Below are 144179 nucleotides of genomic sequence, written 5' to 3'. Positions count from 1 at the left end.
ACAGGATAAATGGTTTAGAGTTATTTGAAAAATGAAAAGGCACAGAGAGATACCAGCAGTTATTAGGAAGTTAAAGTTTTTTGGGGATTTAGAAACATTCTAAACATAATAAATAAATAAATATATAATCTACATTTATATAGTTTTAAAAAGTTAACATGGGATTAGTCCATGCAAGGAACTGCAACAGGTTAGCTTTATGCAAACTTCCCCTGCAGCATATAATGTACTTCCATTTTTTTCATTCTCCTGCCACTCTGTTTAGCTGCCAGGAGTAACAGCAAAGCCTAGTTTGAATAGCCAACGTTGTGTCTTAAAAAGGGTTACAAACTTCCCTGGGACACTGCTGATTGACTCAGTGCTGTCACATGGGCAAGTAACATGGCATTTCCATTGGCTCCTGGCACCAAAAAGAAAGGAGAGGTATACTGCTGGGGATGGAGGGGGTTAAAGTAAATGTGTTGCTTTTCTCTGAATAATCAATTTAGAAAATAACCTTTGGTTTTTAACTTCTTTTTGTAGACTTTTTTTTTTTTTTTTTAAACTGAACATGACAAAGGATTCCCAAAGCACCATGTGTTAGCTAAAGACACATCAGCAGATTTTGATTGCATTTGCCTTATTGAAACCTAGAACTAAACTTGCTGATCGGGGATGAATCGCTGTGGTGATTGCTCATTGAGTTTTGTGAACATCAGGCTGATTTCAGCATAGCCAAGAGATATACTCCAGACTTAACCTGGTGCCTGAATAGAATATTACATAATATCAATATGAAATATTTCAAATTTGCCTGACTAAAAAAAAAAATAAAAAATGCAAAACACCGCTATACATTTCCTTTAGGAACAATAAACCTCTTATACCCTAAGTAAGCTGGAAGATTGTTAGTAAGCTCTGGAATGTACACATTACTCATGTTTGCCATTACCATCCTCCTAACTGTATCCAGTGATGTTCTCAGCAATCTGACAAATAAAGAGTTCATCCAATGGTTTACTGTCAGGTGGATGGTTGCCATGTGTATTTCCACTTCAAGTGCTTTTTCTACAATGTGGTGGTAAGATTGATGCAGTGTTGTGGTGCCAAAGGACATAGTGTGTGTATTTCATATATCAAAAGCTTACAGTACTGGAACACAGCTTAATGAGATTTGGCAGGTCACTGGTTGGTTTTATCAGTTGTGGAGTAATGAAGTGAACAGAATTCAAAGCACACCATTTGGCAGATCCGTTTAAAGCGACAGTTACCACACTGTTTGAGTTTTATAGTGTTGACAAAAAGTAAATTTAGTGGACTAGATGCTGGATGTTTTCTTGGTTAAAGGGGTAGTAAAGGCTTTTCGTTATGCTTTACCTACAGGTAGGCCTATAATAAGGCACAGTTTAGGAGATATTTACGTGTGAAGCCACTGGTGATGTCACCGGCGCATGAGCTCTGAAGGAACAACATACCCGTGTCATTTCTTCAGAGCCCTGTGCCGTGACATCATCGTGGCTTGGCCATTCAAAGGATCAGAGCACGCGAACCCAGAAGAAAAACTGGGTGAAGCGGTGACAGTGCGCCACTGGAGGGCTTCGTTGGAAGGTAAGTTTTACATAATGTGTTAGTATATGATGCATACTAACACATTATAACATTGCCTTACAGGGGAAAAGTTTCTTTTTTTCTTTCAAATTTACCACCACTTTAACACAACTTTTGGCATTCAATAACACTACGGAGATATTTTCCTATTTAGTATATCTGTTACATTGGGTTGACTGTAGTTTTTGTTTTCAGCTTTAAAGGATAATTTTTTTTTCGTAGAAATGAAGAGGAATGAACACATTTACAATATCAAGGATGTCATCATAAACTAGACTTCTGTCAGTATTCAGTAAAATAAGGGATTCCAGACGATCCTGTCCAATTGAAGACCTTAGTCTGGGTTTTACTATTTTTAACTATGAAAAAGTCTTTCACGAGACACTTGAGCGCACGCAAGAGTAAGACGTACTTTATATGCTGCAGTGACATTTGTATATGCAGAAGACAGCAAATTATGGTCGTACAAAATCCTATAGGAACACGCAAGACAGATCTTACATGCTACTGTATATGTTTAACATCAGTGAGATCTTCATTCTCAACTAAATCACTGTAGCACCCTCTTAGATAGGTGCTAGGTTAGGTACATTAAGGCTGGGTTCACGCAACCACTGGGTTCCGCAGTGCAGTTTATCGCATGTGATTCACACAGGAACCGCACCGCTAGCCTGTGCAAATCACATGCGATTTGGAGCCATATATTTTGAATGGCTCTATTCGCATTGCACCCACACCAAAAACGTGCAGGACCCTTTTTTGGGTCTGCACTAGAATCGGATCACATAGGTTTTTACACCTATGTGATCTGATTCTGCACATCACACCGCGGTTAGCATGAACGGGGTGCGATTCTGATGCGGTGCGGAACTCACACCACATCAGTGTGAACCAGGGCTTAGTTCTCTGGATCTCCTGTAATCAGTGGAGCTGCTTGTGATTGCTCTGGTCTGTGAGTTTGACTGTTTCACCCTGCCTTCTGGATAGTTCTGAAAAGTAGTGGGCTGGATGAAGCAAATCAGCCACTGAATATTTATGTTGTCCCAGGCACTCCTTAGGGGAGGGTACCTGTGAGTAAGCATAAATAGTCTGAAGCCTGGGCCTGCCTTATTCTTGTCCAGGGGGAAGGGATGCCAGCTTAAAGTGTTACTAAACCCAAAACAGTAAAATCAGTCTGTATATGCAGTAAAGCATGCATGTTATACTCACTTTGGAACCTAAGGGGCTAATCCTCTGCATTGTGTAAAAATGCTGTTTGATCCTGACTTCTCTGCTCCTCCTCTTGTTCAAATATCCACATCTTATCTTCTGATAAGACAGAGTGAACCGTAACCATACTGCACATGCTTAGTTCAGTGTGTATTACTAGAGTTTTTTTTTCTTGGGAGAGTGCATGTGATCAGCACAGGGCCAAGAAGCACTGTCCAGACAGAGGTCAGGGGTCCTGCATCCCCTAGAGAAAAAAAGAAAGTCCTTCTACAAGCTTTAACATGTGCTCTGCTGGACACTGATAGATTTCACAAGACTGTTCTTACTGCTGATGAGAAAAGGTATTTAGCAGTTTATATTTACTAAAATAATTGCATTTCCATGTTCTGTGTACTGTGGGAGACTAGATATAGTGAATGCAGGGTCCTGGGTTTAGTAACACTGAGCAGTTCAGCTGTGCTTCATTATTTGCTCATTGAGGTCTCAGCTGTGCTAGCTGGGGGGGCTATTGCACTGAACACGGCTGAAACCAACTGAGGGACATCTTTATTGGGGATCTGGTATTAATTAAACTTAAAATCAATTTAAGTTCCACGTACATGAATGAATAAACCAACCAGCAACCGCCCCTTATGACCTCTTTTTGATGACAAAATGTGTAGGGTGGAGCCACGCCGTGTGACATCATCACACGCTGGAGGGACAGTGGCCATCTTGTCAATTAGAAACATCTTGTTTTTACCATGCTGGTTGGTTTATTTATTCATGTACGTAAAACTTACATAAATAAATTGATTGATTTTAAGTTTAATTACTACACTATGAGTTGCCTTTCTTCTCTATGCACTCCTTTTCCATTTGATGAGAGATTTTGCCATTTGGAGGTTTACTGAAGTTGGCGAAGCTACTCATTGGTTTAGAGGGAATTTCTATTGACGATCCATTGCTGCCTTTGAGGATATATCACACTGCTCATGTTAACCGACCTTTTGTGGTGTCAATCTTTCCAGTAATTGGTATTGTATAATTAGCGCCGCATGTATTTATATATATTATAGTAATTATTAGCAGGGGTTTCCTGAGACCAAAAAGTTATTTCAAGGGTTCCTCTGTGTTAACAAAAAAAATATATATCAAAGATTTGCATAAACAAGAATAAGATAAGAAAAGTTTAAAACAGGGAGTGAGGCCACAAAACACGATTGGACACAATATTACTGTCAGATTAGGGCAGGGGTCTCCAAACTTTTTAAGCAAAGGGCCAGTTTACAGGCCTTCTGACTTTAGGAAGGCCAGACTGTGGCCATTGGGAGTAGAAAATGTGCCGGCATCAGGGGAAGTAAACAATGCCCCATCTTTGGTGCTCTTAGAAGGAATTGTGCCCTATTGTTGGTGTCATTAGGAGGAATTGTCCCCCATCAAGGACATTGAGAGGAAATTGTGCCCCTTTGCTGATGTCAATGGGGGGGAAATTATGCCCCATTATTGGTGTCAGTGGATAAACTATCGTCCCAAGGGCCAGATAAAAGCAAAGAAATGGCCGCATCTGGCCCCCAGGCTGCAGTTTGGAGACCACTAGATTAAGGGAATGTAATCCAAACAGTGCAGTAGAAAGGTATACCATTCCATTGATAGGTCTACAGTGGAACCAGAGATGTTAGGCAATGCTCTTGGTTTGCTTCACCATCTAGTATTGACAATTTTCAGAAGAGCTTTTCATGCCATTGACCCTGAGAGCAGACTTGTCTATCCAAACAGATGATCATGGGTATGACTGTATAGTCTACATGGCAACCAAAGAAGGTATACAATGAACTTGGTTCACTCTACCAGCTAGGATCACTAATTTAATCAAGTCTTCAGCACTTTTCATGTCCTTGACCCTGAAAGACCTGTCCATCCAAACAGAAGTGTTTTTAAGACGAAGAAAATGTTTTTTTTTTGTTTTGTTTTTTTAAGAGTCCAAAAAATACTTTCACTGGAGTGAAACACTGTGTAACATCAATAATCCCCAAGTGAAAGCCATGAGCATAGCATCACGTGCATACAGAATTGCACAAAACTGCTTTGTTGTGATGCTCTACTCCAGGGGTAGGCAACCTTAAAGAGGTGGAGACCTAACCCAACAACACTGAAGTCAAAGATCTCCGGGCATAGTGTTGCTTCCTCACACCTGATTTAAACCTCTAAATGCCGTACTACCGTAGCGCAATCGCCTTCATTGCACGGCAATCATGGGTTTAAATCAGGTGGTGAGGTTACTATGTCAAACACACTGACTGCTTTGCGAATGAGCCCTTGGTCGCATTCAGCAGCAGCACTCTTAGGGCTCGTTCATATGTAATGTTGGGGGGTAAAACCCTGCAATTGAGTCATAGTTTTACCAACGACAATCCCTACCCCTTTAGCTGCTGAGACACCAGCCAAAGGTGTACACGTTGCAGCAGGAATTACACCCCCTCAAAGGTGTACACGTTGCAGCAGGAATTACACCCCCTGTTGCTTTTTGTGGGTGCTACCACCTGTCAACTGAGACCCATTCAAGTAAATGGAGCCACTCTGCAAGTACCCCATAACTGCATGCTTCTGCGGGGTCCAAGAGGCTAAAACAGGTGGGGGTAAAGCAAGACACTGCTGACTGCTTTAACCCCTTGTTTTCTGTACTGCAGGGCAGCCTCATTCACTTGGTGGGTCATGCTTGGCAGGTGCTTCACCCACCAACCATGACGGGGTGTAGGAGCCACTCATTCAGCTCTTGCTCCCTACTACAGCTCCAACTTTATAAGTACTCCCTCTGCATTGCACTCTGATGTTCTGCGATGGCGGATGAGCAAGCCCTGACCATGATCTACCAGTCACCTGGTCGCAATCTACTGGTAGATCACTATCTACTGGTTGCTGACCCCCCACTCTAACATAGATTGCAATATTATCAAATTAGCAGCCAATAATGTTAACACCACTCAAGGGGAATTGTTCCAACTGCCCTTTCAGAATACCAAACAGGTTTTCTCCAGTTGTGCTACTAACATTAATTAAAAAGAAAAGCCTCTCTTGTACCATTCTCTCTTTGATATATTGGAGAATTATGCTGCTCTGTTCTTTCACTGCAACATCCTGTGAGGAAACATTTCCACAATGAATTTAACAGCTTCTTTAACCTCCTGACTTATTTGTTGTTTTACTGTGTTGTATATGATAGAGTTCAAGTGATTGACTGAACTTTGATTTAATCGAACCGGCTGTTGCTGAGCAGCATGGTCAGTTTTCCTCTCGCTGTCCGACAGTGCGGCTAGAAAGGAGATTGATTTATAAGTGACAGATCTGGTCTCTGGCAACTGGGGCTGTGCTGACAACCATTGCTGCCATTAACAGAAGATCACACAGCCTGCATCACTGTGTGATCTATCCATGGCTGCTTCCAAACACAGCTTTGGCCGATAGATCACACAGTCCCACCACATTTTTAAGAATGGTCAGCACTGTGAAGCTGTGGCAAAATTGGTACTGGCCCCCTGTCACAGATCAAACACACACCCACAGTGACTAGCTAACCGGGGCGTGGTCCGTGACTAGGGTAAAGAGGGAATGAGGGGGACTTACTTTGAGCATATAAGGACTTGTCGTGATCCACTTTCACAGCCCACGCTACCTTCGGCTAGAGCAGTGGTGGGCAACCTTTTTATTCAACTGAGCCAAATCTCGCCAAACCACGATTGAAATTTATTTTGAGAGCCACATTTTTAAAACTGAAAATACATCTCCCATATAGTAATTCATCCCCCATAGTAATTCATCCCCCATATAGTAATTCATCCCCCATATAGTAATTCATCCCCCATAGTAATTAATCCCCCATATAGCAATTCATCCCCCATATAGTAATTCATCCCCCATAGTAATTCATCCCCCATATAGTAATTCATCCCGCATAGTAATTCATCCCCCATAGTAATTCATCCCCCCTATAGTAATTCATCCCCCATAGTAATTCATCCCCCATATAGTAATTCATCCCCCATAGTAATTCATCCCCCATAGTAATTCATCCCCCATATAGTAATTCATCCCCCATAGTAATTCATCCCCCCTATAGTAATTCATCCCCCCTATAGTAATTAATTCCCCATATTAATTCATCCCCCATAGTAATTCATCCCCCATATAGTAATTCATCCCCCATAGTAATTCATCCCCCATAGTAATTCATCCCCCATAGTAATTCATCCCCCCTATAGTAATTCATCCCCCCTATAGTAATTCATCCCCCATATAGTAAGTCCCCCCTGTGTCAATTCACTGACCTTTGCTCCGCGCGTTCCTCTCGCCGTGTTCCCGCGCCGTTCTGGTCTTCAGGGCGGACTGTGAGAGGAGAGGAGTTCGTCACGCTGCCCCGCCTACATCCTGGCTGCCCCGCCTACATCCTGACAGCTGCAGAGTCCTGACTTTTGGGGCGGCCGCCCGAGACGAGGGAGGGGAGCGGCCGCCCGAGAGGAGGGAGGGGAGCGGGCGGCCGCTCGAAAGGAGGGAGCGGAGCGGGCGCCCGGCACACAGAAGAGCCGCATTTAAGTTTGTAAAGAGCCGCATGTGGCTCGCGAGCCGCGGCTTGCTGACCACTGGGCTAGAGGGAGACTCCACTCCAATCCAACTGGCTGACCACACACAGGCAGATGCAAATCTTACATACAATCTGGTGCACACTAAGGGTTGGGGAGCCGTCTAGCATTTGACACACCCTTCTAGGATTCCTTCAGCTATCCTACAAGCTGGAATCCCAGTGTTAATCACTATTCCACTGTCCACACTCCCCCACACCAGATACACAACAAGCAGTAGCTTACCAGCACCCAACAGTTTGTCCGCAGACTGGTCTGCTGGACCACCACACACGTACAGATCTCCGCCTGCCAGATCTGCTACTTTACAATTTGCATGCAATCTGCCAACATGCAGTGCAATTGCATACAGATTGGCAATAAACTTAGACCGAGCACACAAACACTATGATACAACAATCTCGCCCGAGCTTAATTACACAGAAGTCACTTATTAATTTTATGATTTAACATCCCGGAAGTGGGCAGTGCATAAAATATGTACAAAGAAAAAAGAATTACAGAAAAATACAAGAAGACACACAATTGGCTATTCACTATGAAATAAAAACAGAAATAAAACCTTTACCAAGATTTATCCTGTGACTGGAGCAAGTCAAAGAAAGTTTGCAATTCGCTAATGAAATGGAACCGGCTCCATACGAATCACACAATCCATATCTCTGGATCCTCAATGTACTGAAATATGGATGTGGGCTGGACTTTAGCCCTTGGCTAATCAGCCCTGGGGGGGGGGGTTCCTGTACCAGCCCACAGGACGTTCTGTGTTCTGAAGTGCTCATTCTCGAATGGGCCAGAAATGGTTTGGATCACTGGGTCAGGGATAGGATTTCCGACACGAGTGAGTCCGATCACAAACATAACAATCATTGTTCAGCTGTCGCAATCAGACGCCATATAACAATTTTGTGTGTTTCTCTGCGATTCTACATAGGCTACAAATACAGTTTTACATGTAGATATAGCCTAAAGTGTGTCCAATCAGAAGCAAGTATTTTCATCTCTCTGCAACTAATATTTTAGCTTTTATGAGAGATAAAAAAAAAAATAAAAAAAAAAGGATTCCTCTGATCTATTGGTATAATTTAAAGCTGGCAGACCTTTCGGAGCCTTCTCCCTGGTTTCCTGCTGACTTTTGTAGCCGAAATGACTAGGATTCTTCTTTTAGTTTCAAGGTGACAAACTGACTACATAGGTGAGAACGTTTTATTGGCATCTAGGTGACAATATAGCCTAGAAACTTGTGCTTTCCTTTCAGATGCTAATTGGTGAACATAGGTCTCTGACTGAACACTTACAGTGGGGCAAAAAAGTATTTAGTCAGTCACCAATTGTGCAAGTTCTCCCACTTAAAAAGATGAGAGAGGCCTGTAATTGGCATCATAGGTAGACCTCAACTATGAGAGACAAAATGAGAAAAAAAATCCAGACAATCACATTGGCTGATTTGGAAAGAATTTATTTGCAAATTATGATGGAAAATAAGTATTTGGTCAAGTATTTGGTCAATATCAAAAGTTCATCTCAATACTTTGTTATATATCCTTTGTTGGCAATGACAGAGGTCAAACGTTTCCTGTACGTTTTCCTGGGCAACACGGACTTTCAACTCCCTCCAAAGGTTTTCTATGGGGTTGAGATCTGGAGACTGGCTAGGCCACTCCAGGACCTTGAAATGCTTCTTACGGGGAGTGCGGGACGGACATGGAGAGCTAGAGCTCCGTCTCCCCGTCGGATGTAGAGGCAATCCGCCCACGGATCCCGGCCGACACGGCACCTTCTGAGGTACCCACCTCCACTGTGACACCCCCCAATCCGATCCAGCACGGTAAAAACGGCCGACGATCGGCGGCATTTATATAAGGAGCCGCCGCTCCGTCCCCCCTATAGGCCGCACGGAGACCCGCCCACAACGAGGCAAATCACATAACCGCGCACAGAACGGGGGGGCCACAATCTGAGGGGGCACACTCACCTGACAGTATCATGGTTAAAGGGGCACCCCGCCACCAGGCTCCACCACAGCAGAAGCCCATTAAGGAGGCATTAGCAAGGGCCTCATCCAAACAGGCCACAGCTGCATCACAAAGCAGCAAGCAGGCTGACAACCCCAACGCATCCGAGGGCGAGTCAGATGTTGATCCAGACACCCCTACATACGTCCCGACACCTGAGCTTGCACCCCCTGATCTCCTAGCACGATTTGAAAAGATGCTACATAAAGCCCTGAAACAAACCTCCGACCGCATCACCGCTACGCTGACCAGAGAGATCCGTGAACTAGGACAACGCACGGCGGCCCTGGAACAGAAAGTAGATGATATCGACGCCTCACTCCAGACACATGCTGACGATCTCGACCTCTTGCGTGATGAAAACACAACGTTACTAGCACGCCTTGAGGACTTTGAAAATCGGGCAAGGCGTTCAAATCTGCGTATCCGTGGTCTCCCTGAGTTGATCGTCGATGTCCAGTCTACTGTAACTGCGCTGTTTCAGGAGCTTGCCCCATCCATTCCAATGGACCGTTTGGAAATGGACAGGGTCCACAGGGCATTAACCCCGCGGCGACCTGATGGCCCACCGCGCGATATCATAGCCAAGCTCCATTTCTTTCGTACTAAAGAGCAACTCCTGCAGGCAGCCCGCAACATTGAATCCCTACAATTCCAAGGCCACACCTACCAGTTGTTCCAGGATCTCTGCCCAACAACTATTGCTAAACGTAGAGCCATGAAACCGAATTTGCAAGCGCTTCAACATCATGCAATACCATATAAATGGAGCTTCCCCTTCGCAGTACGTTTCCGTTATCAAACCCGGGACTACTCTTGCAAAACCCCTGATGACCTGCTGGATACCCTACAGAACCTCCAATTACATTCCCCCTCGAGCCAGTCAGAAGGCAACAAACGCAGATCTACATCCTGCTCACCGCGGAAATCCTATCCTCCATGCTCGGCCGATGGTCAACTCAGTGTCCACAAACGTGGGCGCTTCTCATCACCGGGCCCATCCCCACAGGATACCATGGATTGAACTGCATCCTTCACCTCTTTTCTTGACACCCGTTTTGGACCAATCACCGCTAAATCAGCGGCAAGGTTACCACCTATGGTTCCTATTTTTCCTGTTTCGCGCTTCAATGCAGACGTTGTGTAACCTCATACTAGCCATCGGGGCCTGTTTGGCCCTCTAGTTTCTTTCATATTTGAAGGCTGCCTTTTGTTTTGGAGAAAAATTCTTATCGGGGGATTTTTTTTGCATGTTGATGGTTAAGTTATCTCTTTGCCTCCCCTGTATCCCTTGGAGCCTGTTACTCATTGAAAGTTACTGTTGACATCACTACCCCTTAATTGTGCCTTAGATTGTTTATGGGGGCCTCAGCTCCGGCAGCCTAGAAGGATACTTCTCATTCTTGTTGTTCAGTTTTCGCGCTAGAAGCCGCCTGAGCTCGGGACCTCTTTAGCTGCTTGAGAACTGATTTGTCTATTCTTTTCCGGGATCTCCTTATCATGCATTTTTTTTTTCCATCTTTTTTACAAACCTCTATCATCCCCACGGTCTGCACACCTGCACACTCCCCTTTAGCCCCTGCGCTATTGCTTATTTAATAGCGCTTGGGCTACTACAGCTCCCCGAACCACCCTGTTTTTAGGTGGTTTTGGGGACCGCCACTTGGGCCTAGCATGGCCCTGCACCACCTCTCCCTGGTCTCTATCCCTTATCTTATCCCCTTACTTTTCACCTCATGTGACTCCATGACCCCATTTAGTTTCTTATACACTCAGACTATCTTACATAGTGGTTCCCAGCCTTGTACTTGTCTGACAATACTCTCTCAACTGACGCACCATACACGCTCTTTATGGGCCCATTAAACATTCTCACCCTGAACGTTCAGGGCCTCAACACGCCACAGAAACGCAACAAAGCCTTCCGCTCCTTTGCATCACTTAAAGCCCATGTAGTTTGCCTGCAAGAAACGCACTACACCCCTAACTCTACCCCCAAGTTTTTTGGCCCCCGTTACCCGCAGGTCTACACAGCCTCTGCCACAGCAAAATGCAGGGGAGTACTCATCGCCTTCCATCGTACAACCCCCTTTACGCTAAGCAATGAAGTTAAGGATCCTGAAAGCCGTTACCTCCTACTAATAGGGCAACTCCTAGATGTAGACATAACCATAGCCACATATTATGCACCGAATCAAAGGCCCTTACCATTTCTTTCCCACCTACTATCGGTTATAGACCATCATACGCAAGGTACTCTGCTTGTCTGCGGAGACTCTAACTGCACTTTATATCCTTTTCTTGACAAATCTCCCCAACCTGACCACCTCTCTACTTCTAAGCACTCTTTCCAAGCCGCATTGCAACTTCATTCCATGACAGACACCTGGAGGGAACTTAATCCAACTAAGCGTCAATACACTTTTTATTCACACCCTCATAAGTCCTTCTCTAGGATAGATCACATTTTCGTAACCGCTGGCTCTTCATCCCGGCTCCTGGCCTCTGACATACTTCCTATCCCCTGGTCAGACCATAGCGCTGTATTCACCTCCATGACCTCCCTAGCCCCATACCCGTCTGACCCCTCCTGGATCATTAATGACAATCTATTAGCGAATCCTTCTCACTGCCAAGAAATTGAGACAGCTCTCAAAGATTATTTAACTTTCAACCAAACACCCGATATATCCCCTCTCCTTCTCTGGGAAGCACATAAACCAGTCCTACGGGGATTTTGCATTAGTAAAGCATCCTACTTAAATAAAGCGAAACGACAGAGGCGCCTCTCCCTTGACGAACGTACAACCAATCCCATCAAGCCTTCCAAGCCACCCCTACACCAGCCAACAGTGAAGCTCTTGAGCAAGCCAGATTAGCTCTGGACCTATTCCTCACGGACCAGGCGGAGCTCTCACTCCGAAGAGCCAGACACAAATATTATACAAAAGCTAATAAACCAAACACCTTTCTAGCCCTTTCGCTTCGTAGGCTTGACCAGATAACTAGACCTATTCGAATACGTACCTCTTCTGGCAACCTCACCAATAACCCAGAACGCATCCTGCAAACCTTTCACAAGCATCTCTCATGACTCTACTCTTCCTCCACACCCTTTGACCTCACCCAGGCCGATGCTCTCCTGGCGCCCATCTCCTTCCCGACACTCTCTGAGCACCACCTAGCAGCCTTAGAACAACCCATCACCCCAACTGAAACCTTAAGCGCAATTAATAATTTAAAGCTTCGTAAACGTCCAGGGCCAGATGGGTTTTCTGCCACATATTACAAAAAATTTGCCCACCTTCTAACGCCCATCCTTACCAGTGCTCTTAACGCCATACTTCTGGGCCATACCTTTAATTCAGAATCAGTACAAGCTACCATCTCAATGATTCCAAAACCTAATTCAGACGATACGCAATGGTCCAATTACAGGCCGATCTCCCTCCTCAATATAGACATTAAACTACTTGCCAAAATTCTTGCCACACGCCTTAATATGTGTATAGGTTCCTTAATCCATAATGACCAGGTGGGATTCATTCCATCTCGGCGGGCCGGAGACAACGTCAGACGCGCAACTCTTCTGGCGCATATTGCTAAATCCCGTGATATTCCTACCTGTTTCCTGTCCCTGGATATAAGGAAGGCATTTGACACGGTTTCATGGCCCTATTTACGCTACATTCTGAACCGCTGGGGTTTTGGCCCACATTTTTTGACCTGGGTTTTCTCTTTGTACCGAGAGCCATCGGCTAGCATTAGATACCTGGGGCATAGATCTGCTCACTTTCCAATCTCCCAGGGCACAAGGCAAGGTTGCCCTCTCTCCCCTTTACTCTTTGCTTTGGCCATAGAACCGCTTGCCCTCCTAATCAGAGCTAACCCGGATGTCCGAGGACTTGAAATAGGTGGCTCCCACCATAAATTATGCCTCTTTGCAGATGACGTTCTGCTTTTTCTCACTTCTCCTTTGACCTCCTCACCTCCCCTCCTCCGGCTTCTCGAGAGGTTCGGAGCACTCTCTGGCCTTATAATAAACCCCCACAAATCCACGGCACTTAATATTTCCCTCCCCGCTAAGGAGCTGGCACATTTGAAGCATATACTTCCATTTCCCTGGTCTCGGAATCATATTCCTTTCTTGGGAATCAAACTAACCCCTATTTTATCAGATCTTTATACAGCTAATTATACTCCTATGTTAACACATCTTACCGCTCTTATGACTAAGTGGTCCTCCTTACCTCTCGCATGGCTTGGCAGAATAACGGTCATAAAGATGTCAATACTTCCAAAAATTTTGTATCTTTTCAGAGTTCTCCCAATCCCAGTACCTCCCCACTATCTCAGCGTTCTACAGCGTCGTATTTCATCCTATGTGTGGGGCACTATCCGCCCCCGCGTATCCTGCTCCACCCTTTATCGCCCCAAACTTAACGGAGGTCTTGGTCTACCAAACATCGGTAAATATTATCAGGCAGCACACCTGGCTCAGTTGCCAAAATACCATGCGACCTATGAAATACCTCAGTGGGTTGCTCTTGAATCTATAGATTGTGATCCCCTTTCTATGGCTAACTTACTTTGGCTCAGACCAAGTGACCGCCGCTCAATAGCAAACCCCATTACCTCTCACTTTCTATCATTATGGGACAAATTCAGGACTCGCTACCTTCTCCAATCTTTGCATAACCCGTTACTCTCACATCTAAAGAATCCAGCTTTTCCCCCGGCCTGGTCTTCGCCACTCTCATTTAAATTATGGACCTCAGCTAACCTACTCTGCACTCATCACTTCTTACAGAGAAATAAATTCAAATCCTTCGCCTCACTACAGGAGGCGTATAGCCTCCCGGCCTCTGAAATATTCCGGTATCTACAGCTGCAACACTTTTATGCCCCCTATACTAAAATACCCAACCAAACTAATACCATGTCTCCCTTTGAACGTGTTTGTTATAAAGACCCCCATAGGCGCGGCCTCATTTCCTATCTATACTCCCTCATTACAACTTTGGCTACCGCATCCTTCCCTTCATATACCTGTAGGTGGGAAACAGACTTGGATAGGCATTTAACTCAATCTGACTGGGATCACATATGGGCCAATACGAAATCATCTTCACAGAACGTTGCGGCCTTGGAAACCAACTATAAAGTTTTGACCCGCTGGTACATGGTTCCAGCAAGAATTGCAAAATATACTCCTAGCTACTCCCCCAACTGTTTTAGAGGCTGTGTAGACCCGGGAACATACTACCACATCTGGTGGGATTGCCCGGTAGCCAAGTCTTTTTGGACGGATGTCTTCACTATGATATCCAGACTTAGTACAAACATACTCCAACCCACCCCGACAACAGCTCTTCTCAACCTACGCCCTCCCAATGTGACGTCGTCACAATTCAAACTTATCATGCAAGTTACCACAGCAGCCAAGCAGGTCATAGCGAAATCTTGGAAAGCCCCCGCCTTAAGCACTGCTGCTGTTAAAACCAGAGTAACACAAGCTATGATACACGCAAAAGTTGAAGCCACAATTCTTGATACAATTCCTAAGTTCTTGAATGTCTGGACTCCCTGGGTCGAAAATTTCCTTCCGCAAAACTTTGACGAATCCCTCCTTCTTCCTTGATCCAAATTAGATTAAATATTTTTATTTTTTTTTCCTACACAATGCTGGTACCACTTTTAACTGGTCTCACATATTATGTATATTCTTTCTCACTGGTCCTGGAGTCATTCCCGCCACCCCCCTCCACTCTTCCTTGGTCCCCCCCGGCCTCTCCCCAACCCCTTAAGTATCTCTGGAGAGTCTCTAATCCCAATGAACAAACTCTCTTTAGCACATCGTTACCTTTTTCCTAAAATAATCTCTGTATGCCTAGTCACATGCTTTTGTTTGACGTTTTCTCTCCCTATTTGTTTAAAGACATGCCTGCTGTGTACCTTCTTCTCTGTATTTCACAGCCTGTACAATGTCTAATGCCAATTGTCTATGCCTTCCCCCCTATGTTTCAAAATTAATAAAAATGTTTGAACAAGAAATGCTTCTTACGAAGCCACTCCTTTGTTGCCCGGGCGGTATGTTTGGGATCATTGTCATGTTGGAAGACCCAGCCACGTTTCATCTTCAATGCCCTTGCTGATGGAAGGAGGTTTGCACTCAAAATCTCACGATACATGGCCCCATTCATTCTGTCCTGTACATGGATCAGTCGTCCTGGTCCCTTTGCGGAGAAACAGCCCCAAAGCATAATGTTGCCACCCCCATGCTTCACAGTAGGTATGGTGTTCTTTGGATGCAACTCAGCATTCTCTCTCCTCCAAACACGACAAGTTGTGTTTCTACCAAACAGTTCTATTTTGGTTTCATCTGACCATATGACATTCTCCCAGTCCTCTTCTGGATCATCCAAATGCTCTCTCGAAAACTTCAGACGGGTCCGGACATGTACTGGCTTAAGCAGGGGGACACGTCTGGCACTGCAGGATCTGAGTCCCTGGCGGCGTAGTGTGTTACTGATGGTAGCCTTTGTTACGTTGGTCCCAGCTCTCTGCAGGTCATTCACTAGGTCCCCCCGTGTGGTCTTGGGATTTTTGCTCACTGTTCTTGTGATCATTTTGACCCCACAAGGTGAGATCTTGCATGGAGCCCCAGATCGAGGGAGATTATCAGTGGTCTTGTATATCTTCCATTTTCTAATTATTGCTCCCAGAGTTGATTTGTTCACACCAAGCTGCTTGTCTATTGCAGATTCAGTCTTCCCAGCCTGGTGCAGGTCTACAATTTTGTTTCTGGTGTCCTTCGACAGCTTTCTGGTCTTCACCATAGTGGAGTTTGGAGTGTGACTGTTTGAGGTTGTGGACAGGTGTCTTTTATACTGATAACAAGTTCAAACAGGTGCCATTAATACAGGTAATGCGTGCAGGACAGAGGAGCCTCTTAAAGAAGAAGGTACAGGTCTGTGAGAGCCAGAAATCTTGCTTGTTTGTAGGTGACCAAATACTTATTTTCCACCATAATTTGCAAATAAATTCTTTCCAAATCAGCCAATGTGATTGTCTGGATTTTTTTTCTCATTTTGTCTCTCATAGTTGAGGTCTACCTATGATGCCAATTACAGGCCTCTCTCATCTTTTTAAGTGGGAGAACTTGCACAATTGGTGGCTGACTAAATACTTTTTTGCCCCACTGTATCTCTAATAACACGGAATTAAACTAGATCTACAATTACATATTTCTACTGATCACATCCCAACTACCCTACTCTTACTATTATGAATAAAAAAAATAGTGCTTCAGGGGTGTCACATAAATGTAAAAGTACAGTCAGTTTAGAGAGGGGGTTGAACTCCGTACCTTTCACCACAGGAATGCCCATAAGTTTGGCCTTTGGACCGGGGTGGAGTTACAGACAGAATTAACATCAATAAAGAAGGGCTTTTACTCAACTGGCTGCTGATCCGAAAGGGTTTAAGTGCTATGTGTGCTTGGACCTCTGATAGATTTTCTGGTTCACTTACTGAAGATGATGACAGCCTGAAGCCACAACAAACTGTGAGATCTGTAGGAGACACTAAGAATTTTTTCACACCATGGCATTATGGTGGGTTACATTACCACACGTTTTTGAGAACGTCAATGAATGATCAAGCAGCCAAGTGCACAAGAATGTCCACAAAAAAACCCCAAAACAACAAACATAGGACATGCACCATTTTTTGGGCAACAGAGTTCACCTCAACACACAGTAGTGCAATACCATGCATTTTGGTGTGCTGACAACGCATGTGTTTTGGGGCAAAGCTAATCTCTTTTAGCTACTCAGGTTAACCACTTGCCGCCCCAATACAGTACATTTACAGCAGCGGGGCGGCACTTGCAGGCTCAGTGGTTTAGGAGCATGCAGGGTGCCTTTCCTGTGACCGTTCTGTCTGCCGGACACAGCGGATCACTGTTACCGGTAACCAGGTATCATGTGATCGCTAGGATTGGTCAGCTTGCTTACAGTTGTGATTGGCCAACAGTAATCACATGGTACCTGGCTACCTGTGCCATGTGATTAGCTGTAACCAATCACAACCAAAAGCAAGCTTTTAATTATTAGGAAACCCATTCTTGACAGCTAAAGTAATCATCACTGTAAAACCAACAGCAGTGTAAGAAAAAAATCCATGATCAACCCCACCAGAGTTGTACAGTATCACTATGGTCACATGATGTAAAAACAAAAATTGTAAAAATAAGGAAAATAAAAAAAAAAGAAGCTGCTCTGGTCAGATGAGACCAAAATTGAACTTTTTGGCCTAAAAGCAAAACGCTGTGTGGCAGAAAACTAACACTGCACATCACCCTGAACACACCATCTCCACTGTGAAACATGGTGGTGGCAGTATCATGTTGTGGGGATGCTTTTCTTCAGCAGAGACAGGGAAGCTGGTCAAAGTTGATGAGAAGTTGGATGGAGCCAAATACAGGGCAATCTTAATAGTAAACCTGTTAAGAGTCTGCAAAAGACTTGTGTTGGTCTATCACAAAAAATCCCAATAAAATACATTTATGTTTTTGCTTGTAACATGACAAAATGTGAAAAATTTCAAGGGGTATGAATACTTTTTCATATATATATATATATATATATAAATAAAATATATATATATATAAAATTTTCCTCTATGAATGGAATATGGGCAAAGGAATGAAAGCCCCCTACTTCTCTATTGAGTGCTTTTCATTGATGGAACCTATAGCAAAGGTTCTCTGAATGGCGAGGAAAGGGCGGATATAGTCGGCACCCTTGATAAGGTCTTACAGGTATGACAGATCTAGCAGCTCATAATAACCCCTGTAGAACCTGAAGATTACCACTGCAGGAGTACTGTTGGAGAGGCAGGGAACTGAAGATTCCTTGTGCAGATTATCACACTATTGTATAAAAGGTTAAAGCCCACGTTTTTCATTACTTACAGAAGCAAGGATTTTAGACAGGCCCGAAACTGGAACTTTCCAACACAAATACAGATTGTAGCCAAAGAACACCACAATAAGCAAAACTGACAGCTGTGCTCAGTATCTACATTAAAGTGTATTTCTATCCATGAAGTCAAACTTGAGAACCCCCCCCCCACTATATGTTTGTTTTGTGTTCCCATTCATAGATCAGAACATATTCCTAGGCAATGTGAATATAAGGGACAGACCTAAGGTGCAGTTTGTTTTAAAAATTCTGTTAATATACAATGTAGAACCCAAACTGTGAGATCTTCTAGCCTTTCTTAGGACCAACATTGTTCAAATCCAGTTTACAACTGATAATGAGATCAGATCTCCCAGCAAAGTAGAGACAGAGTTATATGATGTTAAACATTACTCTACAGCCCCCTCCTTAAAAGTGCAAAGCAGGAAAGAGCTAGGAAGAAGTAAAAAGCACTTGAAAAGCTAAGCAGAATCTTTGAAAATATTCTTCAAACTTATGCTATTTTACTGGAAACATATCACAAATATAAAAAGTAGGCATTATCTCAATTTCACAGCAAAACATGGAAATGCACATTAACCCCTTGAAGCCTAAAAGGTAAAACAAATCGCCCAAGCACAGTTTTGCAACTTTGACTCGTGTTAGTAAAACCGTACATATCATCAAAACTACTTTGTACATCCAGGTGAATTATACCTTGTTTTTTTTCAGGACAAATCGGGCTTTCATTTGGTGGTAAATGGTAATGGATATCTCCTGGATTTGTTTTTTTATTTTCAAAGGAAAACTGGCCCAAAATAGTAAAGAAAAATAATTTTTTTAAATTTAGCTGTGTGTTTGTTACTACCATAACCTTCCACCAAAGAACAAACTAAAATAAATTTTCCAGCTCTTGACGATAGCAGCGATACCATATATGTGTATGGTATTTGTTGTTTGTACCCACAGTACAGCTCAGAAACAATAGAGAGCATTTTGGGGTTTTTTTTACCTAAAACACACCGACACCAATGTAAAAAAAAAAAAATCCTGATCTTTCACCCTGACCTTGACAAAAACACTAACCTTGGCACTGAACTAGATCAAATCTCGATCTAGGGATTTTTTTTTTTTTTACAAACAGTTTTGTTCCCCTCTATGCAAGGAGAGAGAGAGATACAATGCATCTCTCTCCTCCACTCAGAGGGAAAAAAAAACAAAAACAAGGGTTGCTGGCTGCACAGTGACTGATCACTGTGATAGCCAATCACAGCAATCATGTGACCTGGAATCAGGAGTCCTGGGTCCCAATCGTTAAAAGCATCAATAACACTGTTCAACAAATTTTTATTTTTTGCCAGTTTTGGAAACAAAAGGATCCATTTCTTAATGAATTTCACATTCTGAGTTCAAATATAACAATGAAATTTGTCAATTGGCTCTAGTTTTTCTGTAAACGGAAAGTTTTCTACTATAGGCGTAATGACTACATAATGCACAATAATTATATAGATAGAAGTCTTTCCACAAATATAAAGCAAGTGATATTGACTACATAACAAAGCCTAAATGGCATAATATATTGCATAGGATTACCAAGAAAAATTATAGCCATAAGCTAAGTTGAATCATTTTAATACTTAGGATTCTCACTAGTTTTGTCTTCAGTTTGTGTCGGTTTTGCTTCTCTTGGCTTTTCTCTTGTATTCGAGGAAAGGGCTATCTCTTACAACTGCACGTGACTACACGCTTCAGGTTCTTCCTCACTTGACTCAACCACGAAGGATTCTGGTGCTTTAGGAATTGGTAGCCCCTCTCCATGAGGAACTGGACGTATTGCCGATGGAATATTTGGATAGTGCACAGATAACTTTTTCTTCTTATTTAGCCCTTTTACAATTGGAGGCACCATACAAAAGTAACAATTACTAACATGATCTGTTGGCTCTCTCCAAATCATTGGCACAGCGAAAGGCATAGATGCCTTTTTTCCATTCAACCATTGCTCCAGTGCCGTCCCACAAGAATTGCAGCATATATGTGGTGCCCAGCTCTTGTCCTGGTCTCCTATCTTGCAGCCAAAATACAAGTTGTAGGCTTTCTTAATCATTCCTGTTATCCTCCTTTTTTGTGAGATAAAAGTTATTTCACCGCAGATATAGCAGAAATTATCTGCTTTATTCACACAAGTTCGAGGCATTACTGAGTAGCCTATATAAGCATAAAACGAAATGTAAAGACGCTGTCGAACTACAATCAGCTACAGATACTGCAGCTTTTATGCAGTGAAGTGATGCAATTAAAGGCTAATATTGCATCATCTCAGTATACATGCAATTTTCTATTGGTCACCAGTATCAATTGCGCAATATGCAGCTGAAGTTGCATCATAATTTTGAATGGCTTACGTCATTAGATGGGTGAATATATCATGGAAACTAGAGCCAATCAACATTTTTTAGGGTCATTTTCGTTTTCAGCACCCCAAAATTATGTAAGATTAGCTAATTTTATGCCCAAAACTTTTTACCTGTTGAACAGTGTAATTTGTCCCCTTTGAATCATAATCGTCACTTTTGTTTATTTTTTTTGAGTGTAGCTTATACAAATAAAATTAAGCCTTCTAGTACTGGCGTTCACATGGTTTTTCCACCCCCTGTACATTAGCAATGGTTTCTTTCCTCAGTGCATGGGGTTCAACTTTAAAGGGTTACTAAACCCAGGGCCCTGCATTCACTATATCTGCTCTCCCACAGTACACACAACATGGAAATGCAATTATTTTAGTAAATAGAAACTGCTAAATAACTCTTCTCATCAGCAGTTAGAGCAGTCTTGTGACTTTAGCAGAGCACTGGTTAAAGCTTTTAAAGGGAGTTTTCTTTCTGCTCTAGGAGGATGTGAAACCCTTGACCCTCTGTCTGGACAGTGCTAATTGGCAATGTGCTGATCACATGCACTCTCCCAAGAAGAAAAAAAAAAAACCTCTCTAGCAATACACACCAAACTGAGCATGTGCATGTGACTACAGATTCAGTCTGTATCAGGTGGTCATTTCAACAGCAGGAGGGGCAAAGAAAAAAGGATCAAACAGCCTTTTTACACAATGCAGAGGATTAACCCCTTAGGCTCCACAGTGAGTATAACAAGCATGCTTTACTGCATATACAGACTGATTTTACTGTTGTGGGTCTAGTAACACTTTAAGGCAAGAAAAAACCTCATATATTATCATCTTTGTTACGTGAAACAATTTTCAGCATACTACCAATAAAAATATAATAGGATAATTTTTGAACTGTTGCCATTTTTCTTTAAGGATTTAGAGAAACTGCATTAATTAAGGAAATTGTGTTTTTTTTTCTTAAAGGGTAACTCCAGTTTCGTGAAGAAGAAGAAGAAAGAAGACATATACATCTGCTACACAAGCCACACTGTAATTTAATATAAAAAAATTACAGTTACTTATCAATCTGCAGCTGCTGTCTTTTTCTGTAAAATGTCATGCAATATAGAAACCTGGAGGTGTTCTGTACATGGTTGTTGTACAGAACACCCACAGAAATGTCATTTCCTGCTTGTGTGATTGGCTTACTGATTTTCTCAGAAGTCTGCAAGTCCTGTATTAGGAATTTCAGTTTTGGCAATATATTCCCAAAGGGTTAAACACTTTTAAAGGGGCGCAGACCGTCATCAGAACACAGACAACACCAGGTGATTGTAATGAACCAAACCCTCACATTCAGAGTCGGTCTGCAATCAATCTAGTGAAACAAGCAGCTGATTCTTCAGAGAAACAAAAAGGCAGGAATCTGCAACAAAGTATGTTATAATCCTTGCAATATACATAGATCATCCAGAGAGGGTTGGTTTTTTTTTCTCTCAACAAAAGAGGAGTTACAATTAAGTTAGATATTTATTATAAAAAAAAACACCCAATCCCTGCTCTTGAGACACCCATCCACAATATGTTACAACCCTCCCAGGCTACTGATCTTTTATTAGGTAGGACTTGGGAAGTAGCAAAGAAACCGTTCGGGGTATCCTCCTTTACAAAATACACCCCCATTTGGAGTGTAAGTTTAAGAAATTTCGGAGATGGGAGAAGGCTGGAGTGCACACCCGGTCACAAATTTACAATAATGAATCTGTAAAGTACTATACTCAACTGTCCGCTAAATATGCATCTAACCTCAAATGATTTTACTAGTTCTTTCAACTGTTGCGTGCTATGCAGGCACAACCTAACTCAGCTTCTGTCTCTTCCTCCCCAGCCCATAATTGATGACACTGTACAGATATTCTCAACTACAGGAGTGATTTCTGTCACATACTTGAAGCGACTAGGCAGCTTTTTGCCAAGGGTCCCATTAGTATGTAGATCAGGTGGGAGAAAAACATAGGCAGAACCGAAATCTGGGATTATATTTTAAAATCCCAGCAGCAGGCTTCTCTCTTTCCTTTTCACAGGTTGACCCAGGTGCTCATCTTGCACAGGGTATTTAGAACCCCCAAATTTCTATATACCATCAGTGTGAAAGACAACCCCTGCTGTGATAATTGCAGTCACTCACCTGGATCCCCTATCCATCTGACAAAGAATGGCACAAACATATACTCCTGCGCTGGAGGATGGACTCCACAGAGGTATGAGACCACAAGTGGGATGCCAGGAAACTGTAGGCCTTGCTGCCCTCAATGGACCAGAGGGATCCAAAATACTGCATATAAAGAAACAAAGAGGACACACGGGCTGAGTGCATTGACTTTTTAAAAGATCATTTATTCAATAAATAAGTGGTAATATACTCACAAAGGAACAAAATGTCAAAGGCACATCATTGATAGATTGACTCTGATGAAGACGCAAGCGCTCAAAACACGTCAGCCATTTGGAGGTCTAGGAGTCCCATTACGGATATCATCCAGTGTGACTTGACCTTGTTGTACTTTATATGATGTGCCCTTGACATTTGTTCTTTTGTGAGTATATTATCACTTATTAAATAAATTATCTTTTAAAAAGTTAAAGCACTAGGCCCGTGCGCCCTCTGTTTGTTTCTTTGTATCCCCCACCCATCACCTGTGGCAATGTCTCAAGTTGAAGCAATATTGGGCTGAGGTTGTAGATACCTTAAATGGGTTACTGGTGACTAACCTTTCAGTTGAGCCCCTCATATGTTTGGGCTATGCTGATTCTTCTTCTAAGGATCAGAATATTTCTAGAGCTTTATTTAGAGCTTGTAGGTTGAACACACTTAAAATGGACCTCACCTGGCCAACCAACTTTCTCTGACTGGATAACGGCTCTCAATAAATACATCTCCTACAAAAAGCATAATTATTTGAGAAACTTAAGCAAATTTAATGCCTTATGATCTCTTAGATTGTAAGCTCCAAGGAGCAGGGCCCTCCTAACCCTCTTGTATTGAATTGTATGGTCTCCCGTTATATTGTAAAGCGCTGAGCAAACTGTTGGCGCTATCTAAATCCTGTATAATAATAATAATAATTATGATCTCAATGGATAGAATATAAGTATCCTCCCTTCTCTTAGATTCCATGAATCTGCTGACCGGAGTGCTTGTTTTTTGCATCTGTACAGCTGACCATATTATAGCTATTGCTTTGTTCCAATGCCTAATACAGATGATGAGAAAACTGGATGAAAGATCATCCGCTTTCTTTTTTTTTTTGCTTGCTAGTCTCATATCAAAAACGAATAGGTTACTAAAGATACGAAAATTCTTGTATGACAGAATACAACTTCTCATTCTAGCATGTAATCAGAAGTGATGTAATGTATGTGTGACCCCTCTTCTAGCCACTTGTCACTCAGGCAGTCCAGGATCAGGAAAGATTCTGACTGTAAAGTCGGGATCCACCTAGATGCCTGAACTGGCAGCTGGCTCGGCCTCTCTGTGAGACGCAGAGAGCCTGAGTCAGCTGCTCCCACCCCTTCCAAGCCCAGCACTCCAGTGAGCACTAGAGGGGCAGAGCAGAGAACAGTGGCTGACAGTCTCAAGCTCTCTACTCACTGAAGAATGAAAACTGAGCGATCAGCAGTCTTTGATCGCTCATTTATCGGTCTTAGAAGTGACGAGGAACAGATACAGCAACGGATCAATGCTGTGTCCACCTAGGTGACTATAACTGTTTAATTTTTTTTTTAAACCTATACTTCTCTTTAAAAATCATCTTTAATAATCCTAGCCTATGTTTCAGGTTAAGCTGGTGCCATGACCACTGCCCCAGGTTTCTTGTTTCAGGGCGATTCCTTTCTCTTGCAGTGTACTACCCCGGTATGCAGGTACTTGATCTGTGTCTCCCTACACTGTCCGCTGACTGTGGTGCCCTTGAAGTCTGTCATCTTGGACATGCATGAAAGTGAAGACTGATCTGGGCATTGGCTGAGTACTCAGCCTATGTCTGTAGCGAAGTAGTGAAGCCATAGGATATAGCAACTCATAAAAAGTCACTAATGGAAAATACCAAATTTGTATCATGGTAGGGTTACTACAGAGCATAACCTGCAGTTTTAGTTCAAGTTCTTTAGTTGTCAAATGTGTTTAGTTGTCATTGTCCTTGAAGCCTGCACAAAAGAAAAAGTTAGCCCAACGTTAAATTGCTCTCCTGACTTCCAAGAGCTCCCTCCAGCGGTGGTCAGGAATAACGTTCTCAGCAGCATACGATGTGAGCAACAGTGTGGTGGAATAACAACACAGATTACTTTAAGTAAAGCACAAAGTCCCATTCATTTTTATCCCCATACAACATGCAGGGACAGCTTAAGGATCTGCAATGAAAGAGCAGTTATCCTTCAAATGTCAATGCCTTTAACATGCATTCACTCTCAAGGCACCTTAAGCCCATAGCATAGACTAGAGCATGTATGAAGATACACAAGCATTATGTACAACACAAGCAAAGCTATGTCACGTACAGATTTCATCAAGAGCCAGAGAATAATGTACTCATAAATCACCTCTCCTGCTGGAGGGAGATTGGGGGGGGGGGGGGGGGAGGCGGGGAGAAATCTAATCAGAAGCAGCAGCATTTGTAATCAGTTTCCGCTGGGAACATGCTGTGAAAGGGTGGTGTTTTGCTTGGGTAACAAAAGCTCTCCCTCAACTAAACAAACCAACTGAATGCCCAACATCTTCATTTTATTTAGCTTGATAACATTGCACACAGAGCAGCACCTTCTCTGTACCGACCTTTATACAGACAGCAGCGAGGATCTTTAGAAATCATTTCTGACACACATCATGAATTCCAACAGATACTTCTTCATATTAAGCAACAAGTATACCCGTATTGCACGGTATGAAAGTCACTTAATATGCCAGGGTTCCCTTTTTGTAAACTGAGGCAATTTTAGAAGTCTGACATAAGCCAGTGATATAAGAACAGGCAACGGACTGGCAGTGCTTCCACAAGCAAGATTAACATAGTGAAGTAGAAGGCACAGAAAGATTGATTATGAAAGAGTTAACCATCTGTGATTTCTGGCAGCAGATTATATTACAGACTTGTACGGTCATCACAACAGAAGGATTATCAAATCAACGTCCAGCAAGAATGGGGCCGGCCCCATAGCTCTAATTGCCCTTAAAAGCACATGAGGGACAGGCTTCAGTGTTGACAGTCATCAACCAAAGGCCAACTACTGTGCCCTGCACAAAGTAGCATTGTCTGGTCCACGATAAGCACAGTATCTGAAATTTAGTGGCTAACATCAGTCAGAATTATGTTGGCTGTTACATAAATAAAACAGGTTAGTGCCCAAAGGAGAACAAACCACACCCATCCCACTTGTTTAAAAGGTGATCTATGCTTATTAGCGAGTCCAGGTCCATATACTAGGGCAGAGTCTTTACGGCTGTAGGCCACAAGAAAAGCTGGGATAACATACTGGATGCCATTTCCAGCATAAGCACCTGTAATGCTCACTAGTAGTTCAAGGTGGTTGGTACAGAATGCCACAATGATAGGAGGGACTAGTGTTATTAATGGGAAGACAATACGATCTACAAGCCATGGGTAGGTCCCTCCTTCACGGTGAAAGAGAGTCTTCCAGTTATTACGCAATGTGACTGCAATGATGGGAAAATTGGTGCTGATGGTGAACACTGGGAACAGTCCTAGAAAGTAGCCAATCACTGGAGGCACAAAAGGCCTGCACCCACTGAAGTTAAGAGTGTACATATCCATGAGCGCTCCAGAGGAGAAGCAATATATAGCTGTAAAGCCAAGCAGGCTATAGAATGAAAGAACCAATACGTAGTCCAACAAGACGAGTCCAGTTATGTGCTTCTTACTAGACACTGGTGTGATCAACGAAGGGAGAGAATGTTGGCACATGAATGAATAGACGCAGACTCCAAACAGGTTCTGGATCCCAGACAGCTTTGCAACAGGAGGATGACCTTCACCTTCACCTTTGCCAATACGGATCAAAGCTATTACAATCATGATGATGAAAGCTGCAGTAAAAAGGAAAACAAATTATGCATTTAGGCTGTGTTTCCATAAAAACAGATAATGTTACTCTCTGTCTCCCTTCTAGGTCATCCGGTGCCCTTGCAGTTACTCTCCATACCAGTTCTATCTTCCCTGCACATCTGGCTAGTCAAGAGTTAAACTGTTGTCTCTACGATTTATGACAGGGACTCAGATGAGAACAAAGTGGCAGTAAAGCTGTGAAAACTCATTACTCGCTCTATAAATCATTTGGAGAAGGAGGCCCCTGACACTTCCACCTCTCTTTCCCACAGTGCTGCAAGGACAGAGCCCCACCACTGCCAGCATGAGCAATATAGGGTTACAACTGTACATGATCTGCATTCGGCATGGTCTCCCTGTGAGGGCACATGCATTGTGGAAAAGGGGTGAAAGGATTTCTAATGACATACTGACGTGATTTGCTTTCTGAATTTGCTTGAGGATTTTAATCTCTTTTTGCCTGTGGGTAGCAAAAGTTAATAAATTGCAAGAAAATTAGTTTCTATAGCATATAAGATGGAAAGTGAGACCATCTACAACTTTTTTCCACTTCATATGATAGGGGACAGACAAAGTAAATTATCGCAATTGAATTTTCAATAATTTTCTCCATTTTAATATAACATTTTATGATCTAACATAGATTTAGAATAAAATAGGAAAGTCAATGTAAGTTAAAAGCTGAACTTCAGCCACAAAAACTTCTTTTTAAATATATATTCCTCAACAGCAACAAATGTGCCACTTTGGGTCTTGGCAAACTCAGATGTAAACTTTTAAAATAGTGGTGACATCACTGTACTTTGCCTGTGCAGCCAGCAGGGCTGTGCTTGGGACCTAGCAGGTCCATACATTACAGGATGCCTGCAGAAAAAATTGGGTGGATACCTGTACAAAAAGAGAACAGTAGTGACCGGTCTGCACTACAGGGAGTCCCTGCACAGAGGCAAAGGGCAGGACTTGTTTCATGCTGGGATTACTGCACACATATAGATGAAATCCACACATATAGATGAAATCCACAAAGGACATCATAGCTTACAATTTTACCAACTTGCCCTCCGCCCTATAGCAGAAATACTGCTACAGGGCGGCAGGGCTGTGCAAAATCATGTATAAATGACACATTATTTGCACTTCCGGGTAGGGGGGACGTGCGCACCGCCCTACCCGCTATTGAAAGCTAGAGATGTCAAACACGGGTCCTGGCCAGCAATCCCTGGCCAGCACTTGGCGATCATCGGGAAAAGCTGACATGGGCGAGACCTGTGTGTAAACAACACAGGTCTCTCCCGTCAGCATGGACATGCTGTTTTGTATCTCTCTGCACAGCAGAGATACAAAACAGCAGGTTTCCCTAGTAAAACACAAGACAGTGCACAAAGTAAAAAACACACAGCACAGTTAGCCCTTTTATTGCCCCAGATGTTAACCTCTTCCTGCCCAGTGTCATTAGTACAGTGTCAGTGCTTTTTTATTAGCACTGATCTCTGTATTGGTGTCACTGGGGATGTCAGCGGCAGTTAGCCAGTTCCCCCCAGTGTCAGAATGTCCGCCGCAGTCCCGCTATAAGTCGCTGATCGCCGCCATTACTAGTATAAAAAAAAATATATAGAATATATATAAAAATATATACCGCCATTTGTAGACGCTATAACTTTCACATAAACCAATTAATTTACACGTATTGGGATTTTTTTTTTTTTTAGCAAAAGGCATGTAGCAGAATACATTTTGGCCTAAATTTATGAAGAAATTAGATTTTTTTTTATTGGGGATGTTTTATAGCATATTGAGGTGAAACTCGAAAAATTAGAATATCGTGCAAAAGTTCATTTATTTCAGTAATGCAACTTAAAAGGTGAAACTAATATATGAGATAGACTCATTACATGCAAAGCAAGATAGTTCAAGCCGTGATTTGTCATAATTGTGATGATTATGGCTTACAGCTCATGAAAACCCCAAATCCACAATCTCAGAAAATTAGAATTTTGCATGCAATCAATAAAACAAGGATTGGACATAGAACAATATCGGACATCTAAAAAGTATAAGCATGCATATGTACTTAGTACTTGGTTTGGGCCCCTTTTGCAGCAATTACTGCCTCAATGCGGCGTGGCATGGAAGCTATCAGCCTGTGGCACTGCTGAGGTGTTATGGAAGACCAGGATGCTTCAATAGCGGCCTTCAGCTCTTCTGCATTGTTCGGTCTCATGTCTCTCATCTTTCTCTTGGCAATGCCCCATAGATTATCTATGGGGTTCAGGTCAGGCGAGTTTGCTGGCCAATCAAGCACAGTAATCCCACGGTCATTGAACCAGGTTTTGGTGCTTTTGGCAGTGTGGGCAGGTGCCAAGTCCTGCTGGAAAATGAAGTCTGCATCCCCATAAAGCTCGTCTGCGGAAGGAAGCATGAAGTGCTCCAAAATCTCCAGGTAGATGGCTCCATTGACCCTGGAATTAATGAAGCACAGTGGACCAACACCAGCAGATGACATGGCTACCCAAATCAACACAGACTGTGGAAATTTCACACTGGACTTCAAGCATCTTGTAGTGTGTGCCTCTCCATTCTTCCTCCATACTCTGGGTCCTTGGTTTCCAAATGAGATGCAAACGTTGCTCTCATCAGAAAAGAGGACTTTGGACCACTGAGCAACAGACCAGGTCGGTTTTTGTTTGTTGTTCAGGAGCGGCATGACAAGAGGAATACAACATTTGAAGCCCATGTCCAGGATTCATCTGTGTGTGGTGGCTCTTGATGCACTGACTCCAGCCTCAGTGAAAGGAGTGAAAGTCCCCAACACTTTTGAATGGCCTTTTCCTGACAATCCTCTCCAGGCTGCGGTCATCCCTGCTGCTTGTGCACTTTTTCTTCCACACTTTTCCCTTCCACATGACTTTCTATTAATGTGCTTTGATACAGCACTTTGGGAACATCCAACTTCTTTGGCAATTACCTTGTGAGGCTTTCCCTCCTTATGGAGGGTGTCAATGATGGTTTTCTGCACAACTGTCAGGTCAGCAGTCTTTCCCATGATTGTGATTCCTACTGAACCAGACTGAGAGACCATTTAAAGGCTCAGGAACCCTTTGCAGTTGTTGTGGCTTAATTAGCTGATTAGAGTGGGACACTGAGCCTAGAATATTGAACCTTTTCACAATATTCTAATTTTATGAGATTGTGGATTTGGGGTTTTCATGAGCTGTAAGCCATAATCATCACAATTATGACAAATCACGGCTTGAACTATCTTGCTTTGCATGTAATGAGTCTATCTCATATATTAGTTTCACCTTTTAAGTTGCATTACTGAAATAAATGAACTTTTGCACAATATTCTAATTTTTCGAGTTTCACCTGTAGTCAAAATTAATTATTTGTTTTCCAAACTTGTCAGTTTTTTTGTTTGCAGCGCAAAAAATAAAAAAGAGCACAGGTGATGAAATATCACCAAAAGAAAGCTCTATTTGTGGGGGAAAAAATGGACATAAATTTCATTTATGCACAGCGTACAATGCATGACTGTGCAATTGTCATGTAAAGTAACGCAGCGCCGTATCACAAAAAATGGCACGGTTATGAAGGGGGTAAATCTTCCGGAGGGCAAGTGGTTAAGCTTGGCTACTGGAGCTCCAGCATTACAGCTTACACTGTTCCCTGGCCCAACTTTTTCTTCTCAGTGCCCAGGACCTCTGCTGATGATCACATGGTCAATAGAAGTAGCACCTAATCACATCCAGGCTCTAAGTTGTCCAGGCTGAGCCAGGGAGCAATCCTTGATACTGTGTTATATACAATGGGTGTGGGGCAGGGGCAAACTGCTTCAGGTATAAAGTACAAACACCTAGAGCCGCACAGTACAGTACCTGAAACAGCCTTCAAAAACTTTTGATGAAAATGCCAGGCAAAGATCCAGTATTTCTTGATCATGCTAGAGCATTCAGCTAAGCCCTGTCCCCATAAATCCCAATGCACTAATCACTATATCGGGCAGCCACATTGGTAGTAGCTTCCAAAACTGCCATCAAGCCTGAATCCCAGGCCAATCTGACTGATAAAGCTTCGACTTTTCCCTATAGTGTTAAAGTTTGCCCACCTCACTTCCCATCTCATGCACATTCCTATTTTCTAGGTGACTGCCCATCATAGTGATGGGTCAACAGGGTTAGTGAAAAGTTCCAACATTTCCGGGACGTGTTGGAACTATGCACGTTACTCATGACAGAAAGGTTTGGGAAGATTGTACAGGTGACAGAATCCATCAGTCAGATCAATCTCAGTATCACACATCTACTTTTATAAGAATTAATACAGCACAGTGACATAAAAAGGGAATAATGGGTTTTTTGGTTTACTTGTAAAATCTTTTTCCTGGAGTACAGTGGGGATCGAAAGTTTGGGCACCCCAGCTAAAAATTTGTATTAATGTGCATAAAGAAGCCAAGGAAAGATGGAAAAATCTCCAAAAGGCATCAAATTACAGATTAGACATTCTTATAATATGTCAACAAAAGTTAGATTTTATTTCCATCATTTACACTTTCAAAATAACAGAAAACAAAAAAATGGCATCTGCAAAAGTTTGGGCACCCTGCAGAGTTAATATCTTGTACTGCCCCTTTTGGCAAGTATCACAGCTTGTAAACGCTTTTTGTAGCCAGCCAAGAGTCTTTCAATTCTTGTTTGAGGTATCTTTGCCCATTCTTCCTTACAAAAGTCTTCCAGTTCTTTGAGATTTCTGGGCTGTCTGTCACGCACTGCTCTTTTAAGGTCTATCCATAGATTTTCAATTATGTTGAGATCAGGAGATTGTGAAGGCCATGGCAAAACCTTCAGTTTACGCCTCTTGATGTAATCCCCCGTGGATTTCGAGGTGTGTTTAGGATCATTATCCATTTGTAGAAGCCATCCTCTCTTGAACTTCAGCTTTTTCACAGATGGCATCAAGTTACCATCCAAAATTTGCTGAAATTTTATTGAATCCATTTTTCCTTCTACTCATGAGATGTTCCCTGTGCCACTGGCTGCAACACAACCCCAAAGCATGATTGATCCAACCCCATGCTTAACAGTTGGACAGAGGTTCTTTTCGTTAAATTCTGTGCCCCTTCTTCTCCAAACGTACCTTTGCTCATTCCGGCCAAAAAGTTAAATTTTAACCTCATCGGACCACAGAACTTGTTTCCAAAATGCATCAGGCTTGTCTATATGTTCATTTGCAAAGTTCAAATGATGATTTTTGTGGTGAGGACGTAGAAGAGGTTTTCTTCTGATGACTCTTCCATGAAGACCATATTTGTACAAGTATCTCTTTATAGTGGAATAGTGTACCACAACTCCAGTGTCTGCCAGATCTTTCTGGAGGGATCGTGCAAGTCAAAACGTGGGTTTTGAATTGTTTTTCTCACAATCCTGCGAGCTGTTCTGTTTGATATTTTTCTTGGTCTTCCAGATCTTGCTTTAACTTCCACTGTTCCTGATGACTGCCATTTCTTAATTACATTCCGAACAGAGGATATTGACATCTGAAAACGCTTTGCTATCTTCTTATAGCCTTCTCCAGCTTTGTAAGCGTCAACTATTTTCAGTTTCAGTTTTCTAGACAACTGCTTAGAAGAACCCATGGTGCTGATTGTTGGGGCAAGGTCAGATGAGTCTGGGCATTTAAAACCTTTGAGATTGACATCACCTGGTCTTCCCAGACGATGATTGAGAACAATCCATGACACTGGCAGGTCTCAGCTTGGCAAAGGGGGCAGTGCATGCTATAAATTCTGCAGGGTGCCCAAACTTTTGCAGACGCCATTTTTTGTTTTCTCTTATTTTGAAAGTGTAAATGATAGAAATAAAATCTAACTTTTGTTGACATATTATAAGAATGTCTAATCTGTAATTTGATGCCTTTTGGAGATTTTTCCATCTTTCCTTGGCTTCTTTATGCACATTAATACAAATTTTCAGCTGGGGCGCCCAAACTTTTGATCCCCACTGTACATCCTAGGACACAAAGCACCTTTATATTCATTACGATAGGGTAATGCTGCCACCTTCAGGTGACTGGACACCGGCAAAAAAAAAGACAGACGACCTTCCAACCCAGGCAAAACCCCTCCCTGCTAAGCATAGCTTCAATTTGTGGCAAGCCAAGCAATAATTACAGAAGAGGGGTAGGATTCCTGTGTCCTGTGATGTACTTAAGAAAAGAATTTTACAGGTAAACTAAAAATCCAAAATTTTCTTTATTGTACATCCCAGGACGCCAGACATCTTTCATATTCATTTGGATAGGAATGTTCCAAAGCACTGAAAATAGAGGGGAAAGCAACACGGCAACAAGCTAACAGGTCCCAATCAACTAAACCAGAACAGGTTAGAAACTCATCCAGCAGCCTGCACGTCAAACAAACTTTGCATTCTTAGAGGCTTGAACATTGATTGTTCGCTTTGTAAAACTTTGTAAAATTTGAACTGAAGACCAGGTAGCAGTCCTAAAAAACTTGAGCTACTGAAGCCCAATGTCAAATAGCTCAGGAAGCACCAACACTGGTAGAATGAGCCATGACAGAATGGTGCTACTTCACCGTTTAGACCATAAGCCTAACAAATAAGTTGATCCATCGAGAAATGGTAGATATGGAAGCCGCATGCCTTCCTTTCTTGGGCATTCAGGAAGCACCCACCTCCTGCAAAGGTCTTCAAATAGCTGTGGGAGAAGAGCCCACCCCCCCCCCCCCAGAGTTAGTCATCGACAGCTGAGAAAATACGGCTGTCAATTTCCTGCTTCGGGAATATGGATGGCGGACAGAACAGGGAATGTGAAGTTCTGCCCAAGACTGGATAAGATCTGCTTTCTTCTAAGCCTAACTTCTGGTACCTCCCTAATGATTTATGTACGCCACTGCCGTAGTGTTGTCCTACTGAACCCTTACAAGAAGGCCCTCCAGCTACACTAACTAATGCAGCAGGGCAAAATGAAATCGCCCTCTATTTTTAGGTTTCTGATGGACAAGACATCTCCTGAGATGACCAAGTCCTCTGAACTAATAGATTGTCTAGAACTCTGCCCAAGCCCATCAGGCTGGCATCCTTTGTTAGAACCCTGATAAGAAGTAGGAGTGATATTCCCAAATCCAGCATTCATGAAGAAATCCATCAGAATCTCGTTCTGGTATGTAACTACATCAAGGAGTCCAACGACTCAGATGGAGGGGCCTTACATGAAACTGGGCAAATGGAACTGCCTTAAAAAGGAGGCCATCATCTTTTCCAGAAAGCCGAATCACGGGATACATCAGTCTGAAGCAGCATCACCTGAGTTTCCAGAGCAAGACATTGTCCTGAGGTAGGATCACTTTCAACTGGACCATGTCCAGCACCAGGCCTGAATGTTCTAACCTTTAATCTAGGACTAAGACAGTCTTCTGAAAGTTCAGGATATCTCCAAACCTACTTACAGTCTGGACCGTACGAGTCATATTGACTTCCAGAAGTGGAGCCGAGCTGTCCAGGTCACCTATGACAGGAATACCCTAAGTAATTAGAAGCCCCAAGTCCAGGGCTAGCACCTTGAAAAAATATTCTTGGAGCAGTGGACAGGCTGAACAGGCCAAAGTGAACAGAAAGAATCATTTGAAAAACTGGAGGGGGAAGGCTTCAGAATTCCAGATTGTAACCTCAAGCCACTAAATTGTGAACCTATAGCTGCTAGCAGTAATCATTGTATTCTGCCAACTGGGAAGGCTCCCTGTGGCACACCCCCCAAAGTACAATAGAACTGTGGGGTCGAGGGATTCCCCCATCAATACTGACTGTGTTGATGGGGAAATCTAGCGATTTTGCCCCGTGGCGGAAGGAAAGAAAATCGATTCATCTTTGGCTTGCCTTAGTAAACTCACTTTCCATGGGGTATTGTTATGCATATCATTTTGACTGCACAAACACCTTCTCAGGGCGAGTCCTGTCCATATAGAATACATCCTTTAAAGGGAGATGTACAGCAAATAATTGGGGATGTTGTGGCAGGTCCCCTAGAGATAGTGGAAAAGCAGAACAAACAAAAGGGAGTCAGAACCAACAAGAACTAACAGACCCCCAGTTGAGATACTCCAAGGAAAGCTACGGCCAAGTTCCTCTCTGCCAGGTAAAGGTACCTGGAAACACTCCCCGTGATTCTTACACCCTCTCTACAGACTGAGACATGGCCTTCCAGCAATACTATATAGGAATGGACTTTTACTTTAAGAAGCAGTCCAGAGCCAGCTGAGAGAACCTCATGTAAAAACACGGATTATACCCCTCAATTTTGTGGGTAGGCTGTACCACGGGCAAGCACCCCGCTTTATAGCACTAGTGGATAAGCAGCAATGCAGAGTTTTTAGCCAACCAGCTTGTATACGTGCTGTGCTCTGCGGTATGCAGGGATTACTGCGAGCTCTGGACAGAGTACACAAGAGCCTCCCCAAGATGGCAGTTAACACTTGGCTCTGCCTTGCCAATGGCAGTGCGCCTCGCACACACCTCACAAAAGGTGGAAGAGATGCACTAGAACATCCCATAACTGTATTTTGGTGCCAGAAACATCCTGGTACTCCCCCAAACATCACTACAGCCTTAAAGCACTCCAAGCGGCCAGGGCTGAGTACACGAATATAAACACAGCAAGAACCGGAAGATAAGCATAAAAAACAGCTAATGGGCCAGCTAGGAGATTAAAAGCGATTAATGTCTACCTCCTCCCTTCACTGGGGTAAAGCCATCTGAGGGAGCCACTATCAGCACTCACCAGTCCAGGCCGCCAGACCCCCCCAGGGGGGTCCAAACGTCACCTCTCTCAGTGGAGATGTCCTTAGGGCCTTAACTCCCTGGTGCTAGGATCACTACTCTGGATCTGTAAAGCCCCCTACTGGTGCACCAGACAATAGAGAATTGTACAGGGTCCTGTAACGCAGGGTCCTGTGTTACAGGCTGTCCCCCTACGTGTCCAAAGTGGGGTCCGAATACTATTCATCTGGGCAAGTATTGCTAACGGATCTGGATTAGCTGGTCTCCAGTTACCAGATGCGACACTTGAGAAATTTAGCTAGAAAACACATGTATCTAGTGCAAAGACTGACCATCACCTAAAACACTAGCAAAAACTGAAGTTATGTCTAACAGGGAGGGGATACCATCCAGTGGCGAGTTACTGCCTGTGAAGGATCCTGGGGTGATCCTGAAAGCGCGCTGGCCCAGTGGGTCGTAGTAAGGAGGTGAGGGGGCAATTTAGCCATTTGAGGATTTCACCGTTGATGTGAACGTACAATCACCTCATCACCTGCATGAATCTTTTTCATTGGATCACGTTTTATATAGAAAAAATATTGTGGACTTTATGAACATTTGATATATATTTCACTTTATTTATATATTGGAACACATGTATTTTATTTACTTATGGCCTTTGATTGTTTTATATATTTATTTTTGAATATTTAAGCACCTGTCACTTTGATTAAGTTGATTATCCCCCAATTTTAGGGATTCACGGTTGTTTGCACTAGTCTGTGTTTTCTATTTATTGATCCCAATTAGGGATTTTGGGGGGGGGGGGGTTGTTGTTGATGATATTTGATTTTTCACCACACGGGGTCCAATTTTAGGACCATTTTGAGATTTCACGTTGTTCATATCACGTGTTTATGTGGCACAAATTAGATCCCGATTGGATCAGATCACTTTAGATTTGTTTATATATAAATTTTTTTTATATTTATGGTATGTATTTTTTCATTTATTTATTAGCACTACACGATTATAATATTAAGAGGCACAAGTACATTTCTTCCACACAGAATAATGTGATTGCATATTTCACACTTACCAAGCCATCTCATTAGCGAAGTTAAGATCTGCAGGTACTTTGTTTTCTGCACATTAAAAAATGTAAATGGCCCAAGAAGCACAGTGAATACAGCCTGCAAAACAAAGAACAATGAACTGTAACACACAAGTTTTGTCTAAAACCTAACTATGGCACAAGAAACTTTTGGAGTTTTGGATGGAGTGGAGAAAATCTTCTGCAGTACAAATAGGCAAGCAAAAGGCTTTGTGTATTTCCCAGCTTAGCTTTAAATTCTAACTAGAGTGTATCCCTTAAAAGTGATATTAATGGTTCATTTTTTAAAATTCAAATAACAAACATGTCATACATACCTGCTCTGTGCAATGGAATTGCAAAGAGCAGCCTTGATCCTTCACTATTCAGGTCCCCAGCCAGCGCTCCTGGCTCCTCCCACCACCGAGTACCCCTATAGCAGTGTTTCTCAACTCCAGTCCTCATGGACCCCCAACAGGTCATGTTTTCAGGATTTCCCTCAGATGAAACAGCTGTGGTAATTACTAAGGCAGTGAAACTGATCAAATCACCTGTGCAAAATAATGGAAATCCTGAAAACATGACCTGTTGGGGATCCATGAGGACTGGAGTTGAGAAACACTGCCCTATAGGAAGCCACTTCCTAAAGCAGGCACAAGTGCGGGCTCGCTCCCAAGCCGGACTGTTTAAGTCTAATCAGAAACACAGATCGGGTCATCCCCGCTCTCTGCTAACAGGTTTTGACTAACAGCACCAGGAACAGATGGTCCCCACTGCTCTCAGCCAAGCCTATGAGAGCTGGGAGAGGGGAGAAGAGCTGCTGCAGTGTGCACACTAATGGACTGACATCAGGCTCCGGCAAGTATTTAGGGTGGCTGGGGGTACTGCACTTTAAAGGTTTTCTTACCTTAAAAGTGGAGTTCCAGACGTTTTTGTGTTTATTAAATATCAGCAGCTACAAAAACTGTAGCTCCAGACTTTTAATAAACACACACTTACCTATCCCAGAATCCAGCGATGTTTTCACCCGCGCAGTTCCTTCTCCCCTTCACGGTGCCTGTATCTCAACTGTGGACACCAAGTTGTTACAGCTTGTGGCTTCACAGCCTGGTGCCCACTGTGCATGTGTGAGTCGCGCTGCGCCTCCTAAATTGGACTGGCAGTCTCCTGGGACCTGTGAAGGTTTCCAGGAGACTCCGGGAGGGAGGAGGGGGCCAAACGTCCATCTCACTTTGCCACGGCGAACTGAGCCGGGAGTGGGAGCGGATACCTGTCAAAAACAGGTATCCGCTCCCCCCCAAAAGGTGCCAAATAGGAGTAGAGGGGGGAGGGGAGGCAAATAAGCGGAACTTCCGCTTTTGAGTGGAACTCTGCTTTAATGCACAGAATGCATTAAGGTGAAAAATCTTTTACCTTTACAACCACTTTAAAGTGGATTATGCCTGAACAAGAAAAAGTCCCACACATATGGTATTCCCACACTCAGGAGGAGTAGCAGAATGTGTTTTTGTTTACTAAATACCTTGGAAAGTCTACTTTGCAAAAAAGGGGTCATTTGGGGGATATTTGTACTGTCCTGGCATGTTAGTGTCTCAAAAAATGAGATAGGCCTTAGTATATCAGTTGTGATCAGGTGTGAAGAATTTTCAATGATTGGTACCATAGCTTGTAGACTCTATAACTTTCACACAGACTAAATAATTTACACTGATTTGGGTTATTTTTACCAAAACAATGTAGCAGTATAAATTCTGGTCAAAATGTATGAAGAAAAGTTACTTATTTGCAAAATTTTATAACAAACCAAGAAAAATTTTTTTTTTTTAATTTTTCTGGTATTGTTTTATTTATAGCGCAAAAAATAAAAAAAACCAAGTGGTGATTAAATGCTGCCAAAAGAAAGCTCTATTTGTGTGAACAAAAATGAAAAAATTTTTTAAAAAGGGTACAATGTTGCATGACTGAGTAATAGTCAAAGTGTGAGAGCGCTGAAAGCTGAAAATTGGCCTGGGGAGGAAGGGGGTGAAAGTTAAAAAGCATAAAAAAAAGGTGGGAAAGGACTAGTCTCTAGTATTGTTCACTAAGTGTTTGTGTGGAGGCAACCAACTTGGTAGAGATGGGACTTCTCTCTCCTGGAGGCATTGACATGAGGAGGCAAAATGGTGAACAGAAGAAAGTCTACTTTGCAAAAAGGGTTGAACAGAGGAGCATTTCAGAATTTCAGAAAAAAGGCACTTTTTAGTGTACCGTTTAGGCACAATTAACATTTCTACACATTTCCGACAACATAGCAAATCTTAAATTTTTAAGTTCAATCCCATTTTAAAAGAAGAAGGTTATAAGAAAAACATGGAGGCTACCATTGGATAGTCATGATGACATTCAGAGTTTCTCATTCACGGATAGATCAGCAATGCCAATTTTCTATAGCCAAAAACGGTTACAGTGTGCTCTTCCAGTTCTGGGAGGGCATCCATGGAAATCCTTCCAAAACCCTGCACCCCAGGGAGTGCTTTGGGCGTGCACTGAGTGCTGTGCTTTGGACACAGCTGATCACAGATCAGGGTAAAGGGCCAATCACAGCGGCTTTTTACCATGTGATCAGCTGCATCCATGCTGTGTTTGTATGAGGAAAGGAGAGCCGATAACTGACAAAACTGTCAGTACATTGTTTACATTGATAATCAGGACACTCATTATCAGAGGCTTGATTAGTGCAGCCCCATCAGTGCCAATCCGTGCCCATTAGTGCAGCCTCCTCAGTGCCCATCAGAATTAGAAGAAGAAAAATTTTAGAAAAGGAACGAAGAAAAACTATTTTTTTTTTCAAAATGTTTGGTCTTTCTTTCATTTGTTTAGCAAAAAATAAAAACCAAGTGGTGAAAAGTACCACAAAAAGAAAGCTCTGTCGGTCTAAAAAATTATACAAATTTCATATGGGCATAGTGTTGCATGACCATGCAATTGTCATTCAAAGTGTAACAACAGTGAAAGATGGTTGGCCTGGGCAGGAAGGGGGTGAACATGCCCAGTATTGAAGTGGTTAATGTAAACACAAGGTACAGGTAAGAAAAGAAAAAGGTTAAAACCCGAAAACTGGTTTCACACGCCTGGATATAAGAAAAAAGCCAATGTGTTATCCTTTGTGAGACAATAGATAGCAGTTAGACAGAAACAAGATCCAACCCTGAACACTTTCGTATTTAAGGTCTAAAACAATGTTTGCAGAACACCTATGCATACGTTATATGGCCAAAAGTTTGTGGACACCTTATCACAGCTAAAATAAGTTTGTTGGAAATCCTATACCAAAATCATAGGCATTCATATGTCGTTGGCCTTCATTTGCAATTATTAACAGCCTCCACTGGGACAACTTTCCAAAAGACTTTACGGTTTGTGTTTTGGCTGAATTCAAATTCCCACAGAGCATTTACAAGGTCAAGTAATGGTTTTCTGGATAAGAAAACCTGGCCTGCAATCAGAATTCCAATTTATCCCAAAGGTGTTCAATAGTGTTGAGTTGAGAGTTCTGTACAGGCCACTGAAGGTCCCTCACACTGGACTCATAAAACCATATCTTTACAGAGCAGGCTTTGTGCACAAAAGGCACAGTCATGATGAAACAGAAGACAACCTTACTCAATTGTGAGCTTCCAACTATGGGGATGATTTACTAAAACTGGAGAGTGCAAATCTGTTGCAGCTCTGCATAGACACCAATCAGCTTCCAATTTTTTTATCAAAAGTTTAACTAAACAAGCTGAAGTTAGAAACGGATTGGCTACCTTGCAGATCTGCAGCAGATTTAGCACAGTCCAGTTTTAGTAAATCAACCCCTATGTGTCAACAGTCTAAAATGACTTTGCACACTGTTGCAATGAAAGTGAAATGCTAAGTATTATTAAAATGGCATGATTAACTGTATTAAACCTCTACTAGTATTGTTGAAATCTTTTTCTTACTTTGAAAAAGAGTGCATATCCTGAGCTCATCTAAGTAGCTGCACCTGCAGGTTCCATTATTTACAGATCTTCCAAATGGTCAGCATAGGGATGACATCCCAGCTTCCTGTAAATTGCTAAACTACACCCCCATGGCTCCTTGTTTTACATGTAATATATGTTATGATATAATTACCTTCCCTTTTATTTACCCTACAGATGTAATGTCAGTGCAACAGCCCAATGAGCATTACCATCCCCTGATCTGTAGCCCACTTCAGTAAAGACCTCCTTTCAGCTGCTATTGCCCTACTGTACATAACAAGAGTATCAAGCTTAGCTCCCAGAGCTAGACGTCATAGCTCACACTCTTCCAATCCATTTTTCACAGCCTGGGACCTCTGCTAACAATTACACTGTCAGAGCAAGCAATACTGAATTCTATGTAATGTGCAGCAGATAAGGTCCAGGCTCTGAGTAATTTAAGTAGAGCAGTGCAGGAAGTAACATATTCTGGAGCTCCAGTAGCTGACCTTGATATGGTTATGCATAGGAGGGCAATACAAATTAGAAGTGCAGTGCAGATATTGGGATGGTGATGCTTATTGGTCTGTTGTACTGATCTGGGGTGCAGGGTGCAGAACGTGTCAGGGGCGCTATGACAGCTGCAAGGTAAATAAATTAAACTGTACTGCACTAATTTTATGAGAGCTGCCTGAATGAAGGTGTGTCGTCAGCTCTACCTCCGTTTAGGCAGTTTGCATCAAATAGCACAATGTCACTGCCCCAGCAAGTAAACAGCAAGCAGAACTCCAATCCTGCACTTTAGCGGCACAATGCAGGGATGGGTTTATAGTGGCAGCTTCATGTGAGAGATGGGCAGGCTCTGAACAGTGCCAGATTTATGTCATCATGTACACTTGCAGTCCCTGCTACCAGTGCCTCTGAATGGGTGGCTACAAAGGGAGATACTGAAAAGGCAGAATGATTTGCAGCCACAGGCATAAAGAAAATGAATGCGGAGGAGGTTTTTCTGAAATTATTTTTGGCTATACACGGTAGTGTACGCATTTATACAAGAGACATGAGTTTACATCATCATTTACTTGCTCTAGCACTCTATAGTGATGAGAAGTGGGTGTCATCAGAAATTCTCGATATGTCCCATCTCCTCAATTTCACCTCGGATCTGGTGCCCACCATTAATGTCTCTATGCAAGGTAAACACTGTACCAACCTTGTACAGTAATAAAAAAAAACCCAAGCCCTCAAGCAGCTGAGGAACTCTCTTTATTACTAGTATAAAATGGCTTTTTAATTTAGTTTGTATAAGTACTGTCACGGTCACCCGATCACCACCCTCAACATGCGACAATCGCACGACCGTGACCAACAATACGTCACGCCCGCGGCATCAGACCCCAGACCTTCTCACCAAACTCGTGACCGAAGGACTGGCCGATCTAAAACCGCGGTGTGACGCGCGTAACAATGCCACACTCAGCTGCGCCCTGCACAACGATTGTCCAGCTAATGGAATCCAATCGGTGCCTGCAGTCTGAATGCGCTTGTTACTGGGTCGGGTTAATTACACAACTAACCCTTTCACACTGCCACCACCTTCTTTTGTACAGAGAAAAAGGAAACTCTTTATCCAATATACACTGTAATGGTTGAAAAGTCGCCTGTCCAATACAGTCACTGCAGGCCGATTGGGCAGAGGATTAAACAAACAGTAGCGTCTCTTCAAAAAGGCAGGAATTCGTAAATTGCAATTAAGCGCTTTAGAAACAGTTTCACACTTTCAGAAAGGAAGCTTACTAAAAGAGTCAAACAGGTGCAATAAAATATTTACAAAGAAAATGTAACTAAGATATATATTTATATATAAAAATAGAAAACAGCCCAGCACAGCAAAGAGATAACAGGGAGAAGTTAAAAGGTTAAGTTACTTGCCATGTTAAGCCTTAAAGTAAGCAGATCCAAGTTGCAGAGCGGAAAGGGTCTTTGATCTCCTGCTGTTACGATGTTAAAATTAGGAGATGTGTTTAGCTTCACCCAGGCATACAGCCTGTGTTTTTTAAAGTCCCCCAACAAGGGGGGTGGCTCTGAGTAACTGGCCAATACCTGTTTAGGGAGGGATGTCGGGCGGATTCTGAATTAAAACCAACATCTGTCATAATCCATGATATGAAACATAGGGGAAAACCAGATCTGTTAAAAATGTTATCTTGTTTGTGCTTCTGGGGAATGCCTTGAACTCTTGAGAAGGTTCTGCCATCCTTCCCCGAGGTGTGATATCACACAGGTCCCTTGGACAGAGAGTCTGCTGTCTGTGGGGGGGCTTTGTAGCGCTGGGCCCCCTGCTGCTCCAGCCTGCCAGTGACTTTTAACACTTACACATCTGTCCCTGTGCCTCTCAGGAAGGGAGGGGGTAGGAAATAAAGGATTGAGGAATACTTCTAATAAAAAAGGGGAACTACGCGTCCAACTCTGATGAGCAAGTTTGCTACAAGTACTATCTAAGAAATACACAAAACACCAACAATTCTTGAAAAATAAAGGTGGCAAGATGCATTACAGAAAAAATCCTTTTTACCTTACTGTACAACTAACCATTTCTATTTATTTAGTCAAAGGAAAGGTCCAGCTCACCAAATATATCCTATAAGCATTAATTCGATTAATCTTTCCCCAACATGCTTGCGTATCATTCATCTCTGTTGTCCCAGACCCACAAGTCTCATTCCCAGAGAAGCTGCAGGACAAAAAAAGAAAAACAAAAAAACACTTTTTCATTTCTGGATTAAATTGAAACATTGCTTAAAACAAAAGTGATCAAAGCTGTGTTCATGTTAAATTTGAGTAAAATAAAGACAAACTGTTCCTCTATGAGAAGCGTATAAAATAATTCTAATGAAGGATCAGTGTCGCGTGTAAATGTGATTCACACAACAAAAACCATTATAGATGCTTCAAACTGTTCTTGATCAGAGGTCATCAATCTACATTTTTAAATATTTTTACAATGTGTGCAATGTGAACAGACAGAATGTTTTGCCACACTAGCAGCTTTGTAACATGCACTACTCTTATCTTCTTATGATTTTTGAGCTGGATACAGAGGTGCTGCTATAGCTGGCTGCCAGAAGTTCACTTTTCAGTCACTGGTACTACATGGTCAGCAGCAGCCACAATAAATAATAATTGTTGCTGAAATCAGTGATTGTGTAGCTAAGCCCCAAAGGCTGGAAAAAACACTTATTTTTCCCCCACCATAAAATGGTTATACTGCTGATTTCAGGAGATTGGGACACAGGCAAACAAGCATTAAGTCATTCCCTGTATAACCCAACAGTTATGTCTTGGTTTTATAAGAAAGCAATACAAAGGGTTAAAAAACACAGAAATTGCAGTACCACTGCCCCTCGATGGACTTCAAAGGGGAAAAAAAAAAAAAAAACGTTTATGGGAAGTACAAAAATCTTTTTTCCATCCATCGAGGGACACAGGACTGTAGTATATTCTTAGCCATTTATGATATCCAAATTCAGTCCAACTGAGTTGGTTACTGTGATATCTTGCTAACCAAAATATAGAAACTTTGATACGACCTCAAAGAGAAAATGGCACCAAAGATAAACCTAGTGCTTCAACGTGTCAGTAAGAGGAAACTGCTGAGCAGTGATGAGTCTCAGTAGTAATGTGGAGAATGACCAATCACCCACCATAAGGCCAACAGGTCAATCAAAACTTCCTGAACAGAAGGAGACAACTTGGACCAACAGCTAAGGTGGTCAACAGCAATGAATGCTTATAAGGGTAAAGGTCGAAACCTAAAAAAACTCAACCTTTGACTTCAGGGACGTTGGAACAAAGAAAGGCACGTCTTTATAGGAAAAAAAAAAAAGGGACGACGACCAGACTACAGTCAAGAACCGAAAACAGAAACCCCTAACTTACTTCAATGGAGAGAGTTTCGCAATAGGCAGGATGTAACTGATAAAAAAAGAAAATCTCAAAAGGAGATATATAAAATATGAGAAGAATTCTCTCAACAGGAAAAGAGAGGGAAAAGAATCTCCTAAGCAAGGGAAAAGAAAAAAGGTAGGAACCCTAAAATTTGAAAGGAGATAGTGAGGTGACAGACCCAATCTATATTAAAAAAAAACAAAAACGGGAATAAAAGGGTTGAAAATAACAAAAACGCATCTGGTGTACAAGAACAACAGAACTAAACACATGAGTTGGAGACCTTTCAAATGAAACTTATAGTCAATTTGGTGGTGCAACGTCCACCAAGTAAACTTACCTAACCAATTATGAATATATGATTGTAAGATTCATAAAACCTCAGGAATTAAGGGGTAGATATTGCAGAAGAAATATTAAGACACACAAGGTTGAAATCCCCCCAGTGATTTTCAGCTTGAGTGGGAAGTAGATCGTACTCATCTATGGAGGTACTACTATTAAAGCAGATCAAAATGGGGTTCTTGCAATCTATTCCAAGATCTCCTTTGCTGAAGCAGGCACACAGACTGAGCATCAGAGACAACAAGAACAGTACCAAGGGCAAAACCAAAGAGATGCCTACACTGCAATGGCCAGTAAATTAAACTTCCCTTAAATGTATCCTCTGATTGCACGAAACTCAATCGTCCTACACATCTGAACAGACATTATTCCCATGCAAGAGAAACCTTTAAACCTGGACTGCAGGGCTCCAGACATTTGATGCAAAAGTTTTAGGACATGAGGGTTTGTCCTAATGATGGAGGGGTCTCCCTTCAGAGATTTGATCCAAGACATGAAGTAATGGCCAATAGGTAAAGGATCATTACTCCACATAATGTAATCTGACACACAAGTAGGGAATTCAACTGATAGTCAATACATTTCCTAAAAGGGAAAAACAGCAATTAACCTGATTGGTTTGTTAACATGGATAACTGTAGCATTAACAGTGGGAGAGACCACTGATCAATAAAATATCTTCATAATATGGAGGAGGAAGTCATGATTCCACAGATATTTTCATTCTTCATAGAGGAATGTTTTGGATACTGAGTGTATTTAAGGTCCCTGTAGCCGTAGCTTCAAGACCCTATGCCAGAAACAGCAGGCTGATCTTTCATCTGCAGGGCAGAATGCGCTGCACCAGTTTATCAAGGTTCCCTTGTAAATCTGACTCATTCAGAATTAGCTGATAAAGAGCTCTTCTGGAGAAGGCTATTGGGAATCTGAATAAAAGATTGTAACAGGGCCTCAGGCACTCCAATAAAATGGAGGTCCATTATGTGCAGAAATAGATACTGCCACATATAGCACCTTAATGTGCTTAGAGCCATTGCAAACAGATTGCTGCATTCATTGAGCACAAAGCAATCAAAAATCCAAAGTGGATATTAAAAAGGTCTTGTGGACATATATGAAGTCTCAGCATCACGCTGCAGAGCAAAATAAGATTATGAAGAGAACAACCCTATAGTGATATCTAGGCTTTCTAGGGATACCTGTTCTAGGGATACCAAGCAATTGCCACTAACATCAATGGAGGAGTATGAGCTGCGGTCATCCATTGCACTGGGACTTTCCTCTTCCTGGAAGTAGGCATTAGAACGACACCAGAGAATAGTTGATCACACAAAGCACTAAAAGCAGGAGAAGCAGTGAGAAGTTGCTTTGTTTGGGCTGATTGGCAGGAAGAACACAGACACACACACCTAGAAAACAATGTCAGCACTCAGTTCCCCCAACCTTATCCATTACTACTATAAAATGCATTGATGGCAAATTTAAAATGGTACCCATTGGTATCAACTGTGAGGTAGCTTCTGATGTTTTAGCCTGGCCAGCTCTGCTCACCTTTTGAAACCTTAGAGACTGGGTCACATGGGTGCTATGGCTCTGGACCTGAAGAGCACTCTGCAGCAGACACAGTACACAGAGGTCTGATAAGGGTTACAGTGCAGACCCCAGTGCTCAAAGGTCACTATCTAGGCTGACCCTGCAATTGGCCCATCCAACGAGGTCCAGGATACAGCCTTCAAAGCTGTTTCTGAGGATACATCAATCCAAAAAAAACCTGAACGAGGCTCAAAATTGTACCGGACTCTTTTTTTAAATTGCGCTGCAGCCGGCCGCACAAAAAAGCTGCAGGTTCACATGTCATGCAATTCGGATGCAGTTCTAAATGTATCCAGTTTGCATATATGTCAACCAGGGCTGAAGAAAAAAAATTATAAAAAGACCAGTAAAAATATTGTTATAGCGTTTTCTCTGCAGAGCTGAGGAAAAGGTGCCCAACATTCTAGTTTACTAATTTATTACTTTACTACATTCCTGTTTTAGCCCTGGTTCACACTAATGCAAACGCAAGGCGTCCATGCGATCTGGTACAGGTGTCAATGTTAAATTAATGACACCCCAAAACAAATTGCAAAACGCAGAGCAATTACCAGAATTCGCATTGCATGCAATGCGAATCAGGTGTGGCAAAAGAAAAAAAATGTCCTGCACATATTTTTGGTGTGGATGCGATGCAATTTCAGCCATACAAAATGTATGGCTCAAATCGCACAGCATAGACATCACATGTGATTTGCACAGGAACGCGATGCGGTTCTTGTGTGAATCACATGCGATGTGCCGCACCACCTTAGTGTGAACCAGGGCTTAATCTCTTGCTTTTGAGGAGTTTTGCCAGTTGCTGGCAGTTACCCCTCATTAAGCTAGCGCTACACAGGAGATGTTAGCCAACTAAATAGAACAAATGGCTCCCTATGGTGAGATCTACACAAGTGTTATGCAGTAGTGCAGTCTGCAAGTGTTAGCATCTTGTAGTGATCACCTGCACCAGTTACTAAAAATCTCCTGTGTGGTTCTAGCATAATAAGGGAACTGACATTATGTGGTTAAAACAGAATTGCAATAGAATAAATCTCTTATGTAGCAGACACTTTATAAAACGTAAATACATCTATTTAGGTTTCATTCACATGTTACTTGTGAGTCAAAGCATTTTTTTTTGTTTTGCTCAACAGGTAGAAATATAATCTCACCCATTCAATTTCTTCACCATGATAACTGTTTTCCAAAAAAAAAAATGTGAAAAAGAAAAGAAAAGTAACAGGTCATGGAAATAAAACTTAAAGGCCTCACACACGTGCTCGCACAGTATGCAGAGCCTGTGTAATCGCATTCCTGGGTACTGCTGTCGAGTATGGCCAGCCATTAATATGAATTAGAAGATTGCAGCTCTGCGCAGTTATGCGCCAGGGGTTGCAGTTGCATGCGGTCAGAGAATACGCTCTTGAGCACGTGGGTGCTTTATACAATCCCCCCCTAACATAACAGCGTTTAACCGCATCTTCTAATTAGCCTCAGTGGGAGGCTGTATGCAACAGCTGTGGGTCCCAGAAAAGTGAATCCACAGGCTCTGCACACTGTATGGCCCCTGTACGGCTGTATGCATGAGACCTAAAAGCTTAGGTCATGTTTAGAGTGTAACATGCAACATGGTCATATTCTCCAACCCTCCACCTTCAAATTGCGCTTCTCTTCCTATTTACCTGAATCGAAGGGTGCTTCTCCATACAGCCTTCTGTCTCTTTAAATTTGACGTGGCTCCTTGGCTCCATCTATTCACATTTGCAGCAAAAGGATTTGTAGTCCTCAATGAAGCACAAATGTTGTGATATATCACTGCACTTTAGTCCATTGTTTATTTCTTGCACAAGGCAGGAGCCTGTACATTGCACCCATGACTCACCGAGCATAGTTGCAATTTTCTGCAGGTCTTAGTGCAAAAAAATTAATAAATGCACATTTGTTTATTATATGATTTATGTAGGCGCATTTTGTTTTTTATCAAAAGGCAGACTATGCTCTTAAGCTAACAGATGAGTCAAATACATTTCTATACCCCTTTCTGACTGCCTCTACTGCAATTATTCCCAACCCAGTATTACTCACCATGTGACCTGCACGAGTGACAGAGGTACAGCTGTTGCATATATCGCCAGGTCTCCATAAAGATATACAATAATGCACAAATAAAAGAGGTTTACGCCAACTGTAGAAAAAGTAGGAAAATGCCAAAAAATAATCTGTCTGATGAACAAGGGCATATTTCAGTTATAAAGCTTTATAAAAAAAAAAAAAAAAAAAAAAAAAAAAAAACACAACACACGACAATATTGAGTAGTTGTACTGCAACTCATTTTTTTTAGTTTTAGATTAATAAGGAATAATTTTTATGGCTGTCTCTCCAATAAACAGCAAAGAAAAAAAAGTCAGGTGTTTTAATCAGAAATATAACTATTTAAACAATAAAAACAAATAATGACGCTTCAACCCCACTGGCACCAATGTTACACTACTTTTCCCACTGATACCAATGATAGGGTAATATTCCTCTCACTGACACCAACAATAGGGTACTGTTTCCCTCACTGACACCCAGCAATTCCTCCCACTGACACCCAGTGATGGCTCACTATATCTCCCCCAATATCAAAGATGGGGCATTGTTTACTCAAATTGGCATAGTTTGGTCCCTCTAAAGTCTGAAGGACAGTAAACTGGGCAATGATGATAAAATTTGGAGACCCCAGCAACAGACCAATGAATAAAAACTAATCCAAGATCATGCGCATACATGCCGTGGGTATCTGCCCATGGAACTGGCAGAAACCCGTGGCATGTCTGTGTAAGTGCCAGATCCCATTTAAAAGATATTGGCATGGGAGCAAAGGGGAGCTAGAGGAACTGGGTGTGCAAGAAAACAACCCTAGACTACATGGACTACTATGTTTTATTTTTTTGTTTGTTTTTAATACAGGGACAAGTGTTACAGATTTGAAATTTCATTTCAGTACTGAACACTATATATTATAGTGCAGATGATATTATATTTTCCCATTGCAGTGCATATGAATATGTATTTCCACTGTCCCATGCTAGGAAACAAACCATATAAATAAAACATCATTTTTTTTTTTTTATAGTAATCTAGCTCCACCTGCTGGAATAAAGAAAGGCCACCAAAAGAAAATTGATAATTAATTGAAAATCGAAATGACTGTATTGAAGTGGCAATGCATTATAAAACCTATGCAATGAAATACACAGAAGCTATTCGCATCATAATTCATACCTTTATTAAAAAACATTGACGCCATCTGCCCCATTTCCACTCGCTCCACAATTGCAAAAGGGTCGGATAAACCACGGCGCTCTGAAAGATATTAACAAAGTGTCAGTCATATTTTTTAAAATATAAATAAAAATCCTGGAAAAAAAAAAAAAAAAAAAAGAAGAAGAGAGAGAACTTATGGAAATTCTCCGAAGCTTTTTATACAAGACACAAATACTCACGCACAGAAAGGATGGGTCGGACTTCTGAGCTGTCATACCCATCTGGAGGCAGAGATTCATTATCAGAATTTTCAGATGAATCCATTTCCTACAGAAGAGGACAAAAGTCTAATGTCAAACTAGCAGCATCAGGACAATACATAAATTAGGATCAGTCTACATAAATGACGTTAATCAGCAGAATATGTTTTTATCCCACGGGAAAGCTTTACCAGGAGCTCAGCTACCTAAATACATTTTCGGAGCTGTTCTACTAAAGCAGGATTTAAAGGGGATGTGTAGTAATCTTGTTCTATTTATCTATTATGGTCAAGACTAAAAAGAACATGCAAAAGTAAAAAATAATAAATTGTCTGGGAGATATAAAATATTACATAAAAACATATAAAAAGCCAAACCATTTTGTTTAGTGTTGGGCAGAGTAGGCATGGATTAGAACCCTTGTTTTCACTGTTGTCTGTGTCCCTGTTGGGTTTCTTAACCACTATCCTGCTGCCCTATAGCAGAAGTACTGCTACAGGGAGGCAGGGCTGCGCAAAATCAAGTATATATACATGATTTGCATTTCCGGGTAGGGGGCACGCGCACGTGCAGCTATTGTGGCTAAGGATGTCAATCATCGGGTCCCGGACGGCACTCAGTGATCATTAGGGAAAGCTGATGAGACACCTGTGTGTAAACACAGGTCTCTCTCCTGTCAGCAAGGACATGCTGCTTTGTATGCCTCTGCACAGCACCCACCCAGTGTCAGAATGCCCGCCACAGTCCCACTATAAATCGCTGATTGCCGCCATTACTAGTATAAAAAAAAAAAAAAAAGTAGAAATTCCAGTATATATAGCAACATTTGTAGATGCTATAACTTTCACATAAACCAATTAATTTAGACGTATTGGGATTTTTTTTTTAGCAAAGACATATAGCAGAATTAATTGTGGCCTAAATTTATGAAGCAATTTGTTTTATAGCAAATGCAAATATTGCTTTTTTTGCTTTTTTTTTTCAAAATTGTCCGTGTTTTTTAAATTTTTTTAAACAAAAAAAGACCGGAGGTGATCAAATGCCACCAAAAGAAATCTCTATTTGTGGGAAAATGACAAATTTAATTTATGTACAGCATTGCATGACTGCGCAATTGTCAGTTAAAGTAACACGGCGCTGTATTGCAAAAAATGGCCTGATCAGGAAGGGTGGAGTGTTAATTCCTCTGGAGGGCAAGTGGTTAAACTGGTCATACAGTTCTAGATGTTTGAACTAACATTTGTACAAATATAAGCTCAAAAATTCTCTTCAGTACATTTGATGAAATGATAAATACCATTCAAAAGCACGTCCAAATTTTGTTTGTGCTTAAAAGTGATTGCAAAGTCTACAATTTTTTTTTTTAAATAACAAGCAGGTTTATATTTTCCTGTGGAATGGAATTGCACAGAGCAGCCCCAATCTCTTCTTCCCGGGTCCCCTGCTGGTGATCCTAGCTCCTCCTCAATTCTGTGTGCCACCATAGGAAGCCACTTCCTATGGTGGCACATCTGTGTGCTCCATTGACACACACAGCAATGCTCTGAATGCTCTGCCCAGCCCCTTGCTCCCTCGTCACAGGACTTGACTGACAGCAGGGGGAACCAATGGCTACCGCTACTTTCAGCCAAGGGAAGAAGAGGAGAGAGCCGCTCCAGACGAGCATTGCGCTGGATTAAGTAAGGGCTCAGGTGAGTATGGGGGGGGGGGGGGGTGAGGGAGTGATACTTTAACCTAAACATATTTTAGCTTAATGCAACAATTTTAGTCTTTACAACCGCTTTAACATTCGATATGGGAGAGAGTGCTCTTTCCTGAATGAATATCACATCTACTTTTAGCAAACTGTTCACTCGAGAACAACTTTCCATCCTGTTCCTTCGAATTTTCTCATCACTGTAAACATCAATTGGACCCAACTACTCATTAGAATATCAAGTGGTCTTAAAAATGAAAAATGTCAAATTAAAAATTCTACTTAATACTACTTTATGGCCAGCTTTAAATGTCTCCTTAAAGAAGGAAAGACTATCTACTAAATAAGCTTTAAATATTGCAAGCTTACGATAAAATTTGTCCTCCAGATCCAAGGTCTATACTTCACTAACAAAACTAAACATAACAGGGGAAAAAAAAACAAAAAAAACAAAAAAAAATAAAACCACACCTCTAAATCTTGTCTACCCTCTGCCTTTACTAATGTTGAACACTGTAATAATAAGCAGTATAGATAACTTTTATTTTATTATCGCTTTGGTTCTAAGCAGCTGCTGCTGGTAGAAGGAGACTCCAATAGCTTCCAGAGCACTGGCATCAGTGGGGTGATATCTCTAGCTCTGAAAATTCTTTAACATTGTTGGCTCTTACTGCAGCCACCCAGGAGGAAAAAAAAAAAAAAAGAAAAAAAAAAAGAAAAGAAGGAAAAGGATTTGAAGAAGAAATGCTATCTACTAAGTATGCAGTAAACATTGCTTGCTCACTCCCTATACTAATGCTGCACACTATTTAAAATAAGCAAATACCCTTATTACAAAGCTCAATAGCTCAAGCTAAAATGTACACACACAGCAGTGACTCCCTCTCATACATATTGGCATGAATTGGAGTTCTTTACCATCTGCTGTTGGTTAGATATAAACAAATGAAAAATTTACGCTCACACTAATTCGAGGAGTAGACTGAAGCCTCTGAACACCAAGAGGCTACTCACTGGTCTTAACCCAGTAAACACTACACCTAGTCTGCATGTGGGGCCACTTGCGAGAGTTCCATACCAAGCACAGATAACTCACCTCCTCCTTCTCCCATCTCTTCCAACGCAGTCGAGCATTAGCTGCAGCCATGGCTTCTATAACAAATGTTGTGGTCATATAACTAGAGATTTAAAAAAATGCAAAGCGCTGAAACAATTTGCATACAAGATACATGTTAAATAAAACAATTGCAGATGTTTTAATGTTTTAATTCAAGTTCTTGGTCACTTACAAAACAAACCTAAAGTGATTGTATATGCTCAATTTTTTAAATTAAAAAAAAACATGGTATACTTGCCTGCTCTGTACAATAGTTTTGCAAAGCAGACCCGATCCTATGCCAACGCTCCTGGTTTTTCCCCCACAGCAAGATTTTTGCTATGGGAGGCACTAGTGCAGGTGGAGCTCAACTTTGTGTGTCCATTGACACACAAAGCACAGCTCAGCCCCTGCCTCCTGCTCCCTCCTCATTGGCTGTGATTGATAGCAGCAGGAGTCAGCGCTGGATCAAGATCGGGCTCAGGTATGTGGGGGGGTTTGGGGGAGTTCTCAAATTAAAAGTTAGCAGCTACAAAAACTGTAGCTGCTGACTTTTAATAAATAGGACACTCACCTGCCTCAGCATCCAGCGATGTCCTCACCCGGTTGGTTTTTTCACTGAGCTTCAGTCCCTGGAGCCGGCACACTAACTGAGGGCAGCCGGCAGTAACTGTCAGCAGCTGCTCACTGCGCAAATGAGAGCCACGCTGCGCTATTTGACTGGTCCTGCAGCTTTCTGAGACCTGTGGCATGTCCAAGAAGGCTGCAATGGAAAGGGGGGGCACATTCCACTCAGTTTGTTGCAGCGATCCAACCGGAAGTGCGGGTGTGGTGGGTGGCGGTCAAAGCTAGGTACCCTCCCCCCAAAAAAAAAAAAATTATGTCCCAAATGTTGAGGAGAGGAAGGGAGGAGGAAGAGAACTTCCCTTTTTGGGTAAAAATGTATGCTTTAAAAGCTAAAATAAACTTTCTACCTTTAGGACCACTTTAATATGCCCAATGAACCAGAACATTTTTCTTGTTTAAGAGGTGTCAGTTTTGTGACAAATACTGCTAGGTGAACCCTTAAAATTTTATGTCATCTTATATACTTGCAGCTTCGTTACTTCAGTTGATTGGGGATTTGCGTGGTTTGATCTTACAAACACTTGTGACAAATAATGCTTTGGCCTTCTTCAGAAGTCTGATCTGCAGTCTGTGTCTGGGATCTCTCTGGATACAATGACATCATGCTTTCTTTCCAGATTCATTTAGAATTGATTTTCAAAACTGCTATCAAGGAGTTGCCTTGCTATCAAGGATGCTACTGTTTTCACAACTGCTATCAAGGATGTGACATGAGATTTTAGATGATCCCTAAAAACCTCTCTGTTTAAAAAAGCCTATCCTGCTTCTAACTAATAAACTGCCTTTATTTCCTCCATCAGCCCATACCCCACAGCTATTACCTTTTGTATCACTCAACCCTTCCTCTTAGATTGTAGGCTCTAACGAGCCAGGCTCTCTGTTTCCTCTACCAAATTGTATTGTAACTGTAATGTCTACCTTCATTTTGTAAAGCACTGTGCAAACTGCTAGACTATATAAATCCTGTATAATAATAATAATAATAATAATAATGAGAGAGGGAGCAATAATAGCAAAGAGTTACTTTAAGATTATGTTTCCATATTTTTGTTAAAGATACAGAATATGCCTTTTCCATTTTCAGGAATGGCAATATTAAATCAGTATGTACATTTGGTATAAAAAATAATCACCCCCTCCTTTAAAATAATCACGTTGTTGCTTTGCAGGCTGAAATGAAGACAGATACAGTTTTTGTTTTATCCAGCTGTATTTACTCAATGCTACTTATAACATCCAAGTAAAAGAAATAACACCAACATGTCAGAAAAAACTTCAAAAATAGAACCACCGAGTTGGAAAAAAGATCACCCCCTTGTGTCAGTATTTTGTTGAACCATATTTTGCTTTAAATTTCAGCCTTTAGTCTGTTGGGATTTGTCACTACTAATTTTGCACATCTAGACTTTGCAATATTTGTCCACTCTTTTTTGCACAACTGCTCAAGTTCAGTTACATTTAATGGTGACCGTTTGTGGACTGCAGTCTTCAAGGCATTCCACAGATTTTCAAGGGGGTAAGTCTGGGCTCTGACTAGGCCATGCAAGGACATTCACCTTTTTTTCTCCTTCAACCACTGTGTGCTCATTTTTGCTGTGTGCTTGGGTCACGGTCATGTTGGAAGGTAAACATTTTTCCCATTGACAACTTTGTGGCAAACGGCAGCAGATTTTCACAGTATTTTCCTTCTATCCTGACAAATGCTCCAGGTCCCTGCTGCAGAGAAACCCCCCCATAACAAGATATTACCACCTCCATGCTTCACTGTAGGAATGGTGTTATTTGGATGGTGAGCTGTATTGGATTTCTGCCAGACATCGTTTAGTGTTAAGGCCAAATAATTCAAATTTAAGCCTCATCTGAACATAACACAGTTTTCCGTGTGGCCTCGGAACATTCAAGGTGTGTTTTGGCAAAGCTCAGTCATTACTGCATGTGGCCTTTCTTGAGGGAGTGGCTTTTTTCTTGCAACCTTCCCATACAAGGAACATTTGTGGAGAATGAGATATTGTCACATGCACACAGGGACCATGCTTTGTCAAATTCTTGCAACTGCTGCAGAGTTGCTGTAGGCCTCTTGGTAGCCTTTCTGGCCAGTTTCCTCCTGGTTCTTTCATCCAGTTTAGACCAATGTCCTGATCCAGGGAGGGTCTGTGTTGTACCAAATACCTTCCAATTCTTACTAATAGACTTCACTGTGCTTCAACTTTTTCCCACAGATCTTTTGGGTAGTGTCTTACCACCCATAGTTGGTTGTTCACTTCAGTTGCACTATCAGGGACTGAAATGCTCCAGGAAAGCTATTTTCATTCTGAGCTAATCAAAATGACCACAGCTGATCACAGTTGAAAGTCATATGGCTTTGTGCACCTTTGATTCGGTGATTAGCTACACCTGCTTAAGTTTACAAGTCATTTTGAGAGTTTTTTTAACCGATTCTGTTTTTGATTTTTTTTCTGACATGTTAGTGTTATATCTTTCACTTGGATGTTATAGGTTGCACTAAGTAAATACAGCTGGATAAAACAAAAAAACGTGTGTCTTCATTTCAGGCTGCAAAGCAACAAAATGTGAATATTTTAAAAAAGGGGGATGATTCTTTTCTATATCCACTGTATGTACATTAAAGAATAAGAGAACTCATCCTTTTGTTCCACTTTCTTAAACAAACCTAGAGCACCCCCCCCCACCACCACCACCACAATGCACACTTAGCCCTGTCCATGGCTATTAAAAAGACTATGGGGTGCTACTGTGTGCAGGACACTGAAGTGCATAGCTATATATATATATATATATATATATATATATATATATATATATATATATATATATATATATATATATATATATAAATAAAACACGAGGCCAAGGCCATCAGAATGAGGAAAGTATGATGCATCTGTGGAGGTTGTTAACACAAACCTTCAGTCTTTTAAATCTTTCCTTCGATTAAATCTTCTGCCCTCTTATTTTAACTACAGATGCTGAGAAAGATTTCAACCGTGTAGATTGGTCTTACTTTTGGGCAGTACTGGAGACTTTGGGCTTGAGACCACGCATGCTACAGTGGATCATGGCTCTGTACATGGATTTCTAGTGCTCAGATTAGGGTTAACTGCCTAACCTGATGCAGGAACTTCAGGTTTTTGGTAAGATATCCAATTTCAAGATAAATTAAGCCAGGCAATGGTGCATGAAATGAAAATTCTGGTGCTGAAACCGATACCGAATGTTCAGAATGCACGTGGCCGAAAACCGAAACGAAAATGTCTGCGTATGTGGGGGTGGGGAGGCTCCAATTTTTTTTGGTATTTTTGTTTACTTTAGCATATAAGTGACAGGTCCCTTTTGTAGGGGGGGGCAGAGGAGCAGTGTGTGCAAGGAGGGGGCAGGAGAGGAGCAATGTATTACAGTGAGGGAGCGATGTATACAGAGAGGCTCCCTCACTGGCTGTCATTATATGTCAGTGCCAGTTTTTAAATGTAATTACAGGCTTTTTTCCTTTACTATAGCTCAGAGAATGAGCTGTCATTTTCCCCAAAGCTAAAGGAAACAAAAGGGGCAAGATCACTGGGTAATGTCACTGGATGACCCCGCCCCATTATTTTCTTTAGCCCTCTGAAAATGACAGCTCATTCTCGGAGCTAAAGGAAAAGGAAAAAAAAGCCAGTAATTACATTTAAAAAACAGCATTGTTTTTAAAATGCAATTGCTGGCTTTTTTTTTTCTTCACTATAGCTCAGAGAAAGAGCTGTCATTCTTGGAGGGCTAAAGAAAACAAACGGGCGGGGACACCCAGTGACATTACCCAGTGACCCCGCCCCTTTGTTGCCTTTAGCTTTGGGAAAGTGACAGCTCATTCTATGAGCTATAGTAAAGGGGAAAAAAAAAAAAAAAAAAAACAAACAATCGGGTAATTGCATTTAAAAACCAGAACTGACATATAGGCAGCCAGTCACTGTATACACTGCTGCTCTCCTACCTTTCTATAACCCCCCCCCCCCATCTGCAGTACACACTGTCCCCCGTATCGGCTAGATTTTTTCGATATGTTTCTGTGCCCGGAATTTTGGTGCATCCCTAATACCAAGTCTGAAGTTCTACCTATTTTTATTTTTTTTTTCTGCAAACGTGCAACTATAACCGTTCCTTGTGTCCAGCCGAAGCCGGACACCCAGTACTTGGTCAGGGGGCTCTCCCGAAGAGAAAACCCCCTAGGGATCAGGGGAGGAAGGAACCAAAAGACCACACATCCTCCCCCTAGACTTCAGGGCAGGCCTGAGGACCCACACCCTCCATTATGTGAAAACACACTCTTAAGTAAGAAAAAGTGACAAAACGTGGGAGTGAAATAAATTAAATAAATAGAAAATAAAAAAGTGGCCGTGCCAAATTGTGCACAGACCAGGCCCTGAGGCCTGTAGCAAAAATTGCCCTGGTCCTAGCCAAAAGGCCTGGTCCTAAGGGCGCTTGTGCAAAAAGAGTGAAAACACAGTGACCTTGTGCCATCTTCACACTGTGGGGTCCCACACCCAGGTGTTACTAGTGGCACCCCTGAGGGCGTCTACTCAGGGGGCACTGGTTTGCGGACTTTCTGCCTTCCCGACCCCTGGCCAGACAAGGTAGATCCATCCAAATCAGGAGGTACTGGGTCCTTCCGGTCTCCTCGGGGGAATTACTCCCAGGCCCCAGCTACGTGTGGGCATCCCGGGTTCTGTCCCCCCGGTACTAGCCTTCCAGACCCCCATCATACCAGCAGGGGTACTATACAACAGCCATCCCCGCAAAGCTACAATGGCCGGGAGCACCCCCACTGGACACTGATAAGAACAGATACTACACTTGATCTTAGCCAAAAGGCCGAGAAGTCTGAAGTTCTACCTATTACTTTACCCAAGACGCTTGCCTTTACTTTACGCGTGGCCTTCCCTTTCACCCAAGCCAAGTCCCCTCCTGAAGTACTTGGGGGTCCAGCTTACTGATCGCTTTGAGACGCTATACTCTAACAATTCTCCTACTCTATTAAATGTTGTGCGTAAAGGCTTGAAGACCTGAACGAAAGCAGCCTTCACTTGGGTGGGTTGAGTTAATATTATTAAAATAAATGTTCTTCCTAGAGTACTTTTTTTATGCAAATGCTGCCAGTGCCCTAACCTAAAAACTTCTTTGTGCAGATCCAAAGTATGCTCATTGGCTTTGTGTAAAATGGGCTGAAACCACGACTAGCAATGACAGTGCTACAATGGTCTAAAAAGTTGGGGGGTTTGGGACTGACATTCGGAGGGATTACAGGGCTATTGCCCTCCAGAGGATCTTGAACTGGCGCTTTCATGCCCACACCAAACTATGGGTCTCCTTGAAGAAATGTATGGCGTAACGTAATTTATCTTACGCCCCATGATTGGCCTGTGAGTACACAGGACTGTCAGAGACCAGGTCTCCATTGACAACCCATGCCTTGCGTGTTTGGAACTGAGTTAACCAACTGGTCCCCTCTGTATCCCCACTGGCTCCATTGGGAGGTTTCCTGTGGTTCCCCCCAGGGGAATGCATGGCCTTTCTTGGATCATGGGCTATAGGAGGGTAACCCTAGCTGTGGTAAGTTCTTGGAGGGCAGAAGGTTACTCCCACTCGAGACCCTTAGAGATCATTTTGGAAGCTTTACCATGGATTTCTTGCTCTACAAGCAGCTACACTACTTTGCTATTCATGGCCGCTCTATCAGGGCAGTGTCTAACCTCACCCCATTTAAGCATTTTTTTTAATAACAAAAGGAGCCCTTACCCCATCTGGTATCGGAATTCTATAAATTGCTAAGCTCGGTTCATGTTACTGTGACACTTGCTTTTGTCGGAGAGTGGGAACATGACCTTGGGGTGAAGTTTCCAACAGAACAACATGCACTCTTTAATCAACCGACACATTCCGGTTCCATGGACTCCAAGACTCAGGAAAATAATTAAAAGCAGCTGACACGCCGTTATCGTGTGCCTACAGTCTTGTTAGGTTTTTACCCTTCAATCTCAGATCTTTGTTGGAGAGACTGTGGCAAACATGGCACAGCCCTACACCTGTGGTGGGAGTGTCCCTCGATTTGCTCCTTCTGGACTGATATTAAAGCCCAGAAGATTCTGTTGTCTCCGGTTCATTCCTGCTCCACGCCCCTACACTTTTAGCGGATATAAGTTATGCTCCTTACCGCACCTTGTTAAATGCGGCCAAGAGAGGAATACCTATATATTAGAAACGGGCTCATGTCCCCAGCACGAAGAACTGGATTAGAAAAGTGAATGAGATCATGGAAGCCAAGGACTTGGTGGCAATGTGCATGAGCAAGCTAAAGCGTTTCACAGATATCTAGGCCAGTGTTTTTCAACCTTTTTTGTGCAAAGGCACACTTTTTTCATGAAAAAAATCACGAGGCACACCACCATTAGAAAATGTTAAAAAAATTTACCTCTGTGCCTATATTGACTATATATAAAGTAATTCTCTTGAATAGGAATCAAACACAAAGAAATTATTTTATAAATTACTTTATTATGAAATAATAAAGTATTTTATAATTGGACCCGGGGGCCGGACCAAGAGTAGATGAATGATGTGTATGTGTCATCCATAGTAAGTATAGTAATATTCCCCCATAGTAAGCATAGTAATTAATCCCCCATATAGTAATTCATCCCCCATAGTAATTCATCCCCCATATAGTAATTCATCCCCCATATAGCAATTCATCCCCCATATAGTAATTCATCCCCCATATAGTAATTCATCCCCCATATAGTAATTCATCCCCCATAGTAATTCATCCCCCATAGTAATTCATCCCCCATATTAAGTCCCCAAGCCCCCCGTGTCAATTCACTTACCTTTGCTCCGCGCGTTCCTCTCGCCGTTCCGGTGTAGCATGAAAATCTGTCTCCTATGAGGATCTGTCCCCCTCGACGTATCTGCGCATGTGCCAGTTTCAGGCATTAGCAGCCGATCGGCGATCTCCGGCACGTGCGCAGATACGTCGAGGGGGACAGATCATCCTGACAGTATCACGCTCCGCGGGCCGGATTAAAAGGTCCGCCGGGCCGTATACGGCCCGCGGGCCGTAGTTTGCCCATTGCTGTTCTAATGATTGGTCTATTTGTGAGCCGAGGCCACATGTTACGGATGAAATTGCAATTTTTCCCACGGCTCACCAGACAATATCTCACGGCACACTAGTGTGCCGCGGCACAGTGGTTGAAAAACGCTGATCTAGGCAACAAGGCAAAATCACACATCTGACTTTGACCAGGTCCTGTCTAGCTTGGATGTTGCTTTGTTGCAGAGTAGAGCCCTCACTAATTTGTCTAGCCATTGCCTGGTTCTGGTGTCCTTTTTCTTTTTTACTTGTAGCAGCCTTGGTGTCAATACTCTTTTTCTACAGCAGTAGAGATTAGTGTGAGCTACTATGGTCCTGGTATTTTATATGTGGCTGTCTGAATGTTAATGAGCTATGTTCCCCCCGTTTTTGTTTTTCCCCCATTTCCTTAGCACTTTATCCAATCTTAGGGTCTACAGTTTTGGTGTCTTATGCTCCTACAATGCTGCAGTGTCCCTCGTAATTCCATTTTCCAGTAGATGGGCCCCCTTATTATTTTAGTGCTAGTTGCTTGGGTACACTAATACACTGTATTTTGTGACACCTTGACTGTATGATGACTTTATGAGGTGAATGGCATTGCCTTGCTGCTGATGCTGCCAGAGAAGGGAGACTGAAAGAATAAAGGAAGGCTGCGGCAAGTCACAGGAGAGCCAAGATAGGCTGCAGCGCTGAAGGGGACCAGATGAGGGTGGAGACATGAGGAGACTGCAGGGATCCCTGTGTATTCATCCAGAGAGAAAGAGCTGTTTTTACTGTGCATGCGCAACCTGGAGACCTTTTACCACAAATACATAATAATTTACCAGCCCAGAGATATGGAGCCATCTGGACTATTCCCAGAATAATGCAGGCAGGGCTTCATTTTCCCACGGTACACATGGCTGCTCACACATACAGCAAGGCAATTTTTACACAGAAAAAGTAAGCTTTATAACACAATTAATAATGTTTAAACTGCATATTGTTGTATTTTTATTTTTTTTTTTACAAAGAGTGCTTGACTTCAGTTCCTCAAAGTCAGAGATGGGAGGAAAAAAAAATTACACTTTGCTTTTAAGTGCACCTATCCTTTTACCTGTATACAATGCTACAGACATAAAAAAAGGACCCATGAACCACATGTGCCCCAATATTTGCAACAATATGTTAAAATTCATAAGAGTAGAGGTCTTATTTCATTATCTGTACTGTTTTTGTCAGTTTATAGGAGGTTATTCCTTTTTAAAATGTTCATATAAATTTTTGTTCACTTACCTCATAAATGCCAAGAAAATGATAAGGATGAGGCTCACCAACCAGCCCGCGTTGGCAAAGGCCTTTGGCATAGTAAGTGCACCTGTGCCCACAATTAAATTGAACATGTACACAAGCCCAACCTTTAGGGGAAAAAGAAATACATGTATATTAAAAATGTAATCCGATCCAATAAACTAAACAATGTCCCGCCTTAGAGCGAGCAGCACAAGGTTAGCCATTAAATACTCTTTAGTGAACATGTGCGATCCTGGTTTCATGTTGTTAAACTTCTATGATTTTAGGGGAAGTCCCACTTACCCCTGTCCAATGAAAGCACACTTATAGATTAAGTATCTCGCACTCTCATCAGAACAATGGCAGGTGAGCAAGGTGTACTGCAAACATATTCAAACTGATAACTTTAGCAGACTGGATATGGAACACATCTTTTAACTTTTCCACTTGTGGCCTATGATTCGCATGGTCGCCATGATTAAGCCCTCTGTGGGGTGAAAAGTGTTGGAGCGAGAGGTGGATAGGTGAGACTATATGTCATGAATCCTCCATTTATTATAATAAAGTGGAACTATACTCACCTTGCATCCAGTGATGCGGTGTTCCCAATCTCCCTGCCCGACCGCTGAAATTTTCAAGCAACCAACTTCCGGGTTTCAATTGCTGGCTGCTTTCATTGGCTGGGCAGGGATGATGTCACCCTGGCACATGCGTGGGCGTTAGGACAAATTCAGCATTGCCAAATTCGTACAGTGAGCTGCGTGTGCACTGCTCACTGTACAGGGCGGATAGAGTGGTAGGAAATGAATGCCCTTTTTTCATTTTAGCTCCACTATACAGTTGGTTTTATATTGTTGATGGCATCAGTGTTTTATCTGTTTATTTCTACTTAACAAGCGGAAAAGCTGAGCGGAGATGCACTCCTGGGTATGTGAGCAACATAGGTAATATTGCTATACCTGTTTACCATTGAAAGTGAAAAGTATAAGAAAATTCAAAATTTGGGATTTTCTCCAAAAGCAGAAATAGATTGGAAATCTTCCAAAACAGTATAGTTAACCCTTTGATCGCCCCTCCTGTTAACCCCTTCCTGCCCAGTGCCTTTTGAACAGTGTCAGTGCTTTTTTTTTTTTTATTAGCACTGATCACTGTATTGGTGTCACCGGGGATATCAGTGACACCAAGTCAGTTCCCCCCAGTGTCAGAATGCCCGCAGCAGTCCTGCAATAAGTCATTGATCGCCGCCATTACTAGCAAAAATAAAAATTAAAAAAAAAAAAAAAAAAAACAGTATATATACCGCCACTTGTAAACACTATAACTTTCACATAAACCAATTAATTTATACATATTGGGATTTTTTTTTTAGCACAGACATTAAATTTTTTTTACTGGACATGTATAGAAGCAAAACCTTGTGAGAAAAAATGAGATCTGCTAAATACTCACCAGGCTTCTTATCAAATTCCTTGGCTTGTCTACTTTCCAAAAAGGGGTCATTTGGGGGGGTTAGGTGCTATTCTGGCATTTCAGGGCCTCCGAAACTGTGATAGGTAGTCAGGAAGTGTAATGAGGAAATAAAGCCCTTTAAAAGCCTGAAGGTGCTTACTGGATTTTGGGGTCCTGTATTTGGCTAGACTGCCAAAAAGTCTCTCACATGTGGTATCCTCATACTCGGAAGATGTAGCAGAATGTATTTTGGGGAGTAATTCCACATATATCCATGGCATGCGTGAGCAATAAATCATTTAAGTGACAATTTTGTATAAAAAAAAATATTTTTTTTGTCATTTTCCAAAAACTTGTGATAAAAAAAAATAAATTCTTCTATGGACTCAATATGCCTCTCAGCAAATAGTTTGGGGCATCTACTTTCCAAAAAGGAGTCGTTTTGGGGGGGTAAGCCCAAGCTGACAGGAAGGTGGGCTGTAGGTAAACAAAGCAGCTCTCAACCCAGTGGGTGATTGCCGGATATAACCGGGCGCCAACTGGTAATCACTGGGTGGGACTGCAAAATCAAAATTACGTATATATACACACGTGATTTTGCGCACCCATGCCGCCCTGTAGCAGTATTTCTGCTATAGGGAGGTCGGGAAGCGGTTAAATAAACTTCCTTCTCCTGCCCAGGACTACATGTACAACTGCTCCTCACACATTCACAAGTCCTCAAGCGCTTCAGGGGTGTGGAAAATTTTGAAAAAAAACTACTTGTCCAAGAGACTAACTCAAGGTCCCAATCTACGTGTCTCCCGTGACAATCTACTTGTCCTGATCAAAAAAAAAAAAAAAAATTCCCAGGACAGAAAAAAATTAAGGGTTGATGGTTTTTTTTTTTTTTTTTTTTTTTATTAGGCAGAGGTGAATATCTGGGGATTTTAAAAACAAAAGGGGCTTTATGACGACTTAAACTTTTAATGTAATTTATTTTTTGCTAGAGGCCCTAGACTAGAGACTTAAACAACACAATACATAACCTAATTTTTTGTGAACATATAAAAGATGACGTTAAAGTAAAATGGATACCAAACATTGCACACTTTAAAATTGCACACTCCCATGCAACGAAAACAGGTGGTGTAAATTTTACTATCCATAGGTGATGCTTTAAAAGCCTTTACTGGCTACCTTTTTAGATCTACACATGTTCTGGTACTAGAATTACTGCCCATGATCTGATATTCACGGCGATACCTCACATGTGTGGGCCGATCGCTGTTTGCGTGGGTGGACGCATGCGTTCGCCTTTGCGCACGTCCACATTTTTTTATTTATTTATATATTGTACACTGTCGCTTTAATGGGGTTTTTTTTCACTTTTATTGCTGTCACAAGGAATGTAGATAGATAGATCTGGGGGATAAAACATATCAAGAGTGACTTCAGTCTGGAGGAAAGAAGGGAAAGGGGAGACATGGTGAGAAACCTTTAAAATACATCAAGGCGGTGAATAAGGTTCAGGAGGGCAGTATTTTCAACATGAAACCAAAATCAAGAACACGGGAACATGACCTGAAACTAACTGGAGGAAAAGTTCAAAACTAATCTAAGAAAGTACTGAGAAAGAAAGAAATTTTACTGAAACAGTAGTTGATGCTTGGAATCAACTTCCAGCAGAGGAAGTGAGCCACTCAACAATAGCTTCAGACATGCTTGGGACAAGCACAGGCAGAATTGATGGACCACTTGGTCCTTTTCTGTTGTCATACACACACACACATTATATAAATATTCTGCAGATAACAGTAATCAGATAATAACCACAAATAATTATTTTATTTAAAAAAAAAAAATAAAAAAAAACACCACGCATGCATGCACGCACACCCCCCAGTCCCAGATCCCGCTGCCCATTGGTGGAGAGCGCTGCCAGTCACATAGGTGCCCTTCACATGGCCACCCAGCCCCGATTATGTTCTTCTCAGGAGCTGCTGGAGACAGAGAACACCTGGCTCTGACTGGTGGCGCTCTCTGCCAATGGGCAGTGAGGGGTGAGGCGGGACAGGACCTGAGCATGCCCCATTAAGCAGGGGGAGATGACACACTCATCCGGGGCAGCCTGTGGAAGGCAGTTATGTCTCCTCTTACTGCTTGTAAAAGCGATCCAGTGGCTAGTTAGCTGCTCGGATCACTTTTACAAGAGAGCCGACCATCAGCTCTATACCCTGGTACTTGCTAAATGTGAGGAAAAAAACAAAAAAACAAAACCTTCTTGCCCGTTGCCCGAAACTGCATGTCCCAGGTATCTGGCGATAGGAATTGATCATCCCTGCACTTGCTGACATCTATGGACAGTGTACTGAATTATATTTGTGCTGCGCTGTATGTAAACATATAATGCATCCTGTATGCAGGCCAGCTAATCGGCTGAACAACTAGTTGATGATGAAAATAGTGGACAACTATTTTTATAATCAATTATGTTGATTAGTTGTTTCAGTCCTACGTGTGGCAATGTGATAAAACTGAGGTTCCGGGGGAGAACTGAACTCCTTCAGAGCTAGTACATGTGGAGGGAAATCCATAGCAGATTACAAGTCACTCACCAATTGGTAAGGTGGGGGTGTTAGATTTCATCTGTTCATGCCCATAGACAAGATAATGTGCTTAGTTACAAGAATAACAATTGCATAATACGTGTACTATCTGGAAGTGGTTGGGCAAGGACTATGATGTGAATGGAGGGTATAGGTCCCTCAGTCTGTATTGCTTGTTGTCACAAGACAGTGCACATTTCCGGATCAAAGCGGCTACAAAAAAATGTGGAAGAAAGCCTGATGGTCTTTAACTAGCAGATAGTTCATCACATGGGTATCTGCAGACAACGCAAAGTGAAGGTTAAATTTAAGTCAAAATATGCAGTCTAAGGGATTACAACACAACAGGAACAAGACAAGTCCTGCTTTGGTTTGCATTTTACAAACTGTGTGAACATGTGTGGGGAAAAAAAAGTGCTTCTGTAATGAACTCAATGGTCTCAATGCTGGAATTATCCAGGTCTTGACAAATCAGTTCACATGGTACAAGCATTTATGCTACTGGTGTCTCTATAGCACCATACTGGGATTTGCTAAAAGTGAATACATTCTAAATGAAAAATTACAAATCAACAGCAAAATATATCAGGCTTTAAATCTGATCACCATTTTTACCCACCTAAAAACATGAATTCCATTTTAGGCTGGAGAATTAAAGTGGTTTTAAAGGCTGAAGGTATTTTACCTTCACGCATTCTATGCAGAAATGTAAAAAACTTTCAGTGTGCAACTTCCTCCTTAGCCCCCCCTAATACTTACCTGAGCCCCATCTTAGTCCAGGAGAGCAGAGTCTCTCCCTCCTTATTGGCTGAGACACAGCAGCAGGAGCCAATGGTCAGTGAGGAGGGAGCAGAGGGCGGAGCCAATCCATGCACTGAGCGTCTTATGGACACAGGCAGCTCAGGAACGAGCACGCACGAGTGCCCCTACAGCAAGCAGCTTGCTTTGGTGCACTCAGCAGGGGGAATAAGTAATGACTAAGCACGTGTTCATGTGAAACGCATCTACTGCTCCTCTGTCCTGTCTTGGAGCGGTCATATTCATATCATATTGCATGTAAAGGATTCCATCCACCATATTGCTGTTTGTGCGGCCAACCATTCTGTTTTTCCATTGAATAAGCCAAGAGCGTCCACAGGGGACCCGAGAAGAGGAAGATTGAAGCTGGTCTGTGCAAAAATGATTGTACAGAGCAGATAAGTAGGACTTTTTTTTTTTTTTTTTTAAATGAACCTTTAGTATCACTTTTATGGTCTGCACACATGTAGTGGCAATTACAAGAGGTTCCTGCTATCGAGGTGGGATGCTGAAACAAGCAAGGTGGGTGGAAAGACTTAAAACTCCAGAAGGGGGGGGGGTGGGGGGTTGGAAATGACACTGGCTTGTTTCACATGGGCTTCAGTTTGTATTAGGGCAGTAGGAAACTTTCAGCAAGCTTTGGGTAGTTTTCTCTGAGCCTTTAAAAGCTCCCTTCAGCTTCTGTTTGGAAATGTTATACACAGATCTTAATGGGAATGCTTACTGTCACTTTGACCACTTCCCATCTGCCCACAGCCTATAAATGGCGGAGAAGAAGCAGCACCGATGTGGATTAACGTACCTGTACGTCAGCCAGCTTCGGTGGCTTCTGCACGGCTCACAGAGCACACACCCGGGAACCCGACAATCCGTGTGTCACCTGTGTCCTGGTGATCACATGGTCTTGTACCATGTGATTGCCATGTCCAATTACAGCATTCACATAGTACTGGTTGTGAACATTGGTTCTCCTATCTCTCACAAAGATCAGCTGTGAGAGCAGAGAGAACCATTGCTGCAGCCTGTGAGTGTACAGCAGCCTGTCAGGTGCATGTCCACTCACAGACTGCAGTGCAAGCCTGCCACACAATGTCCCTGATCACTGCCCCAGTGTAAATACATTAACGTGTGCAGCCAGCCCGTCACCTGTCCCAGTGTCACCAGTGCTCACGCCATACACTATATCGACATCTTGATCACTGCCATAGCAACGTCCTAATCATTACAATAAACTTATACCAGATCACAGCCATACACCACACCAACATTAGGATCGCCTCCATTCACCATGCCAGCACCCTGATGACCGCCATACCTCATAACAGCATCCTGATGACCACAATACGCCATACCAGCATCCTGATCACCGCCATACACCGTACCAGCGTCCTAATTACCACCACACCCCGTACCAGCGTCCTGATCACCGCCACACCCCGTACCAGTGTCCTGATCACCGCCACACCCCGTACCAGATTAATGATGACCGCCATACCAGCGTCCTGATCACCATCATATGCCATACCAGCATCCAGATCATCGCTATACCCTATACCAGTGTCCTGTTCATTGCCATACCAGTACTAGTGTCAGAGCCAGTGTCCCCAATTGTGTTCCACTGTACTGGTTCTCCAGGACCTCCAAAAATGTGATAGATTAGAAATATCTAATTTCCTATGTACTGCATTGGCAGCTCCTCCGTGGCTCACAGAGCATGCACCTGGGGGCTCGGTGACCCTAGTGTCACTTGGACTGTGAGAGCAGAAAGAACCGATGCTGCAGACTGAGTGTACAGCAGCCTATCAGGCTGCATGTACACTCACAAACAAAGCTTGCTAAAAATGCTTTGTCAAAACTTTCTGCTCACACTGCTCTTATACAGTATAAGCTGAAGCCTATATAAAAACAGGCCTAAGGCAAGGAGAGCTCTAGTATGCTAGGTATACAATTTTGGTACAACGATTTGTTAAGATCTGAAAAGCTTCCAAACCAGTATTTCTATGTGAAAACTATTTTTAGTAACTACAATTGCAAATCATTTACCTGCAATGTAACAAAATGCTTTTTATTTAATATTTAAAATCGATTGTAGACAGTAGCACATTTGACTTTTAAAAAAAAAAAAAAGAAAAAAAAAAAAAAAGACTAGTGGCTCGACAATTCCCAGGCACCAGGTCGCCATGCCCTGCTTTTCCCTACCCCACTTCCTTGGCCGGCTCCTCTCCCCACAAAGTGGAGTCCAGCGATCTGGGACCCCCTGAGTCTCCCCCATCCTTCCCCCAAGTTCAATCAGGCGGAGCAAAGAGTCCTGCACTGCCCCATGAAAGCCACCCCCCGGAGGACACTGCCCCTCACCTGCCTCGCTGCCCCCCCCCACCTATGACGCTGCACCCCACCTGTGACACTTTCCCCTTCTGTCCCACTGCACCCCTCTAGTCTTGCTGCCTCCATCCTGTTTCACAGTGTTCCTCCAATCCTGCTAACCCCCTCTTGTTCCACTGCCCCCCTAATCCTGCTGCTCCGTCCACAGAAGGGTCAGCATCAAACGGTGAGGGTATTAAAAGGCACTCCATACACTCAGCACGGTGCATTTTGGTGTTCCCAGACTCTCACCACTGTTCAAATCAGGTGTCAGTCTGTTCAGACACAGACAGGCCTGGACAGACACTCCAATGAGTGTATTTATAAAAAAAAAAAGTCAATTAACTTTTCATCCTGTGAAACTGCATGTAAATATGTTCTCTGCAAAAGGGGCAACATTGAATGTTTTTAGAAGGTGTTCTTTCCACGTTGAGTGAATCAGGGAATACCACATTATGACAACTAACTGTAGCTGATGACCTTAGAAAATACTTTGTGTGCATCCAGCAGCAATCAGCACAGGTAATTGCTGACTGTGCAAACAGCCCCAAACAGCTGTGACCGCCTCAACCTTTCATTATAGTCAAAAGGGCCAATGGCCGCACCTATCTGCTCCCAGCATCAGGAATAGGAAGATTCCTGCCACAGCAATTCGCACCAGCCTAAATCGCCCATGTGTATGTAGCTTAAGAATGGATGATAAAGAATGGCAGTGAGAGCACAGGGAGCAGCTGCTAGCACAAAAGGACAACCCACTATATCCTCAGGAATAGATAAGAAAATAGTGCAGCGCTAGTGAAAATGACATGTGACAGTTAAAATATCTCTCAACGCTAGAGCATTGAGAGATATTTTAACTGTCACATGTCATTTTCACCAGCGCTACATTTTTTCCTTATGTATGTAGCCCAGGGTGGATAAAAATCAATGATTTTTTTTATCAAAAAAATCTGATTTTTTTTATTTAAAATCGGATTTTTTTAAATAAAATGCTTTTTGGAGGAAAATATATTACCATCCAAAGGTTATTCCATCATGAAATAAAGATTAGTTTTTTTAATTATGTAGAATAAGGCTGTATATGTTTAATTTTTTTGGTAAATAAATTCCATTAATCCATTCACAATGTCATGCTCTTCCAGAGGTTTTTGTAAGATTATTGGGCAGTTTCTCTCCCTACAAGATATTATCACAGATGTTGGTTTACTTTTGCAGTTCTCAAAACGGATTTGACTCAGCGGAGATCACATGCCTCTTCTTCACAGAAAAAATGTTATAACATGAACAGAGTAAAGAAAAATACCTTAATCCTAACTTCTACAAACCTATGAATACAGAATCAACCCCTTCAGTGCTAAGTTTCAAGAAGTTCAGTGAATAGAATAGAAACCATATTTTTCTGATTGTTTGGAGTGGAATAGATCTGCACAAGAAGAAAGTGAAACTAAGTGTGAGGAGGAAGGGGCTGACAGTCTAAGTTTCTTAAAATAAATATATTTTGTTTAGCCAAATTAGTTAACAAACATGGATGTTTGTTTAAGCAAATAACATATGCTGGAATGTTATTGTTTCAGTTGAATAAATCTATTTAAATTGTTATTATTAAGGTAATGATTATTTTTCTCCTTCCTAAGTACAACAGAAAAGTTGTCCAAATATGAATGATTAACCTATTAAACTGGGGATAAAAAAACTAATATGAAAAGTTATTCCAAAAATCTTTATCTACTTGCATATTAAAGTTATACCAGCAAGAATTAGTCTTTATGTAGAAAACTAGGATTTAAATCAAGCCTTACTGACTAGTGATTAAAATCGTGATTTAAATCAGTTTGATTTAAATCAAATCCACCCTGATGTAGCCTAAGAGCTTTCAAAGCATCAGGACCCGTCATATTACCTATGGACCCCAACAAAGCTGAACAAGCATAGATCAAGCTTGATCATTATCATCCGTGGCCTCAGAAGCCAGGGATCAAAGGCACTGAACTCACTTGACAGAATGCACATCACCCTAATAAATTCCACCAGAAAGCTGAAAGTCTGCTTGACAAATACACAGCGGAGAGTGCGTGTGTGTAAATACCCCCTATTTCTGCTAACATATGACATATGTCAGAGACAGCTGAAGGGTTCACTTCAGCATCTATGAGCTGGAAAAACAAACTTGAAGTTTAGCAGTTTCATCAAGTTCAGTCTTATAAAAACAGACAGATTTTCAACAGTAACACCAAAAATGGACTGTAAATGACATTAAAATCAAAATAACAATTTGACAACAACAAAAAACAAAAATCAGCCTTCTTTGAACTGAACTCCGAGAGTCAAACCTTCTCAGCTCATCCACGTGCAATATAGTAAATAAAGAGTCTACTCTAGCTTTTTGCCAATAGTAGAGTTTTACTGTATGGATACATCTATATCCCAATTCCTATTCAAGGCTTGATGGAAGGATAGTTATCTCACAGTAGACCCAATGGGATTCCACCGCTTAAAAGCCTGTCCTTAACTAATTGTGCTGGTTCTAATCCCGGTGTCCCCAACCAGGCATCCCAGACTTTTGTAAATTTCTGTGCACATCCTCTATGCTGATAAACTAGTCTCTCTCTAATCAGAGTATCATTGACCGCTTTAATCCACTGAATATGGGAAGGAAGTGAGGGCGATAACCATTTCTGAGCTATAAGTTTCCGAGCAATAAACAACACTCTAGGGATAGCTATATAGACATGTGGAGTAAACAGTTCCTCATCAAACATTCCCAATAGACAAAGCTTGGGATCTAATGGTACATTAAGATTCCAGATCTTATTGATCATTGTTATAATATGGGACCAACATCTTACCAATTTGGGACATTTCCATAGCATATGGATAAGCGTGCCGTTATGAATTTCACATCTAGGGCAAAGTCCCTCCTATTCCAAGCGTATAGCCGCTGAGGAGTGCGGTGGATAATAAAGAGCTGGGTAAGCTTCTGAGCTGGGGACAAGGAGACTTTAATTACATTTTCTAATATGGTGAACCACTCCTCGTCGGAAATAGTATCTAAATCAGTCGACCATTATGTTCTACAATTAAGGGACATGGTCTTAGAAACTTTGAGCATAATGGATTGGTAAATCGAAGATATCTGACCCTTTTGTGGTTGAAGCTATAGTTTGATTAAGTATCACCGGTTCAGTAAATGTCCATAGAGAGGCTTTAGACTGTGTAGTAATGGCATGTCTAAGCTGTAGGTACTGAAAAAAGAATTGTTACGCAAATCATATTCAAGCTGCAAAGTACGGAAATCTTTCAGTAATTGACCATTATATAATTGGTGTAAATGACATTACTTACTAATGGAGAGTAGAGCTCCCCTGTTTCAGTTATATCACCCGCCATGACTTGGATGGGATGTGGACTGAAGACAAGAAGGGGCCTGAAAGGGAAAAAAAAAAAAAAAAAAAAAATCAACAAATGACATTTAACAATTGCAATTTAAAGAAACTCCTTGATAACTAAAACATAAAGATAACTACATGTTAACTTCTTCCCGCAGAGTGCATGCACAGATGCAGTCACGCTGAAGTGGATCTCCTTCTATGGGTCTTCATATGTGTGTACCTACGTTTGTGCTGACAGCATGTTGCACAAAGCACTTCCAGGCCAGGGACAAGCTGTCGCCGATAGCTCTGGGTCTTATATTAAGGACTGGCTCATGATCACATAATTACTGTGATTTTCTATCAGAGTGATCAGTCACTGTCACAGCCAGCCACAGCCCACCTGTTTTCTTTCTCCTCTTAAAGGATACAATGTATGGTTTTCTCCTTACTAGAGAAGGTTGTTAACCGAAACAAAACAAAAAAAGAAAAAAAAAAAAAGGGTAAAAAATAAAATAAAGTTAAAATACGGTAGCTAGATAGGGTTTGACCTAGGTCAAAGTTAAAGTGGTTGTAAACGTTTACATATACTCAGAGAAGTAACTGGCCTCAGGTGATACACAAGAGATTAAACAAATCCCCATACATAAATTGGACTTGTTTTTCTGCAGTTATCTTTCTCCTACATCTATTCAAAGTGCAAAACTTGCACGGGATCTGTAATCTCAGAAAAGCAGGGGGCGGGGAACAGATGTTACATCAGTAAGGAGACCTCTGGGAGCTGATCGGAGTGAAGAGATACAGCACACAGGAACAGAGATGTGGCTGTCAATCACAGGTTGTGCCCTTCCCTCTCAACATTTTTCTTGGTGTCAGGAAAACTTGTCAGAAATGATTCATGCATATATCAGAGCAAAGAGGCAGCAGACAGATGTAACACCTAGTGCTCTGGATTGAGACAAGTACACACTATAGAGGGATATGCTTTGTTCATATTTCATGTCTGACGTTTACAATCACTTTAAGATCAAAGGTCAAAGATTTAAGTAGGGTTAAAAATATACTTTTTTTTCAAAATTTAACTGTATACTCATTGCCATTACCATAGCCTACTGAAGAACAACGCAAAACTAATTCTCTTACTCTCCATGATCGCAGTGATACAACATCATGTGTATGTTTGTTGGTTTTTTTTTTGTACCCATAGTAAGGCCCATAACCAAAAAGGCACATTTTATTATCCTACCTAAAACACACTGACATTTTTGCTTTTGTGTATTAAACCCAGAAACAAAAATGTAATATATTGCAGCTTGCCGGCCATTATATGTGGTGACTGCATCAGTTTTCTTTTTAGTCTTTTCCCCCCTGGCTTTCACCTGCTGATCTGGCCAGTAATGCACCTCCTGTATTAGGGTGTCCCCACTCTGGATGAAGAAGCAACAAAGATACCTTTGTACAGTAGCATTGCCTGTCTCGGGGGAGGAGAGTGTTAGATATACTAGCGCATTTAAATACACTAACAAAATTGAAGCCAAACTCCAGATAATACTTTAGAATCAGTCACAGTTTTTTTTCCTTTTGGGATAAAGATTTTACATGAATAAATAAATGCTAATTGATGTGAGCACACCTGTCAGTGGTAAACGAGTGTCTCATCCCTGTACTGCAACAGACTTATTGGCATGATCACTAGATGAAAACCTATAAAAGAAAACTAATGCAGCCATCACATCTAACAATTGGAAAGCTGAAAAATAATAAAAATGTTTGCTTTATGTTTATCACTGTTTTAATTTAAAAATAATTCTTAAAACCATTAAATGACCCACCACCAGAAACCCTGTGATAAAATTATACTCCTGACATTTGCAGTGATACCACATACAGCATATGTGCATTATTTGTGGCTTGTACCCATAGTAGGGCCGGGAAACAAGAAAGAAAATATACATTTGTTTTTTTCTACTGAAAACATACTGACACTGTCTTTTGACCCACAAAATCCTGGAGGGCCCTCTGCACACTGCTAATTAACCTTTCCAGCAAATGTTGCAATTAAAAATAGAGATATATTGCATAGGGATTTTATTGGAATGTTTGTTGGAAAGAATTACTCTTTCCAGCAAAGTTGCAATAAAATCCCTATGCAATATATCTCTATTTTTATTTCAATGTTTGCTGGAAAAGTTAATTAGCAGTGTGCAGAGGGTTCCTCCAGAATGTTTAGTGTTAACATGCGATTACACCCTTTTATCACCTGATAGATAAATGCATGTACAAGCTATTGGGATTTGAGCACAGGTATGTCTTGTTTCTGTTTCATAGCAGGTCAGTAGCTAGACCTAAACCTAGTAGCTCCCCCCCTTTGTGTATGTTTGCCCCAGGTTGGCATAGTGTCCACAGTAGCATTTTCATTGGCAGAGCAGAGTAGGACTGACCAGAGGGGGATTACTTTGATGCAGTTGGCCAGCTTAAACATGTATTGCAATGTGTGAACTAAAAGTCCCTATGTATTTTTATTTCAATGTTTGCTGGAAAGGGTAATTAGTAGTGTGCAGAGGGCTCCTCTGGGATTTTTAGTGTTAACATGTGGTTACACCCCTTTAGCACCTGATAGATAAATGCATGTACAGGTTATTGGGATTTGAGCACAGGTATATCTTGTTTCTGACCTAAACTACATAAAGATTTTGCATTGTCCAGTTTTTAGTGAATTAACTCCACAGTATTTTTTCTACAATCAGAAGAGAAAAAGTACAGAGGCTGAGTCTACTGGTTGATCACTATGATAGCCAATCACATGCTATTACGGCTATCATAGTGATCACAAGATTGAGAACCAATCTTCCCAACAGAGTGTTAGTATGAGAGCAGGAGCAGTCTGTGACAACTCAGTCTCCATGCTGGAAGTGGTCTTTAGAACAGGTTTCCAGTGCACATATATGCAGCACCTCTGACGATAGCCCACTTCTGCGACATTGCAGATTTGTGTGATGTCAGTGGCAATAGGTTGAAAGGAAATTGGTGTTTTCAGCAAGTACACATTTTGAGTTAGAAAGTTGTATCTTGGGGGATCAGGAATTATTTTTTTTTCCCCTACTGAAGCACATTGGATCATGCTTTACTGGGGGGGTTGCCTTCCTCTAAATCAGTGGTTCTCAACCTTTCTAATGCCGCGACCCCTTAATACAGTTCCTCATGTTGTGGTGACCCCCAACCATAAAATTATTTTCGTTGCTACTTCATAACTGTAATTTTGCAGTAGGAGGAATAGTGCCCCATCGTTGGCGTCAGTGGGAGGAATAGTGCCCCATCGTTGGCGTCAGTGGGAGGAATAGTGCCCCATCGTTGGCGTCAGTGGGAGGAATAGTGCCCCATCGTTGGCGTCAGAGGGAGGATTAGTGCCCCATCGTTGGCGTCAGTGGGAGGATTAGTGCCCCATCGTTGGCGTCAGTGGGAGGATTAGTGCCCCATCGTTGGCGTCAGTGGGAGGATTAGTGCCCCATCGTTGGCGTCAGTGGGAGGATTAGTGCCCCATCGTTGGCGTCAGTGGGAGGATTAGTGCCCCATCGTTGGCGTCAGTGGGAGGATTAGTGCCCCATCGTTGGCGTCAGTGGGAGGATTAGTGCCCCATCGTTGGCGTCAGTGGGAGGATTAGTGCCCCATCGTTGGCGTCAGTGGGAGGATTAGTGCCCCATCGTTGGCGTCAGTGGGAGGATTAGTGCCCCATCGTTGGCGTCAGTGGGAGGATTAGTGCCCCATCGTTGGCGTCAGTGGGAGGATTAGTGCCCCATCGTTGGCGTCAGTGGGAGGATTAGTGCCCCATCGTTGGCGTCAGTGGGAGGATTAGTGCCCCATCGTTGGCGTCAGTGGGAGGATTAGTGCCCCATCGTTGGCGTCAGTGGGAGGATTAGTGCCCCATCGTTGGCGTCAGTGGGAGGATTAGTGCCCCATCGTTGGCGTCAGTGGGAGGATTAGTGCCCCATCGTTGGCGTCAGTGGGAGGATTAGTGCCCCATCGTTGGCGTCAGTGGGAGGATTAGTGCCCCATCGTTGGCGTCAGTGGGAGGATTAGTGCCCCATCGTTGGCGTCAGTGGGAGGATTAGTGCCCCATCGTTGGCGTCAGTGGGAGGATTAGTGCCCCATCGTTGGCGTCAGTGGGAGGATTAGTGCCCCATCGTTGGCGTCAGTGGGAGGATTAGTGCCCCATCGTTGGCGTCAGTGGGAGGATTAGTGCCCCATCGTTGGCGTCAGTGGGAGGATTAGTGCCCCATCGTTGGCGTCAGTGGGAGGATTAGTGCCCCATCGTTGGCGTCAGTGGGAGGATTAGTGCCCCATCGTTGGCGTCAGTGGGAGGATTAGTGCCCCATCGTTGGCGTCAGTGGGAGGATTAGTGCCCCATCGTTGGCGTCAGTGGGAGGATTAGTGCCCCATCGTTGGCGTCAGTGGGAGGATTAGTGCCCCATCGTTGGCGTCAGTGGGAGGATTAGTGCCCCATCGTTGGCGTCAGTGGGAGGATTAGTGCCCCATCGTTGGCGTCAGTGGGAGGATTAGTGCCCCATCGTTGGCGTCAGTGGGAGGATTAGTGCCCCATCGTTGGCGTCAGTGGGAGGATTAGTGCCCCATCGTTGGCGTCAGTGGGAGGATTAGTGCCCCATCGTTGGCGTCAGTGGGAGGATTAGTGCCCCATCGTTGGCGTCAGTGGGAGGATTAGTGCCCCATCGTTGGCGTCAGTGGGAGGATTAGTGCCCCATCGTTGGCGTCAGTGGGAGGATTAGTGCCCCATCGTTGGCGTCAGTGGGAGGATTAGTGCCCCATCGTTGGCGTCAGTGGGAGGATTAGTGCCCCATCGTTGGCGTCAGTGGGAGGATTAGTGCCCCATCGTTGGCGTCAGTGGGAGGATTAGTGCCCCATCGTTGGCGTCAGTGGGAGGATTAGTGCCCCATCGTTGGCGTCAGTGGGAGGATTAGTGCCCCATCGTTGGCGTCAGTGGGAGGATTAGTGCCCCATCGTTGGCGTCAGTGGGAGGATTAGTGCCCCATCGTTGGCGTCAGTGGGAGGATTAGTGCCCCATCGTTGGCGTCAGTGGGAGGATTAGTGCCCCATCGTTGGCGTCAGTGGGAGGATTAGTGCCCCATCGTTGGCGTCAGTGGGAGGATTAGTGCCCCATCGTTGGCGTCAGTGGGAGGATTAGTGCCCCATCGTTGGCGTCAGTGGGAGGATTAGTGCCCCATCGTTGGCGTCAGTGGGAGGATTAGTGCCCCATCGTTGGCGTCAGTGGGAGGATTAGTGCCCCATCGTTGGCGTCAGTGGGAGGATTAGTGCCCCATCGTTGGCGTCAGTGGGAGGATTAGTGCCCCATCGTTGGCGTCAGTGGGAGGATTAGTGCCCCATCGTTGGCGTCAGTGGGAGGATTAGTGCCCCATCGTTGGCGTCAGTGGGAGGATTAGTGCCCCATCGTTGGCGTCAGTGGGAGGATTAGTGCCCCATCGTTGGCGTCAGTGGGAGGATTAGTGCCCCATCGTTGGCGTCAGTGGGAGGATTAGTGCCCCATCGTTGGCGTCAGTGGGAGGATTAGTGCCCCATCGTTGGCGTCAGTGGGAGGATTAGTGCCCCATCGTTGGCGTCAGTGGGAGGATTAGTGCCCCATCGTTGGCGTCAGTGGGAGGATTAGTGCCCCATCGTTGGCGTCAGTGGGAGGATTAGTGCCCCATCGTTGGCGTCAGTGGGAGGATTAGTGCCCCATCGTTGGCGTCAGTGGGAGGATTAGTGCCCCATCGTTGGCGTCAGTGGGAGGATTAGTGCCCCATCGTTGGCGTCAGTGGGAGGATTAGTGCCCCATCGTTGGCGTCAGTGGGAGGATTAGTGCCCCATCGTTGGCGTCAGTGGGAGGATTAGTGCCCCATCGTTGGCGTCAGTGGGAGGATTAGTGCCCCATCGTTGGCGTCAGTGGGAGGATTAGTGCCCCATCGTTGGCGTCAGTGGGAGGATTAGTGCCCCATCGTTGGCGTCAGTGGGAGGATTAGTGCCCCATCGTTGGCGTCAGTGGGAGGATTAGTGCCCCATCGTTGGCGTCAGTGGGAGGATTAGTGCCCCATCGTTGGCGTCAGTGGGAGGATTAGTGCCCCATCGTTGGCGTCAGTGGGAGGATTAGTGCCCCATCGTTGGCGTCAGTGGGAGGATTAGTGCCCCATCGTTGGCGTCAGTGGGAGGATTAGTGCCCCATCGTTGGCGTCAGTGGGAGGATTAGTGCCCCATCGTTGGCGTCAGTGGGAGGATTAGTGCCCCATCGTTGGCGTCAGTGGGAGGATTAGTGCCCCATCGTTGGCGTCAGTGGGAGGATTAGTGCCCCATCGTTGGCGTCAGTGGGAGGATTAGTGCCCCATCGTTGGCGTCAGTGGGAGGATTAGTGCCCCATCGTTGGCGTCAGTGGGAGGATTAGTGCCCCATCGTTGGCGTCAGTGGGAGGATTAGTGCCCCATCGTTGGCGTCAGTGGGAGGATTAGTGCCCCATCGTTGGCGTCAGTGGGAGGATTAGTGCCCCATCGTTGGCGTCAGTGGGAGGATTAGTGCCCCATCGTTGGCGTCAGTGGGAGGATTAGTGCCCCATCGTTGGCGTCAGTGGGAGGATTAGTGCCCCATCGTTGGCGTCAGTGGGAGGATTAGTGCCCCATCGTTGGCGTCAGTGGGAGGATTAGTGCCCCATCGTTGGCGTCAGTGGGAGGATTAGTGCCCCATCGTTGGCGTCAGTGGGAGGATTAGTGCCCCATCGTTGGCGTCAGTGGGAGGATTAGTGCCCCATCGTTGGCGTCAGTGGGAGGATTAGTGCCCCATCGTTGGCGTCAGTGGGAGGATTAGTGCCCCATCGTTGGCGTCAGTGGGAGGATTAGTGCCCCATCGTTGGCGTCAGTGGGAGGATTAGTGCCCCATCGTTGGCGTCAGTGGGAGGATTAGTGCCCCATCGTTGGCGTCAGTGGGAGGATTAGTGCCCCATCGTTGGCGTCAGTGGGAGGATTAGTGCCCCATCGTTGGCGTCAGTGGGAGGATTAGTGCCCCATCGTTGGCGTCAGTGGGAGGATTAGTGCCCCATCGTTGGCGTCAGTGGGAGGATTAGTGCCCCATCGTTGGCGTCAGTGGGAGGATTAGTGCCCCATCGTTGGCGTCAGTGGGAGGATTAGTGCCCCATCGTTGGCGTCAGTGGGAGGATTAGTGCCCCATCGTTGGCGTCAGTGGGAGGATTAGTGCCCCATCGTTGGCGTCAGTGGGAGGATTAGTGCCCCATCGTTGGCGTCAGTGGGAGGATTAGTGCCCCATCGTTGGCGTCAGTGGGAGGATTAGTGCCCCATCGTTGGCGTCAGTGGGAGGATTAGTGCCCCATCGTTGGCGTCAGTGGGAGGATTAGTGCCCCATCGTTGGCGTCAGTGGGAGGATTAGTGCCCCATCGTTGGCGTCAGTGGGAGGATTAGTGCCCCATCGTTGGCGTCAGTGGGAGGATTAGTGCCCCATCGTTGGCGTCAGTGGGAGGATTAGTGCCCCATCGTTGGCGTCAGTGGGAGGATTAGTGCCCCATCGTTGGCGTCAGTGGGAGGATTAGTGCCCCATCGTTGGCGTCAGTGGGAGGATTAGTGCCCCATCGTTGGCGTCAGTGGGAGGATTAGTGCCCCATCGTTGGCGTCAGTGGGAGGATTAGTGCCCCATCGTTGGCGTCAGTGGGAGGATTAGTGCCCCATCGTTGGCGTCAGTGGGAGGATTAGTGCCCCATCGTTGGCGTCAGTGGGAGGATTAGTGCCCCATCGTTGGCGTCAGTGGGAGGATTAGTGCCCCATCGTTGGCGTCAGTGGGAGGATTAGTGCCCCATCGTTGGCGTCAGTGGGAGGATTAGTGCCCCATCGTTGGCGTCAGTGGGAGGATTAGTGCCCCATCGTTGGCGTCAGTGGGAGGATTAGTGCCCCATCGTTGGCGTCAGTGGGAGGATTAGTGCCCCATCGTTGGCGTCAGTGGGAGGATTAGTGCCCCATCGTTGGCGTCAGTGGGAGGATTAGTGCCCCATCGTTGGCGTCAGTGGGAGGATTAGTGCCCCATCGTTGGCGTCAGTGGGAGGATTAGTGCCCCATCGTTGGCGTCAGTGGGAGGATTAGTGCCCCATCGTTGGCGTCAGTGGGAGGATTAGTGCCCCATCGTTGGCGTCAGTGGGAGGATTAGTGCCCCATCGTTGGCGTCAGTGGGAGGATTAGTGCCCCATCGTTGGCGTCAGTGGGAGGATTAGTGCCCCATCGTTGGCGTCAGTGGGAGGATTAGTGCCCCATCGTTGGCGTCAGTGGGAGGATTAGTGCCCCATCGTTGGCGTCAGTGGGAGGATTAGTGCCCCATCGTTGGCGTCAGTGGGAGGATTAGTGCCCCATCGTTGGCGTCAGTGGGAGGATTAGTGCCCCATCGTTGGCGTCAGTGGGAGGATTAGTGCCCCATCGTTGGCGTCAGTGGGAGGATTAGTGCCCCATCGTTGGCGTCAGTGGGAGGATTAGTGCCCCATCGTTGGCGTCAGTGGGAGGATTAGTGCCCCATCGTTGGCGTCAGTGGGAGGATTAGTGCCCCATCGTTGGCGTCAGTGGGAGGATTAGTGCCCCATCGTTGGCGTCAGTGGGAGGATTAGTGCCCCATCGTTGGCGTCAGTGGGAGGATTAGTGCCCCATCGTTGGCGTCAGTGGGAGGATTAGTGCCCCATCGTTGGCGTCAGTGGGAGGATTAGTGCCCCATCGTTGGCGTCAGTGGGAGGATTAGTGCCCCATCGTTGGCGTCAGTGGGAGGATTAGTGCCCCATCGTTGGCGTCAGTGGGAGGATTAGTGCCCCATCGTTGGCGTCAGTGGGAGGATTAGTGCCCCATCGTTGGCGTCAGTGGGAGGATTAGTGCCCCATCGTTGGCGTCAGTGGGAGGATTAGTGCCCCATCGTTGGCGTCAGTGGGAGGATTAGTGCCCCATCGTTGGCGTCAGTGGGAGGATTAGTGCCCCATCGTTGGCGTCAGTGGGAGGATTAGTGCCCCATCGTTGGCGTCAGTGGGAGGATTAGTGCCCCATCGTTGGCGTCAGTGGGAGGATTAGTGCCCCATCGTTGGCGTCAGTGGGAGGATTAGTGCCCCATCGTTGGCGTCAGTGGGAGGATTAGTGCCCCATCGTTGGCGTCAGTGGGAGGATTAGTGCCCCATCGTTGGCGTCAGTGGGAGGATTAGTGCCCCATCGTTGGCGTCAGTGGGAGGATTAGTGCCCCATCGTTGGCGTCAGTGGGAGGATTAGTGCCCCATCGTTGGCGTCAGTGGGAGGATTAGTGCCCCATCGTTGGCGTCAGTGGGAGGATTAGTGCCCCATCGTTGGCGTCAGTGGGAGGATTAGTGCCCCATCGTTGGCGTCAGTGGGAGGATTAGTGCCCCATCGTTGGCGTCAGTGGGAGGATTAGTGCCCCATCGTTGGCGTCAGTGGGAGGATTAGTGCCCCATCGTTGGCGTCAGTGGGAGGATTAGTGCCCCATCGTTGGCGTCAGTGGGAGGATTAGTGCCCCATCGTTGGCGTCAGTGGGAGGATTAGTGCCCCATCGTTGGCGTCAGTGGGAGGATTAGTGCCCCATCGTTGGCGTCAGTGGGAGGATTAGTGCCCCATCGTTGGCGTCAGTGGGAGGATTAGTGCCCCATCGTTGGCGTCAGTGGGAGGATTAGTGCCCCATCGTTGGCGTCAGTGGGAGGATTAGTGCCCCATCGTTGGCGTCAGTGGGAGGATTAGTGCCCCATCGTTGGCGTCAGTGGGAGGATTAGTGCCCCATCGTTGGCGTCAGTGGGAGGATTAGTGCCCCATCGTTGGCGTCAGTGGGAGGATTAGTGCCCCATCGTTGGCGTCAGTGGGAGGATTAGTGCCCCATCGTTGGCGTCAGTGGGAGGATTAGTGCCCCATCGTTGGCGTCAGTGGGAGGATTAGTGCCCCATCGTTGGCGTCAGTGGGAGGATTAGTGCCCCATCGTTGGCGTCAGTGGGAGGATTAGTGCCCCATCGTTGGCGTCAGTGGGAGGATTAGTGCCCCATCGTTGGCGTCAGTGGGAGGATTAGTGCCCCATCGTTGGCGTCAGTGGGAGGATTAGTGCCCCATCGTTGGCGTCAGTGGGAGGATTAGTGCCCCATCGTTGGCGTCAGTGGGAGGATTAGTGCCCCATCGTTGGCGTCAGTGGGAGGATTAGTGCCCCATCGTTGGCGTCAGTGGGAGGATTAGTGCCCCATCGTTGGCGTCAGTGGGAGGATTAGTGCCCCATCGTTGGCGTCAGTGGGAGGATTAGTGCCCCATCGTTGGCGTCAGTGGGAGGATTAGTGCCCCATCGTTGGCGTCAGTGGGAGGATTAGTGCCCCATCGTTGGCGTCAGTGGGAGGATTAGTGCCCCATCGTTGGCGTCAGTGGGAGGATTAGTGCCCCATCGTTGGCGTCAGTGGGAGGATTAGTGCCCCATCGTTGGCGTCAGTGGGAGGATTAGTGCCCCATCGTTGGCGTCAGTGGGAGGATTAGTGCCCCATCGTTGGCGTCAGTGGGAGGATTAGTGCCCCATCGTTGGCGTCAGTGGGAGGATTAGTGCCCCATCGTTGGCGTCAGTGGGAGGATTAGTGCCCCATCGTTGGCGTCAGTGGGAGGATTAGTGCCCCATCGTTGGCGTCAGTGGGAGGATTAGTGCCCCATCGTTGGCGTCAGTGGGAGGATTAGTGCCCCATCGTTGGCGTCAGTGGGAGGATTAGTGCCCCATCGTTGGCGTCAGTGGGAGGATTAGTGCCCCATCGTTGGCGTCAGTGGGAGGATTAGTGCCCCATCGTTGGCGTCAGTGGGAGGATTAGTGCCCCATCGTTGGCGTCAGTGGGAGGATTAGTGCCCCATCGTTGGCGTCAGTGGGAGGATTAGTGCCCCATCGTTGGCGTCAGTGGGAGGATTAGTGCCCCATCGTTGGCGTCAGTGGGAGGATTAGTGCCCCATCGTTGGCGTCAGTGGGAGGATTAGTGCCCCATCGTTGGCGTCAGTGGGAGGATTAGTGCCCCATCGTTGGCGTCAGTGGGAGGATTAGTGCCCCATCGTTGGCGTCAGTGGGAGGATTAGTGCCCCATCGTTGGCGTCAGTGGGAGGATTAGTGCCCCATCGTTGGCGTCAGTGGGAGGATTAGTGCCCCATCGTTGGCGTCAGTGGGAGGATTAGTGCCCCATCGTTGGCGTCAGTGGGAGGATTAGTGCCCCATCGTTGGCGTCAGTGGGAGGATTAGTGCCCCATCGTTGGCGTCAGTGGGAGGATTAGTGCCCCATCGTTGGCGTCAGTGGGAGGATTAGTGCCCCATCGTTGGCGTCAGTGGGAGGATTAGTGCCCCATCGTTGGCGTCAGTGGGAGGATTAGTGCCCCATCGTTGGCGTCAGTGGGAGGATTAGTGCCCCATCGTTGGCGTCAGTGGGAGGATTAGTGCCCCATCGTTGGCGTCAGTGGGAGGATTAGTGCCCCATCGTTGGCGTCAGTGGGAGGATTAGTGCCCCATCGTTGGCGTCAGTGGGAGGATTAGTGCCCCATCGTTGGCGTCAGTGGGAGGATTAGTGCCCCATCGTTGGCGTCAGTGGGAGGATTAGTGCCCCATCGTTGGCGTCAGTGGGAGGATTAGTGCCCCATCGTTGGCGTCAGTGGGAGGATTAGTGCCCCATCGTTGGCGTCAGTGGGAGGATTAGTGCCCCATCGTTGGCGTCAGTGGGAGGATTAGTGCCCCATCGTTGGCGTCAGTGGGAGGATTAGTGCCCCATCGTTGGCGTCAGTGGGAGGATTAGTGCCCCATCGTTGGCGTCAGTGGGAGGATTAGTGCCCCATCGTTGGCGTCAGTGGGAGGATTAGTGCCCCATCGTTGGCGTCAGTGGGAGGATTAGTGCCCCATCGTTGGCGTCAGTGGGAGGATTAGTGCCCCATCGTTGGCGTCAGTGGGAGGATTAGTGCCCCATCGTTGGCGTCAGTGGGAGGATTAGTGCCCCATCGTTGGCGTCAGTGGGAGGATTAGTGCCCCATCGTTGGCGTCAGTGGGAGGATTAGTGCCCCATCGTTGGCGTCAGTGGGAGGATTAGTGCCCCATCGTTGGCGTCAGTGGGAGGATTAGTGCCCCATCGTTGGCGTCAGTGGGAGGATTAGTGCCCCATCGTTGGCGTCAGTGGGAGGATTAGTGCCCCATCGTTGGCGTCAGTGGGAGGATTAGTGCCCCATCGTTGGCGTCAGTGGGAGGATTAGTGCCCCATCGTTGGCGTCAGTGGGAGGATTAGTGCCCCATCGTTGGCGTCAGTGGGAGGATTAGTGCCCCATCGTTGGCGTCAGTGGGAGGATTAGTGCCCCATCGTTGGCGTCAGTGGGAGGATTAGTGCCCCATCGTTGGCGTCAGTGGGAGGATTAGTGCCCCATCGTTGGCGTCAGTGGGAGGATTAGTGCCCCATCGTTGGCGTCAGTGGGAGGATTAGTGCCCCATCGTTGGCGTCAGTGGGAGGATTAGTGCCCCATCGTTGGCGTCAGTGGGAGGATTAGTGCCCCATCGTTGGCGTCAGTGGGAGGATTAGTGCCCCATCGTTGGCGTCAGTGGGAGGATTAGTGCCCCATCGTTGGCGTCAGTGGGAGGATTAGTGCCCCATCGTTGGCGTCAGTGGGAGGATTAGTGCCCCATCGTTGGCGTCAGTGGGAGGATTAGTGCCCCATCGTTGGCGTCAGTGGGAGGATTAGTGCCCCATCGTTGGCGTCAGTGGGAGGATTAGTGCCCCATCGTTGGCGTCAGTGGGAGGATTAGTGCCCCATCGTTGGCGTCAGTGGGAGGATTAGTGCCCCATCGTTGGCGTCAGTGGGAGGATTAGTGCCCCATCGTTGGCGTCAGTGGGAGGATTAGTGCCCCATCGTTGGCGTCAGTGGGAGGATTAGTGCCCCATCGTTGGCGTCAGTGGGAGGATTAGTGCCCCATCGTTGGCGTCAGTGGGAGGATTAGTGCCCCATCGTTGGCGTCAGTGGGAGGATTAGTGCCCCATCGTTGGCGTCAGTGGGAGGATTAGTGCCCCATCGTTGGCGTCAGTGGGAGGATTAGTGCCCCATCGTTGGCGTCAGTGGGAGGATTAGTGCCCCATCGTTGGCGTCAGTGGGAGGATTAGTGCCCCATCGTTGGCGTCAGTGGGAGGATTAGTGCCCCATCGTTGGCGTCAGTGGGAGGATTAGTGCCCCATCGTTGGCGTCAGTGGGAGGATTAGTGCCCCATCGTTGGCGTCAGTGGGAGGATTAGTGCCCCATCGTTGGCGTCAGTGGGAGGATTAGTGCCCCATCGTTGGCGTCAGTGGGAGGATTAGTGCCCCATCGTTGGCGTCAGTGGGAGGATTAGTGCCCCATCGTTGGCGTCAGTGGGAGGATTAGTGCCCCATCGTTGGCGTCAGTGGGAGGATTAGTGCCCCATCGTTGGCGTCAGTGGGAGGATTAGTGCCCCATCGTTGGCGTCAGTGGGAGGATTAGTGCCCCATCGTTGGCGTCAGTGGGAGGATTAGTGCCCCATCGTTGGCGTCAGTGGGAGGATTAGTGCCCCATCGTTGGCGTCAGTGGGAGGATTAGTGCCCCATCGTTGGCGTCAGTGGGAGGATTAGTGCCCCATCGTTGGCGTCAGTGGGAGGATTAGTGCCCCATCGTTGGCGTCAGTGGGAGGATTAGTGCCCCATCGTTGGCGTCAGTGGGAGGATTAGTGCCCCATCGTTGGCGTCAGTGGGAGGATTAGTGCCCCATCGTTGGCGTCAGTGGGAGGATTAGTGCCCCATCGTTGGCGTCAGTGGGAGGATTAGTGCCCCATCGTTGGCGTCAGTGGGAGGATTAGTGCCCCATCGTTGGCGTCAGTGGGAGGATTAGTGCCCCATCGTTGGCGTCAGTGGGAGGATTAGTGCCCCATCGTTGGCGTCAGTGGGAGGATTAGTGCCCCATCGTTGGCGTCAGTGGGAGGATTAGTGCCCCATCGTTGGCGTCAGTGGGAGGATTAGTGCCCCATCGTTGGCGTCAGTGGGAGGATTAGTGCCCCATCGTTGGCGTCAGTGGGAGGATTAGTGCCCCATCGTTGGCGTCAGTGGGAGGATTAGTGCCCCATCGTTGGCGTCAGTGGGAGGATTAGTGCCCCATCGTTGGCGTCAGTGGGAGGATTAGTGCCCCATCGTTGGCGTCAGTGGGAGGATTAGTGCCCCATCGTTGGCGTCAGTGGGAGGATTAGTGCCCCATCGTTGGCGTCAGTGGGAGGATTAGTGCCCCATCGTTGGCGTCAGTGGGAGGATTAGTGCCCCATCGTTGGCGTCAGTGGGAGGATTAGTGCCCCATCGTTGGCGTCAGTGGGAGGATTAGTGCCCCATCGTTGGCGTCAGTGGGAGGATTAGTGCCCCATCGTTGGCGTCAGTGGGAGGATTAGTGCCCCATCGTTGGCGTCAGTGGGAGGATTAGTGCCCCATCGTTGGCGTCAGTGGGAGGATTAGTGCCCCATCGTTGGCGTCAGTGGGAGGATTAGTGCCCCATCGTTGGCGTCAGTGGGAGGATTAGTGCCCCATCGTTGGCGTCAGTGGGAGGATTAGTGCCCCATCGTTGGCGTCAGTGGGAGGATTAGTGCCCCATCGTTGGCGTCAGTGGGAGGATTAGTGCCCCATCGTTGGCGTCAGTGGGAGGATTAGTGCCCCATCGTTGGCGTCAGTGGGAGGATTAGTGCCCCATCGTTGGCGTCAGTGGGAGGATTAGTGCCCCATCGTTGGCGTCAGTGGGAGGATTAGTGCCCCATCGTTGGTGTCAGTGGGAGGATTAGTGCCCCATCGTTGGTGTCAGTGGGAGGATTAGTGCCCCATCGTTGGTGTCAGTGGGAGGATTAGTGCCCCATCGTTGGTGTCAGTGGGAGGATTAGTGCCCCATCGTTGGTGTCAGTGGGGGGAGGAATAGTGCCCCATCATTGGTAATAGTGACACCAATGATTGGGCACTATTCCTCCCACTGACACCAATGATACTTACCTTGCTGACCCCTGCTCCAGCCTGGGCTCGCTCGCTCGCTCCCTCCCTCTCCCATGGTACAAACACTTACCGGTCAGATGGCTTCCTTCTCCGGCCGCTTTCCTCCTCTTCACTCGCTCGTGCTTCGCGGTGCCGCTCGGCTCCTCCTTTCCAAGCTCCACCTCCTCGCCGGTGATTGGCCGCCTGTGTGCCTCTCTTGAGCTACAGTTCCGGCGGCCAATCACCGACGAGGAAGGATTGATCCCGGGGGTGTGTCCAGATGACAGGGACGGCATGTCATCCCGCCCACACCTGCAGACGGATCAAGGAGCGGTGTCTCGGTTCCTAAGGCCATCGGAAATATGTGTTTTCCGATGGTCTTAGGCGACCCCTGGGAAAGTGTCGTTCGACCCCCAAAGGGGTCGCGACCCCCAGGTTGAGAACCGCTGCTCTAGATCAACTGTGGGTATAGGATAGTGTATGTGGAGGTATTCTACTTGTGTATGAGGCATTTGTTCTTTTTTGGTTGAACTGGATGGAGTAGTGACTTTTTTTTTTAACTAGATTAACTATTTTTACTTACATGGATCAGCCTAACTCTTTGACCACCCACCCAAGAATGACTAGTTCCCACTTTTGCTTCCCAAACCGACCCATTGAAGCATGGACTCCACTAGACATCTGAAGGCATGCTGTGGTATCTGGCATCAAGCGGTCAGTAGCAAGACCTTTAATTCCTGTAATTTGTAAGGTGGAACCTTCATGGCGTAGACTTGTTTGTCCAGCACATCCCACAGAAGCTCAATAGATTGAGATCTGGGGACCAAGTCAACACCTCAAACTTATTATGTTCCTCAAACCATTTTTGCAGTATGGCAAGGCACGTTATCCAGCTGAAAAGGGACCACTGCCATCAAGGTACTCCATTTCCATGAAGGGGTGTATGGGCAGCAACCATCTTTAGGTAGGTGGTACGTGTAAAAGGAACATCCACATGAATGACAAGACCAAGCTGAATACAGTCCAAAGCATTCCAAAAAAGTGGAATGAAATTCATATTTTTGCTGACAGGTAGGGTCTGTTTTATCATAAAACAGACCCTATCAGTCTTTTCTGTCATGAATGTTTCCTCCTCCCTATTAGCTGTAATGTACACTAAGCTCCACATGTGTAGCTCAGTGTACATTTATGTCCCCACTCTGTGCCATGATGATGTGACTCTCGTACGTATGCATGAGAGTGATATCCATGCCACCCGGTCATGCAATTGGCCAAATCCAAAAGGAAGACTGGGAGAAGATGGAAGTGCTGGTGCTGATAGCGCTGGAGGGTATCGTTTGAAAGGTAAGTTTGTCATAATGTGTGGGCCATATTAGTACATTATAGCATAAACCTCAGAAAAAAAAAAAAACGTTTATTTCCATCGTAAGGTGGTTGTATACCTCGGTCATGAAATCTGAACAAAGAACATATATCTGTAGTGTTTACTTGTGTATCGCTAAAGCTCTAAGTGTCATTTCTCTCTTCCCATCCTTCCTCTATTATCAGCATGTGTCTTTATGAAGAAGTTATCCCAAAATCTGTGATTAAATGGTAAAGGGGAGGAGAGCTCAGGACACAGTTTATCTATTCACAACAGAACTCTGCATACTGCAGTGTGTGTGAAGGGGGTGAGATGTCCCTTTCCTCCAATCAGCTCTCACGCACACTGTACAAGGGCTCTAAATGCAGATCCCCATCCCCTCCTCTGTGCTACTGACAGATGAAGGATTTTATCTAAATTCAGCACTTTTGAAGGGGTGTAGAGATAAGAAGACTGCAAGATAAACAAGTAAAGCTTATGCAAGAAGATTTGTTTCATCTCTGGAGCTATTCACTTCACTGGGTATATGATAAGGTGTTCAACCACTTTACTGCTGTTTTAGATGTGTACAGTTCTTCTAATGACTTTATGCATGTACATGTGTTTATACACATTCACATGGGTACACACACAAAATCTGCAGATACGTACGACCCTGGATGCAGCTGTGTCCTACTTTTTTGTACACTGCTAAATGCAGCGTACATTTTCATTTGTAGATGGAGCTGTGTGTATGGACCCATTGATTTCTTTAGCACTGTATATAGAAGGTGTACAAAACTGTACACGCAATTCATCTGAACACAGTCTCAGATGCTCATGTGAGAGTGTGCCGTAACTGAGATTTTAGATCATGTTTATAAAAAAAAAAAATTAAATACAATTCTTATATTATATAATTTTACACACACACACTGTATATATATAACTATAAAGAAGCTTTAACTATATAAATCCTGTATTATGATAATAAAAAGAAGACTCCTTTCCCGCCTCTGTAAATTGCCTGTAAGAGTATTCCACTCCCCTGCTATGTAATTATAAATGACATGAAGCTCTCTGTTTACCAGGTTAAATTAAACTCAAAGGATACCCATAATTAAGTTCATACTTGGCTGGGATTCAAGTATTGCTTCAGGAGATGAACAGGCTCACAATTATTTTAATATCTATAATTGGCAGACAATGGAAATGAGACAGCAGTGAATTCGGTATTCTACTGGCTGCCAAAAGATCACTGGATCAAAACTGTAACCCACTAAGCTACTAATAATAATTGGTAATAGCACTGGAAATGCAGATGATGTACATTTTGAAATATTTTACATTTCGGTCTGCCATAGACAAGAGTACGGCATGGCTGTAATCAGTGAAGCAGGAGGCGGAGCAGGTATGAACTGAGGAAGTTCTGTCCTGCTGGGGAAAGCACATCATTGGTTGCTAGGATGCAGGCTGTCACAGCAACCACTGACACAATGATCACTGCGCAGTGGGGGGAACCTGAAGACAACCAAATGCAATCCTTTAGTAGGAAGATTTTGGCCTGTGAGCTGTAGTTTAGAGACCCCTTATCTGGAGAATCAGAAAAATGTTCATGTATAGTCAGTACTAGACTCTCCAATTAAAAAAATACACTAGGGTTCTGGTGAGAGCTTGTTTTGTTCAGTGAATATTAGTAATGTTAAAGCATAACTTCAGTCAAAATGTGATGTCCCACTGACTTGCTCCTTCTTCCCAGTCTGTAACTTAGTTGCAGGGTTTATGGGGGGGCAGTTTTTAAAGTGTTCCTAAACCCAGGACCCTGCATTCACTATATCTGATCTCCCACAGTACACAGAACATGAAAAAAAATGCAATTCTAGTAAAACTAAACTGCTAAATACCTTTTCTCATCAGCAGTTAGAGCAGTCTTGTGACTTCCATCAGTGTCCAGCCAAGCATTGGTTAAAGCTTGTAGGAGGCATTTTTTCTGCTCTAGGAGGATGCAGAACCCCTGACCCTCTGTCTGGACAGTTCTGATTGGCCCTGTGCTGATCACATTCACTCTCCAAAGGGGGGGGGGGGGACCTCTCTAGCAATACACACCAAACTGAGCATGTGCAGAGTGATTCCACACGATACGTCTTATCCAGAAATAAGAGGGGGACACTGAAAGAAGGGGAGGATCAGAGAAGTCAGGATCAAACAGCATTTTTACATAATGCAGAGGATTAATCCCTTAGGTTCCACAGTTAGTAGAACAAGCATCAGCAAACACAAATGCTACTGCACTTGGGGATGGACTCGATGCAGGCTACAACCACATTAAGAATGTCCTGGAACATGCACACCTTGCTGCCCTCAATAGACCGGGGAAATCTAATGATACTGAATGAGGACTTGCCTCTTCCTCAGAGCCACTGAAGGAAGAGGTAAGTCCTCGAAACGCATCAGCCTATTGGATGTCTACACTCCCTATTGCGGACTGTTACTCAGCACAGTGTTGACCCAGCTGTTCTTTTATGACGTGCCTTGACTTTGTCGTTTGTGAGTACAACACCTACTTTATTATTAAACATTTTTTGTGGTACTGCTCTAGGCCTGTGCTGTGAGCCCTCTGTTTGTTCTTTCCTCATTCAGTAGAACAAGCATGCTTTATTGCATATACAGTCTGATTTTATTGTTGTGGGTTTATTAACACTTGAAGATTAAGTATGGTTGTTTTCCACCTAATACTACCCCTACTGCTCACAAGCATTTCACAAGCAAGCATTTCACCTACATTTTTTTAATTTTTTTAATGACTGACCCACAAACAATTAGCAAATCGTTTGACTGAAAAAAATGTTTCCAACACTTTCATTCATATGTCAAATCTCCTGGTAGACGGTTGCGTTGACCCTGGACTTAATGAAGCACAGTGGACCAACACCAGCAGATGACATGGCTCCCCAAATCAACACAGACTGTGGAAAATTCACACTGGACTTCAAGCATCTTGCAGTGTGTGCCTCTCCATTCTTCCTCCATACTCTGGGTCCTTGGTTTCCAAAATAGATGCAAAAGTTGCTCTCATCAGAAAAGAGGACTTTGGACCACTGAGCAATAGACTAGGTCTGTTTTTCTTTAGCCCAGGTAAGGCGCTTCTGACGTTGTTTGTTGTCCAGGAGCGGCTTGACAAGAGGAATACAACATTTTAAGCCCATGTCCAGGATCCGTCTGTGTGTGGTGGCTCTTGATGCACTGACTCCAGCCTCAGTCCACTCCTTGTGAAAGTCCCCAACACTTTTGAATGGCCTTTTCCTGACAATCCTCTCCAGGCTGCAGTCATCCCTGCTTCTTGTGCACCTTTTTCTTCCACATAACTTTCTATTAATGTGCTTTGATACAGCACTTTGGGAACATCCAACTTCTTTGGCAATTACCTTGTGAGGCTTTCCTTCCTTATGGAGGGTGTCAATGATGGTTTTCTGCACAACTGACAGGTCAGCAGTCTTTCCCATGATTGTGATTCCTACTGAACCAGACTGAGAGACCATTTAAAGGCTCAGGAACCCTTTGCAGGTGTTATTGCTTAATTAGCTGATTAGAGTGGAACACTTTGAGCCTAGAATATTGCACCTTTTCACAATATTCTAATTTTCTGAGATTGTGGATTTGGGGTTTTCATGAGCTGTAAGCCATAATCATCACAATTATGACAAATCACGGCTTGAACTATCTTGTTTTGCGTGTAATGAGTCTATCTCAAATATTTCACCTTTTAAGTTGCATTACTGAAATAAATGAACTTTTGCACAATATTCTAATTTTTGGAGTTTCACCTGAATATCTTTTAGATTGTAAGCTGCAAGCAGCAGGGCCCTCCTAACCCTCTTGTATTGGGCTGTATTGTCTCCCTTTATTTTGTAAAGCGCTAAGCAAACTGTTGGCACTATATAAATCCTGTATAAATATATATATATTACATACACATACTAGGGCCAATTTAGACAAGAACCAATTCACCTACCAGCACACTTTGGAGTGTGGGAGGAAACCAGAGTACCTGAAGGAAACCCACACAGGCACAGGGAGAACATGCAAACTCCAGGCAGGTGGTGCCGTGGTTGGGAATCCAATCAATGACCCTAGTACTGCCAGGTAGAAGTACTAACCATGTAGCCACTGTGCTGGGCAGATATGTGAACCTAGACTTGCAGTGAAGTTCTCTTTCTGAATAGATGTTCAGATCTAGAAATCTAAATGGGAATCCTGCAGCTCAGCGAAGTCCCCCCACATCACACACTTGTATTACAGAGAGGAGAGCTGTATACATGTACAGGGGATGTATCTGTGTGGACTACACCTCTCAGGTAGGGTTGCCACCTCAAACCGAACACATATTAATGACACAGGTTCTGGGGCTGACTGAGGCACTCGGTGCCTTATCTGCACTAAATCAGCCTTAGAGCCGGTGTCATGAATGTGATCGGTTTTAAAGGGATGAGGTGGCAGCCCTCCTCTCAGATCATCAGATGTAAGCACAGTGACATCCTCTACTGATAACATTCCATAGACATATCACATCCTCTCACACACCGCTCCCCACAGACCCCCGTTGCCCCTGGTTACCGTTGCCCTAGGCGTGTTCCGGGTTCCTCAGAAGCATTCGTAGCTACCAACAAGATCACGTGCGAGCGAACCAATCAGCACTCAAATCGTCACCCCCGTCCTACCGTATCCGGCGCTTTCCGGCTTCTTCTGCCGGGGGTGGGCGGGACTCAGAAAGAGGAAGTAGTAGAGTGGGTGTGGTCAGAGGAGGTCTAGTGCGGGTGGAAGGAGGTAAGGTCATGTGACAAGCTGAGAGCCGGGTGTGCACATGGCTGTGGGGTTGGTGTTGGGCTTTTTTAGTACGACCTTTGATGGAACCAGCATCTTATTACAATGAACTGCCACAGGGTGTGCTTCCTATGTGGGTGGGGGAGCATTGTATGGTCAGTCTCCCACCTTACTTTATTGGGGTAATCCAGGGCTGGCTCCCATAGTGTGTATTTTCCCACAATGCACCGGAATGCTCCGCAGACGCACGTGGGAGCAATTGGTTCTTGGGGCCAGTGTGGTGCATTTTTGGCACGTTTTACGCACATTATTACCAATTGAACTCTGCTAGAACACACGTTTTGAGGAAAGCACATCAGAGTTTTGTTTGACAACCCATTCACACCTTGGATGGAGAAGCGCCCCAAAATGCGTCATTATTAACCCCTTCACGCGTAAGGGTAAAACAAATCTAAATGCCTAAGCACAATTTTGCAACTTTGACGTGTTAGTAAAGTCGTACCTATCATCACAACTACTGTGTACATCCAGGTGAATTATACTGTGTTTTTCAGGACAAATTGGACTTTCATTTGGTGGTAAATGGTAATGGATATCAAAGGAAAACTGGCCCAAAAAAGTAAAAAAAAATATTCTTTTTTAAATTTAGCTGTGTGTTTCTTGTTACTACCGAAATCTGCCACCAAAGAACAACCCAAAATACATTTTCCAGCTCTTGATGATCGCAGCGATACCATATATGTGTATTTAATTTATTGTTTGTACCCGCAGTACAGCCCAGGAACAATAGTGTGCATTTTGGGGTGGGGGGTTGTTTTGGTTTTTTTTTTTACCTAAAACACACTGATGCTGGCACCAATTACAAAAAATAAATCCTGATCTTTAACCCTGACCTTGACCCAAACACTTACCCTGGCAATGAACTAGATCAAACCTTGATTTAGGTATTTTTTCTTTATTTTTTATTTAAACATTTATGTATCCTTTTTTTCCCCTCTATGCCAGGATTAAGAGAGATACAATGTGTCTCTCTCCTCCATTCATAGAGAAAGCAAAAAAAACAAGGGAGGCAGGCTATACAGTGACTGTTCTCTGTGATCGCAAATCAGAGGCTATCACAGCGATCGGGACATGGGGCTTTCAGTGACACCCCGGTCTTTGTGCTGGGAGTTCGCTGTGCGGCGCGTTCCCAGCAGAAAGACAGGTACGCAAATATGCGGTCCCACAGAAAAAAATCCCAGTTCTGTGAGGCTGCATATCTGTGATGTCGGTGTGAAGAGGTTGATGATAACCCAAACGTGGCGAGTGGGTGTGCAATGAAATGTTCACGGCTCATTGTGCAAAAAAAGACCCTTAATGGCACCCCTACACATCCTGTAAATGCAGTTGTTTTCACAGCCACTAAAACAGATAGGACTAAAGTACCCATTGAAATGAAAGGGAGTGTAAAGTCATTTTTTTTTAAATAACCTCTTTTACTTACCTGCTCTGTGCAATGGAATTGCACAGAGAGGCCCTGGTCCTACTCTTCTCCTGGCTCCTTCTCTTCTTGGTGTACCGCCTATTGTGGCACACCTGTGGGCTCAATCCTGAGCCTCACTGCCTGCCTCTATAGACACACCCACACACGCAGCAAGGTTTGGCCCCACCCCGCTCCCTCATTACAAGATTTGACTGACAGCAGCAGGAGCTAAAGGCTCTCACAGCTCTCAGTAAAGTCTGTGAGAGCGGGGAAAGCCACTACAGATGGGTACAGAGCTGGATCAAGTGAGGACTATAGTAAATCTAAGGTCAGGATCAGGGGGCATACTACTATCTTCAAATGTTTTACCTTAACGCAAGGAATGCATTAATCGCTTGCCCATCACACTTTAGTAGAAGTACTGCAGCACGGCTGCGCTAAATCACGTATATATATACGTGACTTGCATTTCTGCTGTTGGTGGCTAGGGAGGTCAATCACCGGGTCCCAGATAGCACTCGGCAATTGCCGGGGAAAGCTGATTCGGGAGAGACGTGTGTAAACAACAGATCTCTCTCCTGTCAGCAAGGACATGCTGCTTTGTATTTCTATGCACAGCAGAGAATTACAAAGCAGCATGTCTCTGTAGTAAACCACAAAACAGCACATAATGTAGAACACACATAGCAAACTGTAAACCCAGGGTTTCTCAACCAGGGTTCCTGCAGAGGTTGCCAGGGGTTCCTTGAGCAATGAGCAATTTCTGCCTCTCCGGTAAGTTCCCACTGACACCTTTTGATCTTTTCAGCAATCTGTAAGTGGGTCATTCTTCCCAATGACCACAAGTGTAAGGAGCATTCTTCCCACTGTCTCTCTCCTGTCAGCAAGGACATGCTGCTTTGTATTCCTCTGCACAGCAGAGAAATACAAAGCAGCATGTCTCCGTAGTAAACCACAAAACAGCACATAATGTAAAACACACATAGCAAACAGTTAAGCCATGGTTTCTCAACCAGGGTTCCTCCAGAGGTTTCCAGGGGTTCCTAGAGCAATGAGCAATTTCTGCCTCTCCAGTAAGTTCCCACTGACACCTCTGATCTTTTCAGCAATCTGTAAGGGGGTCATTCTTCACAAGTGTAAGGAGCATTCTTCCCACTGTCCATCACAATAATGTATCATGAGTTGTAGATAAAGCCATTTTTAGTAGGAGTTCCCTGTGATCGGAAAGTTACGTCAAGGGTTCCTCTATGTTGAAAAGGTTGAGAGAGGCTGAGTTAACCCTTTGATCGACCCAGATGTTAACCCCTTCCTGTCCATTGTCAATAGTACAGTGTCCGTGCTTTTTTATTAGCACTGATAACTGTATTAGTGTCACTGGGGATGTCATCAGCAGTTAGTTCCCACCCAGTGTCAGAATGCCCGCCGCAGTCCCGCTATAAGTCGCTGATTGCCATAATTACTACTATAAAAATAATAAAAATTCCAGTATATATACCGACATTTGTAGACACTATAACTTTTTTTTTAGCAAAGACAGAGTGGACACAGACACAGCCCGCTGTCCTTTATGACGGTCAGATGGAAACCAACTGCCTGTCCGTTTCCGTCTGACTGCCATCCCATCTGATCCGATGGACGGAAGGGGAATGGTTCCCCATCCGTCTTTTTTTGGTAGATCGGATGTCGGTGGGTGTAAATGGGCACATATCTATATACCCGCCTCTTCATAGAGGAGAATAGAGGTTCCGATTGGGTTCCCCTGAAAAACGGGCAGGCAAACCCGATCGGAACGTTCGTGTGAAAGGGGCCTTACAAACATCACCAGGGATATCAACCCTATTGTACACCTTTGTGTATTTAGCAAAAAGACATACGTTACCCAACAAACCTTTATATCTCTAACATATAGAGTGGGACCTAGTACACTGCCTTGTTGTACACCACTGGTGACTGCTCTCTGTCCTGACTGAACCCCATTTAAACCACACTCTGATATCTATCCTTTAGCCAGCTGCATATCCACTGAAACACCCAAGGGCTAACTCCTAGCTTGTACAACTTTTGTATTAGATCATTATGTGGACCTGTATCAAATGCCTTGCTGAAATCAAGATATTATATGTCCACAGCACCGCCCTGATCCAAAATGTTGGTAATTAGAGATGAGCGAATTATTCAAAAATTCGATTCGGCTGATTCGCCGAATTCGCGGAATAAATTCGATTCGAGGCGAATATATTCGCTGCGAATTTAACTTATAAAAAGGGTGTTTCTAGGCTTCAGAGAGCCTTTATATTAGTGCAGAACACTGTACCTTTAATTTAAATGCCCTTGGAGTCTGCTGGGGAAGAGAACTAATACTGTCAGTCAGTATGACATGCAGATGAGTGCCGTCGATCTTAGAATCACCGCACACTTCACTCATTTGGGCAGTCACGGGGCCAAAACCAGAGTGTGGAGCCACAGTGTGGCGGTGGAGGCAGCAGCAATGGGAGGCCATACAGCACCCTATGACAAAATGGAACCCACCAGCAGTGTGAGGAGACCTGAAAGTGGCACATGGCAGAGTGTGGCGATGGAGACAGCAGCAATGGGAGGCCGTACAGGGACCCATGACACACTCTGGACCTGGCAGCAGCATGAGGAGGCGGTACAGGGGCCCATGACAGATTACGGGCCTGGCAGCAGCAGTGGGCGGGCGGTGGATGCAGCAGTATTCGGAAGCCAAACACAGGTCTCGGTTAAAAAGCGGAAGCCGTCAGCAGCGTGAGCAGACGACAGAGGCACATGGCGCAGGGTGGCGGTGGAGGCAGCAGTATTCGGAAGCCAAACACAGGCCTCGGTTAAAAAGCGGAAGCCGTCAGCAGCGTGAGCAGACGACAGAGGCACATGGCGCAGGGTGGCGGTGGAGGCAGCAGCAATGGAAGGCCATACAGCACCCTATCACAAAATGGAACCCACCAACAGTGTAAGGAGACCTGAAAGTGGCACATGGCGCAGGGTGGCGGTGGAGGCAGCAGTATTCGGAAGACATACACAGGACTAGGTTAAAAAGCGGAAGCCGTCAGCAGCGTGAGCAGACGACAGAGGCACATGGCGCAGGGTGGCGGTGGAGGCAGCAGTATTCGGAAGCCATACACAGGCCTAGGTTAAAAAGCGGAAGCCGTCAGCAGCGTGAGCAGACGACAGAGACACATGGCGCAGGGTGGCGGTGGATGCAGCAGTATTCGGAAGCCAAACACAGGCCTCGGTTAAAAAGCGGAAGCCGTCAGCAGCGTGAGCAGACGACAGAGGCACATGGCGCAGGGTGGCGGTGGAGGCAGCAGCAATGGAAGGCCATACAGCACCCTATCACAAAATGGAACCCACCAACAGTGTAAGGAGACCTGAAAGTGGCACATGGCAGAGTCTGGCGATGAAGTCAGCAGCAATGGGAGGCCGTACAGGGACCCATGACACACTCTGGACCTGGCAGCAGCAAGAGGAGGCGGTACAGGGGCCCATGGCAGAGTGGCGAAGCGTAAGCAGCTTAAATTGAAGGCCATACAGAGGCCTATGTTAAAAATAATAACATGTTTGGGGCATGATTCATGGCGGATTTAGTCAGTTGTGTCAGGAACTGGTGGTTAGAAATCCAGACTAATCCACTCCTGATTCATTTTCACAAACGTGAGTCTCTCCACACTTTGGGTGGACAGTCGTGTCCTCCGCGGAGTTACAATACCTCCTGCCGCACTAAACACGCGCTCCGATGCCACGCTACTGGCCGGGCATGACAGCCTTTCAAGGGCAAATTCAGCTAGTTGGGGCCAAAGGTCAAGTTTCGTTGCCCAGTAGTCAAGGGGATTGTCTACCTCGGTTGGCAGGGTGCTGTCCAAGTAGGCCCAAGCCTGTTGTTTGAGGTCCTGCTCCAGGTCCACCTGATGCTGCTGCGGCTGGTTAGTAGTTTCCTCACTGCACTGGTGAAGAAAGCTACTCATCATCGACTGCAGACTGAGGCAGCCGCTGCTGGTGGAGCTGCTACTGCTCCTACCACCCCACCCCTCCCCTGCTGCCATGGCAGCGGAACGCGAGCGCACAGGGCCCACAGTGTCTGAGGATGGACGTTGGCGCAGAAAGGCAGAGACCAACTGACTACATAGGTGGTTTTTATAGTACTTTATTTTGGCCTCCCTCTCAGCAGGTGTGAAAAAGGCCACCATTTTTGAACGGTAGCGAGGGTCCAACAAGGTGGACAGCCAAAAGTCATCCCTCTGTCTGATGGTTATTATTCGGCTGTCGCTACGCAAGCAACCGAGCATGCTATGGGCCATTTGTGCCAAGGAATGCGAGGGACTCCCTGCCTCCATCTCCACAGCATACTGCCACGGTGCGTCTGGGTCCTCTGTCTCCTCCTCCTCCTCTACCAGATGCTCCTGCTCCTCCACTCCTATCCGCTGAGTGGAAAAACCACCCATTTCACTCAATAATTCCTGAGCACCAATGTCCTCCTCTACCTCCTCTTCTTCCTGTCCTGCCCCCACAGGGGTCATGTGGCGTTGAGATCTGTGCGCCACGTCTACCGCACCCTGACCAGCCATTGTTAACAGCATTTGTTCCAGGACGTGCAACAGAGGAATGACGTCGTTCATCCCATAGTCCTGCCGACTCACGAATAGCGTGGCCTCCTCAAAGGGCCTGAGCAAGCGGCAGGTGTCACGCATGAGCTGCCAATGGCTGACATCTAAGTTACACAGGGGAGTACCTTTATCCGCTTGTAACATCAGGAAATCGGTGATGGCCTTTCGCTGTTTGTAAAGGCGGTCTAACATATGTAGGGTTGAATTCCACCTTGTTGCAACGTCGCAGATCAGGCGATGCTGTGGAATTCCGTTCTGCCGCTGCAGCTCAAGGAGGGTGTGCTTTGCGGTGTAGGAATGGCTGAAATGCATGCAAAGTTTACGTGACATTTTAAGGATGTCTTGCAGTGGGATGGTGGATTTTAGGAACCGCTTGACAACCAGATTGAACACGTGAGCCATGCATGGCGCATGGCACAACCTTCCTTGACGCAGAGCAGACACCATGTTCTTTCCGTTGTCGGTCAACATGGTTCCGATTTTCAGTTTGCGCGGAGACAGCCATCTGTCGATTTCTCTGTTCATTACACTCAGAAGTTCCTCCCCTGTGTGACTACGTTCGCCAAGGCATACCAGGTGCAGCACAGCGTGACACCGTTGCGCCCTGCACATGTGATATGCCGGTCGGGTAATGGGACTTGGCACGGGGGTGGCGGCTGAGGACACGGCGGAAGAAGAGGTGGTAGAGGCGGACATCTTTGCTAGACCAAGGACGTGCAAACGTGGAGGCAAAAGCGGCGTGACCTGTCCAAGTTGCTGGTGCGGCTGTGCCGGCACCACGTTCACCCAGTGGGCCGTAAATGACATGTACTGTCCCTGACCGTAGTTACAGCTCCACACGTCGGCGCTGCCGTGCACTTTGGCAGAGACCGACATGCTCAAAGACTGGCCCACCATCTCTTCTACATGTGAATGCAGGACTAGCACTGCCTTTTTGGCGAAGAAATGCTGGCTTGGCACTCTCCACCGCGGCTCGGCACAAGCCATCATTTCTTGGAAAGGTGCTGAGTCCACCACTTGGAAAGGGAGGGACTGCAGCACCAGCAACTTGGACAGGAGGACGTTCAGCTTCTGCACCGTCGGGTGCGTGCTCGCAAACTGTTGTCTCTTGGAAACGGATTCCAAGAAAGACTGCTGACGGAATCCGTGAAGAGGAGTAGCAGGAGAAGGAGCATCTGAACGAGCGGAAGATGCCAACGAGCGACAACTCCCCTCAGCAGAGGTGTTGGAGCCTTGACTGGCTGATAGCGGGCGATTGACGTCGGGCGACGGAGCAAGTAACGGAGCGGGTGATGGAGCGGGGGCTGGGGCAGGCAGAACCGCCGTATCTTTATCACGGTTTTCCCAGGCCACCGAATGGCGACGCTGCATATGCTGACGCAACGCTGTAGTCCCAACATGGGCCCCCTGGCCACGCTTGACTTTCTGGCCACATAGTCGACATACGGCTACGTTTACTTCCTCGGGCGGCTTGACAAAAAATTGCCACACCGCCGAGTAGGAAACTTTGCCCCCGCTACTCCTCACTGGCTGACTGCTACTTCCTCCGTGCACACCGGCACCACTACTGGCCGTGGTGGTAGGCTGCAGTGGAGCTGGTGCTCTACTCCGTGGCTGTTTGCCTCCACTGACACTGCTGCCTCCTGGGCAACCCACCGACTGTTTTGCTCGCTGCCAAGCTGGCACCCTCTTCTCCTGATGATGCGGAAGCAATAGCCTGATGACGACGAGGCTGCCAAGTGCGATCAGCCTCATCATCATCAATTAGGGTCTCCGCGTCACTACTAGCCCCCTCAGCTGCGTGTGGGTCAGGAGACAGACCTGTCTCTAGACCGGCTACCGAGCCACTCTCCTCGCCAGTACTTCTTCGCCTGGCTGCTGAAGAGGCGGATGTCTCCCCCCGTTCCTGACCGCCCTCTGTTAGCTCTTCCTCACTGTACAGTGGGGCTGAGCCCACAGCATGCGATACTTCGCTTGGTGAGGGAACACCAAAGGACAGGGGCAGGTAGAGGACACGTGATTTCAGTGGGCTTGCTCCCGGGCCATGCCAACTAACGGTTGTGTCTGACGTACCCACCGACCGTTGGCTGTAGGTGTCAGAGGTGACCTGGGAAGAGGAAGACGACCGAGTCAACCAATCAATGACGGCAGGGTTGTCGGTGGAGACACGACCGCTGGATGACACCGGGAGCACTGGCCTCTGGCTGCGACTAGTGCTGCCTCGACCCCTTCCTCTGCTGCCACGTCTGCTCGCTCCTGAAACATTGCCTCCTCTGCCACTCCTCTGCGTGTTGTCTGACATACTCTTTAATTCAATAAGCACCCCAAACATAAAACAGGATTTAACTCTTTGAACGTACAATAGTGGTTGTGAAGCAGAAAGTAACGATTCTGTGTCCCTGAGTAACGATTCTGTGTCCCTGAGTAACGATTCTGTGTCCCTGAGTAACGATTCTGTGTCCCTGAGTAACGATTCTGTCTCCCTGAGTAATGATTCTGTGTCCCTCAGTAACGATTCTGTGTCCCTCAGTAACAATTCTGTGTCCCTGAGTAACAATTCTGTGTCCCTGAGTAACGATTCTGTGTCCCTGAGTAACGATTCTGTGTCCCTGAGTAACAATTCTGTGTCTGTCCCTGAGTAACGATTCTGTGTCCCTGAGTAACAATTCTGTGTCCCTGAGTAACGATTCTGTGTCCCTGAGTAACAATTCTGTGTCCCTGAGTAACGATTCTGTGGCTCTAAAGTCTCTGTGGCCCTTACTCTGTCCCTAATACAGACAGGTCTGTCTCTCTTGAATGACCGGAGGCTAATGGAGAATTCTAAGATGGCCGCGATTTATAGCTCCACCATTACACAGTGCTGGCTGGCTGGCTGCTGATTGGCTAATGCGATCACATGTCATGAATGAATGCATTATGGGTCAGCGCGCCTTGTCTGCGCGCCTTCCCAGAGATCCCCGCTCCGTCGCCACACATGTCGCCGCCATTTTTGGGAAAATTCGATTCGTGCATCCGAAGTTTGCTAATTTTCGGATTCGGCGCAAATCGAATTTTTCCTAATCTTCGAAACGAATTCCACTTCGTCATGTTCGATTCGCTCATCTCTATTGGTAATATAGTGAAAAAATGCTTTCAAATTAGTCTGACATGATCTGCCCTCAGTAATGCTAGGTTCACATCTGTGCGGGTGGTGCTGCTGCATATCTGCACGAAAATTCATGGAGCCACACCACTGCACAGAAGAATGCGGACCCTCAGGCGGGTGCCATTAGTTCTAATGGCACGCTGCCTACACTGGAAAATGCAACCGTACTAGGAACCAAGGTTCCTGTGTGGGCTGCGTTTTCGGAAGAAGTGCAGCGACTTCTTCCCTGCGTGTCATGGGGCACGGGAGTCCATTCAAATGAATGGATTCTCGTGCCCGCTCAAAACGCAGCCCACACGGCTGCATATATGTCAACCTGGACTGAAGCTATGCTGCTTTGGATTCAGTAGGTGTATTGTTTGTGTGTGTATATATATATAACAAAGACCGCACAAAAAATAAAAAATATTTTTAAGTATGAATCAAACAAAATCATTCAAAAACTCCAGTTCAATCAATAAAGTGCTCTTCAGTGAACCCTCCTTTGGATAAAGAAAAATATGTGCATCTGTCATAAATTCCCATGCAAAAGACATCCTCCACCATGTATCAGCTCACCTCACGCAGTGTGACCTCACATTATACAATGTTACGGTCCAACTGCACTTTGGTCCCATATGGACTCACTTCGTCACTAGTCGCGTGACTTTACAATTTGTATCCCCTTGATAAAGTCACATGACTGGTGACAAAATGCGTCGGGGAGGAGTGTCTGGATGACGTCACGACGTTACCATTCATCGGGACAGTGGTTGTAGTACTCTGTAAACGGCTCTTGGAACGACATTACAGCAGGCAATAGCATTCACTAAGTGGGCCCGTGCTTCGCCTGCACTACATTACGGATGGTGTCTGTTTTGAGCATGTACAGGACTCTGCTGCTGAGATGATACTGCCATCTTGTGTTTAATCAGTACATCACTGGATCTTCATCATACCTGGTGCAAAATACACCTCCGGAACATGAGTGTATTTCTTATGTTTAACTGATGAATAAAAGTTTAAAAGGATAAAGCACTATGCTGAGTTCTTTTTAATGAGGAAAATGGCTGACACAAAGATGCTTATCAGGAGGGAGCTTACTCTGGAGTCATCATTCAGCAAGCTGAGTCCATATGGGACCAAAAGTGCAGTTAGACCGTAACCTTGTATAATGTGAGGTCACACTGCGCGAGGTGAGCAGATATATGGTGGAGGATGTCTTTGCATGGGAATTGATGACAGATGCACATATTTTTTGTTATCCAAAGGAGGGTTCACTGAAGAACACTTTATTGATTGAACTGGAGTTTTTGAATTACTTTTGTTTGGTTCATACTTAAAAATATTTTTTGTGTGGTCTTTGTTTTTTATATATATATATATATATAGATATTTTTATTTCAATATTAATAACTTTTCAACGATTTTATCTTCTATATATTTTTTTATTTTTCACTTTGTTTTTTGTTATATAAGGATTGTGCCATTGTTTCATGTAGCGCGGCATTTTGTCACTTCACAATATGAGGGTAGAGAACTGTTTTGCCTACAAACAGTTATCCCCCCCTCCCCGCCCCCGACGGAGATGCTCTGCAATCACTGGGCGCCGGCGAGGAATCACCTTGTGCACACCCTCTACCCAAAAATGCAAGATCACGTGTATATATATGTCATTTTGCACACAGCTGCCACCCTGTACCCTTCTGCTATGGGCTGGAGCTAAAGCTGTTAACTGAGACAGTTCTTCTGCTACCTCTGTCTCTAGAAATCCTAAAAAGGAACTGTCATTACTAGAACTAATATGATCCCCCAATTTGTCATCGTTAGTATCATTTATTCCTGAGAAGATTGAACAGAAGTAATTGTTTAGGTGGTTTGCTACTGTTACGGATCCGCCAGGTGGCACCTCTGGTAGCCCACTAGGCGGAATCACCCGGAGCGTGGGGTCTAAGTCCCGGTCTGCGTTTTCACCAGGGCCCCTGATGGTGGGGATGGACTTGGAGCAGAACCAGGACCAGGTCAAGACCTCCGAGCAATACCACCCGTGGCAGAGGGAGCCTCCGTGGATAGAAGTAGGACAGAGTAGAGTCAGATGTGAGGAGGCCGGCAGGACCTGGCAGGATAAACCAGCGGTTGTCACCGTGGGAAATGGCGTGGTACCGAGACAGTAGGCAGAGAGTGGTCAGGTCGCACGCTGGGTCAGTTACCGGGGTCAGTCCGCAGAATGGTCAAACAAGCCGGGGGTCGGGACAGGAGAAGGCAGCATAGTCAGGGACAAGCCGGGTCAATCACAGAGGAAGGCAGCGTAGTCAGATAATCCGGGTCAGGGCAGGAGCAGGCAGAACGTCAAACAATCCGGGTCACAATCACAGGAAACACAGGTATCAGATCAGACCTTGCGGCGATTTGTGACAGTGCAGGGCATCTTTAAATATCGCGCCCTGCACTGCCATTGGCCGCCCAGGACGCGCCCCCGGGCTGTCATTGGTCGCCCGAGGCGCGCCCGCGGCTCCTACTGCGCATGCGCGGCCTCCTGTCAGCCGCGGCCCGCCGGGATCTGGTGCCTGTGTCCCAGCGTGAGCCGCCGCTATTGCGCATGCGCCGGGGACGGAGCCGCGGCGGACCCTGACAGCTACATCCACGTTTCCCCCCCGTTTTCATTTTAGTGAACTCAGGTATATTTTTTCTTTCCATCACTAATGTACCTAAAAGAAGGTTTTTATCTCCTTTATTAATATATTTAGCAATTTCCTCCGCCTGTGCTTTGGCAGCACTGGTAATGTAAAGCGAAACAAAAACGAGAAGCGCACCAACGTTGTGCATTACCTCAGTAACCAAAATGTATTAATTACAAAATGATACTCACAAACAGCGAATAAAATCAGGCATGTAAGTCCTCAGAGGGACTTGAAAGATAAGGAGCCAGCGCGAATCCCATCATGGGGGTAGACACTCAGTACAGCTGACGCGGTTTGAAAGGCATCCCTTCTTCATCATGAGCTCTGATGAAGAAGGGATGCCCTTCAAAACGCGTCAGCTGTACTGAGTGTCTACCCCCATGATGGGATTCGCGCTGGTTCCTTATCTTTCAAGTCCCTCTGAGGACTTACATGCCTGATTTTATTTGCTGTTTGTGAGTATCATTTTGTAATTAATACATTTGGTTACTGAGGTAATGCGCAAGGTTGGTGCGCTTCTCGTGTTTGTTCTGCTTTGCAGTATTGGTCGGGCTTCCCCAGCCTTGTTTGGAGCTGCACAACTCTATATGCATTGGTGGTCGATTTTTCCAGTTCTGGTTCCATCCATCCGTCACCCGCCTGGGTCCTAGAGCACAGGAGAAGTCGTGTCTAGCACTGATAATGTGTTTGTGTTTTGTGGGTTTTTTTCACCTTTAACCTTTTTTCACTATCCTACTTACCTCTTGTTCTTTTTTCTGTTTATTCTTACTAACTTGCCTGACATATAATCTAGTTGCCTGCAGGATGGTAAACTTTACCAGTGCCCACTGATTATTTACTCCTTTCATTTTACTCCAACCTTTCAATTCATTTATTAGACACCCATTTCAGCAAAATTTGTCCTTTTGAAATCTAAAACTTTTGTTTTTGTATATGATGTTTCAGTTCTTGTTTTAATATGAAACCAAAGACATTAGTGGTCACTAGAACCCAAATTTTCTCCCACCTCAACATCAGTCAATCCCTAATTGTCAGTACTAGGTCTAGAATATGATCACCTCAGGTTGGACTTTTTTACTGTTTTTGAGAAACCCCATTCAGTACTTCAATTATACCCCTGTGCTTGTAATAGCAGTTTGAGAATTCCAGTTAAAGTGTTACTAAATCCACAACTGTAAAATCAGTCTGTATATGCAGTAAAGCATGCTTGTTATACTTAATCTAAGGGGCTAATCCTCTGCATTGTGTAAAAAGGCTGTTTGATCCTGTCTTCTCTGATCCTCACCTTCTTCCACAGTCCCCAATCCATCTGCTGATAGAATAGAGCCTCGGGATCACGCTGCACATGCTCAGTTTGGTGTGTATTGCTGGAGAGTTTGTTTATTTTTTCTTGGAAGAGTGCTTGTAATCAGCACTGTCCAGATAGAGGGTCGGGTCCTGCAGCCTCAGGACAATCAGGGGAGACTGAAACCTCCTCCTACAAGCTTTAACCAGTGCTCTGCTGGATACTGATAGAAGTCACAAGACTGCTATAAACTGCTGATGAGAAAAGGTATTTAGCAGTTTATATTTACTAATATAATTGCAGTTCCATGTTCTGTGTACTGAGGAAGACCATATATAGTGAATGCAGGTTCCTGGGTTTAATAACACTTTAATGTCAGGCATGTTGATGTCAACCATAATCAAAACCTCTCCCTTCATTGCCATTTGAGTTATCTCGTCAATCAACAAGTTATCATAATCTTCAGTCTGTTCCTGGGGTCTATATACTACACCAGTTCTACAGGAATTCCCTCTCTGTTTGGAAGACAGACCCAGAGGGTTTTGAGTATTTCATTTTGTTTTTTTACTCACTTTCCCATCCAGAGGATTTACCCCCCTTCCTGACGATTTACCCCCCTTCCTGACCAGGACATTTTCTGCAATACAGCGTTGCGTTACTTTAACTGACAAATGCGCAGTCATGCAAAGCTGTACATAAATGATTTATGTCCTTTATCTCACAAATAGTTTTTTCGGTGGTATTTGATCACCTCTGCCTTTTTTTGTTTTGTTTTGTTTTTTTGAGCTATAAACAAAGACCGACAATTTGGAAAAAAAAACAATATTTTTGACTTTTTGCTATGAAACATATCCAATAAAGACATTTAAAAAATAAAATCTCTTCATAAATTTAGGCTAAAAAAATCCCAATACGTGCAAATTAATTGGTTTACATGAAAGTTATAGCATCTGCAAATGGTGGTATATATACTGGAATTTTTATTTAAAATTTTTTATACTAGTAATGGCGGCAATCCACAACTTGTAACTGGACTGCGGCGAGCATTCTGACACTGGGTGGGAACAAACTGTCTCTGACATCCCCAGTGACACTAATACAGTGATCAGTGCTAATAAAAGCACTGACCCTGTGCTAATCACACTAGGCAGGAAGGGGTTAACATCTGGGGTGATCAAAGGGTTAACTGTGTGCTGTGTGTGACATTATGTGCTGTTTATGTTTTACAGCAGAGACATGCTGCTTTGTATTTCTCTGCTGTGCAGAGAAATACAAAGCAGCATGTCCTTGTTGACAGGAGAGAGACCTGTGTTTTTTAAACATTGGTCTCTCCCCTGTCAGCTTTCCCCAATGATCATCAACTGCCGGCAGGGAATCGACGGCCGGGACCCAGTGATTGATATCTCTAGCCACCAATGGCGGCGTGGGGAGGGTGGCACGCGTGCGCCCTCCTACCTGGAAATGCAAATCACATTTGTGATTTTGCACTGCCCTGCTGCCCTGTAGCAGTACTTCTACTATAGGGCAGCAGGGCATGCGGTTAATTAATGTTAGCATAATGCCATTTTTTACATATATAGAAACTCCACCTTCCCTTTTCCCTACTTTGTTATTCCTGCATAGTGTTTACCCTGGTATAGTATTTGCCCAGTCATCTGAATCCTTGAACTACGTCTCTGTAATTGCAACAAGGTCCAAGTTGTCCCTAGACATAAGAACTGTCGGCTCACAAAGCTTGTTGACTAAGCTACTAGCATTAGTGCACGTGACATGATGCACACACTGCTATCTACTGCTTTATTATTAGCACCAGAAACCTTAACCTCCTTAGCGGTTTTCCCGAGTGTAGCTTTGGGCAACATTTGAGTACCAAGAGCGGTAACCCCGAGCTACACTCGGGCTTACCATGCGGCGTTGCTCAGGGGGTCCCTGCAGCACTTACCTTGTCCTTCGCTCCCGCGATGTGTCCCCTGCAGCGTCCCCGGCCGATGCCGGCTTCCGTGTTTCGGTCCCTGTGATGTCAGGACGTACGGTGGGAAATTTGAAATTTTTAAAAAATGTCATTTTTGCTGTCATTGCTGTTTCAATGCATTTCACATATATTTTGTCGCTACTGCTTTGCCCTGTGCCCTGCCTGCGTTTTGACTGTTCTTTCTGCCTGGAAACTTAGAAAAGTCCATGGCGTCCAAAAAGCGTCCGTTTACGTCAAAAGCGTTTTTAGAACAGCGATAGTAAATCAGAACCACTTGCAGAATTGAGTGATAATGATTCGTGGGGAAATTCGTCATCAGACACTGAAAACGATTTTGCGACTTTGCTCAGCGATGTGCGAATTTGCCTCTGTATTTCAAATTTCAGTGTTTTTGGTTTGATTATATTATTGAATTAAATGTATTATTATTATATTATTATTTTTTTATGATTATTTATTAAATTATAATTTATTTAAGTTTTATCATATCCAGAATGTTTACTAGACTCTTGTTCGGACAGATTTCAGTGAGTTATTCCTGAAAATTACAGCCTACAATAAAAAACTACATATTTCCATGCAAAAAAATGGTACCGCTTTCAGCACAAAAAAAAAGAAAGAATCATACCGCCAAGGAGGCTAAGGGCCAGTTCACGCTACAAAAATGCACACCAGATGCATTCCGGATACGATTTTGCTTACAGTTCACACCACACACAGTTCCAGTGCAGTTTTGATGCAGTTTGCTATGTTCCAGTATGGTTCTATGCAGAAAAAATGCAGCATGTTCTACTTTTTTTTTTCTGCACCGGAAACTGACTGGAACTGACTGCAGTAGTGTGAACCAGGGCCATTGGAATACATGAAAAACACTGTGCATGCATTTTTGATGCAGAAAAAAAGTGTACTGAAGTGCAGCTAGTGTGAACTAGCCCTATGGGCCAGTTCACACTACAAAAACGCACTCCAGATACATTCTGGATATGTTTTGCTTGCAGTTCACACCACATGCAATTCCTGTGTGTTTGTCATGCATTTTTTGCTATGTTCCAGTATGGTTCTGTGCAGAAAAAAATATGCAACATGTTCTACTTTTTTTTTTCTGCACCGGAAACTGCCTGGTACTGACTGCACTGGTGTGAACTAGGGCCATTGGAATACATGGAAGACACTGTGCATGCATTTTTGATACAGAAAAAAAGCGCACTGAACTTCATCTAGTGTGAACTAGCCCTAAATGAAGTGATCCCATCAGCCCAGTCCTTAGCAACACAAACCCTCACATTCGTTTCAATCTGTTGGAGACAGAAATGCTTCTCAGTACATATCTGCCCCCTATTCTCAGTTTTAGGGCCAGTTCACACTATAGAAACGCAGTCAAGATGCGTTTTTGACTAGTTCCAATGCGTTTTTTTATTCATTCGAGTTCATTTTTTTCTCTCTTTTTCTTCAATGTATGTGTGTTCCAGTGCATTTTTGATGCATTTTACCGTGTTCCAGTACAGTTCTGTGCAGAACAAATGCAGTTTGTTTTACTTTTTTTTCTGCACCCAAAACTGCAAGCACTGATGTGAGCTATGACATTGACAACTATATAACCTACTTTCTGTGCATTTTGGATGCAGAAAATCCAAAAAATGCAACTGAAACTCATGTAGTCTGAATCAGGCCTAACTGCATGTCCAAAAAACTCCTAAATTCCATACTAAGAAGCTCGGCGCCCTTGTGTGAGGGATGCAGACAATCTCCTTTGTACAGCTCAATGTCAGACCACATGATCACATCATGGCTAACATAACCAAAACCTTCAGCTTTGCACCAATCCTTTACCAACAATTGAACTCTGCTATATGAAATACTTTCTCTTGTTGTCCATTATGCACAGGCAAGACCTCTGAAAATATAACAGTACATCCTAACTGTTGAAGACCCTGGTCCAAATTCTGACAATCCTTCTGTACATAACGCACATCATTCTAGGGCAAATCATTTGTGCCAAGGTGCGCATCAATATCAACATTGCACTCTTCACTAGCTTTTTTGACAATTTTTAACCACTTCAGCTCTGGAAGATTTACCTCCCTTCCTGACCAAGCCATTTTTTGCGATACAGCACTGCGGTACTTTAATTGACAATTACCCGCTCATGCCACGCTGTACCCAAATGAAGTTTATGTCCTTTTTTTCCCACCAATAGTTTTCTTTTGGTGGTATTTGATCACCTCTGCAGTTTTTACCTTTTGTGTTATAAACAAAAAAAGACCAAAAATTTCGAAAAAAACACAATATTTTTTATTTTCTACTATAAAACACGCCCAATAAAAAATTTTTAAAAATCCAGTGTTGTGTCTCACTTATACAGGAAGTGTGTTAATGGTAAGCGTAGATTGATTAGTTTGCGCAAAAGTTATAGTGTCTACAAACTATGGAAAATACTGGAATTTTTTTTTCTATAATGATGACAATCAGCGACTTATATCAGAACTGCGACATGGGAACCAGTGACAATAGTACAGTGATCAGTGCTAAAAATATACACTGATCAGTGTACTAATGACACCGGTTGGGAAGGAGTTAACATCTAAGTGATCAAAGGGTTAAGTGTGTGCCTAGCTATATGCTTCGTGTACAGTAGGTGGTGCCGGTGCAAGGGGAAGCGATGGATCGTGTTCCCAGCTCTGCTCTGACACACAATCGATCACTCCCCTCTGTTGGAACAGAGCTCTGCCTATGTAAACATAGGCAAAGTTCTGTTGTCCTCCCTGCCTGGGGCTCGTAGATCGGCCTCTGCAGTGACAGTTCACAGCAGAAGTGATCCGCCACTGGGTTGCGCGCCCCCTATGGTGGATGTGTATAATTGCATATATATATATATATATATATATATAATTATTATTATACAATATTTATAAAGCACCAACAGTTCGCTCAGCGCAGTACATTACAAGGGGAGACAGAACATGCGACAGTACAAAAACAATACAATGTGATACACGAGGGGTTCGAGGGCCCTGCTCTTTCAAGCTTACAATCTTACTATATATATATATATATATATACATATATACACAGGTGAAACTCGCAAAATTAGAATATCGTGCAAAACTTCATTTATTTCAGTAATGCAACTTAAAAGGTGAAACTAATATATGAGATAGACTTATTACGTGCAAAGCAAGATAGTTCAAGCCGTGATTTGTCATAATTGTGATGATTATGGCTTACAGCTCATGAAAACCCAATATTCTAGGCTCAAAGTGTCCCACTCTAATCAGCTAATTAAGCCATAACACCTGCAAAGGGTTCCTGAGCCTTTAAATGGTCTCTCAGTCTGGTTCAGTAGGAATCACAATCATAGGAAAGACTGCTGACCTGACAGTTGTGCAGAAAACCATCATTGACACTCTCCATAAGGAAGGAAAGCCTCAAAAGGTAATTGCAAAAGAAGTTGGATGTTCTCAAAGTGCTGTATCAAAGCACATTAATAGAAAGTTATGTGGAAGGGAAGAGTGTGGAAGAAAAAGGTGCACAAGCAGCAGGGATGACCGCAGCCTGGAGAGGATTGTCAGGAAAAGGCCATTCAAAAGTGTTGGGGAACTTCACAAGGAGTGGACTGAGGCTGGAGTCAGTGCATCAAGAGCCACCACACACAGATGAATCCTGGACATGGGCTTCAAATGTTGTATTCCTCTTGTCAAGCCGCTCCTGAACAACAAACAACGTCAGAAGCGTCTTACCTGGGCTAAAGAAAAACAGACCTGGTCTGTTGCTCAGTGGTCCAAAGTCCTCTTTTCTGATGAGAGCAACTTTTGCATCTCATTTGGAAGCCAAAGGACCCAGAGTATGGAGGAAGAATGGAGAGGCACACACTGCAAGATGCTTGAAGTCCAGTGTGAAGTTTCCACAGTCTGTGTTGATTTGGGGAGCCATGTCATCTGCTGGTGTTGGTCCACTGTGCTTCATTAAGTGCAGGGTCAACGCAGCCGTCTACCAGGAGATTTTGGAGCACTTCATGCTTCCTTCTGCAGACGAGCTATATTGGGATGCTGACTTTATTTTCCAGCAGGACGTGGCACCTGCCCACACTGCCAAAAGCACCAAAACCTGGTTCAATGACCATGGGATTTCTGTGCTTGATTGGCCAGCAAACTTTCCTGACCTTAACCCCATAGAGAATCTATGGGGCATTGCCAAGAGAAAGATGAGAGACATGAGACCGAACAATGCAGAAGAGCTGAAGGCCGCTATTGAAGCATCCTGGTCTTCCATAACACCTCAGCAGTGCCACAGGCTGATAGCTTCCATGCTGCAAAAGGGGCTCAAACCAAGTACTGAGTACATATGCATGCTTATACTTTTCAGAGAGCCGATATTGTTCTATGTACAATCCTTGTTTTATTGATTGCATGTAATATTCTAATTTTCTGAGATTGTGGATTTGGGGTTTTCATGAGCTGTGAGCCATAATCATCACAATTATGACATGTAATGAGTCTATCTCATATATTCGTTTCACCTTTTAAGTTGCATTACTGAAATAAATTAACTTTTGCATGATATTCTAATTTTTCGAGTTTCACCTGTATATATACAGTACGTGATTTTGTACAGGAGGGCCGACCTGTAGCAGTAAGACTACTATATGGCGGTCTTCAAGTGGTTAAAATGCATCTTTTATCCCTCCTAACAGTAGCCACAGGTAAACGCCTAACTTCCTTTGACACTTCAACCTGTTTTCCTAAAGAAACACCTCTTAACAATTGAATCACCAAAAAGAAAATTACTTCTCCTTTTAGGAGCCTTATCCACAACACTAGCCTGGATAAGCACACCCTTTATGGTGTGAACCTACCCTTAGATTTACCATACTATGTAATATGAGCACAAACCCAAACAATCCATACAATTAGCATCCAGTTAGGCAGCCCTAATGTAATACCTAATTGATAGTAGATATAAATCAGATTATATAGTTTATGATCACTTTTACAGAGAGCAGGGATCCTGATCTAATCTGTACTGTACACCTCAATGTTATTCCACCCCATTATAAAATACAGAGCATTGTCACACATAGTTCTCTATGCTGCATTAAAGACCATCTTCAGACACAGAGGTTTGCAAGTTTTTATGTGTAGACTGTTCACAGAATAAACAGCAGAAAAGCAAAATCCACAATATGGAAGACTCACAGTTCTTATATCCAAAGAGGCCTGGAAATAAAGCAGGAGTTGATTGTAATGCTATTAAACTCCCCCCCCAAAAAAAAAAATTTAATATATTGGGGTCAGTTCACTAAGAAAAAAATACTGCATTAATTTTTTGAGTTAAAATAACTTGTGCAGTATTTATTTCAAAAGTAGTAAATTCACTAAAAAACATTTACTGAATGCGTTAAATATTTGTTTTGTGATACTTAACCACTGCCCTCCTGAGGATTTACACTCTTCCTGACCAGGCCATTATTACTTTAACTGACAATTGCAGCACTGCATCCAAATGAAATTTACATCCTTTTTTCCCACGAATTGAGCTGTCTTTCTGTGGTATTTGATCGCTTGTGGGTATTTTTTGAGCTATAAGAAAAATACCGACAATTTTGAGAAAAAAACAATATTTATGACTTTTTGGTATTAAACATGTCCAGTAAAAAAATTTAAAAAATCTAATTTTTTTGTCATAAATTTACGCCAAAATGTATTCTGCTACATGTCTTTGCTAAGAAAAAATCCCAATACGTGTAAATTACTTGGCTTACGTGAAAGTTATAGTGTTTCAAATAGTATGTATATAAATATGGGATTTTTTTATTTATTTTTTTTTACTAGCAATGGCAGCAATAAGCGACTTACAGCGGGACTGCAGCGGACATTCTGACACTGGGGGGAACTGACTTGGTGCCACTGACTTATCCAGTGACACCAATACAGTGTTCAGTGCTAAAAAAAAAAGCACTGACACTGTACTAATGGCACTGGACAGGAAGGGGTTAACATGACAGGTGATCAAAAGGTTAACTGTGTGCTGGGAGTGTTTTACTGTGGGGCGGTGTCAGTGTGCTTCACTGTAAGCACACTGCTTTAGATCGCTGTGCTGTGCACAGCCATCCAAAGCAGTGTGCCCGAGCTGACAGGGAGGAGAACTGTCACTGGGTGCCGGCGAGCAATTTCTGGCTGGAACCCTGTGATTGACGTCCGCGAATGGCGGCGCAGGTAGGGCGCACGCACGGTTCGCTCGCGCCTCCTACCCAAAAATGCAAAATCACGTATATATACGTGATTGTGCGCACCCATGCCAACCTGTAGCAGTACTTCTGCATTAGGGCGGTTGGGAAGCAGTTAACACTTAAATGTTGCGTTATTTCTGGTGTTTTTTCACAATTTGTTTTTTTTTTTGCAGGATAACAATGCACACAGCAATACTGTGAAACTATGAAATCATTCTAGTGTGCTTCCATTCACAAAATGATCTCCCTCTGATGAAATGTTACAATTTATTTTAATACCTGAGCTCAGAGGAGAACATTTTCACATTGATACGTTGTATACTTTTCACTTTCTGGTCAGTGCAGAGTTCCTCTAATTGTTATTTTGTACATTTCTAAAATACTGCCAGCAAACACCTGGTGATAAAGAACGAATGTGTGTGTTTTTTAATTAATTGACTTTAATGATTTATCTCATGTTTGTTTGCGGTTTTTGTCTCACTATTTTAATAAATGTTCAATATTTACCTCACAGTCGATATTTTACTATGATGAATTGACTCTCATTATCTCATGCAATAATTTATGCAAATGAGTCACGTGACCATGTTATCGCATGCGGTAACCTTTAGTGAATTTACCCCCTTGCAACTTACCAATCACCACTTCTGGTGGCTGCATTAGTTTTCTTTTCTTTGGCTTTTCCCCCTCTTTTTTCACTTAGTGATCTGACCATTAACACACCTCCAGTATTAGTGAGACACAACATTGGATGAATGAGCACAGGAGGCAGCAGACAGCACCTTTGTCGGGGGGAGTGTTAAATGTAATAGCAAATTAAATGCACTAACAAATGAAAGCCAAACTACAGCTAACATTTTACAATCACTTACAGCAAGCAGTTTTTTCCTTTTGGGATAAAGGTTTTGCATGAATAAATAAAAGCTGATCATTTTAATCACCCTTGCTAGTGTTAAATGGTTTGTCTAATCCATGTAAACTTACATTCTGCTGGAAAGCTGGATAGCTTGTGCTTTTGAAAAACAACAAATTTGCTTGTTGGATTACCAGATGAAAATAGAAGTAAAAAAGCCTTAAAAAGAAAACGAATGCAGCCATGACATCTAAGAATTGCTAAGCTGCTATATAATAAATGTGTGCTTTTGGGTTTAATAATACTGCAAGTCTGGCCACTTTCTCCCCATTCCAGTCCAGGTCAATTTTCAGCTTTCACAACTGTTCCACTGTAAATATTGAAAAAAACACATTGTTCTTAGTTTTCATTCTAAGAGTTTGAGAATAAATACGTTTGAGAATAAATAACCTTTCTTCCTAAATTTAGGCCAGAATTCTGCTACTTTTTTAAAAAAAAATAACCCAAAACAGTGTATATTATCTAGTCTTTGTCAAAGTTATAGAGTCTGCAAACTATGGTGTATATATATATTTAAAAATTGATAAGGTTGTTTGTATGGAGTATGGCGTGATCAGGACGCTGCTATGGCATTGATCAGGTCGCTGGCATGGGGTATGGTAGTGATCAGGACGCTGGTATGGGGTATGGCAGTGATCAGGACGTTGTTATGGCTTAGGGCAGTGATCAGGGCACTGGTATGGTGTATGGCGGTGAGCAGGGTGCTGGTATGCTGTATGGCGGTGAGCAGGGCGCTGGTATGTATTTGTTAACCTAGCCTTGGTGACTTCAGTCAAGATATTTTTGCTACTCTGCTGGTGTTTTGTCATCTCTACATAGCAGCTATCCACATCAATAGTCCTGCAGCCTTAGTTTTAGAGGCTGTACCCAGACCCCGCAGGAAAAATATATTTTAAAGTTACCCGTGCAACAGTTAAAGTACAAATAAAACCAAATGTGTGCAAATATACTATAAATGAGGTAGCTGCTGCCAACATTTCCAAATCAGCCAATGTGATTGTCTGGATTTTTTTTCTCATTTTGTCTCTCATAGTTGAGGTCTACCTATGATGCCAATTACAGGCCTCTCTCATCTTTTTAAGTGGGAGAACTTGCACAATTGGTGGCTGACTAAATACTTTTTTGCCCCACTGTATATGCTCCCCATGTACCTTATACTGGATATTTATAAAATAAAAGGCTGCACTCACCCTATAGACCTGCCCAATAAATTATAGTGCAAGTCTCAATAATAATATATTCATCATTGTGCATACAATCAAAATTTAAATGCCTTTTAACCTTTTTCGCTGCCAGGCCCTGCACTCCACTTTTAAACTCAAGTGGCCAGGCCATTTTTGTAATTTTTCCATTGCTTTTTGATTTTTCCCTTTACAGCTTTCAGTTTGTAAAAGACCCACCAAACCTTATATTTTCTGACTACATGACCAGTAGAATAAAAACAAGTTGCTAGTAAATTTAAAGACCTCGTAATATTTGCACAAATGTTTATCAAAACAATATTTTCGCTAAAAATACACTAAAATCATTATTAATAGCAAATTAGTGCCTTTATCCTACAAAATATATAAGATGAACCAGTATTGAGGTAATAAATAAATATTTGTAAATTTTAAATTGCACCTTTTTGCAAAAAGGTGAAAATCGAGCGTACGCAAAAATGTAAATAACTACATTTGTCTAAAAATCTGGAGGTTTTCATTCTCATTTACAGCTTTCAGAGTTTGTAACCCCAAGCCATATATTTTCTGAAAACACATGACCAGTAGAGTAAAAAGAAGTTGCTACTAATTTTTAAGGCCCAGTGACACTTGCGCAAATGTTTATCAAAACAATATTATTGTAAATGGACTATTTATGCACTTCTGGCTGGATGCTAACTGCATTTCATTGGCTCTGTACATGTACTTCGCACAATGATAATAAAGTTGTATCTAATTTTTGCTAAAAATACACTAAAATCGTTGTTCGCAGATACAAACAGCAAATTTTACAAAATTCAGCTAAATTCCCACAAAATATAAAAGCTTAACCTGTATTAAGTTAATAAATAACAAATATTTGTACATTTTAAATTGCGCTTTTTTGGGAAATGGTGAAAATCAAACCAATTTCTTTAAAAAAACTGGAGATTAAAATTTTTCACTTACAGCTTTCAGAGTTTGTAAAAGACCCCCCAAACCATATATTTTCTGAAGGCACATGACCAGTAGAGTAAAAAGAAGTTGCTACTAATTTTTAAGGCCCAGTGACACTTGCGCAAATGTTTATCAAAACAATATTATTGTTATTGTAAATGGACTATTTATGCACTTCTGGCTGGATGCTAACTGCATTTCATTGGCTCTGTACATGTACTTTGCACAATGATAATAAAGTTGTATCTAATTTTTGCTAAAAATACACTAAAATCATTGTTCGCAGATACAAACACAGCAAATTTTACAAAATTCAGCTAAATTCCCACAAAATATAAAAGCTTAACCTGTATTAAGTTAATAAATAACAAATATTTGTACATTTTAAATTGCGCCTTTTTGGGAAATGGTGAAAATCAAACCAATTTCTTTAAAAAAACTGGAGATTAAAATTTTTCACTTACAGCTTTCAGAGTTTGTAAAAGACCCCCCCAAACCATATATTTTCTGAAGGCACATGACCAGTAGAATAAAAAGAAGGTGCTACTGATTTTTTTTAGGCCTCGTAATAGTTGCGCAAATGTTTATCAAATCGTTATTTAAAAAAAAAACACTAAAATCCTTATTAGCACACATAAACACAACATAAATTACAAAATTCCTGCTACATTCCTACTAAAGTTTCATTCAATGGGGTGTGCTCAAGCATACACCTATGGAGGGCCATGTTTACATGGGGATGTACAGGTGTTCTGTACATCCCTGTGCAGGCAGACCTATTTATGTCAGTTGGGAAGCAGCGGCTGTAAGGACAGATCTGACATTCGTGTGGGTATAGGCAGTGGTGTATTTAGGTTTTGTGCTGCCCTAGGCAACACAAAAATTGGTGCCTCCCGCAGAGAGAGCCTGATATTGACCAAGAGCACCCCTGTCCTACTCCTGAGGCTTCAACTACCACTACCCCCCATACACCAGCCACCATCCCCCGTAGCGAGAGAGAGAAAGACACTCACCTTCACAGCTCTGGACATTCCCTGGAATGAAAGTCGGCTGTGCATACACTGTCATGAAACCCACAGCATCTCTCGAAACCCACCAGGTCCCCATGCCGCGTGTGTCCCTTCTTCCATCCCTTCTTCCAAGGGCCAGTGCTGCCCCCCTGAAAAATACCACCCTAGGCAAATGCCTTGTGGTAAATACACCCCTGGGTATAGGTGCATGGCCCCAAATGCAGACAGTTTGAGTTCAGGGACCTGCTCCCACATGGATGTCAAGTTGGGAGTAGTGGCTGTGTCTATGCAGCCGCTGTGTCCCAGTTGATATGGGAGCAAATTGGATCATGCTTTATTGGGTTTTTTTTTTAGCCTTCCTCTGGATCAACTGAGGGTATAGGATCATGTATATGGAGGTTTTCTATTTGTGTGTGGTGTGGTTTTTTTTGTTTGTTTTTTTTTCAACCAGACTAACTATGTAACTATGTCTTCTGAAATATGAATTTCAATTAGTATAGAATAAAATAAAATAGAACAGAATAGAAAAGAATAGAGTAAAACAAAATAGAAGGAAAAATAATAGACTAGAAAATAAAGGAATAGAATAGAAAATAAAGGAGTAGAATAGAAAAAAGAATAGAATAGAAAAAAAAAGTATAGATTAGAATAGAAAAAAATAGAATATAGCCGTCTTTTGAATAGAAAAGAACCAGCTATTCTTCACAATGATTTTAGATCATTTCAGTATTTTCAATTCAAATTAAATTTGAGAAAATTTAAATCCGATCAAAAATGAATAAACAAAATGAAACCAATTTTGAATGCAACTAAATGGAAATAGTAATTTAACTAACGAATCCAAAACAAAACTAAATGATTTTTTTTGTTTTGCACATGTCTAATCTGAACCAAATTCAATCAGACAGTGCCACTGGGGTGCCGTACATCACTTGTCAAGGAACCAGAAGTGTTTCTGCAGCAAGAGAGGTAGAATAGAGCCTTTCATGGGCATAATTTCATGTCCCAGCCTTGTCAGCCATGTACATTCCAAGTGTAGACATTTGGCAAACAAATTGCCTTATTCAGCTACTTCTGGACCCGGGGGAATGCTCCCTTCTGCCAGAGATGTTCCCAGACCTCTGTTGCAGGTGGAGGATGCTGGATGTGGTCCAGGTTTAACAGTAAATTTGACTGTTTTGAACCCACGTACAAGTATCCTCTAGTTGAAGCAATGGATGCTGTGGTGCACCTGATTCATGCTTTGCCTTACATAAAGCATATTCTTTGCTTCAGAGGGTTGAGATGAAGGGCATTCCAGTGATCCATATTGCTCTGAGCTGCCCTGGTGTATGTCAGCACCTGGTTAAATGGATGCACTACCAGATCATCACAATCTTCTGTCCCAAGGACCAATTTGCCATCCTGTTTTACAGTCATTGGCTTTAACAGCATTGCTGTTGAGGCTCAGGTTCTGAAGGACAGGGGAATAAGTGATTCATACAGTGCTAAAAACTTGAAAATCCACTTTCCACAAAGACATGGAAGGTATACCTCACTTGGTGTGAGTCTCAAAGCTTCTACAACAGTTTCTGTATGGGACATATTTCTCTTTTTTGAGTCTGTATCAGTGTTTGGCTCTCAGCAGTGTCAGGGGTCTGGTTTCTGTCCTTTATATTCTGTTTTAGGGACAGCTGGTCTCTTACTCTTTAAAATAGAGCTCCACCCAAAAGGGGAAGTTCCGTTTAAAGGACTTGTCCCCTGCTCCCAGTTAAGGATTGGCACCTCTGGGGTGCGGGGGAGGATACCTGAATGTGACAGGTATCCGCTCCCACTTCCACTGCGATTACCTAGGCAATTGAAAGTGGAAGTTGTCCTCACACCCTCCCCGTAGTTTTCTGGGACACTTGACAGGTCCTAGAAAGCTACGAGACCATTCACAAAGCGCAGGGCTGCTTGCGCATGCAAAGTGGGCACCCGGCTGTGAAGCTGTGAAGATGCAGGCACCAGGGACACAGGGCAGCCGGTAACAGAGGCTGTGGTGAGGACCGAGCGACAGGGGAATGTCTGTTTGTTAAAAGTCAGCAGCTACAGTTTTTGTAGCTGCTGACTTTTATTTTTTTCAATTTTGAGTGGACCTCTGCTTTCAGTAAGACCTTCGAACAGGGAGCCTTCCATGTGACTCCCATATTCAGTGGCTTTGTGAGACTTGAATCTGGTTCTTTCTGTGCTTCAGAAACTGCCGTTTAAACCCACTGGAGACATTCATCTCTCTACTCTCAAATACAAGGTCATCCCCAAGGTGTTTTTTTTTTTTTTTGTAGCAATTACGTCTTTGAGGAGAGTGTCTGGTGACCTTATCATGCAGAAAACTTTCTGCATTGGGGCAATGTGGCATTGAGACCCAGGACTTCCTTCTTGCTTTAGCAGTTTCTTACTTTCATCTCAACCAGGTCATTGTTCTTTTGTCCATCTTTCTGGATGCAGTTCACCAAAAGGAAAATTTCCCTCTAATTTCTACATGTGTGCAAAATTTATCTTTTTGGCTACTGCTTCTTTCAGAAAGCCTGATTCCTTTTTTCATCCCAGATGGACCTCTTAAGGGTGCACTGGCTTCTTGTTCCACTATCTCTAGGTGGCTAAGACAGACCACCATCCAACCTTGTAGTCTCAAGGATCAGGTTCCATCATTTCCTGCCATAGTGCACTGTACTGGATCTGTGAGCACTTCTTGGGATTTTTTACATCAAGCATCTCTTTCCCAGATTTGGAAGGCTGCCATCTGGTTTTCTGTATTGCACCTTTGATTTGGGTCATAAAGATCTACCAAGTGGATGTTTCAGCCTCATCTGATGCCAGCTTCAAGCATAAGGTTCTTCATGTGGCATTTTGAGCTACAGAGTGACCCTAGTTATCTGCTGTTTTCATGATCCTGTTAGTGTTTGTTGTGTTGCCCAGTGTTAAGTTGGACTGGTTTTGGGAGTTCTGAAGGTTAACCACCCCTCTAGGATCATTCTCATGGTTGTGCTTTGCTACAAAATGAAGACATGATATAAGTGGCAGGGGTTTTCCTGGGTTGGCCTAAAGCTTTTTGTTTGCCAGTGTCCAATTCATCTATAGGTGGCAGTATAAACCGAAGGTTAATGTCCTCCTGTGCTCTTCAATTTTACATCTTGACATGTTTGGTATTAATTTACTCAATGCAGCATCATCTAAAGTTCAAGTGTACTTTTTCCTGAAAATTTGCATTTGATAAACAGCTGCACAAATATTGTGTGACAAAAAATTGCCACCATTTTATTTTCCACGGCCTCTGTTTTCAGAAAATTTATAATTTTTGAGGGTTCAAAGTAGTTTTCAAATGCTAATTTTAACATGCGTCACCAAATAAGTAAAAGCTTGTCATGCCTTATGTAACCACTGCTGATTTATTCTCTCTCCGATTTACAGGACCATGCGTGTAAATGAGGACACAGTGCTGAGAGGGCAGTGGGTGATATTAGTACCGTATGAGCCTCACCATGTTGTCAGGTACCAGTTTCATGAAACAAAAGCATTTGTAGTGTTAATGTCAAAACTGAACTCAGGCAAACAGCTGAACACACAGTTGAAATACATATACAGCATGGGAGCTGTTTAATTCTTTCGCCAAATGATTTGTAGTTCTGTCCATTCAGTTGTGAGAGTTACACACCCCTACTAAGTAACAGAGCAGGGTTGGTGGCATGACTAGTTGAACAACACAGCTACAGGTGAAACTCAAAAAATTTGAATATCGTGCAAAAGTTCATTTATTTCAGTAATGCAACTTAAAAGGTGAAACTAATATATGAGATAGACTCATTACATGCAAAGCAAGATAGTTCAATGTCATAATTGTGATGATTATGGCTTACAGCTCATGAAAACCCCAAATCCACAATCTCAGAAAATTAGAATATTATATGCAATCAATAAAACAAGGATTGTACATAGAACAATATCGGACCTCTGAAAAGTATAAGCATGCATATGTACTCAGTACTTGGTTTGGGCCCCTTTTGCAGCAATTACTGTCTCAATGTGCCGTGGCATGGAAGCTATTAGCCTGTGGCACTGCTGCGGTGTTATGGAAGACCAGGATGCTTCAATAGTGGCCTTCAGCTCTTCTGCATTGTTCGGTCTCATGTCTCTCATCTTTCTCTTGGCAATGCGTTCAAGTCAGGCGAGTTTGCTGGCCAATCAAGCACAGTAATCCAATGGTCATTGAACCAGGTTTTGGTGCTTTTGGCAGTGTGGGCAGGTGCCAAGTCCTGCTGGAAAATGAAGTCAGCATCCCCATAAAGCTCATCTGCGGAAGGAAGCATGAAGTGCTCCAAAATCTCCTGGTAGATGGCTGCGTTGACCCTGGACTTAATGAAGCACAGTGGACCAACACCAGTAGATGACATGGCTCCCCAAATCAACATAGACTGTGGAGACTTCAAGCATCTTACAGTGCGTGCCTCTCCATTCTTCCTCCATACTCTGGGTGCTTGGTTTCCAAATGAGATGCAAAAGTTGCTCTCATCAGAAAAGAGGACTTTAGACCACTGAACAGCAGACCAGGTCTGCTTTTCTTTAACCCAGGTAAGACGCTTCTGACTTTGTTTGTTGTTCAGGAGCGGCCTGACAAGAGGAATACGACATTTGAAGCCCATGTCCAGGATCCATCTGTGTGTGGGGGCTCTTGATGCACTGACTCCAGCCTCAGTCTACTCCTTGTGAAAGTCCCAAACACTTTTAAATGGCCTTTTCCTGACACAATTCTCTCCAGGCTGCGGTCATCCCTGTAACAGCGTATACCCAGAGACTGACGCAAACCTCCATTTTGTTAAGAATCTCCATGTTGTCCCTCATTTTTCCCCCTTTCCTCTCTGTTAATCCACAGGGACATATGTGTGTTGGAAGGGTCACAGGCAGGCTAGAGCACAGCAGGGAGCCTAGAGCTATAAAACACCTCTCTGAGCAAGGTGCCTAGCTGTCTGAGCAACTTGTGCCATTTAACACCTCGTAAAAAGATAACAGAGCCTTCCCAGGAGTTCAAGGCATTCCAAGGAAGCACGAATCAGATAAACACTTTTCAAAATCCATTTTTCCCCTATTTCTCATATCTTGGAATATGAGAGACTTACATAAAAACCAGACAAATCGCCACATTGGCTAAGAGAAGACGAACAATTTGATGGGTCACTCGCCTTGTCTCGAATACATAGGAAAGCCAAAAAATAGATCTCGTGAACCGTTCAGTGTATAATTTCATAATTCATATCTAATCAATCCTCAGACGTGTCTGCATAATAATCTACCCGCGGGTGGAATGTCACTTGTGCAGATGGAAAGTTATGGGCCAAAATATGAGGTACAAGAGATTTTGGCTCTAGTTGAGGTATCCGCCCAGATCTTCAGCCCTAAACGGGGTATTGGTCCTTGACTTCAGAGACACCCCCTGCTGGGGAACTACAAATTGGGCTGTCAGGCCTAAGAAAAAAAAAAGTTGAAGACGTCTCCCATTTTAACATCGGTACCACCTGGGGAGACCCGTGCCCTTTCGCTATGAAACTTGAATCTGCTAACCCAGGACCTTTTCACCTCTCTCTGATATCTCTTTGCTGTGCTGTTAGTCTCTGTATATTTATATATATATCTTAGTTACATCTTTTTCTGTAAATATTTTTACTGCACCCGTTTGACCTTTTAGTAATAAATCTTTCCTTCTGAAAGTGTTGAACTGTTTCTATAGCGCTCTATTGCAATTTACGAATTCCTGCCTCTAAAGAGAACGCTACTATGTTTGTTTAACCCTCTGCATAATCAGCCTGCGGTGACCATATTATGCAGACAATTATCTCAACCATTATAGTGTTTTAGCTGATATCGCCAAGTTTCTTCTTTCTCTGTACAAAAAGGAGGTGGTGGCAGTGTGAAGGGTTAATTGCGTAATTAACCTGACCCAGTAACAATCGCTCAGGCTGCCAGTACATCGATTGTGGTCCAATTAGCTGGAAAATCATTGTGCAGGGTGCAGCTGGGTGTGGCATTGTAACGCACGTGACAGCGCGGTTTTAGATTGGCTAGTCCTTCGGTCACGAGTTTGGTGAAAAGGGCTGGGGTCTGACGCCGCGTTCGTGACAATCCCTGCTACTTGTGCACCATTTTCTTCCACACTTTTTCCTTCCACATATCTTTATATTAATGTGCTTTGATACAGCACTTTGGGAACATCCAACTTCTTTTGCAATTACCTTTTGAGGCTTTCCCTCCTTATGGAGGGTGTCAATGATGGTTTTCTGCACAACTGTCAAGTCAGCAGTCTTTCCCATGATTGTGATTCCTACTGAACCAGACTGAGAGACCATTTAAAGGCTCAGGAACCCTTTGCAGGTGTTATGGCTTAATTAGCTGATTAGAGTGGGACACTTTGAGCCTAGAATATTGCACCTTTTCACAATATTCTAATTTTCTGAGATTGTGGATTTGGGGTTTTCATGAGCTGTAAGCCATAATCATCACAATTATGACAAAACACAGCTTGAACTATCTTGCTTTTGCACGATATTCTAATATTTTGAGTTTCACCTGTAGGTCCTCTTTCCCCCACCAGCCTGTGATTAATTGTTGAAGTAGAGGAAGCAGGCTGATGACACCTAATTAGCTTTCCTCTCCCTGGAAACATACTCCTTGTCATCCCATTGCATGTTGCCGATTGGCTCTAGTACTGTCCATTCCACTTCCGAGTGCTGCTGTACAGGAGGATTACAGGAGGCTAATGTCAACTCAAGTTCAGATACATACACTAATTGCATAGAATGACCTTATAACTGCATACATTAATGATTTTTAATGTGTGCCTGGAGTTCTAATTTAAATAACCTGGAAATTCTGGGTGTGGGATTTATTGGTATGAAACAGGTGCATGGTAACAAGAGATGGTGGTGAGTTACAGTCTTGATTCACCATGTTATAGCCTCTATGCTAGATTTGTCAGTATACTAGGTCTGCTAAATTATTTATAATTCATTAATACTCATGTTCAATTATAATTCGCTATAAAAGCCACATATAACAATAATTAGAGTAAATTAATGTAACATGCCTAAAATTAGTTATTTTTACTTCAATGTGGGCATTTGAGTGACAAATGTTTGGCAATGTTCACAGTTCATCTTAAGAACTGGCTTGTGCTGCTGTCTATACCCGCCTCTGCAGAATCAGCCTCCTGTTGTTCACCTGGGTTCCATGCTTGACTTGCAAAGTAATTTATGCTGTAACCATAGAGCTCGTACTGGAGGGAAAATGGTAGTGGTAGTGAATAATAGGTCCTTCAAAGTATGTTTCCACACGTGTCCTTTGTACCTGGATTCTACCTAAACTAAATAGCTTCTACAAATTTAGGCCAGTGTGTTCCAAGATTCCAGCACTGGCCTTTTCTGAGCTCATTGCAGCCCATAGACATTAGGGAACAAAAATGAGGTTGACAGCACAGAAGTGTACAAAAATGAGCAGTGGCCTCGCCCAAAAATCTTAAGAGAAATTCCTCATACCTCACCTATGCAAGGATGACATTATTCTGGTCTGCCTCTTCCATCCCCCCTTCCTCCCGCAGCCTACTGGAATAATGTTGAACATCCCAGGAGGCTATGGGACCAGTTTTACGACTGTCTGCTATTTCACGCATGTGCAGCAGGGGGCAGCTGTGAGTCCTCAGGAAATCACAGCTGGCCCCTAAAGCCAAGATGGCGGCACAGAAGATCCATAATCCTGAAAAGAACCAACTGTTTGGAAGACAGTGCTTGACTTCCTGGGCAAAGAAGTATGTGTTTCTTAAAAGTCAGCAGCTACAATATGTGTAGCTGATCACTTTTAATTATCACACGCCCGAGTGAATTGCTACTTAAATTCGCTGATGACACACAGTTGCAATATTTCCCGGTTTGACACTTGCAGTTTACTGTATACAAATGTACAAAAAATGTGTTACACCAGGGCTTACAATTTCGAGTCTAGACCTACCAGCCAGGCACAAACCTTACTCTACACCAATTGCCTCACCCAACCTTGCTCAGGTCCGCCTCCAACCCCGGCCCATCCCCCAACCCTGCCCCCAGCCCTTCCCCAACCACACCCCCTTAAAGCTTAAAAGTAGCTTTATGTTTTCTACTTTTACAGTTGCAAGAAAAAGTATGTGAACCCCTTGGGATTACGTGGAGTTTTGCATGAATTGGGCATAAAATGTGCTCTGAACGTCATCTAAGTCACAACAATAGAAGAACACAGTCTGCTGAACATAATACTACACAAACATTAGATGTTGCCATGGTTTAATTGCACATAACATGTAAACATTCACAGTGCAGGGAGGAAAAAGTATGTGAACCTTTAGACTTAATAACTGGTTGACCCTCCTTTGGCAGCAATAACCTCAACCAAACGTTTCCTGTAGTTGCAGATCAGACCTGCACAACGATCTGGAGTAATTTTGGACCACTCCTCTTCACAAAACTGTTTCAGTGTAGCAATATTCTTGGGATGTCTGGTGTGAATCGCTCTCTTAAGGTCATGCCACAGCATTTCAATCGGGTTGAGGTCAGGACTCTGACTGGGCCACTCCAGAAGGCGTATTCTATGCTGTTGCAGCTATTGTTTTGTTGAATTCCTTGTATGCTTTGGGCCATTGTCCTGTTGCATCACCCATCCTCTGCGGAGCTTCAGTTGGCGGACAGATGGTCGTACATTTTCCTGCAAAATGTCTTGATAAACTCTGGAATTCATTTTCCCATCAATGACAACAATCCGTCCAGGCCCTGAGGCAGCAAAGCAGCCCCAAACCATGATGCTCCCTCCGCCATGTTTTACAGTGGGGATGAGGTTTTGATGTTGGTGTGCTGTGCCTTTTTTTCTCCACACATAGTGTTGTGTGTTCTTCCCAAACAACTCAATCTTGGTTTCATCTGTCCACAGTATATTTTGCCAGTAGTGCTGTGGAACATCCAGGTGCTCTTTTGCAAACTTCAAACGTGCTGCAATATTCTTTTTGGACAGCAATGGCTTCCTCCGTGGTGTCCTCCCATGTACTCCATTCTTGTTTAATGTTTTCCTTATTGTAGATGTGTCAACAAAAATGTTAGCATGTGCCAGAGATTTCTGTAGGTCTTTAGCTGACACTCTGGGATTCTTCTTTACCTCATGCAGCATTCTGCGCTGTGCTCTTGCAGTCATTTTTACAGGACGACCACACCTAGGGAGAGCAGCAACAGTTCTAAACTCTCTCCATTTGTAGACAGTTTGTCTTACCGTGGACACATGAACATCAAGGCTTTTGGAGATACTTTTGTAACCCTTTCCAGCTTCATGCAAGTCAACAATTCTTGATCGTAGGTCTTCTAAGAGCTCTTTTCTGCGAGGCATGGTTCACATCAGACAGTGCTTCTTGAAACCAGTAAGCCCAAAACAGGTGTGTGTTTTTTAAGGGCAGGACAGCTGTCAGCAACACATCCAATATCATCACACTGATTGGAGTCAAGGTTGGCTCACTCCTGGCTCCAATTAGCTCTGGGAGAAGTCATTAAGCTAGGGCCTCACATACTTTTTCCTCCCTGCACTGTGAATGTTTACATGTTATGTGCAATTAAACCATGGCAACATCTAATGTTTTTGTAGTATTATGTTCAGCAGACTGTGTTCTTCTATTGTTGTGACTTAGATGACGTTCAGAGCACATTTTATGCCCAATTCATGCAAAACTCCACGTAATCCCAAGGGGTTCACATACTTTTTCTTGAAACTGTAAGTCATACATTGTTGTACTGCAGCTCAACCTCACTGAGTCTTTAAATTCTTTTTATCAAAAAATTATTTGTTGCAATAAACATTTATTGTTTTATACCTGTGTACACATGTTTTTTGCCTTTCAAAGTCCCAGGGGGATATTTCCATAGCTGTTGTATGTTTCAATATTTGGGATGTTGGCAAACACAGTGTAAATGGTGGGGCATTGTACCCAATTTTCTAGTCTTTGTAATCTCACCAGGCCAGACACAGACAACAGTAAAATACATAGGTTCTAGCCCTTTCTCTCTCTATACAAAACTTAAAACAATTGAGCGGCGCTCCACTCTCTGACAACCTGTAACCTGTAACGACCTGTAGTGTGCATGCAAGCAGCTCACCTTAAGCTGGCCATACACAAGTCATTTTCCCCAAGGCGGTGGAGAGCGGGCCTTGTGTCCCCCAAGGCATTGTAGAGCGGGCCTTGTGTTCCCCAAGGTGGGGTAGAGCGGGCCTCGTGTCTCATAAGGCAGTGGAGAGCAGGCCTCGTGTCCCCCAAGGCAGTGAAGAGTGTGCCTCTCCTCGTGTCCCCCAAGGTGGTGTAGAGCGGGCCTCTCCTTGTGTCCCCCGCGGCGGCGAAGAAGAAACCGGAAGTCGAAAACCGGAAGTCGACTTCACAGCAAAGCTTGGAGCGCAAGTGGAATTCAAATTGATCCACGGGGCCTGGGGATTCTATAGCAAGCCACCTGCTCCATTGCAAGCCACCCGCTCCATCTGTGCTCGCCACAAAGGGATTTCCCCTTTTCATTTGGCAAGCAGGCGAGCGGACATTTCAAGCCCTGTGTTACACTATATCCCAAAATTGTTCTGCAAATATACTTATGAATCAGTCCTCATATATAACAAAATATTAGAATTGATATAATACAGTTTATAATTATTAAAAATAAATATTTATTATAAAGAGTTTATAAGTTCAGCCGTGTATTGAAAAAGTGAATGAGAGTCCCGAAAATTCGCAAATAAAAATCAATTTTTCTTCCTCAAGTGTCCCTATGCCCCTTGAAGGAGAAACACGTAGGACAGAGCTTCACACCCACTGGCTTTTCAGAGCGATGTGGCCATCTCATGCTTTTCTCTTTTGCACACTTAAATCACATCAATGAAAGCAGGAGGAAAACAAAGGAGAAATCCATATGCAGTATCCTCAAGAACTATTTATTAATAAAAAGAAAGGGTACTCACAAGTGTGGAAAAGAGACTATCATGAAATCACCACACTCCTCTGAAAAGCCAGTGGGTGTGATGATGTCACAACCAAAGCTCCTCCCTACGCATTTGTCTACCCAGATGTTCTTTAGGAGCACAGGATGAAGTTGTCTGTGTGGATGAAACATGTAGGGTGGAGCTTTGGAGCTGAAGTCATCATGCCTGCCAGCATGTCTCTTTTGCTTACTTGTGAGTACCCTTTCTTTACCTTCTATACTATATTTTCTCCTTTGTTTTCCTCCTGATTGCATTGATGTGGTTTATGTAATCAGAGTACGTGCATAGAAAAGGCTAATTATAACTACCAGTGTGATGAATTGGGGAGATAAAACGCTAGCTATCCTCCATTACCTTGAGGTCTAGTTTTCTGGTATGAGGTTTATTCAAATAAGGTGGTGAAGCACTGAACACTTGAGGAATATTTTTATGGACTCTCAATCACTTATCTAAGACTCGGCTGAACTTATAAATTCTTCTGTATTCTCTCAATTCTATTATTTTGTGCATGCATCAGTCTATTTATGAGGACTGATTCATATGTACTGTATATTTGCAGAACAAGTTTGGAATATAGTGTAAGACTAGGTTCGCACCTATGCGGTTTGCTTTTGATGGTGCATTTTGCGATTTTCACATGCATTTTCACACTTTTTTGATGCATTTTGCTTTTTTTTAATGCTTTTTTGGCCAATATGTTGTTGAGCAGATTAAAAAAAGGCAAAATACATCAAAAATGCTCTACGTGCTTTTCTGCAGCATCTCAGTTGAAGTCTATTAAGCCAAAAACACATCGTTTTGCCTTTATAAAAGTCCCTGTCCCTTTTCAAAAATGCAGCGGCAGAAAAAAGCATAGATGTGATCATGTCCAATAGGAAACCATATTAAATGAACTGTTGTACGTTTCTGCAAAAAGCAGCACAAAATGTATAGGTGTAAACCACATTTTTTATGTTAGTATGTATACACTATTTGTCTAAGGGTCCATGCACACTGGGCGTTTTAATAACGCTGGTAACGTTCGCTGTGTAAAGTCAGGTTATCTTTTTTGCATTAGCATTTAGCGGCGTTATGCCGTGTTTTTTCGCGTTTACGTTTTTTAGCATTTTTTTGAGAAGTCATGGGGTTTTTTTCCAGCCAAAAAACGCCCCTACCAAAAAACGTTGATTACACTGTGTGCATGAACCAAAAAACGTTGAAAACGTGGTGTGCATGAACACATAGGATAACATGCTGGGGGGTTTACTGGCTGTAGAAAAAAACGTCAAAAGCCAAAAACAGCCGCTGTAAAAACGTCCAGTGTGCATGAGGACTTAAAGAGAAAGCACAACACACTTTTTTTGGTTACATGTTTTAGCTACTATTATATTTGGATATCAGTGAGTGATGCTGTTATTATTATGTACAAATTTTTTTACAAATCACATGGTCTTTGGCACTAAGCACAGGTTGCTTTTACTATTATACTTACATTTTACCTTTTCACTCCCTAAAAATTGCATCATTTTTGGAATGTCATTCAGTAAATGAATGTCTTGGTTTCCTCCTACCAAATTGGCATCTGTGTCATCATACTATTCTATATACTAACTATTGCATTTAAAATGTTTCCCGTCAGGTACCATGAGTGGATGAAGTCAGAGGAACTACAGAAACTTACAGCCTCTGAGCCCCTGACCCTGGAGCAGGAATATGATATGCAGTGCAGATGGAGAGAGGATAACGATAGTAGGTTGCACACATTAGCTTGACATTAAGAAATAATAATATATAAACAATTTGAATGGAAAAACATTTCAGTAAAAGCTATCTGAAATTCACAAAAAAGAATAGTAAAAGTCTTTTCACTGAAGTCCAAAGTAAACTTCAGAAATAGATCATAGAAAAACTTTTAGAAGAAAGTTGTGTTCCATTTATTTTCCCTACTGTAGTGTAGACACTGAAATGTTAGTTGCCAAAGGGCAACATTTTATGTCCAGTTTTATAAAGTACACTTATCATTTTCATGATTCCATTTCCTATAGCACTGTTATCTACAATCCATTCGTCTCAGAGTCGCCTCCTCTTCTCTCAGTTCACCTTTTCTTTTGTTGTCTTAGGGGCATACCTGTTATATGGTGAATGATCACCACTTGTGCCCGAAGACTTTCTGTGACTGGTTTACAGATCATTCATTTATTTGAGGTACTTGTATAGTAACGACAATTTATGCAGCACTTGAACTCCAGACAGATAGCATATAAGGCACAAAATAATGCAGTTCTGTATTCATTAATACATCAGGTAGGTTAACTACTTAAATCTAATTTAATATCCGCCTCTTAAAGTCACTGTACAGCAGAGCACAGACTGAGAGTGAAGCAAAACAATGAGCCAGTCTGCTGTTGCTACAGTGCTCATTTTCCAGCAAGAAGCATAGTGATAGGGAGAGAGAACAGAAAGATGAGCTCTTCAGTCTGCTGTTTTTTTTCTGTCCAGTCACAGTTTACTGTAGGTGAGGGACATGACCTGTAAGCGATACTAAACTACAGCAGAGAAAGTACAGGTCTTCTGACAGACAGTGGCAGAGCTGTCACATGTCCCATCCTGATAAACTGAATTCATCTCATTAAATGGTCCCATGAAAAGGAAAAATATTTGTACTCTACATTTCAGAGTGTACCTTCATCATACTGGATGCTGCAAGATGGGATCAGGGATGCCCAGAAGAGCAGTGCATGGTGGGAGATGTTAATTTGTTTATCACTGATCCTGAAAACCCAGCATTAGCAGAGATTGAAATTATGATTGCAGGTGAGTCTCAACATATTCCCATACCAAGTCTTTAGTTGTAAACCTTTTCAAACATTTACAAGTTTATGTGTTTTAAGAGGAAAACTTTTTAAAAAAAGTTTTTTTTTTCAGAAGAAATTATTACAAAGGGCTCATTTACACTTGAGGTTGAGGGAGGTCAAAACAGATGGCTGAGTTGCATTTGTAACGACCCTCCGACTTCCCCATTTAAAGGCAGATCACACGACCATTGTGGTGTGAATAGGGCACATGGAAATCAATTGTGTCCTCTAGTGCGGAAAAATGCCAGTCATAGCACATAGAGTAAGCAAGCCCTAATGGTTATCATTAATCAGCATATTCCGGGCTGAAGTTACAGATAACCAAGTTACAGACATCTAATCAAACTCAAATCTAGTGCTCTTCCTTCTGTCTGGGAATGGTGGATGCTGGCAAACTGGAACTTCAACAGGTATGGGGGCGAGCAATGTGTATCAGCACCCTGTAATGTGTCATATACTATAGTAAACTTAAATATGCACTTGGTTGCTGCTACAGATTTGGGATTTATGCAAGGTACGAATGTTAAAAGAACTTCACCAATGACTTTATATGTATACTATTCTGTATGTTGGAGAGTCAACATGTCACTCAAGAACCTTGGTAGATGCATTTTAATATTTTTGTCTAGTTCAGGGGTCTCCCAACATTTTAGTACAAGGGCCCCATTGTGTATTTTACAAATATTCACAGGCTGAGAAAAATCCCCATAAGAATCCTCCCTTACATTAGGGTCCCATAAGAATTCTCATTTACATTAGGGTCCCCATCAGAGTCTCCCTTACATCAGGGTCCCGATCAAAGTTCCCCCTTACACCAGGGTCCCCCCTTACATCATGGTCCTCTGTTATATCAGGGTTCCCACCTTACATCAAAGTCAGGGGCAAAGTTCTCCCCTTTACATCAGGGTCCCTGTCAGAGACCCCCCCCCTTACATCAGGGTCCCCTTCCCCTTATATCAGGATTCCCCTTAGTCAGATTCCCCCCTTACATCATAGTTCCTATCAGAGCCCCCCTTATATCAGAGTCCCCGTCCCCCCCCAACATCAAGGTCCTGGTCAGAGTCCTCGCTTACACCAAGGTTGCCATCAGAGTCTCCACTTTACATCAAGGTCCTAGTCAGAGTCTCTGCCTTACATCAGGGTCCCCGTCAGAGTCATATGCTAAAGATAATTATTGAGAGGTTATAAAATAAATTAAATTATCGTATCACCCAATATTTGGTCTCCATTCAGTAGCCAAAAAGGCATGCAAAAAGGAGGATTTGTGAAAAGAAATTCACAGAAAAGCGGCTACATTATGAACAGAATGTGACACTCAGAAAAATTTCCAAAAATTATGCTTTATTACACTTATAAATATGACATATGGGCAGTCGCCCTGGTTTACCATCACCTCAGTATGAGACAATACACACAGACCTAAAACCATTAAAATAACACCAAGACCGGTCTAAATGCATGTGCAACAGAGAAAATGACTACAAGAGTCTAATGTCCCTGAGACACAGACACATAGGTGAACACTTCCCAAAGGAGGTGTATCCAAAAATTATACCATAGGTATACCATAATATATGTTATAATATTAGAATTCGGCAATTGCCATAATGGTAATATCCCAAATAGGGAATCCAAAAATTATACTATGGATATGGATATCACATGTATGCAATTCAGCAAGCACAATATGCGTCAAGAGGAGAACAATATGCCACAGGCCTGTATGAAAAAAGACAAAAATGTCATATGTATAATGCAATACATTCCTGTGCCGGCACAAGTGGTTGGGGCCCATTCATCTGTATGGACAGCTGTTTCCTAGAGCTCTTAAATGAGAATATGCCCCATTTATTCCCAGGATGGAAGAAAGGATGCAAAAAGCAGCACTTTGCTTGAAATGGTTTCTTCACCACTACATGTGGACTACACACCACTTTCTGTAAGAAAAACAAGACACATCCCAAAAGATCTTCTGCCTGTTGAAATGCATGTGGTATGTCTTGTTTCCCATAAAAAGCACCATGATGTCCCCATCCTGTAGTAAAACAAACAATATGTGGAAGAGTCACTGACAGAGCTTACACTCTATGTAGGATATATAGGTCATATAATGACAGAGGACCATATATCTAATGTCCTGTAACAGTCCACTCACCACCTGTGCACTGGATAATAGGAACGGAAAGGATGTCCTTCATAGGTATTGCCATACAAGGCCAAAGAGGCCAAGGAACCACCGCTGACATCCGCCGATATACCGCGGGTTCCAGCCCCTTCTTGGCGCCTGTGCTGCTTAGGCTTGCCTCATGGCATGTGAAGATGGCTTCCTCCTAATGGGTCAGCGTGCGTTCCACCTAGTGCGCATGACCGGAAGTGACGTATCTGACGTATGACGACAACGCGTTTCGCCGATGGGCGTATCTCACTCAGCTTCGTCAGGACCAATGAAACAACCACATCTCAATTTCCTATTTATAGTGGGTTAAACCCCACCCATTTATGCAAAAAACCAACCCCGTCAGAGTCACCCCTTACATCAGGGTCTCTGTCAGAGTCCCTACCTTATATCATGGCCCCTGTCAGAGACCCCCCCTACATCAGGGTCTCCATCTTACATCAGAGTTATCTTCAAAGTCCCTCCTTACACCAGGGTGCCTGTCAGAGTCCCCCTTTTCATAAGACTCTCCTCTTACATCAGGGTCCCCATCAGAACACCCCCTTACATCAGAAGCAAAGACCATAGGCAGTTTGTTGACCTTAATCCTTCAAGTGCTCAGTGCTCATTGAGGATACACCACTGACCTTAGCTGGGGGTCAGACAACATTTTGTAATGGGCTGGATTTGGTCCACGGGCCGCAGTTTGGAGATGCCTGATTTAGTTTATAAAGTGGTCATATATTTTAAAATACATTAATCTTTTAGTATGCTATGATGCAGAAGAAGACATGCAATAAAAAAAAGACATATTCCTTGAAACTGACACACTGGCTTTTGAGAGTGTGTAATGAGAAAGTCCATCTCCATCACTCATTGTGTGTAGTCTCTGAAACACCCTTGTCATCAGTTGTAGAAATGTCCTGAATCTTCCTGTTCATCACACAGAACACACACAACACATCAATTCATGCTCTCATAATGTCTCTTCACATCCTCGATGTCTCCTAGCTAATTAGCTTTCACTTCACACAACCGTACTCTGAGCAGCACTTAATAAATGTCACTGCCATATTTCCCTAATTCATTCATCAATCTTTTAAGAATTCTGCATCTTGCTAATATATATCAATCTGAATTGTTTTTTTTTTTGTTTACAAACTTTTATTAGGTATAAATTGGTTTTACAAAGAAAACACAGTTGTACAGATATACAAAATAGGGTATTCCAATAAAAAAGAAAAAAACAGACGATAGTTACATATGAATGCATATAACCAGGGTAAACAAGACAATACCAGTATATAAACAGAGAAGGCCGATATATATTATAGATACGTGATCCGTATAATAAAGGGTAACGATGGAGCAGTTAACATTCAGTATTTCGAAAAAGAGATTTGAGTGTTCAAACCAAAGATCCCATTTGTTGTTATAAAAACTCATAGAATTATATTATGTGTGAAATATTTTTTCCATACAGCAAATCGAGTCTACTTTCATTTTTAATTGTGGAATGGGAGCTGAGGGGGACTTCCAGTGTCTAGCTGTAAGCCAGTGCATGGAAACACAAATGGTATGGAAAAGTCTCATCTGAGGGATAGAAAGTCCTGGGATATTAGTGAAAAGTAAACAATTGGCTAGGGTAATGTGAATAGACAAGTACCAGATATACAGTAGCTGTAGAGAAAGCTTCAAGTTTACGCCAAATAGGAGCAATTTTCTCACACTCCCAAAAAATATGGGAAAATGAACCTGGGGACTGACATCCTCTAAAACACTCTGAGGACACTAATAGAAAGATAGAATGCAATTTACAGGTGTAAAATACCATCTAGTAAAACGTTTAACATCAGTTTAACGAATTGTGAGTGATCTTGTGCATTTACGAAGGTTCACGATGCATTCTTGCCAATCATCTATAGAGAGAGTTAGGTTACAGTCTAATTCCCATTTTTGCATATATAAAAGTTTAACTTGAGGGTCCATATTCACCAATCTGTTATAAATCTCAGAGATAAGACCTCTTCCCCTTAAGTTTTTTTTGACCCATGTGTTCATAAAATGGTGGGGGTATCAATCCGAATTCTATTGTAAATCTAGATATAAGACAGGTCGCCATTGAGGACTGCGCAATGAGCCCAGCAAGTTGTTTTAATGTAATATTATTTATTATTACAGGTACTCACAGTATATAGCATTGTCAGTTTATACAGCGCTTTATATATTGTACATTCATATCAGTCCCTAAACCTCAAGGAGCATACAATCTAAGGTCCCTAACTCACATTCATACATACAAATACTAGGGCCAATTTAGACAGGAGCCAATTAACCTACCAGCATGTCTTTGAAGTGTGGAAGGAAACCAGAGTACCCAGAGGAAAAACACACAGGCACAGGGAGAACATGCAAACTCCAGGCAGGTGATGCCATGGTTGGGATTCGAACCAACAACCCTAGTGCTGCCAGGCAGAAGTGCTGATCACTTAGTCACTGTGCTGCCCATAATATGAATTGAGTTGCATACTCTGTCTAAGGTAATATATGAATTTAAGGATGTGATGCATAATTGAGATGTCCCTGATTTCTATGTACATACTGTCTTCCATTATTGAATTATCTCACAAGAATTTTAATCATAATTTCCCTTCCACCAAGCTATATGTCAATTGTGTGTTACTAAAGATCTGTTGTGTCTTTCCAGAGCCCACATGTCGTGGCAAGGGGTTTGGTGAAGAGTCGACGAGACTCATGTTATTCTATGGTAAGATATATAATTGGTTTACTTCTTGGAACTAGAAACCTTTTAACCCCATTTGTGAAGGCTGCTAGGGGCCAGTTAAAGCGGTAGTAAACCGCATCAAAAAAAAGAAAAAGACACCTCCTGCAAGGTAAAGGCATAATGTGCTAGTATGCATTGCACGCTAGCACATTATGAAGGACTTACCTTGAAATAAAGCCCTCCAGTGGAGCACCGTCACAGCTCTCCGGGGCTTCCATCTTCACCCGGTCTTCCTTCCAGGTTCGCGAGCTCTGGCTGGCTGACTGGCCGAGCCATGATAACGTCACTCCCGCGTATGCAAGCAGGAGTCACGGGCCATGGCACAGTGCTTTGAAAGAATGGCATGGGTTTGCCATTCCTTAAGAGTGCATGCGCTGGCTATCAGATGGGGGTAATATCTTTTAAACAGTTCACATTTAAGAGATATAATTTTACTTTCAAGCTTTATTATGAGCTTACCTGTAGGTAAAATTATTAAGAAGAGTTTAATACCACTTTAAGTGAGCTTCTGTGCTGGGAGACTGCATTTGGCTTTCACAGTGGTCACATGATTGGAAGCCTGTCCCCACAGACTTCCAGTCGGAAGCTATATCAGAGGACTGTCGGAGCATGCAATATTTTTAGCACACAACCTGAGACCGCAGTGGACGTATACATGCAGCATCTGGGTGCTGAAGCCCACTTTTTTTGCTGATGAATATATGCATTATTCAGTAAGGAGTATGTTAGCCTGCAATATGTTGATTTCTATTGTTACCTCTTTTACAGGTATTTCTTCTTTGGGAATCTCTACATTTCAAGCCAAAATAGGTCAGGAGAACATGAAGAGTGTTCAGCTCTTCCAGAAACTGCATTTTGAGGAGGTAAGGTCTTCTTCATACATAGCTCAAATAATAGGCACATGTGTTCGATAGTCATAATAAATAAAGCAACACCTGTATACTTAGGATTATTATTTCCAAAATGCTGTATGTTCATTATACAGGGTAGTTATATAAAGCGAGCCTTGCTTGAGCTTGTACCCTAAGTTGCATTTAATGTGGTTTATTGGACAGACTTTCAGACAAAGTGCACTTCTTTTTTGTCCCTGTGTCCTCACCTAAACCATCCCCCTCCACAGATCTGTAATGAGATCTGTTGGCAGCAGCCTTCGGGGATTGATTATATCCAATGTCACAAGACTTCCTCTGCTAGCTGCACCCATGCATGACCCTCACATAGACTTCTATGGAACTACCAATGCGACCAAGAGAAGGACTTAGATGGGCACAATCAGGAGAGGGAGACTTATAGAACAGGATGTAAACAATCCTGGAAGGCCAAGAACATCAGGTATCGGTAAGTATAGATCTTTACAGGGTGAAGGTGGAACAGTTTAGGTCAGATAACAAGTGTAAAAAGACTAAGTACAGTTTGTCTGAAATTGTTCTGGAGTAAAAGCTGCATAAGGATTGAGAGAGGGTAGATGAAGTCCTTCTAAACAACAGTTCATCCTACCCTTCTCTGCCTACATAAAGAATTCCCTCCTAACATGAGGTCACTCCCTTCTTAAAGGATGACTAAACCCAAGAATTTAAATTTAATATATTACAGCTCACTAGTCCTTAGAACCTAAGAACATTTTCAGCAAGTGCTGAAAAGATACCTGTTGACTTGGCCAGAAATGCCTTGTTCTTCCTATGAGTTAAAATGGAACATTTAAACAATGTTATCTTTTCATCTGTACACTGCTAATCCGACTACCTCCCAGTAAGGGAGATGAACAAAGGCAAACATGGTTGTAGTCCAGCCTGGGTGACTACAACGGCTCCCTCGATGGATACATTAAAGAATGGAGCATAGCCACCTAGGGATAGGAAGTCATAAGATTACCAAGTGAAAACAAATTCGAACAGCCTGAAAAAAACATTAATGCAACCACCTTATATGAAGACTGCAGTATGTTATATTTTTGTTTACAAACGGTTTTATTTTGCAAAAGTAGAATGTAAAACAACAGTACATTGTCAAGTGATATTTACATCAAAAACAAGGCACTTTTGAAAAGTACAATACAGAAAAGTGTATTAATGTATGTTATATTTTTGTTTTTGGGTTTAGATAAACTTTCAATCCTGGAGAAAGTTTGGGCCTGACAAGACATTGTAACCAAGGCATGCGAAAAGCCCTGTCAGTTGCCTTTAATGCTCGGGGGGAAGGGTGTGTGTGTGAGGAGTGGGTGGGGTGCTAAAAATACAGAGAAATACAAAGCAGCATGTCCTTGCTGGCAGGAGAGAGACCTGTGTTGTTTACAACACAGTCAGCTTTCCCCGACAATTGCCGGGTGCCGGTGGGGAATCACCGGCCGGGACCCGATAATTGACATCTGTAGCCGCCAATGGCAGCATGGGTAGGGCGGCATGCGCATGCCCCCTACCCGGAAATTCAAGTCACAAATATATACGTGATTTTACATATCCCTGCCGCCCTGTAGCAGTACTTCTACTATAGGGCAACGGGCAAGAGGTTAAACTAGCAATGTCCTATCAACAAGGCAGGACAGGATGATGTCATGTCTGGGAGTCCAGGCTTTTGGGGGGTATGTACAGTAAATAGCCTACACCTATACCAAGTCAAAGCTGCACAGTTTGTTTTTATCTACAGGCACCCCTTATCTGCATAGGCAGTTTTTTTAAAGGTGAGCTAACCCTTTAAAAGCTAATTGCAATTATTGTTGATAAACTATGGCCATTGGAGGGGTTATATGCATCAGTATGGGATCAGCTACATCTGTCAGTAAAACTCCAACTTCTAAGTTAAGATAGTCATACAACCGGAATCAAATATTAAAAGACGACATTAAAACAATTTAGCCCAATTTTGTAAAATAATAATAACTGAGCCCTGATCATAACATGGTGTATTTGACTTTATCATGTGTCTTTTATATCAGGTTTCTTTTAGCTCAGTATTCCAGGAGCTCACTCTGCAGTGGAAAGTGACAGATGAAGAGAGGCAGCAGCTTCTGGATACAGCCCATTTTACAGTGACATCATACAGAAATCTGAAAGTGCCAGAAAATCAGGAAATAAATAGCATACAATAGGTATGATCAGTAGAGATGTCAGAGAGTACACATTTAATTTAGAAAATATACTGATTTATCACTTGGTTCTAACCATGATGAGATCTTCGTGTTCACCATATAATTAATTATTTCGCTGCCAGAGCCCTTTTTGTAGATGGTTAAAAAATCATTTTAGGCCTGAAGATTAATTAAAACCCCCAAACACTATACTGTATACTTTCTGAAAGCAGAAACCCTGGAGATAAGAAATACTGGTATTTCCAATTTTTTAAAACAATAGTTTATCTAGCACACATTTTCAGCAAAAAAACAAACTTAAATTAATTTTAGTGCACACAAATGCAATATATTACCCAAATTTCTGGTACAATATAAAAGATGAAGTTGTGCTTTAAATTTGCACATGCCTGAAAAAAAAAAGACAACAAACTTCAGTACCCTATATTTTCCATAGATGGAAAAGCCGCTACAGGTCATCATTTCAGAGTTAAAGCAGAAGAAAATTCAGTCATTTCAGCAGTGACCAACCAATTTTTAATCCATCTATGGCTGTTCCCACCCATCAGAAGTCAATGTAACAATCAACTTTTGTTGTACAGGATGCTGGAAAAATTTCATTCAATCAGCAGGCTGCAGGCCATCAGATGCAACATAGATCAACTTCAATGCAACCAGCTTGCCCAGAGAAGGATTAAAATTTGGCCAATTCCTGCTAAACCAGCCGAATTTCGATCCCCCTATGGCCAGCTTAACTGACAGGCGAAGCTGTTCTATCTCTGCTTAGGGAGTGAGAGCGGTTGTGTCTGCTCTGAATCATTTAGGTTTAAATTGAACACATTTGTACAGGGTTGCATCTGCAAGACTTACACCAGCATTCCTGGTTTATGTTCACTTTAAATAGTTTGTATGGGTCAACTTAGGTCAAATAAATTCTTACCATTGCAGAACAGATGGGCTGCTGGGAATGCTGTAATACACTTTAGTAGCCTGTGCTATATACAGGTGAAACTCAAAAAATTAGAATATCGTGCAAAAGTTCATTTATTTCAGTAATGCAGCTTAAAAGGTGAAACCAATATATGAGATAGACTCATTACATGCAAAGCAAGATAGTTCGAGCCGTGATTTGTCATAATTGTGATGATTATGGCTTACAGCTCATGAAAACCCCAAATCCACAATCTCAGAAAATTAGAATATTACATGCAATCAATAAAACAAGGATTGTACATAGAATAATATCGGACCTCTGAAAAGTATAAGCATGCATATGTACTCAGTACTTGGTTTGGGCTCCTTTTGCAGCAATTACTGCCTCAATGCGGCGTGGCATGGAAGCTATCAGCCTGTGGCACTGCTGAGGTGTTATGGAAGACCAGGATGCTTCAGTAGCGACCTTCGGCTTTTCTGCATTGTTCGGTCTCATGTCTCTCATCTTTCTCATGGCAATACCCCATAGATTCCCTATGGGGTTCAGGTCAGGCGAGTTTGCTGGCCAATCAAGCACAGTAATCCCACAGTCATTGAACTTGGTTTTGGTGCTTTTGGCAGTGTGGGCAGGTGGCAAGTCCTGCTGGAAAATGAAGTCAGCATCCCCATAAAGCTTGTCTGTGGAAGGAAGCATGAAGTGCTCCATAATCTCCTGGCAGACGGCTGCGTTGACCCTGGACTTAATGAAGCACAGTGGACCAACACCAGCAGATGACATGGCTCCCCAAATCAACACAGACTGTGGAAACTTCCAACTGGACTTCAAGCATCTTGCAGTGTGTGCCTCTCCATTCTTCCTCCATACTCTGGGTCCTTGGTTTCCAAATGAGATGCAAAAGTTGCTCTCATCAGAAAAGAGAACTTTGGACCACTGAGCAACAGACCAGGTCTGTTTTTCTTTAGCCCAGGTAAGACGCTTCTGACGTTGTTCGTTGTCAGGAGCGGCTTGACAAGAGGAATATGACATTTGAAGCCCATGTCCAGGATCAGTCTGTGTGTGGTGGCTCTTGATGCACTGACTCCAGCCTAAGTCCACTCCTTGTGAAAGTCCCCAACACTTTTTAATGGCCTTTTCCCGACAATCCTCTCCAGGATGCGGTCATCCCTGCTGCTTGTGCACCTTTTTCTTCCACACTTTTCCCTTCCACATACATTTCTATTAATGTGCTTTGATACAGCTTTTTGGGAATATCCAACTTCTTTTGAGGCTCTCCCTCCTTATGGAGGGTGTCAATGATGGTTTTCTGCACAACTGTCAGGTCAGTAATCTTTCCCATGATTGTGATTTCTACTGAACCAGACTGAGAGACCATTTAAAGGCTCAGGAACCCTTTGCAGGTGTTATGGCTTAATTAGCTGATTAGCTGATTAGAGTGGAACACTTTGAGCCTAGAATATTGCACCTTTTCAAAATATTCTAATTTTCTGAGATTGTGGATTTGGGGTTTTCATGAGCTGTAAGCCATAATCATCACAATTATGACAAATCACGGCTTGAACTATCTTGCTTTGCATGTAATGAGTCTATCTCATATATTGGTTTCACCTTTTAAGTTGCATTACTAAAATAAATGAACTTTTGCACGATATTCTAATTTTTTACGTGTTTCACCTGTACAGTAGACAGTATTGTCTTGCACAGCCATGAGATATTTTCATTCTGTGCCCGGAAAGAGTCGGTCATCTGGCATCTCTGTAATTTAGGAACAGCCTTGAATTTAATCAATGAATACAAAGCATTTTCTGATTGACTGAGGTGGAGAATATAATGCCATCTGACCAACCCCTTCTGCTACTTAACTGACCAGATCAATATCCCAGGAGTGTAATTGGCTTGATGGTAACTCTGATTAAAAAGTGTTCCTTCAATTTTTTTGAACAGTGTATATACCTATGGCCATGGAGGTGACTGGAACACCTGAATCCAATGACTTGAAGGAGTGTCCCAATACTTTTGGCAATATAATGTATATACAGTATATATATATATATGTATTTGTATTTTTTATAGTTTATTCTGTATAGTGAGTACATACCTATACTGTAACTGTTAGTAATGCTGTACTAAAATATAAGAAATAAGCAAGACAAGGTTTCTGAAATTATTCTACATTACTATACCAAAGATGTGAACTTTCAACCGATTCCCAACTGCGCTATAGCCGAAAGACGGCTGCAGCGCGGTTGTCCAGTTCTGGGAGGGCGTCCATGAACGTCCTCCCAGAACATG

At 43.7% G+C, this 144179-nt stretch overlaps 2 protein-coding genes and 1 pseudogene across 2 annotated transcripts; 1 reads left to right on the top strand and 2 right to left on the bottom strand.

The window, feature by feature from the left end:
* Positions 1-25538: 25538 nt before the first annotated feature.
* SLC38A12 (solute carrier family 38 member 12) lies at positions 25539-93602 on the bottom strand. Its single transcript, XM_089654917.1, has 10 exons — positions 93451-93602; positions 72459-72540; positions 61924-62045; positions 52899-52980; positions 50086-50173; positions 49865-49945; positions 48682-48781; positions 43360-43462; positions 36767-36860; positions 25539-26879 (listed from the first exon to the last, which is right to left on the bottom strand). Exons 2-10 carry the CDS (start codon positions 72501-72503, stop codon positions 26119-26121), a joined length of 1476 nt encoding a protein of 491 aa, XP_089511043.1. The 5' UTR covers positions 72504-72540; positions 93451-93602; the 3' UTR covers positions 25539-26118.
* On the bottom strand, positions 58240-58400 carry LOC149444157 (U2 spliceosomal RNA; annotated as a pseudogene).
* A 29-nt stretch (positions 93603-93631) lies between the features above and the next one.
* NAT9 (N-acetyltransferase 9) lies at positions 93632-141906 on the top strand. Its single transcript, XM_089654918.1, has 7 exons — positions 93632-93660; positions 122517-122597; positions 131737-131846; positions 132774-132911; positions 137815-137874; positions 138661-138755; positions 140825-141906. The coding sequence occupies exons 2-7, from the start codon at positions 122521-122523 to the stop codon at positions 140975-140977; spliced, it is 633 nt and encodes a 210-aa protein (XP_089511044.1). The 5' UTR covers positions 93632-93660; positions 122517-122520; the 3' UTR covers positions 140978-141906.
* The last annotated feature ends 2273 nt before the right edge of the window (positions 141907-144179 follow it).

The sequence above is a fragment of the Staurois parvus genome, unplaced genomic scaffold, assembly GCF_062004578.1.
Source record: "Staurois parvus isolate SC_StPar_1 unplaced genomic scaffold, SC_StPar_1.0 ptg000813l, whole genome shotgun sequence".
In the NCBI taxonomy this organism is placed as follows: Eukaryota; Metazoa; Chordata; class Amphibia; order Anura; family Ranidae; genus Staurois; species Staurois parvus.
Note: the sequence above shows the minus strand (reverse complement) of the source record. Positions and strands in the feature narration are given on the sequence as shown.

Excerpts from the sequence above, each read along its gene's own strand:
- SLC38A12 (XM_089654917.1), bottom strand. The coding sequence starts at position 72,503 with ATGGCGGGTGATATAACTGAAACAGGGGAGCTCTACTCTCCATTA. Across the intron at positions 62,046-72,458 it reads GGGAGCTCTACTCTCCATTA|GTTGGGCTTGTGTACATGTT; the intron begins GTAAGTAATGTC and ends TTTCCCCTAAAG. Across the intron at positions 49,946-50,085 it reads CCGACCCATCCTTTCTGTGC|AGCGCCGTGGTTTATCCGAC; the intron begins GTGAGTATTTGT and ends AATATCTTTCAG.
- NAT9 (XM_089654918.1), top strand. The coding sequence starts at position 122,521 with ATGCGTGTAAATGAGGACACAGTGCTGAGAGGGCAGTGGGTGATATTA. Across the intron at positions 122,598-131,736 it reads GAGCCTCACCATGTTGTCAG|GTACCATGAGTGGATGAAGT; the intron begins GTACCAGTTTCA and ends GTTTCCCGTCAG. Across the intron at positions 132,912-137,814 it reads GATTGAAATTATGATTGCAG|AGCCCACATGTCGTGGCAAG; the intron begins GTGAGTCTCAAC and ends GTGTCTTTCCAG.